Source organism: Phacochoerus africanus, chromosome 5, assembly GCF_016906955.1.
Source record: "Phacochoerus africanus isolate WHEZ1 chromosome 5, ROS_Pafr_v1, whole genome shotgun sequence".
NCBI classification, from domain to species: domain Eukaryota; kingdom Metazoa; phylum Chordata; class Mammalia; order Artiodactyla; family Suidae; genus Phacochoerus; species Phacochoerus africanus.
Window position 1 is genome coordinate 50,840,905 of NC_062548.1, and position 136,238 is coordinate 50,977,142.

Consider the following 136,238-nt stretch of genomic DNA (forward strand, 5'->3'; position numbering starts at 1 on the left):
TGCCAAGAGGTCAATTTATCAGTGGTATCATGGCATGCAAAACTCAACTATTCTGCCTGTACAAAAGTAAAGAAGTGGGGCCCCTCCCCACCTCTCATCTGCCAGGAAAGTGCTGGAGGCATTCCCCTTCCTTATTTTTCATTCCCCACCCAGATTCTACTTCCCCAAAATGAAGCCAAACAGGCTTAGTTTAGGTGAGGAATAAAAGTGTTGGCTACCTGAACATGCAGTCTTTAGGCTCAAATTTACCCCAAACTTCCAGCTGGCAGCTGGCTTTTATTATAATGTAGTTCACGATAGAAACCACCAAGTCACTGGGGTTCAACAGGGCATGTAGTGAAATGGCTTTACATTTGTTTTGGCCTCTGAGCAAACGCCTTTCATTTTTGTATATGATATGAAATTCCTGACCTCCTAAAGACTAGACTAAGAAGCAACAATATATTTTCTCGAACTTCCACACAATAATGTACCACCCTTTATCTTTTTTTTTTTTTTTTTTTTTAGGGCTACACTCGTGGCATATGGAAGTTCCCAGGCTAGGGGTGGAATCAGAGCTGTAGCTGCTGGTCTACACCACAGCCCCAGCAGCTTGGGCAACACCAGATCCTTAACCTACTCAGCAAGGCCAGGGATCAAGCCTGTGTCCTTACGGATGCTAGTCAGTTCCCACTGAGCCATGACAGGAACTCCCAACCACCCTTTATCTTAAAATTAATACAGTGCTTTTTGCTTTTCAAAACATTGTAACCCCTTCATCTTGTTTTATTCCCAAAACTGTGCTGGAAGGTTGCTAGGGTCAGGGACTTTTTTCCAGGCTCTGCCACTTAAGAGCTACATAACTGGGGAAAGCTGAGCCTCAGTTTCCTTGTAGGCCAAATGGAGGGGTTAAAGCACCCACTTCATGGGGTTACAGTGTGAGGATTAAATGCATTACCACATGTGCAGAACAGTGCCTGGACCACTGACAATGTTCAGTGAATACTAAGTATTCCCATGGCTATAACTGCTATTATATCCTGGGTGCCAGCCAGGTAATTGTTTTAGAATAAATCTTAGCTTCCTAAATATCTGCAGAAGTTTCCCCTTTCATTGTAAGAGTGTTTCCAGAGCACACTGGCTCTGTTCTTCCCATCACCATTTGTTTTTTTCTATACTCTTTCTTTTTTTTTTTTTTTTGTCTTTTTGCTATTTCTTTGGGCCGCTTCTGCGGCATATGGAGGTTCCCAGGCCAGGGGTCTAATCAGAGCTGTAGCCGCCGGCCTACGCCAGAGCCACAGCAACGCAGGATCCGAGCCACGTCTGCAACCTACACCACAGCTCACAGCAACGATGGATCCTTAACCCACTGAGCAAGGGCAGGGACCAAACCCACAACCTCATGGTTCCTAGTCGGATTCGTTAACCACTGCGCCACGACGGGAACTCCTTTTTTTTTATATACTCTTTCTTACACTCTCTGCCCCACCCAAGCTCTGCTGACGGTTCCCTTTGTATTCTTCTGCCTGCTCATAACTTTACACTTTCTTTCATCTCATGTTATAGAAACCATCGGAGTCCTAGATCATACTACCTTCTTTCTCCCTGACAGATTTCTGCCTTCTAGAGTTTATATATGTTGTCTGCAGCCACGAAAAGCTTTTGATTTGGCTGATATTTTGGTTTGGGCACCACGAAAATGAATAACTTAGGTGTTCCTTAACATTCTGAATTATTCTTTCCTGGCCACTGGCCATGCCACTGGGAAACCACAGGGCAGACTGGTTCAAGGGATGTTGAGAACGTAGTGGATGAAGCTATCAGGGTAATGTGAACATCTTGGGGACGGGTATGTGAGAATGCTGATAATGTTACTGTGTGTGTTACTGCACAGACTCCAGCTGATACAGAAAATAGTCTCTTTTATTGATTGGGAAGTAGAACACCAGCAAATTATTTTCTAAACAAAAGCAATAAAATACCAAAATCCCACCAGCGTAGAACCAACCATCACTGCATCTGAACTTAAAAGCAGTACCTGGCAGATACCAGCAGACAACACAGAAACACAGCAGCTATTGTGTAGCAGTGGGAGCCTCAAATATTGACTGGCATCAGCTCTGGGACACCTGTAATTTATTTTTGCTGGAGGTGGGGAGATAATGTATTTTCTAACCAAAGCTTGTAGTAAGGCCAGCATCTAACCTCCCTTGAGGTCAAGTTAAATGTGGGGCCAAGTTCTCCTCCCCTGAAGATCTTCCTAGCAGTGCTGAGTAGGAACAGCACTGGTATTTCCAAAGCAACCACATCCACAACTAGAATCACATTTCTGTTGCCTTTTTCTTTTTGGCTGTGCCCAAGGAATACAAGAGATCCTGGGTCAGGGATCGAACCCGTGCCACAGCAGCAACCTGAGCCATAGCAGTGACAATGCCAGATCCTTAACCTGCTGAGCCACCAGGGAACTCCTAAAGTCGTATTTCTTAACACTCCTCCCCAGGATGCCCAGGGTTTTGAAAGAAGGGAAAATATACCAGTCATATCTCCAGAATCACAACTTTGTTAGCTAAACTGCTGCACAGTCCCTTCCTGTCCAGCCCTGGCAATGGGCCTGGATTGTGATGACCCCACTTTGCAAAACCACAAACATAGTTCAAATAATCCCTTTGTCATCTTCGTAAAGAGATTACAGAGGCCTCACCAGACTGAGAAAAAGCATTACATATGGTAGCCTAGCTTTCTTTCCACCCAACACATAAGTGGCTCCCTCAGAAATAGTAATTGTTCATCTCAGAGCCCCGTACCCTCCTGCAAGGGACTGTCCTCCTAAAAGTTTTATAATTGTTTCCAGGCACTGAGGAGGTCATCAGATGCTGGCAATATTAATTACATTATATCAGTTATGGAATAAGCCACTGTTAATTTAATGTTTGTGAATCAATGCTAATAAATTATTTGGGATAGTATTGGAGTTTTTTTCAGATGCATAAAATGGCTATATTATATTTCACATATCATATGAAAACAAGGGTACTTAAGAAAATGGAAAGTAAGCATCTTGGTTATAAACTCAAAGAGTGAAGGTCTGAAAAATTAGATCCTAAAATACAAGAAGCTGCCATCACAGTATTTGGAATACAATAGAATGCTACCAGCTTGGACATGAATTAGGCTAAGAGTTCAATAAGGAAGCCAGTTTACAAGAGATGTGTTGGGAGTCATTCACAAAAAAGGAATTAAGCTGGAATGGAGGTATTCCTGGTTCTTTCACGTCCAGTGTTTCTACAAAGCACACCTGTACAGGCCCCCACTGGATCTCAACTCTTTAGCAGCAAGATCCTCCCATAACATCCATTTCCCTGGGTCCTCTTTGGGTCATGATGAAAGGTAAGAGAAGAAAACCTCAGAAGACCTACCCTAGACTAGGCCCTGCAGGCTGGACCCCTCCTCCTGACCATTTCCTGTACTCCTCCAAGTGTCTTAATGGATCATAGCCCCCACTGGCAAGGTGAAAGTCCCATACACCGCTGATACGTCTGAAGAATAAACTCTTTTGCAGCCTGAGGAATCAGAAATACCTTCTCCCCCTTTTTAATGGCCTGTACATTAATGTGCCCCTGCCAAGGAGGCACAGGGCAAAGTTTTCACCTGGGTCAGAAGGTTGTGGAACTCTTCTACTGCCTGGGAATGTGCCATGGGATTCAGCACCAGGTGCTGGAAGAGATTGATGGGCTCAGCATTCCGAAATGTCTTAGGAATGGGGATGGTCAGGGGCAGGAAGGTGTTACCAATGAGGAAATGATGGAGAGACCTCTGCTGGAGGCCTCGGCCCAAGAACCAGAGGACGTCCTGGAGCCGCTGGGAGAGCATACTGTGCTGCCAGTCTGTGAGGGGCAGCCGAAGCAACAGGTGCATGAGGGCAGTTTTGAAGTGGTAAGAAGTGAGGATGGGGCGGGATGCTCCCTTGGGTAAACTCTGAAGGTCCCGGAGACTCAAAATGATCTGGAGGCACTTAAGGTGACAGGTATTCTCTGGAGCAAAACGCCCGACCAGCTTCAAGAACAGATGCTCACAGGCTGCAAAGGACTCAGGCCAGTCCACGCTGGTGAGCTGTTCCTGGTCAGGGGCCTGACTCACCAGGTAGACCAAGGTATCTTCCCGTTGCACCCCCAGGACCAGGCGGATTGAAAGGATGCGGCCAGAGCGGTAGTCCAGCCTGAGCTTGCAGGAGGTGGTGGACGGCGGCAGGCTGAGCTTGAAGTCATACTTGTGGGCTACAAGGGCCCAGGCATTGCCCACCATGTTCCGGAACCACTGCACGGTCTTGCACACATCCAGGTGGGAGCCTGTGCAGAGCGCCGCCTTGATGGAGCTGTTGCACTTGCCCACAAGGGCCGAGTGGTCCCTGTGATGGTGCACCAGGCACAGCACATCCCCCAGAAGCTTCTCGCGCTTGCACACGCATTCTGACTCCACCAGTACGCAGCCACAGCGGCGACCTAGGGCTGGATCCCTCATCTCCAGCACAAACATAGTGCCCTGGGGGGGGACAATGGGCACCAGGATGTCAAATTTCTGGGTCTCATGGAGGGTTCCCCATTTTTCAAAGGCAGCCCCGATGCCCAGGCAGTCCTCCAGCTGTGGGTGAGCCTCTCGGCGGCTGAGCACCCGGCAGGCCTCAATGAGGTCGTCCACAAAGCTCTCCACAAACTCGCAGGTGCAGGGCAGGTCTCGGGTGACATTCTGGACATGATATCTGTAAAAGGCTTCCAGGGCCTCTCTCGAGGGGAAGTCGGTAAGCCAGTTATAGGAGGTGACAGGCATGACATGGACCTCCTCCTCCTCGTCGCTACTGGAATCAAAGGCCGGCTCATGCTGCATGTTCTGTCGCAGGAGCTCAAAGACGAGGAAAAAGCAAAAGAGGCCAGCGTTCCACAGGTTTCCCAGCATCCAGCCCAGCGGCCCCTCCTGGCCCTCGGTCTGGAATGGCCACCCCCTGTCTTTCTTCCCCAGCACTAACTGGTCACTGGATGTGTCTCCTCTCCAGAAATTCTCTGCCTTCTGCTTCTCCTCTGCTGCCCGCTTCCTCTCTTCAAACTCTATCTCTAACTGGCGCATCTCCTCACCCAATCGCTTCTCCAGCTGCCGACTTCTGGCTAGTGTGTCCAGGTCCATCCGGTCACTGACCATCAAGGGGTGGTGAACAACATACATCACTGCCAAGAACAGAAGGCTTATCACAGCCATGGAGGCCTCTGCATCTGGAGAAGTAGGAGGGTGGGAGTCAGTAGTGATCTGTGGGACTCATATTCCCAGAGCCCTGGAACCCCAAATCCTGGAAGTCAGCTACCCAGGAGGAACAGAAAGCTCACAGAGCTGGGACTGGACAGAGCAAGGGTGGTCGGTCTGCCCAGGAGAAGCTTTGGGAAAAAGGAGGCAGCAGGATGTGCTACCCAGTCTCTACTGCTTTCCTTCCACATGGTGTGGGTGGTATTTAGGCTTCCAGAATGTGGACATGGAAATGTTTTCATTCCTGTGTAAGATGGGGAGGGGAACCCTTGTGCTAGGGTGGCCTCACCCGACTCATCAGTCCACCATGGGCACCAGGTGTGCCTTGATGATCCCAGAGGCTCCCTTCCACGGGCAGAAAGCACTAGTCTGCCTGGGTAACACCTTTCCTCTTGCCAGGCTGTCGCCCCGGGCCTGCTGCAGCATCCTTCTTCCTCTGTGACTTCACAAGCCTCATTCTGCTCACACTGTGTCATCAGAGCACTCAACTTCTTCCCCTCCTTGTGCCCAGTGGGCCAACCCCCCAGTGGGAGCCAAGGAGGCATTGGGCGGCCTGTCACCTCTCCACTGCTGCTGCTGTGCTCTCTGAGGTCCTCAGGGGGCTGCCAGATGCCCCATCCGTGGGCCAGGCCCAAAGGCAGGCACAGCTCCACCTCCTCTCAGCCTAGGAAACTTCGTGAAGAACTAGATGCCAAAGGCCTCCTGAGAGCCCGCAGCACTCGGTTTCTCTGCCTCCCCACCCACCACAGAGGCCTGAAGCTTCCTGCCTTCAGCCCACCTGTTCACGAGCTTACCGGGATATGAAGGACTACGCCGAGGGGGCGCTGAAGCCAGGTGGGGGACTCTCCTCCCTTTGGAACTTGTGCTTGCTTAGTCTCACCGCCCTCTGCAGGAGCCCTGTTAAAATGTACAAGGTACCTGGGGGCTTTGGCTCAAAGCCATGTGACGTCCCCCCCCTTCATAACTTCCTCAAATTCCACGCCCACAGACCTGAACTCTCATCCGCCTATTTAGACCAAGCCAATTCAGGGTTTCTCCCGGGACCTGGGGCCAGGTTACTCACCGTCTGTGTTAGCAGGAACATGGTCTTAAAGAGCCCGCGCGGCCTGACAGCCCCCGCCTTCTTTCCGGCGCGGTGGGGGCTCCGGATTCCTCGACGGGTCCGCCCGAGGGAGTGGCCCCGCTCCCCTCTCCCGGGTCGCACACCATGTTTATCCCAGCGTCCTATCGTCTGCGTGCTGCGGGACCCCGAGACCCCACCCGTGCAGCGCGCGACTCAGAGGGCCCCAGCGGGACAAGCCGCTCCCGCCGTCCAGGATCCGCCTAGCTCCGCCCACCCAAATGCCCGCGGCCCAGCAAGCGCTCAGCGAGAGCCTCTTCGCCTGCGCGCGCCCCCTGTCCGCTGCCTCGGCTTCCAAGACCCTGCCGAGTGGCTGCGGCCAAAGACCCGTTGCCCACGGGCGCTCAAGAGCAGACGCTCAGACTCCCTAGGGTGGCGCAAGGGGGCACTTCAGGGGGCTGAGCTTCACTTAGCTAGGTTCAATGTACTTAATGGGAATTTAGAGTGAGGATGGTGGTGACATAACCAAGAAGTATCCTGGTGACGTCTTTCCCACCACAAAACGGTACAGCAGATGAAGTGTGTTTTCAGCAACCTCAATGTGCTTCACCTCCAGCCGACGCCCAGACTCAGGTGTCTTTCCCCAGCCTCTTTCTCATATCCTGAAAGGACCAGACAGCTCCCAAAAGACCTACTCTGAGGCCTTACTCGCTACTCATTAGCCACATGGGAATAAGAATCCTAAATATACAGAGTAGCCTAGTTGATGAAACGGGTGTGTAAAAGAGAATTTGTAAAGGGTGGACAAGGGCAAGCTTATAATTTGCTAAGAAATGCCAGTCGAGGGGGGGGGGGTGTTTGTTTGTCTTTTTAAAGCCACACCTGCGGCACATGAATATGAGCTGCTGCTGCCGGCCACAGCCACAGCCACAGCAACGCCAGATCCGAGCCGCCCCTGTGACCTACACCACAGCTCAAGGCAACACCGGATCCTTAAGCCACTCAGCGAGGCCAGGGATAGAACCTGCGTGTGGGTTGTTTTTTTTTGTTTTGTTTTGTTTGTTTTTGTTTTTTTTTTTGAAAATAAGCATTAGAATCTCAGAAAGAGCCTGTCTTTCTAGCCTGTGTCACCTATCCAAGGAGAAAAGGAAGTAATCATTTCTCAATACTTAACAGTAAAGTCCTGCTGAAAGACAATCAATATGCCTCTTTATCCAGTGGCAGCGCAGGGGGGTGGGGCATCAAACAACTTGGACAGCACTTCCAAAAATATGGACTTATTTTATTGTGAAAGGGGAAAGATTGTCTTCTGGCTAACACAACTGAAGTTCCAAAGTTACTTTTTATAAACTTGTAGGATGAAAAATAGACCACAGGCTAATACTACTATGACTAAGCATTAGTGCAATCGAGCAGTGAAAATGAAATTATTATGTTAAAATTTAAGATATGACAATGTCGGGGTGAGAAAAATACATTTTCCTGTTGTGGCTCAGTGGTAATGAACCTGACTAGTATCCATGAGTTGCAGGTTCAATCCCTGGCCCTGCTCACTGGTTAAGGATCTGGCTGGAGTTGCTGTTATCTGCGGTGTAGGTCGCAGATGTGGCTCAGATCTGGCATTGCTGTGGCTGGCGCTGTGATGTAAGCAGGGGGCTGCAGTTCAGATTTGACCCCTAGCCTGGGAAACTTCCATATGCCACAAGTGTGGTACTAAAATGACCAAAAGAAAAAAAGAAAAGAAAGAAGAAAAATACATTTCAGAGTGGGCAAAACAATGTGTTAAAACCATGTTTGTAAAGGTGTGTATTCATAATCAACAAAGGGTTTGGTTTTTGGGTTTTTTGTTTTTTTTCTTTTTTGGCTGCCCCGCAGCACATGGAGTTCCTGGGCCAGGGATCAGATCCAAAACACAGTTGCAACCTAAGCCACAGGGGTGGCAATGCCAGATACTTTGTTTTTTTTTTTGTTGTTTTCATTTTTTAAAAAAATTTATTGAAGTATAGTTGATTTACAAGGTTGTGATAATTTCTGCTATACAACAAAGAGATTCAGTTATACATGTACACACATCCATTCTCTTTCACGTTCTTTTCCCACATAGATTATCACAGAATATTTTTTTTACAGAATAAAATACATATATTTAAACACAATTACATTCAGACAGATTATTACATCATGGAGCTTAAGAAACAGATTAAGTGTCTCCCTCTGGAGAAGTGGAATGGAAAATATGCTGAGACAAATAGGAAATTTATTCTATGCTTTATCCCATTTTGTATGGCTTTCATCTTTACTATTTAGTATTATCTATTACATTTCAATTTTTCTTTAAAAATTAGCATTATATTAAAATTGTGGGAGTTCCCATCATGGCGCAGTGGTTAACGAATCCATCTAGGAACCATGAGATTGCGGGTTCGGTCCCTGCCCTTGCTCAGTGGGTTAATGATCCAGCGTTGCCATGAGCTGTGGTGTAGGTTGCAGACGCAGCTCAGATCCCACATTGCTGTGGCTCTGGCGTAGGCTGGCAGCTGCAGCTCCAATTAGACCCCTAGCCTGGGAACCTCCATATGCCGCAGGAGCAGCCCAAGAAATGGCAAAAAGACAAAAAATAAAAATAAAATAAAATTGTATATATTATGCAACTAAAATTTATAAAGAAGAAAGCCTTATATACCATTAAATATTTTATATAGCATAATAAAAAGAATAACAACTGGTAAGAATAACAAAAATAATAAACCCTCTGAAAATAAGTAAAATATAAAATGCATAAATTGGTTAAAAAACAGTGTAACTATATAAATATGTCCTCACAATTTGTTACATCTTATTGATTCTTCAATATAGGCATTACACCATTCTAGGCGATGTGATAAAAAAGACATTATAGACCTTACATTGTACCATGGAGAGAAATGGTTATTAATAATACAATTGTAGAACTGTATTATTTAATTGTACAGTTGCATTATTTAATTATAATTACCATAAATTCTTTGACGGAGAGGAAATCAGAATCAGATCTAAGAAGACTTCAGCATTCCAAGAATGATGTCAAATGACCCCCTTCATTGTGGATTATGTACTTATTTACTATGAGATATATTTCTTCTCCAGAGAGTCCTTGTTTGTCAATTGTAGGTTTTTGGTTTGATATAAGAGTCTATATGTATATGAGATTGTTTTAGATTGTTGTTCTCTTAATTGCAAGTTCATCCAGTGTTCTGCATTTGTACCCACCTCTTCTCATGATTTTGGATTTTGGTGGTATAATTGTGCATGGATGATTTCGTATCTTTACTGTATATATACCTTTACTATATATGGTGAGCCTTGTCATTTGTGGTATTTTTGTTTCCTGTTGCTTCCTTTTCTTTTCTGCCTAGAGAAGTTCCTCTAGTATTTGCTGCAAGGCTGCTTTAGTATTGCTGAATTCTCTCAACTTTTGCTTATCTGTGAAGGTTTTGATATCTCCTTCAAATCTAAATGAGAGCATTGCTGGGTAGAGTAATCTTGGTTGGAGGTTTTTTCCTTTCATCACATTAAGTATATCATGCCACTCCCTTCTGGACTGCAGAGTTTCTGTTGAAAAATCTCCCTATAACCTTATCAGGGTTCCCTTGTATGTTACTTGTTTCTTTTCCCTAGCTGCTTTCAAGATTTTCTCTTTGTCTTTAATTTGGTTAGTTTGATTAATATGTGTCTCGGTGTATTCCTCCTTGGGTTTATTTTGTATGGTACTTGTTGTGCTGCCTGGATTTGAGTGAGTGGTTCCTTTCCCATGTTAGGGAAGCTTTCTGCTATTATCTCTCGGAATATTTTTTCTGTCCCCTTCTCTCTCTCTTCTCCTGGCACCCCTATGATACAGATGTTGGTGCATTTAACGTTGTCCCAGAGTTCTCTGAGACTCTCTTCATTTGTTTTCAATCTTTTTTCTCTTTTCTGTTGTGCATCCGTAATTTCCACTAATCTGTCCTCCACCTCGCTTATTCGTTCTTCTGCCTCCTATATTTTGCTGTTGGCTGCTTCTAGTGAATTTTTTATTTCAGTGATTGTATCTTGCATCTCTTCTTGTTTAAGTTTTACGTCTTGTATCTCTTTGCTCAGTGTTTCCTGTTAGTTACCCATCTTTGCCTGAAGTTTATTTCCAATGTCTTGCATCATCTTCAGCATCAACAATCTAAAGTCTTTTTCCTGGAGGCTAAGAATCTCATCACTTAGCTGATTTTCTGGGGTTTTTCATTTCTCTCTCATCTGAGTTATAGTTCTCTGTCTTTTCATTTTTATAGGTTTTTGGTGTGGTGATCTTTTGGCAGATAATAGAGTTGTAGCCTCTCTTACTTCTGGTGTCTGCCCCCCTTGTGGCTGAAGTCTGTATGGGGGCTTGCTGTAGGCTTCCTGATGGGAGGGGCTGATGCCTGCCCACTGGTAGGTGGAGCCAATTCTAATCCCTCTGGTGGGTGGGGCTTAGTCTCTGGATGGGATTAGGGGTTGCTGTGTGCCTGAGGAGTCTTTAGGTAGCCTGTTTGCTGAGGGGTGGGGCTGTGATCCCACCTGGATTGTTGTTTGCCTTGGGGCTTCTCATTGCTGACTGATGGGTGGGGCCGGGTTTTCCCAAAATGGCCACTTCCAGAGAAAGGCTTGCTGCTGAATATTCCAGAGAGCGTTGCCTTCAATGTCCTTCCCTCACAACAAGCAACATTCACTCCTGTTTTCCCAGGATGTCCTCCAAGAACTGCAATCAGGTTTGACCCAGATTCCTATGGAGACCTCGCTCTGCTCTGGAATCCAGTGCACTTGAAAATCTGTGTGCGCCTTTTAAGAATGGGGTCTCCGTTTCCCCCAGTCCTGTGGAGCTCCTGCGCACAAGCCCCACTGGCCTTCAATGCCAGATGCTCCAGGGGATCTTTCTCCCAGTGACAGATCCCAGCATGTGAGGGTTTGATGTGGGGCTCAGAACTCTCACTCCTGTAGGTGAGTCTCTGTGAACCAGTTAGTTTTCAGTCTGTGGAGCTTCCCACCCAGGGAGGTATGGGGTTGTTTACATCACAAAATCGCCCTCCTACCTCTTGATGTGGCCTCCTCTTTTTCTTCTGGAGTAGGGTATCTTTTTTAAGGTTTCCAGTCCATTTGGGTGGAGATTGCTCAGCTTTTAGTTGTGAATTTTGTTGTTTTTAGGAGAGAAGATGAGCTCCAGTCCTCTATTCCGCCATCTTAATCCTCTCTCCTATGCAGTGATTCAATGCCAGATACTTTGATACTCACTGCCAGGTATCAAACCTGAGTTCCAAGCCTCCCAAGACACTGCCAATCCCGTTGTGCCACAGTGAGAACTCCAACAAAGGGTTTGTTTTAAAAGTGATTGTCAGGTTAGAAGACATCTGCTAATTCATGGTTCGCACAGAAATGAAGTTGGTTGCTATATCAAATTAGAGACTCCAAGCTGCAGAACTACTAATCCATATAATGGTCACATTTAAATCAACAAAAAGCCCTTTAGCAGTAGACGTTTCTTGGCCTGTTTTCTAGTGGTTTTTCTTCAACATGTGAAAGACTGTTGGCTTAATCAGCAGGATTAGTTGGAAACCAAGTCATTTGGACACCTTATCATTCATACTAATTGCTGTCTATACACAAATGACATGAGTAAACTGTAGCAATGGTCACTCATTCTAACAAATATGGTAGTTTTACCCTAAAATAAATAAATTTTCATCATTAAAAAATACACAGAAAGTAATTACCTACATAATTACTCGATTCTGCCTCCTGACCTGCAAAACCTAAAATTTGTTGAAGACTATTAGCCTTTTGGTGAGAACAGTTGCTCAAAGACTTGAGAACATTGGGAGAAATATCAATAATCAATTTAAAAACAGGAGTTCCCGTCGTGGCTCAGTGATTAACGAATCTGATTAGGAACCATGAGGTTTCGGGTTCGATCCCTGGCCTCGCTCAGTTGGTTAAGGATATGGCGTTGCCGTGACCTGTGGTGTAGGTCACAGACTCAGCTTGGATCCCACGTTGCAGTGGCTCTGGCACAGGCCTGCAGCTACAGCTCTGATTAAACCCCTAGCCTGGGAACCTCCATATGCCGCAAGTGTGGCCCTAGGAAAATACCAAAAAAAGACCAAAAATAAAAATAAAAAATAAAAACAAAGCAAATGATTTTGAGGGTTTTCCTTGGCTTGATGAATCATAAATGTGACTAATACTGCTCAGTTGTTGCTGTTTATCTAAGAAGGAAAAGAAGAGTTTGCAGTTCCTGAAGAATTATATCCAATCTCTTGGGCTAGAACATGATGGAAAATAATATGAGAAAAGGAAAGTGTGTGTGTGTGTGTGTGTGTGTGTGTGTGTGTGTGTGTGTGTGCACGTGTACGTATGTATGACTAGGTCACTTTGCTGTACAGCAGAAATTGGCAGAATATTGTAAATCAACTATAATAAAAAATTTTTAAATAAATTTTAAAAATGAAGAATTAGACTCTGAATAGTCTTCATAGAACAACTATAGGCAAGAATATTTTATAGTTGAGAAAATACTAATTCAGTACAACCTGAAGTGGAATCGCTCATATGTGTCACATTTAGTGGTGTAAAAATATACGTGGAGAGTTCCCTTATGATGTAGCAGGTTAAGGCTCTGGCATTGTCACTGGAGCAGCTCAATTCATTCTCTGGCCCGGGAGTTTCCATATTCCATGGGAGCAGGCCCCTCAAAAAATATACATACATGGAGCAGAAAAAGTCTTGGACAGATTTACAAACTTTGTGAAAATATAAAGTGTTTAAAGCTTATATCTCACTGTGGCACAATGGGATCGGCAACATCTCTGTAGCGCCAGGATACAGGTTCTATCCCTAGCCCAGCACAGTGGGCTAAAGGATCCGGTGTTGCCCAGCTGCAGTGCAGGTCAAAACTGCAGCTGGTATTTGATAGCCTGGGGAACTCCATATGACCTGGAGTGGCCAAAAAATAAAAAATAACTTTTGGAGTTCGTGTTGGGGCTCAAGGGGTTAAGAACCAGACAAAGTGTTCTTTGAGGATGAGAGTTCCATCCCTGGCCTCGCTCTATGGTTTATGGATCCTGCATTGCCTCAAGTTGGAGTGTAGGTCACAGATGTGGCTCAGATCCCACATTGCTGTGGCTGTGGCATAGGCTGGCAGCTGCAGCTCCAATTCAAACCCTAGACTGGGAATTTCATTATGCCACAAGTGTGGCTGTAAAAAAGGGAAAAAAGAAAAGCTTATAACCATCATATTCCCTAATATTCATCATATTATTCATCAGCAGATACTTTATGGAAAATATTTGACTCCATCTTGTATTACTGAACCAACAGTGTCAATGGTGAACTTTGTTCACTCTCATGCACTTAAAAATCATCAGTTCTGCAAAATTTCACTAGAAATAGAAGCTGAATATCGTAATATGCCCTACCACACATCAGTGTGCAATCTTTTTGAGCTTGGGGCTAAGATTAAATTTTTTCTATTTGAAGGAGTTCCCTGGCAGCTCAGTTGGTTAAGGATCTGGCACTGACATTGCTGTGGCTCAAGTCACTGCTGTGGCACAGGTTCCATTTCTGGCCTGGGAACTTTTGCATGACTCAGGCACTGCCAAAGAAATTTTTTTTCTATGTGAAAAACTGTCCTCAACTACTATGCTCAAACACCAAGTGACTTTAGAAATTAGTTTTTGTTGCAGACTTGATCCTAAAATTACAAGGCAAAAATGGTATTTTGATGTGAAATTTATTCTGTGATGAAATCATTTAAACAAACTTTTCATCACAAGTAATACCAAGCTTCTCAATACACTTCCTATACTATCAAAGATAAAACAAGAAGCAAGACGTCCATTCCCACATAAATTTGCAGCACATCTACTTTCTAAGTTCTACAGTTCCAGCAGAATTTGTCAGACCTCAGTGCAAGTAGGAAGAGCAGTCCCATATTTCCAAATCCATTTGACTTTGCAACTGAGGCTCTTCCACATAATCTCTAATTAGAAGGGATTAATCTGCCATGTAATGACATACTAAAAGGCAAATATCAAGAGAAGAATGTTATTATATAAGAATGGATATGCTCAATTAAAATTGTATGCTTGTGGATTAATATATCAATATTTGGAAGTAACCATCTGTATTGAAAAATATTTTCAAAGAAGCACTATGTTATTGTACAACACAGGGAATATAGCTAATATTTTACAATAACTATAAATGGAATATAACCTTTAAAACTGTGGATCACTCTGTTGTACATCTGAAACTTATATAATATTGTACACCAATTATACCTCAAACAAAAAAAGAAGAAATATATAATATCTTATTACACATCAGCACTAACAGATAAAGTCTTCAGTCAGTTTGGATGATAGGAAACACTAATTTTGAGCCCCAAAAAAGTGACAAATTATTTTTTTAACTCCATTCTTCCATTAGTAGGCCCATATTACAAAAAATGCACTCAATTATTACCATTATATTTTGAATTTTGTCAAACATTTCATGAAAATTTATTTTCTCTCTTTTCCTCTTTTATTTTTCTTAACCTTTTTTTTTTAATGACCACACATACAGCATATGGAAGTTCCCAGGCCAGGGGTCAAACCAGTGCCTCCATAGAGACAAGCCGTACCATTAATCCTCTACACCACAGTGGCAACTCCTATCTTCTCTCTTTTTATGTAAGCACTTACATAATATCCTCCATTTTGCCTCTGGTCAGCAACATTAGAACATTTATTATCTGGCCATTTACGGAAAAAGTTAACTGACCTTTGCTTTTAAGCATCAAAATGTGCACACAAAAATAAATTTTTTAATTTTACTAATTAATTAATTTTTAGGGCCGCATCCAGGGCATATGGAGCTTCCCAGGCTAGGGATCGAATCTGAGCTACAGCTGCCAGCCTACGCCATGGCCACAGCAATGCAGATCTGAGCCACATCTGTAACCTACACCACAGCAAACAGCGTCGGATCCTTAGCCCACTGACCAAGGCAGGGATCAAACCTGAATCTTGGAGGACCTGTTGTGCCGCAAGGGAAACGAATCTGACTAGGAACCACGAAGTTGCCGGTTTGATCCCTGGCCTCATTCATTGGGTTAAGGATCTGGTATTGCCATGAATTGTGGTATAGGTCACAGACGAGACTCAGATTTGGCGTTGCTGTGGTTGTGGTGGAGGCTGGCACCTGCAGCTCCAACTCAACTCCTAGCCTGGGAACCTCCATATGCGGAGAGTATGGCCCAGAAAAGAAAAAAAAAAAAAAACAAACCTGAATCCTGATGGATACTAGTCAGGTTCTTAATTTGCTGAGCCACAACAGGAACTCCTAAAACATCAGTTTTTTAAAAATCACCTTTAACTCTGTAGTATCAGGATTCCCCAGCAGGATTTGATGGCATACTCATGCTGGGTAATTGAGAACTTAACAAAGTGACAAAAAGATTTCAGGGTTTGGAGAAAACTACAGGGAATGGCTATTGTTCCTGGAGCCAGCCCACCTCTGGGTAGGGGTTCAGAGGAGGGAATGATTTGTTACTAGAACTCGGAGAGGGAGGTAGCTACATGGAGAGAACGTCTGATAAGAAGAGGTGGTCTAGGCGTTCCCATTGTGGCACAGTGGAAGAGAATCCAACTAGGAACTATGAGGTTGCAGGTTCGATCCCTGGCCTCGCTCAGTGGGTTAAGGATCTGGCGTTGCCGTGAGCTGTGGTGTAGGTCACAGACACAGCTTGGATCCTGCGTTGCTGTGGCTATGGTGCAGGCCAGCGGCTACTGCTTTAATTAGACCGCTAGCCTGGGAACCTCCATAAACCACGGGTGTGGCCCTAAAAAGACAAAAAGACAAAAAAGAAAAAAAAGAACACCAAGAAAATGAAATACCAAGAACACCAAGGTGGCTTTGCAGAAACCAGAGAAACTGCAGATTTGCAAACAACTTGCTGAAGACTGAGCATCCTGCAGGTGCATGTGAGGGACTAGAATGACTGATAATTAACTTTGGCTGTCACAGGTCAAAAATCCCCCGTGTATTATATCTAACTGCTCCCCCAAAATTGCACATGCAACACATGAAGATTCAAGACGAACAATTGCATCCGCACAACACTGAAACATATATTGAAAGTTAAACTTACTCTCCACCAATCATTTCAGAGCACCCTCCTTTATAACTACCTACTTTCAGAATAAACATCCCACTCAAAAGCAACAGGAGAGACAGAGCTGAGCTTTGCCTCCTGTCTCCCTGGGAAAAAAAGGCTTTTTCTTTCTGCAAAATACTGTTGCCTCAGTATTTGGTCTTTCCTTCAGCAGCAGGCAAACAAGCCCACTTGCTCTGTTACACAAACACATTTGAATCCACATTCTTAAAACAGATTTGGGCCCACAGTGCTGCTATTCTCCTCTAAAAAGAATCACAATTCCTCAGAGGGTGCCAGGTCAATTTGCTATAAGCCTAGAACATCCTGCTGACCTTTGAAAGTGAGGGAGGAGGTCCTGTTGGGACTCAGCGGCTTAAGAACCTGATAATAGCATCTGTGGGGATGTGGTTGATCCCTGGCCTCACTCAATGGGTTACTGAGCCTCCACTGCAGCAAGCTTTGGTGTAGGTCACAGATGTGGATCTGCTGTGGCTGTGGCATAGGCTGGCAACTGGAGCTTTAATTCGACCCCTAGTCTGGAAACTTCCATATGCCACAGGTGTGGTAGTAAAAAGAAAAAAAAAAGAAAGTAAGGGAGGCATTATAAAATGTCTCAGGTGATGTTAGAAAAGGTGCAGAGTCCACACAGCTCCCACTGTTAGAGTGGCAGATTAGGTGTGAAAAAATAGTTATGATCATTGGAATAAGCTGAATCATAGGTCAGTGAATATATTATATATATATGTGTGTGTGTGTGTATATATATATATATATATATACATATATAGTGTGTGTGTGTGTGTGTCTTTTTGTCTCTTTAGGGCCCCACCCGTAGCATATGGAGGTTCCCAGGCTAGGGGCTGAATCGGAGCTGTAGCCCCCGGCCTACAGCACAACCATGGCAACGCAGGATCCAAGCCACATCTTCAACCTACATCACAGCCCAGGACAATGCTGGATCCTTAACCCACTGAGGAGGCCAGGGATCGATCGCACCTCCTCGTGGATGCTAATTGGGTTCATTAACCGATGAACTACAACAGGAACTCCAATATATTTTTAAATGATACACAAACTATAAAGTTTTTGTAAAAGTCTTGTGGTGCACCCATGTATTTTCAATAAGTTTCCCAAAGCAATCAAATCATTATATAAATCATACACTCATGTTTTGGTCATTACACAATACACCTATAAAAACATAGAAATATACTGTATATATAAAAAATGTAATGTAAATCTACATTAACATGGAAAATAGACCATAATATATTAAGGAGGGGAGATTACAAAAGCATGCAATAGTTTAATACCATTGTGTTAGGTGCTGTGTGTACATTAATACAATCCACAAAGGGTGGATTCCAACATGTTTATGAGGTGGAGAGAGTGATTACAGGTGACTTTTACCTCTTTCTATGCCTTTTTTCAACTGTTTTTAAACAATGAGCAGGTACTATTTTCACAATATGAAAATAACATCACACAATGAGTGCCTAGATTATAAATATGTAGGGCTGTGTGACCAAAGATATGGTGTGTCTCATTCGAACAGAGTTCACAAAGCATTTTCTTTTCCTTTTTTGCCTTTTTAGGCCGCATCCAGGGCACATGGAGGTTCCCAGGCTAGGGGTCAAATCTGAGCTGTAGCTGCCGGCCTACACCACAGCACAGGACAAGGCCGGATCCTTAACCCACTGAGCGGGCCAGGGATCAAACCCTCGTCCTCATGGATGCTAGTCGGTTAGTTAACCACTGAGCCACGAGGGGAATTCCCCAAAGTGCGTTTTCTAAAACAAACGGCGTCTCAAGACTTGGCTTCCTCTTCTCGTCAGATTTAGGGACTCCATGAGCACCCTGCTTTCGCTCGTCGCAGACAATTGTCCCCGCAGCCCCTCCCTCCCAAGCGCCTTCCCCCGCATCTCCGTGCTCCCAGCCGGGTCGCTCATTGGGGACACATTGGTCACCGCGGGCAAATTTGGGGTCTCACAATGCCGGCGGCACAGGGTTTCGAGAGGCTCGCGACTTTCCCTAAAGCGGAGAGCCTCTAAATGAGGCTCTGAGCCAGCACCTCCCTGCGTTGCGCGTACAAGCAGAAAACTTTTTTGACCGCTCGCGGACTTTCCCAGGAATGCCCGCCCCTGGCCGCGCCACGCGCCCCAGAGCCTTTGGGGGGAGGGGGCGCGATCAGCCACTACGGTGTTGTAAGTTACTTTTCTTACAGTTCTGGTGTTGCAGTTAGCGCGTAGTTTAAATGCTGTCCGTGACGATCGTTTCAACCAACGACAAATTTCATTTCAGGATAAAAAGGTAGGCGCGCTTTCCCACCAGGCAGCAGCCGCAAACCGGAAGAGTTCTTCCTCCGAGGGACCTACGCCCCCAAAGAAGACTCATAGGCTAGATCTGGAAATGAAGAGTTTCAGGCCTCAAACCCAGGTCAACGGAAGACCTGCGGAGGAAAGAAGTGGCGGGAAGAGTGAGAGCCCTCCTATGGATGCGATCTCTCCCACTCCCCTAAAGTCCTCTCCTTGCCAAGGGGGCCGGGGATCCGGACCTTGCCAGGAGGGGCATATCCCTCCTCTCCTCTTGGACGCAGGTTGGTGTGGCTAAAGAAGGAGCACCTGGGACCAGGTCTCAGAGCCGCTCACTGGGGCCGGGAAAGTTCCAAACCTCTGCAAGCCTCAGCTTTCTCATCTAATAAACACGAAAATAAAAGCTCTTTCCTTTTAAGGTTGTTGTGCAGATTGTATGACTCCATATATTTAAAGCACCTTGCTCAAAGATTAGTCACCCACCCTTCTTGGCTGTCGATATCTGTCATCTGTGTTCACATTACAAAATATGGCACTTACCTCATAAACTTGCCCTTTCATTAGTTGGTTATCTATTGTTTCTTCCAGTGAGTTCTGAGACCCTTAAGGGCAAAGACTAAAATTAGACTTAGTTCAATTTTTATTGTGAAAGAGCTAAGTGTTTTGGGGTTTTTTGTTTTTTGTTTTTTTGGTTTTTTTGGCTGCCCAGAGGCATATGGAATTCTCTCACCAGGGATCAAATCTGGGCAGTACCTGTAATCTAAACTACGGCTGCCACAAGGCCAGATCCTTAACCCACTCTGCAGGGCAAGGATTGAACCTGTGTCCCAGCACTCCCAAGATGCTGCTGCAGATCCCATTGCACCACAGCAGGAACTCCAAGAGCTAAGTGTTTTTGAATGAATGAATGATACAGGGCTGAAGGAATGACACAAAGTGTTCTACCCATGAAGAATAAGAGTGTTTGGGTGGGGACGGAATGTACTTTTTGTACTGTTTGGAAGTTGGAGATAATTTACATAAAGCAGGTCTAGGATCCACACAGAATTCTGACCAATGTGATGCAAAAATTGAGTCTGTGGCCAAGAATTAAATAAGCAAATAAATATTTAGATCTTAAATAAAATATTTGAGTTGGGGGCTATATGTGGTAGATCTGAGTAACCAAGGCACAATAACTGTGATAAATAATCTATGTGAGAAGCCATTTTTTTCAACCAGAGATTTCAAAAAATCATTTTTTTTCTCCCATAACTGCAAGGTTTCCAGTAAACCAACTTCTCATTATCACAAGCTGGAAAATTTATCTTGCTTTGATGACAAACATTTCTCAAAGCCTGCTGTGCAATCAAGGCCTGTGTGGATAGTCATGGCTCAGCAGTTAACAAACTCCACTAGGATCCATGAGGATGTGGGTTTGATCCCTGGCCTTGCTCAGTGGGTTAAGAATCTGGCACTGCAGTGAGCTATGGTGTAGGTCACAGACATGGCTCAGATCTGGCATTGCTGCAGCTGTGGTATAGGCTGGCAGCTGTAGCTCCGATTCAACCCCCAGCCTGGGAACCTCCATGTGCCATGAGTGTAGCCCTAAACAAACAAACAAACAAACAAAAAGAAAACCCAACAAATCTCTCTCCTCTCGGATGCAGCACAAATAGATGCTAATGGTTAAAGAGAGATTTATGAAATATAAGGGGATTCTGTCCAAAACTTGTCATAATGAATTACTCATTCATTCAAAAAATATTTGAGCATTTTTTGTAACTATGAAGGTATGTTTGGACCAGATACAATGAAAGGTAGGAGAACAGGCTTAAAATTCTCAGTGGGGATCTCACCTCTTCACACATATTTCCCATTTGTTTATCCATATTGCTTTTAGTTTGCTGATAATGTACTTCTCTCTCTAGATGTTCTGTTCTTCATCATCACATAGTTTTCTTTCCATAGTCTGATCTATTTACTTTTTCTTCTAGTGATTCATTAACACTTTTCCCAAAGTTTTTAGGAGTTCTTTCATAGATTGTCAGCCATTTATGCATTTCCGAAATTAAGCCTTTGAAAAAAAAATTAACAAATACCTAAAAATTTTATCTAGTAAATACATAATCAGAAAGGCATTTCATCTTCCCATAGATTGATTATTAATTACAAAAGGAAAATAGTAACTTCATAGCAGAGAGACCTACCAAGAGATCAAAATTAACACCCCATTATGTGCCTACTGCTGTGATGCACTAAGAAGAAAACAGCATTGCTTAAAAGTCTTGCCAAAACTGCATAACCTGTATAACCTACACTGTGGGGAAACATAAAATCAAACAGACATTGTATAAAATGGCTGGTATTCAGAATGACAGGGTCAAAAACAGATTTTTAAAAAGTGGGGGAGGAATAGCTCCAGATTTAAGGAAACTGCTAACACAATTAATGCAATTCATAATCCTGCATTGGGTATTAGAAGCTGAAAAAAATGCTATGAAAGACATTACTGAGATAACCGTCAAAATCGGAATATGGCAATAGTACTGTATTACAGTTAAGTGAGAAAATGGACAGGTAAGAAAATGCCCTGGGTGTTCCCATCGTGGAACAGCAGAAACGAATCTGACTAGTAACCATGAGGTTGCGGGTTTGATCCCTGGCCTCACTCAGTGGGTTAAGGATCTGGAGTTGCTGTTAGCTGTGGTGTAGGTCACAGGTGCGACTCAGATCCCGAGTTGTTGTGGCTGTGAGGTAGGCGGGCAGCTGTAGCTCCAATTAAACCCCTAGCCTGGGAACCTCCATATACCTCGGGTGTGGCCCTAAAAAGATTCCCCCAAAATGTGGCAAAATGATAATAATTGGTTAATGTGGATAAAAAGCATATTTAAGTTTGGGATTTCTTCAAAATAAAATTTTGAAAAAGAAAAATTTTATCTTTATTAACACTTTAAAGTACTAATTTCAAAATACAGAGCACATATAAAGCAAACATGTTATAATTGAGAAGAATTCTATGTTTAATTCCAAGAAGAGTGTTCGAAACCCAAGCTGAATTAGTCACTTCCTGCCGCTCATCCGCCTGTGTTGAAATCCATCAACCAACAGATATGGTTCTCACATGACACTGGATGTCCCTCATGTTCTTTGGTTGAAATGACCAATGATATAAATATAACATAAAAATAAACCCTGGGGCATTCCCGCTGTGGCTCAGCAGGAACGAACCCAGCTAGTATCCACAAGGATTTGGGTTCAATTCCTGACTCCACTCAGTGGGTTAAGGATCCAGCATTGCAGTGAGCTGTGGTGTACGTCACAGAAATGGCTTGGATCTGGTGTTGCTGTGGCTGTGGTGTAGGCCAGCAACTGCGGGTCCAATTGGAACCCTAGCCTGGGAACTTCCATATGCCACAGGTGTGGCCCTAAAAAGAAAAAAAAAATTCTATAGTAGAAAAAATCAGAAGAGCGATTCCCCCTGGGGACAGAGATTGATTAAGAAGGTTACAAAGGGAGTTCTCATGTAGCACAATGGGTTAAGGATTGGCCATTGTCACTACTGTGGCTCAGGTCACTGCTGTGGGGCTGGTTCCATCCCTGGCTCAGAAACTTCTGCATGGTGTGGGTGAGGCCAAAAATAAAATAAAATAAAAATTAAAAAAAGGAAGATGAAACCACTACCCTGCTTGCGGGTTGCCCAACTGCCTATGCTTCCAGGCCTTGTGGCTCCTCCTGCTCATGGCCCAGAGTGGCCTGGCAGACACTCAGGGAAGCTGAAGCCAGTCTCTGATGTAGACATTCTTCCTTATCTGACCTTCTCCTGGTGCCTCCTTCTTTTGCAACTATATTGCCCTTTTTTGCACAGCTGATTTTATGCTTGTTACTCATTTTCTCAGAGCAATATATTTTCTGAGGTCATATATAGGTAGTAAATTTATACAGAATAGCAAAAGAATGGCTAACATAAAAGCCAGGAAGTTGAGGGAGTTCCCTGGTGGCCTAGTGGTGAAGGATTTAGTGTTGTCACTGCTGTGGTTCCAGTTATTGCTGTGGCACAGTGTCTATCCCAGCCTGGGAATTTCCCCATGCCATGCGCACAACTAAAACCCAAAAAACACACGTAAAATAAACAGGAGTTGTTGTCGTGGCTCAGTGGAAACGAACCTGACTAGTTTCCATGAAGATGTGGGTTCCATTCCTGGCTTCACTAAGTGGGTTAAGGATCAGGCATTGTTACTGCTGTGGCTCTGGTTACTGCTGTGGCATGGGTTAAATCCTTGTCCCCAGAATTTCCACGTGCCACAGGCATGGCTGAAAAGAAAGTTGTTTGGATACACAGTTTTCAAGACTATGGCGCCTCAGGAAAAAATGATTAGGGCTTGGGACTGCTCACAACCAGCAGTCTGGGCTGGGGAGATTAATAGATAGGGGCTTGGAGCTGCCAAGATGAAACAAAATCAGAATCCAGCGAGCAAGATGGGCAGGAGTGCAGCAAGATGCAGTGCCAGTGGGCTTGTGTGTGTGTGTGTGTGTGTGTGTGTGTGTGTGTTTTCTTTTTTTGGCTGTTCCCCAGTATATGGAGTTTCCAGACCAGGGATCAGATCTGAGCCTAAGCTGAAGCTGCAGGAATGCTGAATATTTAACAAATCTGCAGCGCTGGGGGTCAAACCTGTGTCCTGGCACTCCCAAGATGCCACTGATCCAATTTGCCACATCAGGAACTTCAAGGGTTATTGTGTGGGGTTTTTTTGTTTGTTTATTTGTTTTTGTCTTTCTTTGCCTTTTCTAGGGCCACTCCCATGGCATATGGAGGTTCCTAGTCTAGGGATCCAACTGGAGGTGTAGATGCCAGCCACAGCCAGAGCCACAGCAACACAGGATCCGAGCTGCGTCTGCAACCTATGCCACAGCTCAAGGCAACACTGGATTCTTAACCCACTGAGCAAGGTCAGGGATCAAACCTGCAACCTCATGGTTCCTAGTCGGATTCGTTAACCACTGAGCCATGATGGGAACTCCAGGTTTTTGTGTTTAGTTTTGTTATTGTAGTTCTTGTTTTGGCTGCTCCCACAGCATGTGGAACTTCCAAGACCAGGGATCAAACTCAAGCCACAGCAGTGACAACACTGGATCCTTAACTGCTAGGCCACCAGGGAGCTCCTCTTTTTTTTTTTTTTTAAGGCTCTACTCTGCCATAGAAATTGGAGGGAATTGGTATGGGATACTAAGAGAGGATCTGCTCAGTACAAGTAGGAGATCTAGTCGGTTACAAGTGTCTTCCATCTGTGGTAGAAGCCATTTGTGGAAACTTCAAACCACCAGCTGCCTGGGTGGGATGGATCCATAACAGAACCAGTCCGAGCTATGCCTTGACACATAACTATCTTTGCTCGGAGTCTATAATTATACATAGTTATGACATTATTTCACTTCTATTTTTATTTTTTAAACATTTTGTTTTTTCTCTTTTTCGCCACACCTGCATGCATATAGAAGTTCCCAGGATAGGGCCTGAATCCAAGCCACAGCTGTGACCTACGTGACAGCTGTGACAATGCCGGATCCTTTAACCCACCGCACTGGTCCAGGAATTGAACCCATACTTCTGCAGTGACCCGAGCCACTGTGCTGCAACAGGAACTCCCCCTAAGCTCTTATCTTTGTGAGGGCTGGAGTTTAGGGAAGAGCCAAGAGTCATTCAGAATCCAGCATGCTGTGTAAAAGGGCCATCAGGTTCGGTAGGACCACTTGGGATAAGAAAAGAAGGATATGACAAAGAATGAGGCAGTCTTCCTGTGTTTGAGTCACAAATTACTTCCAAACACAAAATGTTTCATAAATGCTTTTGAGAAATTTGGCTCCATTGGACTGTTTCCTTGTGTAGTTCTAGGTGCCCAGCAACCCTATAGAATAGGTAAAACTATCCCCCTTAGACAATGCCCCTCAGGCACGGGGTCACTAAAAAAATTACTCAAGATGGCACAGCAGTGAGAGGTAAAACTGGGATTTGAACACAGGTAGTCTGACACAAGACTCCATGTTTTTTGTTTGTTTGCTTGCTTTTTAGGGCCGAACCTGTGGCATATGGAAGTTCCCAGGCTAGAGGTTGAATCAGGGCTGCAGCTGCCAGCATATACCACAGCTCACGCAATGCCTGGTCTTAACCTATTGAGTGAGGCCAGGGATTGAACCTGCATCCTCATGGATGTTAAGTTCGTAACCGGCTAGGCACAACAGGAACTCCCTTGGCAAGACTCCATGCTTTTAATCACTGCATCAAACGGCCTCTCCATTAAAATAAGGGCATTGCTGGGAGTTCCTTTGTGGTGCAGCGGGTTAAGGATCTGGCGTTGTCACTGCAGTGGTTTAGGTCACTGCTGTGGCAGTTTTAATCCCTGGACTGGAAAGTTCCCATGCTACAGGCATGGCCAAAAAAAAAAAAAAAGAATAATGATAATGATAATAATAACTAAGGGCATTGTCCCCTAAGGTGGAAAGCATTTTAAGAAACATTGCTGGAGTTCCCGTGTGGTGCAGTGGTTAACGAATCCGACTAGGAACCATGAGGTTGTGGGTTCGATCCCTGGCCTTGCTCAGTGGGTTAACGATCCGGCATTGCCGTGTGCTGTGGTGTAGGTTACAGACGCGACTCAGATCCCGTGTTGCTGTGGCTCTGGCGTAGGCCGGCGGCTACAGCTTCGATTGGACCCCTAGCCTGGGAACCTCCATATGCCGCGGAAGCAGCCCTGGAAAAGGCAAAAAGACAGGAAGAAAAAAAAAAAGAAAGAAAGAAAGAAAAGAAACATTCCCTGGTGCCCTGGCGGCTTAGTGGTAAGGGATCCAGCATTATCACTGCTGTGGTGTGGATTGGATCCCTGGCCCAAGACCTTCCATCTGCCATGGACACAAGCCAAAAAAAACACCAAACAAAAAACAAAAGTAAAAACCAAAAACCAGTCACTTTGCTATACAGCAGAAATTGACAGAACATTGTAAATCGTCTATACTTTAATTAAAAAATAAAAAAAATAAAACCGAAAAACAAAAACATATACCAGATGAAAGAATTAGAAAACAATTTTGTCTCTACATATTTAAATTATATATATATATACACTTATATATGATCTATCTTGTTTACTGGTGCAGCCCTGGAAACTAGTATAGTGAATAGCACATAGGAGACAATCAATTTTGCTAAATGAAGAAGAGAGTGAATAAATAAAGTAGTTCAAATTGTGCATTATTACTAGGTGAACTGATGTCCTAGCCAAGGAGAGAGCACAGTGTCATTAATTGAATTCCCTCTCCACGTAGGACCTTGTGTTTCCTGGAGTCATTTGATTTAGCTACACTCTAACCCTATAAGGTGTGTGTTCAACCCCAGGTCAGGAGCCATTTCTCCATCCAATAGCCAAGTTAGGGAACACTGGGTGACCCAGTGTTCCTCTTTCCCAGTCCCAAGAATTAAGGCAAACTAGGGGCTTGCTGGACACACCAAAGACAATCACCAAGCCCCTTTGTGTTTCACTCTCATTTCTGTTGGTTTTTGTTTTTGTTTTTGTTTTTTGCCTTTTAGGGCCACATTTGCAGCATATGGAAGTTCCCAGGCTAGGGGTCGAATCAGAGCTGCAGCTGCCAGCCTATGCCACAGCCATAGCAACGCCAGATCTGGGCCACTTCTGCGACCTACACCACAGCTCATGGCAATGCTGGATCCTTAACCCACTGAGCAAGGCCAGGGATTGAACCCACAACCTCATGGTTCCCAGTTGGATTCGTTTCCACTGTGGCATGACGGGAACTCCTTCACTCTCATTTCTAATGTTCCAAAAGCCCTGCCACAGTCCCCCCATCGGGTACACTTAACCTCTTGCTCCACCTCCTATGACAGCCTCCCAGCTGGACTCCCTGTCTCTGACCCCCTGCCACTTTCTTTCTTCTATCCGCCTTACCTAGCACTGCCAGAATCATCTTCCCCAAAACCAGCTCTAGGAGGAAACCCCTGTACGCGGGCCTGGCTTTGAGGCAGGTGAGCTCAGGCAAGTCAGTTATCTTCTCTGGGCCTTGATTTCTTTCTTAGTAAAATGGGACAAATCAATATATTTCACAGGGTTTTATGGGGATTAAATGAGTTAATGTATGTGAAAGTGGTATTTTGCAAATTCTTGCCACGTGATAAATAGTATGTGGGCTTTTTTGTTGTTGTTGTTGTTGTTTAATCTAAGTGTTGCTCCCTGGAAGCAAACACCTCCTATAAAGCTGTAAAAAACACCCTCCACCTCCGACTGAAAAACCTGCTATTGCTTACTATCTCCTAGGATAGAACAAAATCTCTTTACAATGGCACCATTTTTTCAAGAGTCTAGGTCATATCTATCCAAATTCTGTCACATTGTTCCTTTACTTACATTTGCCCAGCACTCAGCTGAACCGAACTCATAGTTCCTGGGACATGCCTCTCTCTTTCCTCCTCCATACTTTTGCTTTTCCTGTGTCCCCTTGAAACACCTCCTGCCTCTACTGAAATCCTCATCAGCATTTTCATATCACACCTGCAAAGCCTCAGGCTGTCGTTTAATCAGAAGTGAGTTCTCTGATCTTCCAATGCCCCCTTGTGGCACTGACAGCATTCTTTGTTTTGTTTTGTTTTGGTCTTTTTAGGGCCGCACCGGTGGCATACGGAAGTTATCAGGCAGGGGGCAGATTGGAGCTGCAGCCACAGGCCTACACCACAGCCACAGCAGTGCGGCATCCGCTCTAGGCAACACTGGGTCCTTAGCCCACTGAGCAAGGCCAGGGATCAAACCTGCTTCCTCATGAAATGAGTTTTGTTGTTGTTGTTGCTATTTCTTGGGCCGCTCCTGTGGCATATGGAGGTTCCCAGGCTAGGGGTCCAATCGGAGCTGTAGCCACCGGCCTACACCAGAGCCACAGCAACGCGGGATCCGAGCCTCGTCTGCAACCTACACCACAGCTCACGGCAACGCCGGATCGTTAACCCACTGAGCAAGGGCAGGGATCAAACCCGCAACCTCATGGTTCCTAGTCGGATTCGTTAACCACTGCGCCGACCGGAACTCCCTGAAATGAGTTTTAACTAAGGAACTCCCCCCCCTCCCCCCCCTTGGCTAAAAAGGCAGCTACAAGCCTTTTCAGCTATGCTCACCTCACACTACCATTCTTGTAATAATGTAGCAACTATGTATCCTTTGTCCAAGCCCGCAGCCCTGCCAATCCTGTTCTCAGAGTTGCTTATCAGCTCCATCTCTGTAACCTTGCTTGCTCAGTTTCTCAGGGAGGAACGCAGTCTGCTCCCGGAAGGGGGGAGGTCCAGGATGTTTACATGGGAAAAACAAGATCACCTAATGTATAAAAGTTGCTAAGAACAAAGACCTAGTGCTCAGACTCGGACTCTGAAAGTGACTCCTCTGAGCCTGCACTGGTGCTGAATAAACCTTGCTTTTGCATATCTCCCAGTGCTGTTTGTCTCCTTCCGCAGCCACGGTTTTTGCAGTTTCTGCAACACTCATGGATGCTGGTCAGATTCATTTCCGTCTAGCCACGTGGGGAACTCCCTGAATTCTGCTCTTTAATTGCAGTTATTTTTATGTGTTATGTCTCCTGAAAGACTGTAACTTCTAAAGCATTTTAAAAATTTTTTTTTGTCTTTTTGCCTTTTCTAGGGCTGCTCCCGCGGCACATGGTGGTTCCCAGGCTAGGGGTTTAATCGGAGCTGTAGCCTCCAGCCTATGCCAGAGCCGCAGCTCATGGCAACTCCGGATCCTTAACCCACTGAGCAAGGCCAGGGATCGAACCCGCAACCTCATGGTTCCTAACTGGATTTGTTAACTACTGAGCCATGACGGGAACTCCTCTAAAGGATTCTAATTGTGTCTCATTTTTCTCTGTGTACCTAAAAGTGTTCATAGAGGAGTTCCCACTGAGGTTCAGCATATTAATACTTAGATGTAGTGTCTGTGAGGATGCAAGTTTGATCCCTGGCCTTGCTTAGTGGATTTAAGATCTGGCTTTGCTACAAGCTGCAGTTTAGATCACAGATGCAGCTTGGATCTGGTGTTGTTTTGGCTGTGATGTAGGCCAGCAACTGCAGCTCTGATTCAACCTCTAGCCTGGGAACTTCCATAAGCAAAGGTACAGCCCTAAAAAGCAAAAAACAAACAAACAAACAAACAAAAAAGTTCGTGGAGTTTAGGGCACATATAAATATTTGCGACATAACTAAATTGTCTTAAGGTAGACAAATGCCGCGCCTGGTAGCCTGGGTTCGGGGGCTAAGGGAGCAGTGAATCCTGAAGGTCGTCTTTGGAGAAAGGCAGCACAACGGGGCACACAATCTAGAACAGGGCTGAAGCTGAGCCCAGCTAGGGTATGTGCCTGGCAGGGTGTTCCCAGGTTCTTCACCTTCCTGGGGGTAATTCTGTTTTTAATTTTTTTTTCAAAAAAACTTTATTGAGATGTAATGTATATACCATACAATTCTTTTTCTATCTTTTTTTTTGTCTTTTGTCTTTTTAGGGTCACACCCTTGGCACATGGAGGTTCCCAGGTTAGGGGTCCAATCGGAGCTGTAGCCGCTGGCCTATGGCATAGCCACAGCAACATGGGATCTGAGTTGCGTCTGAAGCCTACACCAAAGCTCCTGGCAACGCTGGCTCCTTAACCCACTGAGCAAGGCCAAGGATCGAAACTGTGTCCTCTTGGTTCCTAGTTGGATTCATTTCCGCTGAGCCAGGACAGGAACTCCCAATTCTTCCATTTAAAATTTACAGTCCAATGGTTTTAAATATGCATTCAAATTTGTGCACCAATTACAACAGTTGAATTTTAGAACATTTTCATGATAATGCAACAGAAAGGAAGGGGGCAGGACACAGCCTTTAAAAGAATAACACTGCCAATGAAGATATGACATAAACTGGTTAGACCCCACTAGGTCCTAGATGGAGGAAGATCTGACTTCCTCTAGACCTTGAGCCTCATTATAGATTCATTGTAATATATTAGCATTTGAAGTGACACACCCACAGGTGACTTGACAGTTCCAAGGGGGGCCCTAAAGGGGCAAAAAGTGGGTGGTGGTCCAATTCCTAGAAATCCCCACTCTCTTCCTGAAATAGTTGGAATAATCCTCCCACTCATTAGCCTATGAAATTACCTACCTAGCCCGTAAACACTCACCAGCCCACATTTTGGGGCCTCTAACTTTCTGAGATGGGCTACACTCTGTCTTTCTCAATAAATCTACTTCTAACCTTTCAAAGCCTCTTGCTGAATTCCTTCTTCTCTGAGACATAAAGAACCTGAGTTTCAGTAAATCCTGAGACGAGGTGTACACTTTTAATTAGAAGACAATGGGCTCAAGTTCCAGTCTGGGTTTGGCTGGGTTTGAGCCCCAATCTGAGTTGTGTGGTTTCATCAATTCCTTGTTTTCACTGAATTCTCTCTCAGCTCTGAGTCTTGTCTTCTATAACCTAGAGCTTCTCACTCCATTTCAACTCTCTCTGGACACCACCTCCATTCCTTCATCCCCTAGAGAATCATGAACACAACAATGTATGCAAACTCCTATTCAGGATTTGAGTAAATAGAGAATCTTGCAAATCTCATATAGGCAGCAATTTAACAATTTAAATGTCACCGCCTAAAAGTGTATCAACCAGTCTCTGTGATGGGAATTTTTTTTTTTTAATTTTATGGCCACACCCATGACATATGGAAATTCCCAGGCCAGGGATTGACTGAGCCACAGCTGTGACCTATGCTGCACCTGTGGCAATGCTTGATCCTTCTAACCCACTGTGTTGGGCTGGAGATAGAAACTCTACCTCTGTATCAACCCAAGCCACTGCAGTCAGATTCTTAACCTACTGTGCCACAGTGGGAACTCCTGTGATGGGAATTTTTTCCTTGCTTGTGACTCCTTCAGGTCTTAGCTAATTGTCATCTTCCTGGGCTCTTTAGCTTCCTAGATATGTGTCTCTTCCCTTTTCTACATGCCAGCCTCCAACCCCCACACACCTTTTCTTATGTAGGGCACCTTAGTTCTCTCTTTGACTTGCCTTCACCAAGACCCCCTAGTCTTACCCTTTCCAATAAGAAGGTTCATGACGTTTTTCCTGAGTGTTTCCCCCAAGAGAAGAACCCCCTTCTCTGATGTAAACAGTGCCTCTTCTCCAGAGTGAAGAAGCATAGCTAGCATGTTTTCTAAATCACAATAATTTTCTTCCTGTATGTACATTTTGATGTGACAATCCTCTCTTGCCTGCAGCCTCTTCACGTGGGAAGCTGAGCTACTCTATCTCTAAAGCTTCTTCAAGTTCTGATGTCCAATCCACCTAACTTAATAACTGGAAGATTACATTTCATTATGCCTGCTTAGAGAGGGAAAGGGAGGATGGGGGAAATTTCCTTTTTCCTTGCTTCACAGATTTGCTAGTGGCCCAGGCTTGACTTGTGAACACAAGTACCAGTCCTGCAGAAATGCAGAGCAGAATCCCTAATATGCTTTTCAGACCCTTTGGTGTCAGATGGGTGAACCACTGCATGACCATGGAATAAAAGTCAGTCCTGAGGATTTGCTTTTGGGGGGGGGGGGCTGTCCCACAGCATATGGACTTCCCTGGTCAGGGACCACAACCACAGCAACACTGGATCCTTAACCCACTGTGCCAGGCCAGGATGGAACCTGCACCCTAGTGCTCCCAAGATGCTGCTAATCCCATTGTGCCACAAGGGGAACTCTGGTCTTGAGGATTCAAATTCAAGTTACCTTCAGTGAGCCCCTACCTGAGTCAGGCACTTTGCTGGTACTTTGTGTGTGTCTTTTTAGGGCCTCATCTAAAGCATATGGAAATTCCCAGCCTAGGGGTCAAATCAGAGCTAAAGCTGCCGGCCTATGCCACAGCCATGGCAATGCAGGATCTGAGCCATGTCTGCGATCTGCACCACAGGTCACAGCAACACTGGGTCCTGACCCACTGAGAAAGGCCAGGGATTGAACCCGAATCCTCATGGATCCTACTTGGGTTCATTACTGCTGAGACATGATGGGAACCCCTGCTGGTGCTTTTAAACACACTATCTCATTTAGCCAAAGACCTAAGAGGAAAGTTTTACTGCCTCAATTTTAAGGATGACAAAATGACACTCACCTAGAAACAAGGCAGCTACTCAAAGTCACAAAGCCACTGAGGAGCAGAGTTGCCACAGAACTTGACTGTCTCTTGGAAGGCCCAGTTATATATACAAAAAACTGTCAGGGCTGCAAACCTCACGCCTACAGGGGCCAAGCAATTACAGGGTCTGTGGGAAGAACATGTGCATCTAATGAAAGTGGCAGTTGCTGATTAGCACCAGGCAAGTCAGCCATGTAAGAAGGTCAGTCCTTTGCTATTTATTTATTTATTTAATTTATTTTTTTTTTTGCTGCACCCTTGGCATGTAGAAGTTCCCAGGCCAGGGATAGAACCTGAGCCACAGCAGACATAACGCCAGGTCCTAACTGCAAGGCCACCAGGAACTTTCAACAATCCCAGATAGTGAGTCAAACAAAATACTCCTGTAGGGGAAATTTGGACCAGCAGCTGTTGGCCATGGCCATCAGCCATAGAGGATGAATTCCTTTAGCTTCCCTTAATCTTTCAAAAACAAACGAGTTATAAGTGAGCTAATCATTCAGCTATTAGTTGCCATTCCATAGAGCAGAACTCGGGATGGGAAGGCAGGGGTGCCTCAGGGCCCGGATAGGCTTCGTTGTTGGAGAAGAAATTGTTACTGTCTTCAAGGAGTTGGCCTGCCAGGAGGGTAGCTGCTTTCACCGAAGTTCTTCAATCGTGGAGAGGGCCCTGCCGCGGAAAGTGAGCCCAGAATGAGAGCTCTGGAGGCATGGGTTTTAGGTGGGACAGGTGGGGAACAGAGCGTTCTTTCAACTGTTCAATATAGAGGAAAAACCCAAGGAAGATATCAGACACAGGCACACAGGTGTTTCAGTTTCCTTAGCCAGAAATGGGGTTCATTAGTTTCTCCTTGCCGGCATAGCTCACAGGACTGTTTCCAGAGGAAGAAGCAGGTAGAAAAGCGCTTGAGACAGGATAGGGGGTAAACAGACGTACGCTTCGCTATGATATGAGGAGTCTTGGAGGCAGGAGGCCGAGGTGTAAGAAAGTACGGGACGTGGGTCCGGAACCATTGTCTGAGGCTCTCGGAATTCGTCGGTCCCGCCAACCGAGCCCATAAGGTCTCAGGAAAGAGGAACGCACACACCGTAGATGCACTTCCGGCGAGCGACCCGGAAGCGGAAGTAAGCTCGTCTCTTTCTCCCTCCATTGCGTCTCTTCTGCGTTGTTTCGGCGCGGCGGTAGCGGATATCCGTGACCGTTGAGAGCGTGCGGTGGGGGAAGAGGAGTGCTGAGACCCCGGAGCAGCGGCGGCCATGGCGGATGTGACCGCCCGTAGCCTGCAGTACGAGTACAAGGCGGTGAGTGCAGGCTCGGCGCAGGGCTCTGGGCTGGGGATCTCGGTGGGGAGCGGGAGTCTGCGGAAGGGAGCTTCTGTCTGAAGGCCTTCGGAAGAACTGCCAAATCAGAGGGGAAGTCAGATCCGGGCGAAGGCGTGGGTACATGATGATAAGACTAATAACCCCACTGGTGTCTGGGACGAGTGGGATGGGCTAAGAGCTCTGCAAGGAGTGTTTGTCCCCTGTCCTCTCAGCGCTTTACCTGCCCTCTTCCGTAAGTCACCCCCAACTTTTCCCAGGTGAGAATTATTGTGGGCAGTGTTAGGAGCAAGGATTGTTCTACCTATTTGATTACCTCTGGCTCACGCGCAATTGTACGATGCTCTTTCTAAGGAAAATATCTTATTCCAGCTAATGGTTATCACCTTGTGATAGAGGAATTGGTCCTGCTCACGTCAGAACTTCGATCATATTGTTATCTTTTCAGAACTCGAATCTTGTCCTCCAAGCTGACCGCTCTCTCATTGACCGGACCCGCCGGGATGAACCCACAGGAGAGGTGCTCTCCCTGGTTGGGAAGTTGGAGGGTACCCGTATGGGAGATAAGGCTCAACGGACCAAACCACAGATGCAAGAGGAAAGAAGAGCCAAGTGAGTATAAGGCGAAAATGATTTTTATTCAAATCCAAAGTCCATTTTCTCTTGGTATTTGGGCAGTGTTTTTGCTGAAATGCTTGCTGCAAGGAGACGTAGTGGCATTAAAACTCAGTGAAAGTAAAAACAGAATATAAGAATTCAAAGGTTCTTTGGCCTTAACAAGTGTACCTGAGGTGGAAAACAATTTTTAGACCTTTTGCCAGCATGTGTTTCTTGTCCATAGAGAGATCTTAATTTTTTCATGGTATTTTCAAGACTCTTGGTTAACCCTTGTCTCAGTAACTCTTTTCTTCTATTACTAACTTGCCACTCCTACTTCTTTTGTCTTCCCTTGTCCATTTCTATTTTTTCTGTTTTTACATTTTATTTTTTTAAATTTTATTATGGGGAATTCCCTTCATGGCTCAGTAGTTAATGAACCCGGCTAGTGGGTTCAATCCCTGGCCTCGCTCAGTGTGTTAAGGATCTGGCATTGCTGTGGCTGTGGTGCAGGCTGGCAGCTGTAGCACTGATTCAGCCCCTTGCCTGGGAAACTCCATATGCTGTGGGTTTGGCCCTGAAAAGGCAAAAGACAAAAAAAAAATTATTATGGTTGATTTGCAATGTTCTGTCAATTTCTGCTGTATATCTAAGTGACCCAGTCATACATACATGTATAATTCTTTTTTTCATATTATATTCTATCATGTCCTATCACAAGAGATTGGATATAGTTCCCTGTGCTATACAGCGGGACCTCATTGCTTATTTGTTCTAAATGTAATAGTTTGCATCTCCTAACCCCAAACTCCCAGTCCATCCCACCACTCCCCCTTCCCCCTTGGCAACCAGAAATCTGTTCTTCATGTCTGTGAGTATGTTTCCATACTGTAGTAGGTTCATCTGTGCCATGTTTTAGAGTCCACATGTAACTGATATCATGTGGTATTTGTCTTTCTCTTTCTGACATTTCATTTAGTATGAGGATCTCTAGTTCCATCCATGTTGCTGCAAATGGCATTATTTTATTCTCTTATGGCTGAGTAGTATTCCACTGTGTATATGTACCACATCTTCTTAATCCATTCATCTGTCAGTGGACATTTAGGTTGTTTCCATGTCTTGGCTATTGTGAATAGTGCTGCAGTGAACATAGGGGTGCATGTATCTTTTTGAATTATAGTTTTGTCTGGATATGTGCCCAGGAGTGGGATTGTTGGATTATGTGGTAGTTTTCTGTTTAGGTTGCTGAGAAACCTCCATCCTGTTTTCCACAGTGGTTGCACCAATTTACATTCCCACCAACACTGAAGGAGGGTACCCTTTTCTCCACACCCTCTCCAGCACTTGTTATTTGTTGACTTGTTAATGATGGCCATTCTGACTGGTGTGAGGGGGTACCTCGTTGTAGTTTTGATATGAATTTCTCTGATAATTAATGTTTTTGAGCATTTTTTCATGTGCCTGTTGGCCATCTGTATGTCTTTTTTTTGGGTAAATGTCTATTTAGGTCTTCTGTGATTTTTCAGTTGGGTTGTTTGTTTTTCTTCTACTGAGTTGTTTGTATATTTTGGCGATTAAGCCCTTGTTGGTTGCATCCTTCGCAACTATTTTTTCTTATTCTGTAGGTTTTTTTTTGTTTTTGTTTTTTATGGTTTTCTTTGCTGTGCAGACCAAATTCCACTTTTGTTGTTATAAATATCATTCAAGCATCCATAGTATGAAAGCAGGTGTTTTGTTTTGCTTTCTTTTTGATTTTTTACTTTGGAGGGAGGGCAGTATATTTCCAAAGCTCAAAATCTTTGAGCTTTATCTCATTGTTATCTTTTGACCCTCATCATCTTTGTCTTTCTCCTCTTCCATGATGAAATCGCAAAAATTTGTGGGCCCGGTTTTGAGTAAAGCAGTTACGTTTGAAATGAGTTATATATCATTGGTCCTCCAATTTGCAGAATACGTCTTTTCTAGGAATCGATGGCAGTAGATTTCCTTTGGAGTTTTAGTTCACTGACTAGAAGAAGAAAATGTGTCTGAGGGATAAAAAACTAGTTGAAATCCAATCATATAATATTGTCATCAAAGTAAAAAAAAAAATTTTTTTTTTTTTTTTTTACAAAAACATTTTTATTGGAATCTAAAGACCTGGGCTTGGAGTCTGATCTGTCAGTGTGCTATCTTGTCAAATTACTTGAACTACCTTTGTTTTTTGTTTTTTGTTTTTTAACTTGATAATGCCATATGATTGCTTCTTTTCCTTCCCCCACGCCCATCCTACCCATAGGCACCCCTGGTGTGAGATCCTTGGCTCCCTGGGTATCTGTAGAATAAATGCTGTGGCTCCAACCTGCTTCTGGTTGCAGTCCTTGCCAAGTCCAGCCCCAGACCCCTGAACTTCAGGAACAATGGCTCAGGACTTACATGTAGAGGTGGCCCACAGAATGGGGGGTGAGATGAAGAGAAGCGTTCATCATTCAACGGAAGATGATTCATGGGATTGTTGGAGGCAGAGAGAATCTCCTTGGAGCCTCTTATAGGAAAACCTTTCCATTTCTTAGGCCCATATCCCTCTTCCTCTTGGTGTGCAGATTGGGTGTAGGTCAGAAGCATTCTTTGGTATAGGAGGGATTTAGGGTAGGCATTTTTTTTAAAGAGTGAGGAGGATGTCTCATTGTAAGATTTAGTGCATCTAGTGAGAGACTAACAGGACTCCCTTTCTATTACCAGGTCCCATAAAGAAATTCTCTTGCAGATGACTAAGGCCAAATGGGAATCATTTGCTGGGGTACAGATTTGTGGTTTTAAATATTACCTGTGTGTCATGAAGCTAAGGAGAGGAGGGTGGGCTTGCTTTAGTCCTACCTTTGAGAGGGAAGGTTCTGCCTGTTCAACATCACACTATGTATCCATTAGGCGAAGAAAGCGTGATGAGGACCGACATGATATCAACAAGATGAAGGGTTACACTCTGCTCTCGGAGGGTATCGATGAGATGGTGGGCATCATCTATAAACCCAAAACCAAAGAGACCCGGGAGACCTATGAAGTGCTACTCAGCTTCATCCAAGCTGCCCTTGGTGACCAGGTGAGGAAGCCAGAGGGGAAAGCCGCGGTTTTGGAGAGGGAGAAAGTTCCACCTGGGGGGCACCAGAAGAACCTTGTCTGTGGATTTTCCTGGGTGGGTCATACCAAAACGCAGAAGTAGCTCATGTTTACTGAGCACTTATGTGGGATGGCACTTTTATGTGTCTTCTTTCAATCCTCATGCCAGCTCTATGATTAGGCGCTATGAGTAGTTGTTTTTCATTTTATAGAAAAGAAGTGTGAGGTAAAGAATATTTAAGGCATTTTCCCAAGTCACAGAGGTAGCGTTTGACAGAGCTGGGATATGAGCCTGGGTAGTCTGTATTTCAGAATTTCTGTTCAGGAGTTCCCGTCATGGCACAGTGGTTAACAAACTCCACTAGGAACCATGAGGTTGTAGGTTTGGTCCCTGCCCTTGCTCAGTGGGTTAAGGATCCGGTGTTGCCGTGAGCTGTGGTGTAGGTCGCAGACGTGGCTCGGATCCTGCGTTGCTGTGGTTCTGGCGTAGGCTGGCAGCTACAGCTCCGATTGGACCCCTAGCCTGGGAACCTCCATATGCCGCAGGAGCTGCCCAAAGAAATAGCAAAAAGACAAAAAAAAAAAAAAAGAATTTCTGTTCATAGCGTTATACGTGTGATTAGATAAGGAATTTTGCGAATCTGTGAGAGACTCTGGTGAGGTGGTTGCCTGAGGAGGCGAAGATGAAGAATTACCAAAAGTTTGGTAGTCTGGAGCAGGATTGCAGAGAGAAATGTGGCCGACTGCTGTGCAAGCTGTGTACACCTTTTTTGGAACCTAATCTTTTTTGGAAACATGGGTCTTCCCTTCAATTGTATGACCCTTGGTGGCACTTTAAAATTAACATTATTGAAAAATGATCAGAACCTGGTTTGCAGGTTTTACATGGCTCTTCACATCCTGTGGTCACGTAGAGCTGGTCAGTGATGTTCTTTGTCTTAGTTTCACTGTCCTAAAGTGTGTGTGTGTGTGTGTGGGTTTTTTTTTTTGCCACCAGCCTCGTGATATCCTTTGTGGGGCAGCTGATGAAGTTCTGGCTGTTTTAAAGAATGAGAAGCTTCGGGATAAGGAGAGGAGAAAGGAGATTGATCTGCTGCTGGGTCAGACAGATGATACAAGATACCATGTGCTGGTGAACTTGGGCAAAAAAATCACAGACTATGGTGGAGACAAGGAAATTCAGAATATGGGTAAGTGAGCTCTTTGTGTCCTGACCATGTTAACTTGCTGTTTATTGACCCCAAATGTGATTTTCTAGCCTTAGTCACTGGAACACTGGAATGTGTCAGTGAGTTCCCATAACCTGCTAGGTGCTCTTGGAGGAGTTACGATAGGTGGACACCAGAATCTCTAGATTCCAGTAGCCATTTCTTACTCTGAGATCCTTTTATTGTATAGAACATAGGAGAAAACAGTAGTGCCTGGGTGGGGGTAGGGAGGGGCTGGGGTGTGCCCGTGATTGTGTGAGCAGAGCAGGGGCTGATCAGAAGTTAGCAGATTGGAGCAGATCTTGGTGTTGGTGTCGTAGAAAGTACTCACACCTGGATCATTTGTCTGTGAGTCCTGAGACCTTAGTTCTGTCCTGAGAAGGGGCAAGTCAGGCAGTTAGGGAGGAAATTAGCTTCCTCATGTCTCATTTCCCTAACTGTTCCCTGTCCTTTTTTTGTAATCATTTCAGATGACAACATTGATGAGACATATGGTGTGAATGTACAGTTTGAGTCTGATGAGGAGGTAAGTGATAACAGACCCAATCTATTCTTTTTTTTTTTTTCCCCCAGTTATTGAGATGTGGGGACAACTTCTGGTGTAAAGAAGTTTCCTAACATAAGCTAAGTAAGTTTTATGTTGTCGTATGGGTGTCAGACTCAGGCATAAATACTGTTTTGCCAAAAAATTGTTGCGTTTGACTTGAGATTTTATAAAGCAAATGTAATAATAGAAAAAGATAATGATAAACCAAGGGGATCAGCAAAAAGAAGGAGAAGGTAAGTACAACATACATTTCATTGAGGGAAGGTGCTGTCATGTCCCACTGCAGTTTAACTTTATTGGGATAATTTCCTTCTTTTCTAGTCCTGTGTCCTATTGCCAGTGTCTAAAGACTGCACATTTGCCCTAGAGCCTGGGCATATTTTTTACATGATTAAGTAACAGGTGCAGCAACCACTGAAGTTTGCCATTTAATTAGAATTTATAGTATGGGAGGTCCCATCATGGTGCAGTGTTTAACAAGTCTGACTAGGAACCATGAAATTGCAGGTTCGATCCCTGGCCTTGCTCAGTGGGTTAAGGATCCGGCATTGTGGTAAGCTGTGGTGTAGATTGCAGATGCATCTCGGATCCTGCATTGCTGTTGCTCTGTTGTAGGCCGGCAGCTATAGCTCCAATGAGACCCCCAGCCTGGGAACCTTCATATGCCATAGGAAACCGCCCTAGAAAAGACAGGAAAAAAAAAAAAAAAGAACTTTTAGTATGTGTGACTGTGTCACCTTGCTGTACAGTAGAAAGTTGACAGAACACTGTAAACCAGCTGTAATGGGACAAAATACAAATCATTATTAAAAAAAAACAGAATTTTTAGATGTAACAAATAGGAGCAAGCAGGGCACTTGAAAAAACATGTCAAGTTTTTTGTTTGTTTGTTTTTTGGGGTTTTTTTTGCTTTTTAGGGCTGAACCAACAGCATATGAAGTTCCCAGGCTAGGGGTCGAAATCAGAACTACAGCCTGCTGGCCTATACCGCAGCCACAGCAACTTGGGATCCAAACTGCGTCTGCGACCTACACCACAGCTCACAGCAATGCCGGAGCCCCCACCCACTGATCAAGGCCAGGGATTGAACCTGCATCTTCATGAATCCTCGTCAGGTTCATTATTACTGAGCCACGATGGGAACTCCGAAAAAATGTGCAAAATTGCCTAGAGTTCTCAGTGGATGTTTGGCTCCTGAAAGATAAAATGTCAGCTTCAGAATATCATAAACTGGGACAGGAAGAATGGGTTGCACAGGAGAGTCAGAGGAAAGAGCACCAAACTGGGAGCCAGGGGGGCTGAATTTTGGTCTTGTATTGGACAGGCCTTTTTTTCCCCCACATCTGCGACATTTGGAAGTTCCTGGGCCAGGGATCAAATCTGAGCTGAAGCTTCGACGTATACCATGGCTGCAGCAATGTCAGGCAGGTCTTTTTTTTTTTGGTCTTTTTGCCATTTCTTGGGCTGCTTCCTCGGCATATGGAGGTTCCCAGGCTAGGGGTATAATCGGAACTATAGCTGCCAGCCTACGCCAGAGCCACAGCAACGCAGGATCCGAGCCGCGTCTGCAACCTACACCACAGCTCACGGCAACACCGGATCCTTAACCCACTGAGCAAGGGCAGGGACCAAACCCGCAACCTCATGGTTCCTAGTCGGATTCGTTAACCACTGCGCCACGACGGGAACTCCCAGGCAGGTCTTTTTGTGTCTGTTTCCATCTGTCAAGTGAGGTGATTGAATATAGGTGACTGCTGGAGTTTCTGTCATGGCTCAGCGGAAATGAGTCTTTCATCTATGAGGACGCAGGTTTGATCCTTGGCCTCACTCAGTGGGTAAAGGAGCTGGTGTTGCCGTGAGCTGTGGTGTAGGTTGCAGACTTGGCTCGGATCTAGTGTTGCTGTGGCTGTGGTATAGGCCGGCGGCTATAGCTCCTATTTGACTCCTAGCCTGGGAGCCTCCTTAAGCTGTGGGTGCAGCCCTAAAAAGACAAAAAGAAAAATAGGTGACTGTTGAACCCTTCCCTGCAATAGAGTTGGTTTATTAGGGGTTTATGATTTTAAGTAGCAACAGACTAAAAGAAAACTTTGCTTGTAGCATTCATTTATTGAACAAATACTAATTATTTTCTTGTTTTAGGAGGGTAGGACATTCAACAGTTGATAGCTTGATTTATAACTTTGAAATATTTAGATATGTGCTATGAGAGCATGCTCATTATTAAGGACCTACTTTTAATGTGGCGCCGTGCTCAGTATGCAGTACAATGTGAGCAGGCTTGTGAGTAAGGGCAGTAGTGATCCAGCCAAGTGTGGTCTCTACATTTCAGGATTACTGTGTGCTTTCCCAAGTGTGCTTTTTTTCCTTTCCTTCTTTCTTTCTTTCCTTCCTTCCTTCCTTCCTCCCTCCCTCCCTTTCTTTTGTCTTTTTACGGTTGCACCCTCGGCAAATGGGAGGTTCCCAGGCTAGGGGTTGAATCGGAGCTGCAGCTGTTGGCCTACACCACAGCCAACTGCAGGGCCGAATCCTTAACCCACTGAGCGAGGCCAGGGATCAAACCTGCATCCCCATGGATCCTAGTTGGGTTTGTTAACCACTGAGCCATGAAGGGAACTCCTCCAAGTGTGCTTCTTCTAGGTCTTTCTGCTACATGTACTCTGGAATGAGGCTGACTCTGATTCCCATAGGCTGTTGGTTCCACTGCAGAGCCTTTGCTCTAACCGTGGAGCTTATTTTAAGTGACTCAAGGGAGAGGTTCTATGGTGATGCCAAGATCAGCTCCAGATCATGAGTTGGGGTTGGGGCCCTTTCTGCAGGAAGGCGATGAAGATGTGTATGGAGAGGTTCGAGAAGAGGCGTCTGACGATGACATGGAAGGGGACGAGGCGGTAGTGCGTTGCACCCTCTCGGCGAATGTGAGTACAGCTTGCTCTTGCCAACTGCTGCAGGGCAGGTTATTTCTGGGTGCAGCATTTCTTTCCCAGACATAGGTCCTGTTAACATAGTAGTTACTGAGCTACCTTTTTATAGGGTGAGCTGTAATAAATGCCTAGTGTCTTGATTTCTGTGAACTTTCAGTTGTTGCCCTCCTTCCCAAAGGCATGTGTTAATGAAATCTTAGTTTGGGGTACTCGTGAACTCAGTATAGCAGAATCTCCCCCCTCCACCCCCCCCATGGCTATGGGTGGCCCTCAGAACTCAGTTGTATGATGATGAGACAGCACTTGGGGCAGAGGGAGGCACTGTGAGCTGGTGAGCTCAGTGCCTGGTCACTTTGTAGCTCGTGGCCTCAGGGGAACTGATGAGTTCCAAGAAGAAGGATTTGCACCCTCGGGATATCGATGCCTTTTGGCTACAGCGGCAGCTCAGTCGCTTCTATGATGATGCCATTGTGTCGCAGAAGAAGGCAGATGAAGTGTTGGAAATTTTGAAGGTATGGTCGGGATAATGTTTTTGTGTTCAGTGTATCTTAGCAGATGGAACAGTGTGGAAAGCAAATGGCTGTGTTCTTAATCATGGTGTTACCTTCTCTGTGCAGACGGCCAGTGACGATCGGGAATGTGAGAACCAGTTGGTTCTGCTCCTTGGCTTCAACACTTTTGATTTTATTAAGGTCTTGAGGCAGCACAGGATGATGAGTGAGTACATGGAGGACCCTTCTGTGGTGTATACATGCATGTGTGATGGTGGTTGTGTTGTTTTCACAGCCTTGCCACTTGTTTCATTTATTTTTCTTTCTGCCCCAAGGTTGAAGGTTGATTTTTATCTCATTCCCTCCTTCTCATCTTCCCTTTCTTCCTTTTGCTGTTGGCAGTCTTATACTGTACCTTGCTGGCCAGTGCACAGAGTGAGGCTGAAAAGGAAAGGATCATGGGCAAGATGGAAGCCGACCCGGAGCTGTCCAAGTTCCTCTACCAGCTCCATGAGACGGAGAAGGAGGACCTGATCCGGGTGAGGGCTGGCTTGGTTTGTCTGATTCCTAAACTAGAGTGTTTGCTTTGGGAAAGAGACATTAGAAGATGGCAGCATATGGAGTTCCCGTTGTGGTGCAGTGGTTAAGAATCCGACTAGGAACCATGAGGTTGTGGGTTCGATCCCTGGCCTTGCTCAGTGGGTTAAGGATCCAGCGTTGCCGTGAGCTGTGGTGTAGGTCGCGGACGTGGCTCGGATCCCGTGTTGCTGTGGCTCTGGCGTAGGCTGGGCAGCTACAGCTCCAATTGGACCCTTAGCCTTGGAACCTCCATGTGCCGCGGGAGCAGTCCTAGAAAAGGCAAAGAGACAAAAAAAAAAAAAAAAAAAGAAGATGGAAGATGGCAGTATAAAGCTAAATTTCTACCAAAGAGGACACTGAATAAATTAAATTTTTCTCTGAATCCTTTGAGGTTGGTCCATCGTACAGATTGGAGTCAGCACTTTCACACTGGTGTGGTTGCGAGACCACAGGCCTGCTCTTGTCTTCCCTAGCATGTGGGCCTTTGCCATTTGTTTATACAATAAGTCCTGGTGTCTGTGGTCAGTATAGGAACAGAACACGTTTTCTGAACACAGAGCCCACACCCCTATCCCTCAAGGATAGCCCTTGATGTTGAATATTGATTATTGAATGTCAACTCTTGAAATCCCAGGACTATGTATTGTCCCATGAGAATGGTTCGATTTCATCATTCTGGTGGTCCCTGTGACAAGTGTCCGAACGTAAAGTGTCTGCAAGTCCAGCTCAGCTCAGGGACTGCAGAGGACAGGAAGCTGGAATGGTGTCGTTGGCATTCTTTCTCTCTGTCCCCATCACAGGAGGAGAGGTCCCGGAGAGAGCGAGTGCGTCAGTCCCGGATGGACACAGACCTGGAGACCATGGATCTGGACCAGGGTGGAGAGGTGGTGATCAGGGCCGTTTCCGAGGTGGGGGGGCAGGGACTCGAGTGCTTGGCTTGCTCATGTCCTTTGTGTTTTGTCTTTCGTTCTCCCCAGGCCCTAGCTCCGAGACAGGTTCTGGACTTGGAGGACCTAGTTTTTACCCAGGGGAGCCACTTCATGGCCAACAAACGCTGTCAGCTTCCTGATGGGTCCTTCCGGCGCCAGCGCAAGGGCTACGAAGAGGTGCATGTGCCTGCTCTCAAGCCCAAGCCCTTCAGCTCAGAAGAAGTAAGTGAATCACCTTTCTCAGTTTTCTACTCAGTTCGTCTCCCATGCAGTTTGGATTTGAACTGATTGACCAAAATGCAGCCTTGTCTCATAGATAGTTTATTCTGGAAGTGCTGCAGTTTTCCCGTGTTGCTTTTGTGCCCTGGGGATGATGTTATCTCTCTGCTCTGGCCCTCAGTAGAGATTTAGGCGGGGAGGTTGCCAGCAGTACAGTCTCTAAAAAACTGTCTGCTCAAGGGTGCTGCTAACGTGATGTCCATGACATTTTTTTTCTAGCAACTGCTTCCAGTGGAGAAGCTGCCCAAGTATGCCCAGGCTGGATTTGAGGGCTTCAAAACGCTGAATCGGATCCAGAGTAAACTCTACCGTGCTGCTCTGGAGACAGATGAGAACCTGCTGCTGTGCGCTCCAACCGTAAGCACTGCCCGCCCCCTTTCCCTGGTGTGTATATACTTTGGGTGGAGAGCTTGTTCATCTCACCCTAATTCTATCATTTGATGGAAGAGGTGTTAAGTGGTAGGATAAAGTTCCCAGAACACAGTCCGTGTTGGTGATAAGCCCATGGCAGTGGGGCAGTGAGCATGACGAGGGGCACAGGCCTTGTCTTTGCCCTCTCTTAGGGTGCCGGCAAGACCAACGTGGCCCTGATGTGCATGCTCCGAGAGATAGGGAAGCACATCAACATGGACGGCACCATCAATGTGGACGACTTCAAGATCATCTACATTGCTCCCATGCGGTCTTTGGTGCAGGAGATGGTGGGCAGTTTCGGAAAGGTAAGAGGGTCGAACCTTCCTCCAGAAGACACTGAGTGCAGCTGTCACAGTATTGTCGACAATATTGAAATTTGATGCTTCTCTGCTTCTTATATTAGGGCATTTCTGGAATGTATCCTGTAGTTGGTTTTTGTTTTTTTCCTCTTTCAAAGATAGAACTTGACACAAATACAGAATGATTCTGAAGCAAAAATGTCCTGGATCTGTTCTGGGCTGTTACAAAGGTTTACACTCTCTATCCTCTCCAGAGCGGTTTCCTGCAGTTGGTATCGTTCACATTATTGGAGTATTTATGAAACACTCACATAGATGGTTGATAATAGACCTAGTCTTATTCCAAGTCTCTTGTCTACAAGCTTCCATTTCGCCCTTTCGTGTGCAGAGCTCACAGAGGCTCTTTCTGCTCTCTCAACCTGGTGTAAATCCGGATTTGTTTTAGAAGTAAACGTTCATACGATCCAGCGAATACACCTCTTTTCCTGTTGGGTTGATACCTACCTTTAATATCCCACACTCAAGCCTTCACAAAGAGTGTGTCAAAGCCCCCTCTGAGCATTCTTGCCTCATGTGCCCTTCCTCCACCCAGCGCCTGGCCACCTATGGCATCACTGTTGCAGAATTGACTGGAGACCACCAGCTGTGCAAGGAGGAGATCAGCGCCACTCAGATCATCGTCTGCACTCCTGAAAAGTGGGACATCATCACCCGCAAGGGCGGGGAGCGCACCTATACCCAGCTCGTGCGGCTCATCATCCTAGTGAGCAGGGGTTTGAACCCTGAACTTCTTTGGCCTTTTCTCCAGGGACTAGGCTTTGTAGTGGCAGCTGTTGTCAGTGTGGCTTTTAATCCTAAGTGAGAATCTGCACCAAATTGAAGTACTTCCCAATAGGTGCACAGTGTTTGCCATATTGGTCTTTATGTCTTTTATGTCTGAAATTTTTGAAATAATGTGAACCAGAAAAAACCTGGTTGTGTCCTCCCAAAACGAAGGGTTTTATAAATAAATGATCCATTCTCAAAAGGAATGAGTAAGGAGTCAGGACACCATGTTCCATGCACACAGAAGGCTCTGGGGAGGAATGATAGTCTAATAGTTTCTTTAGATTGTCTGGGAAAGCAGAAAGGAGAGCTTGCATGCTGATTTTCAGCATTCTAGAGCAGGGGCTGGCAATCTGTGGCTGCTGGGTTTTTGTTTTTGTTTTTTGTTTTTGGCATTTGGAAGTTCCCAGGCCAGGGATCGAGCCTGTGCCACAGAGGTGACAACACCAGATCCTTAACCTGTTGCACCACTAGGGAACTCCAGTAGTTTTTGTTTTTTTTATTGAAACACAGCCATAATAATTTGTTTATGTGTTCTTTATAGCCGCTTTTGTGCTACAGTGACAGAGTTGAGTATTTGTAATGGAGTGGATGGCCTACAAGTCTAAAATACTTTCTGGCCCTTGAAGAAAAAGTTTTCCAACCCTGCTTTAGAGCCTGCTACTTCAAGTCATGTTAGAATTGCAGAGTCTGGCCCCACCCCCACTGACTGAAATAAAATCTGAAAAATTTTTTTTCTTTTTTGCTTTTTAGGGGTGCACTGCAACATATGGAGGTTTCCAGGCTAGGGGTCGAATCATAGCTACAGATGCTGGCCTATGCCACAGCCACAGCAACATCAGATCTGAGCCATGTCTGTGATCTACACCGTAGCTCATGGCAACTCCGGATCCTTAACCCACTGAGCAAGGCCAGGGGTCGAACCCTCAACCTCATGGTTCCTGTTTCCGCTGTGCCATGGCTGGAACTGCACAATCTGCATTTTAATAAGGCCTCCTGTTTGCTCATGTTGTTTGCATGCTGAAATTTGAGAAGCACTGCCTTAGTCTGTGTGCATTTATTTGATGTGTTAAGTCTTTCCTTTTGGTAAAGATAAATGCTCAGAGGTATAACCTTTTTTGATATAGATATGGTCTGCTGGGAAGCTTTTTAGTAAATAAATTATCCTTTGGGTAAAGTTACAAACTCATTGCTTGAAGTATCAGATTTTCTTACCATAAAGCATTGTCTCATTGAAGTGTGTGTAGCAAAGCTGCTCATGGTTGGAGCATGTTATTTTCTTGGGTAGTTCATGGTAAATATTGTCTCATTCTTTGGGTTTCTTTGGCTTGGGATCCCTTTTGTCTTCATTACTTGTCATGTCAGTTATGTTCCTACAGAGAGGGACTGCCATCAGGAAAGGGGGACACATTTCTCTAGTCCCATGTTATTTGTTGGTCTCCCATTCCTTAGGATGAGATCCATCTTCTCCATGATGACAGAGGTCCCGTCTTAGAGGCCTTGGTGGCCAGGGCCATCCGGAACATTGAGATGACCCAAGAGGATGTCCGACTCATTGGTCTTAGCGCCACCCTCCCCAACTATGAAGATGTGGCAACCTTTCTGCGTGTCGATCCTGCCAAAGGCCTCTTCTACTTTGACAACAGGTATGAGAAAAGACTGGGAGAAGTTTAACCAGGTGACCTGCATTCTGTCCTTCCCCTTTACCAAGGAGCTCTGTTAGACTGGGTTTTAGAAGGGCCTTTGGGGTTGGTTTTGTTGTTGTTGTTGTTGTTTTTAAAAGATGCACCTGCAGCATATGGAAATTCCCCAGGCTAGGGGTTGAATTGGAGATAAGAGCTGCAGTTGCCAGCCTACACCACAGCAATGTGGGATCTGAGCCTTATCTGTGGCCTACACCACAGCTCAAGGCAATGCCAGATCCTTAACCCACTGAGCGAGGCCAGGGATTAAACCTGAGTCCTGTGGATCCTAGTCGGGTTTGTTATCACTGAGCTACGACAGGCACTCTGGGCCTTTGGGTTTTAAAGTGGTGTGAAGCCAAAGAGGAATATCGCTCCTTGGTAGTGAAAAGGACTGTTTTTTCTTCAGTATTTTGTGCCAAAACCTTCATTTGTCTAACTGTTGAACCTTCTAGCTTCCGCCCAGTGCCTCTGGAACAGACTTATGTAGGCATCACAGAGAAAAAAGCAATCAAGCGTTTCCAGATCATGAATGAAATTGTCTATGAAAAAATTATGGAACATGCTGGGAAAAATCAGGTCTGTTGTGGCTTCTTGTTAACTCTTGAATTATCTTATTTTGAATCTTTAAATGATTTTTATTTATTCTATTAGATATAGTTCCCTGCTATACAGCAGGATCTCATTGCTTATCCATTCCAAAGGCAATAGTTTGCATTTACTAACCCCAGACTCCCAGTCCATCCCACTGCCTCCCCCATTCTTTTGAATTTTTGACTTACTGATAATCAGGCAAGACTGATGAAGATAAATAGAGAAGACTGACAGAATTCATCAGTACCAGTAATGAAATGGGATGTTACTACCGAATCTGTAGCTTTTGAAAGGATAATAAAAGAATACTATGAACAACTTTACTTATAAATCTGTCATCCTAAAAACATAAGTAGATTCCTTGAAAACCACTAAACTACCAGAACAGCCTAGATGAAATAGATTACCTGAATCATTCTATAACCATGAAAGAAATTGAAGTTGTGGGAGTTCCCATCGTGGCGCAGTGGTTAACGAATCCGACTAGGAACCATGAGGTTGCGGGTTCGGTCCCTGCCCTTGCTCAGTGGGTTAAGGATCTGGCGTTGCCGTGAGCTGTGGTGTAGGTTGCAGACACGGCTCGGATCCTGCATTGCTGTGCCTCTGGTGTAGGCCAGTGGCTACAGCTCCGATTCGACCCCTAGCCTGGGAACCTCCATATGCCATGGGAGCGGCCCTAGAAATGGCAAAAAGACAAAAAAAAAAGAAATTGAAGTTGTAATTTAAAAACTCCCAAAAAGAAATCCCCATGTGCAGATAGTCTGTTTACGTTGTTAAAGGTTCTTCCATTCGGGTGGCTTGTACCAAAATACAATAAAAATAAAATTAAGAATTAAAAATTAGTGAAAGAGCATTTAACTAGAAAATGTGATAAAAAAATTTTAATTGAACTCCTGGCTTAGAATCTCAGGTGCCTAAATACATGTACTTAATTGAGATTCCCGAATTTGCACCCATATTATGTTTAAACTTGCTATTAAAGTGCAAGAGTTAATTTGGTTTCCCAGTTACAGGACCCTTGTCACCATACTCGGTAGGTTTGTTTGCTTAGGATCTCATCCCATGGGCCCAACCGGTTGCGCCTCAGTGCTCGTTCCCACCCTTGCTCCTCCTCAAGCCCTCAGTTTCTGGCCTTATACCGCTGCAGCCTCTGCTTCCTGCTGCTGCTTTCCTGGGGCTGTGAGGGTGGCCGTTGGAGCCATGTCTCCTGACTGAGGCCACCTGTGGCTTCTCCTCAGGTGCTGGTGTTTGTCCACTCCCGGAAGGAGACTGGGAAGACGGCCAGGGCCATCCGGGACATGTGCCTGGAGAAGGACACGCTGGGTCTCTTTCTGAGAGAGGGCTCAGCCTCCACAGAAGTTCTGCGGACGGAAGCCGAGCAGTGCAAGGTGAGGAGAGGCAGGCCTGGCGCTTCAGTCCTTGCCGGTTCTGGCTCAGTCCCAGTTGTCGGGACAGTCCCTCGGACCATATTGTGGGCTCTTTCATGTGGCCCATGGTTATGGGGAATGGCGAGGGGCCAGGCTCACGTGGAGATGTTTGCTTCATCTCTGGGAGAGTTCTCTTGGGAAGCCTTCCCGCATCATCTGTTCTTTTTCTGTTTCCGCAGAACCTGGAGCTGAAAGATCTTCTGCCCTATGGCTTTGCCATTCATCACGCAGGCATGACCAGAGTTGACCGGACCCTTGTAGAGGATCTTTTTGCTGATAAACACATTCAGGTGAGGGCGGGCGACGTGCAGACTTAGAAGGCCAGAGACCCTGACAGTGGTGCTGTATGTTTGTGCCTGCTTCTGCATTGTTCCTGGCTCAGCTAACCTGGGTCAGAGGCTTGTGCTAGTACAAGTCAGTATCATTTCATTCTGCCTCTCCTGACTCTTCACATCCTGCATGAGGGAGGACAATGAGTGGCTTTATTTAGGCAAGTGTCTGAGAATCGAAGCAAAGCCAGCATGTTGGTGACTCCAGATGTTGTTGGAAAAGGCCTCACAAGGTGAAGACCTTGTTCATTCTCTCTCAGGAGAGTTTGTCCTTTTAATCATCTAGTAACCTTAAGTGGATTCATGTGGGGTCTGCACTTCTGCCTCTTAAGTGTCTCTGGAACCTTGAAATGTTAACTTTTGAATAGACGAGGCACCCTGGGACTCCTTTTCTTTTTAATCTGGTGTTAAGTTGACACGTATGGGACCCACTCAGTGCTGCAAGAAGCTCCGAGGCAGTTGCCTCAAGAATTGAGGGTAGGAGTTCCCATCGTGGCGCAGTGGTTAATGAATCTGACTAGGAACCATGAGGTTGCGGGTTCAATCCCTGCCCTTGCTTAGTGGGTTGACGTGAGCTGTGGTGTAGGTCGCAGAAGCGGCTCGGATCCCACGTTGCTGTGGCTCTGGTGTAGGCCGGTGGCTACAGCTCCAATTGGACCCCTAGCCTCGGAACTTCCATAAGGCACAGGAGCAGCCCTGGAAAAGACAAAAAAAAAAAAAAAGAATCAAGGGTATTAACCCTTGGTGTAATGTCTGTTTTCCTTGTTGCTTTGTCTGTAGGTTTTAGTTTCCACAGCAACCCTGGCTTGGGGTGTGAATCTCCCTGCACATACTGTCATCATCAAAGGCACGCAGGTGTACAGTCCAGAGAAGGGGCGCTGGACAGAGCTGGGGGCCCTGGACATTCTGCAGGTATGGAGCTTTTGAGTTGGGAAGAGTATGCTATATGTAAAATACCAGGATGTCCAGAGGATGACAGGTGGAAAGTGAGGCTTGTGCTTCTAAAGGTAGAAGCCTGGGATCCAGCCCCGAAGCTCTGTGACCACAGCCCTCTTGCTGCTCTCTGACCCAGATGCTGGGACGTGCGGGACGACCTCAGTATGACACCAAGGGCGAAGGCATCCTCATCACTTCGCACGGGGAGCTGCAATACTACCTGTCCCTCCTCAATCAGCAGCTGCCTATTGAGAGCCAGATGGTTGCAAAGCTGCCCGACATGCTTAACGCGGAAATCGTGCTGGGGAATGTCCAGAACGCAAAGGTAGGGGAGGCCCCTTTCCCTGGCGCCTCGTGCTGTCTACAGAGAGGCCTGGGTTCTGGGAGTGTAGTGATCTTGTGTGTGGTGCTGTGGGCCACCAGCACATGGGGTCCTCCAACCCTGGGCCTCACGTCTCCTGTGTAAGCAGGTTCTCATAAGCTGCTTAGGACTCTTTTTTTTGAGGGGGGGGGGGGGCGTGCTAAAAGCATGTGGAAGTTCCTGGGCTAGGAATTGAACCCACACCACAGCAGTGACCCGACCTGCTGCAGTGACAATGCCGGCTCCTCAACCTGCTGTGCCACAAGGGAACTCTCAGACTCATGTTTTTTAATAATGAAGTATTATAGGAGTTCCTGTTGTGGCTCAGCAGTTAACGAATCTAACCAGTATCCATGAGGATGCAGGTTCGATCCCTGGCCTCGCTCAGTAGGTTAAGGATCCGGCATTGCTGTGAGCTGTGGTGTAGGTCACAGACACAGCTTGGATCCCACATGGCCGTGGCTGTGGAGCAGGCTGGCAGCTACAGCTCAATTTTACCCCTAGCCTGGGAACCTCCATATCCCATGGGTGTGGCCCTAAAAAGCAGAAAAAGAAAAAATGAAGTATTGTAAATGTTCATAAGACAGCATAATACATATTCTAATAGGAATTAATTTCTAAGTGTACCCTGGGAGCTTTTCACTGAGACATCAGCTCTCTGTGCTAAGACCCATGATCTGTCTCTTACAGGATGCGGTGAACTGGCTGGGCTATGCCTACCTGTACATCCGAATGCTTCGATCCCCAACCCTCTATGGCATTTCTCATGATGACCTCAAGGGAGACCCCCTGCTGGACCAGCGCCGACTGGACCTGGTTCATACTGCTGCCTTGATGCTGGATAAGAACAATCTGGTCAAGTATGACAAGAAGACGGGCAACTTCCAGGTGAGGGGCTGAGGGCTGGAGGCAAAGATCCCAGCAAAAGTTGTGGCCCCTGGAGACAGTTTTTTAGGTGCTTTCTTTCTTTTTTTTTTGTCTTTTTTTGCTATTTCTTGGGCTGCTCCCACGGCATATGGAGGTTCCCAGGCTAGGGGTCGAATCGGAGCTGTAGCCTCCGGCCTATGCCAGAGCCACAGCAACGCAGGATCCGAGCCGCGTCTGCAACCTATACCACAGCTCACGGCAACGCCGGATTGTTAACCTACTGAACCTGCAACCTCATGGTTCCTAGTCAGATTCGTTAACCACTGTAGGTGCTTTCTTGATTTGAGTATTACCTGTCTTAATTGCCTATTGCTTGGGACAGTCGAAAATAAGGTGGCATTGGCCTGTGCCCTCTGAACCTAGGAACTTATAAAATGGCATTAAATCTGGCAGTGCTTCCATTCCGTATCTTGAGCTGTGGTAGCTGAGTCAGCTCTCTTTTCTATGTGGGCATCACTTCCCTGTAGGTCAGTTTATCATGCCATCTCTGTTCACGTGTGTGGCCCAGGGGCTGGTTCTCTGTGTTCATCAGTGGGCACCTCTCGTCCGCGATGAGAGGTTGCCATTTGTCGGTGATCAGTGTTGGATTGAGTCTCCCTTCTTCGTAGGTGACGGAACTGGGCCGTATAGCCAGCCACTACTACATCACCAATGATACAGTGCAGACCTACAACCAGCTGCTCAAGCCCACCCTGAGTGAGATTGAGCTTTTCAGAGTCTTCTCATTGTCCTCAGAGTTCAAGAACATCACTGTGAGAGAGGTGGGTCCACACGGCATGTTGGGAACGGAAGTTGGTACTTAGAGCCATGTCACTGGAGGGTTCTCTCCGTGGCCTCCTGGCCTTTCCTTGAGCTGTTTCCTTCTTGTGATAGGAGGAGAAGCTGGAGCTGCAGAAGTTGCTGGAGAGGGTGCCCATCCCTGTAAAGGAGAGCATCGAGGAACCCAGCGCAAAGGTGAGTCCAGTTCCCCTGCTGGGGATAAGGAACAGGTGGTTTTCCTCATCTTCTAAAAGATGAACCTTGATTTTGGGCTTGGACTTGGTAAGCTGCTTGGTTGTCCTGGTTTCTGCATCCTTCTCATGTGTTCTTTTTACAGGAAGTAACGATTACTTAATGTCTTTCAATCGAGAGCTCTAGAGGGTCTCATCTGGCATGGGTGCCCACAGCAGAAATGCGATTCACTGTCTGGGGCGGTTCAGTGATGGGCCTCCTTCTGGCCAATTTTGATTTTTTTCCAGATTAACGTGCTTCTCCAAGCTTTCATCTCACAGCTGAAGTTGGAGGGCTTTGCTCTGATGGCCGACATGGTGTACGTTACCCAGGTGAGGGCAGGGCGGTGCGCCCTGTGGTGAGTTCCTCTCCTGTGTGCTCTGTCTGCGGTGAACAGTGAGGGAGAGGGGATGCTGAGCCTTCCCTCGATGGCTCGCTGGTGGGTGCACGTGTGCTGTAGCTGCTCAGTCGCACTGATGTCGAGTGTGTGGGAAGGTAAGGCCTTGAGAGGGATGCTGGGGAGGCTCCGGGGGACACGGTGTCTGCTCCCTGCAGAGAAAGCCTTCCCAATGTGGCTGCTGGGCTCATAAATAAACCCAGAAATGGCCAAAGGCTTTATTAGCTCCTCTTTGTCTTTACCTCTCAGGCTAAGTCAGTCCCTAAGACCCTTACTCTTGCTAGAACCCTAAATGCTAAATGAGCTAAAGGCTGTAAAGTCACGCAGTGAGCGGTAGTTGGAAGGCTGTGCTGTGAGCTCGAGCTGCATTTCTCTAACTGTCCTGCGTTCAGTGAGCATCTACTGTTGGTGGGGGTGGGGTGAGGACAGAGAGACTTGGTGTGGCTGGTTGCATCAGAGCTTGAGGTAATTAAACCACGTGTGGAGTGGCTTTATTAGGTCTGGGGATGTGGGGACTAATGGGACACGTCGTCTTTCCCCAGTCAGCTGGCCGGTTGATGCGTGCCATCTTTGAAATTGTCCTGAACCGAGGCTGGGCACAGCTGACAGACAAGACCCTGAACCTCTGCAAGATGATTGACAAACGCATGTAAGGACCAGTGAGCTGGAAGCTGGTGGTGGGGTTGGGGCCTCCAGGCTGAGGTGTGTTGGGGAAGCCTTAGAGCTCATCTGATCGTGCCCTGATGCCTGAGCTGTGCACCAGGGTGGATGTTGAGAAGGGCCAGGCCCTTGGGGAAGGCAGAGAGTGGGGGTGATGGGGGCTCCTGATGGCTCCCAGCTCACCACTGGCAGTCACCATGTCTTTAACCACCATCCTATGTGGGTCTTAAGGCCATAAGGAGGGTGGTTTGCTACAGGCCCCACACAAGGGCTGAAAGCTCTTTGTGTCCTGGATAGGTGGCAGTCCATGTGTCCTCTGCGCCAGTTCCGGAAGCTCCCTGAGGAGGTGGTGAAGAAGATTGAGAAGAAAAACTTCCCTTTCGAGCGTCTGTATGACCTGAATCACAACGAGATAGGTGTGTGGGAAGCCATCATCCCCCTGTTGTCCAGCTCAGACCTCTTTCCGAGGCTGTCTGCTTCCCAGTTCCTAGGCCTGACACCCCGTGCTGACTCAGGCCTAGGCAAGCTCTCTGTCTTGGGGCTTTGAACCCTCTGGGCTCTGCCAAGAGTGACGGGAGAGCCGCCCCCCAGAGTGGAATATGACTGTTGCCCTCAGTGGCCCTCAGAGCCTGGCTTGGGAGTGCGTGAGAAGGGCCACAGCCCTGTGCTCTGTGTCCTCGTAGGGGAGCTCATCCGCATGCCCAAGATGGGGAAGACCATCCACAAATATGTCCACCTGTTTCCCAAGCTGGAGCTGTCGGTGCACCTGCAGCCAATCACACGCTCCACCCTGAAAGTGGAGCTGACCATCACACCCGACTTCCAGTGGGACGAAAAGGTCGGGTTTTGCTTGACAGGGGACTGGTTTCAGAGCGGGGTTGGAGGTCTGAGCCCCCGGCTCACGTTCCTTTCACCCATGCTCGTGGCGGCAGGTCCATGGTTCATCAGAGGCCTTCTGGATTCTGGTGGAGGATGTAGACAGCGAGGTGATACTGCACCATGAGTATTTCCTCCTCAAGGCCAAGTATGCCCAGGATGAGCACCTCATTACCTTCTTCGTGCCTGTCTTTGAACCGCTGCCCCCTCAGTACTTCATCCGAGTGGTGTCTGACCGCTGGCTCTGTGAGTGGTGTGCCCTGCACGGTCCCCCTGGCCAGGCCCTCTCAGGGCAGTTACATGAGTGTTTTGGGGAGTTCCCTTTGTGATGCAGTGGAAATGCATCCAACTAGGAACCATGAGGTTGCGGGTTCGATCCCTGGACTCGCTCAGTGGGTTAAGGATCTGGCGTTGCTGTGAGCTGTGGTGTAGGTCACAGATGTGGCTTGGATCCTGAATTGCTGTGGCTGTGGTGTAGGCCGGCAGCTGTAGCTCTGATTTGACCCCTAGCCTGGGAACCTTCATATGCCATGGGTGCGGCCCTAAAAAGACAAAAGACAAAAAAAACCCAAGAGTGTCTTAGCCTGAGCACTGGGCCAGACTTAGCTGGGGAGAGTGATACCTAGGCTGCTGGGGGCTTGAGGTGTGCTCACTGCTCTTCTCGTCGCTTTTCCGGCAGCCTGTGAGACCCAGCTGCCTGTCTCTTTCCGGCACCTGATCCTCCCGGAGAAGTACCCGCCCCCAACTGAGCTCCTGGACCTGCAGCCCTTGCCTGTGTCTGCCCTGCGAAACAGTGCCTTTGAGAGCCTTTACCAAGATAAATTCCCGTTCTTCAACCCCATCCAGACTCAGGGTAGGTGTTTCCATTTCCAGGTAGTCAGTTCCTCTGGAGGCCTTTCAGGGTCCCCTGGAAACAGGTGCGTTCTGCAGGGGGAGGGGCGGCAGGGTGCTCAGGTGTTTGGCAGGTGTGGGGGCCCGTCAGCCCCAGCAGCCAGCACGGTTTCCCATCTCAAGCTGTGGAGACTTAGGTTTGCTTTGCTGCTTTGCATGTCTCACTGAGGGGGGTCGGCAGAGCGTCGGGTCTTAGCACAGTGCACTGTCTTAGACTATAAAGCTCCAGTATCGAACTAGACTGCAGCATTGACTAAGGCCTGCTGGCCACACCCTGCTTTGTATGACATCTGTGTGTTCTCAGTGCTTTGGGCTGGGTGCATCTTGAGGATTTTCTCTTTTACTCCTCCTGCCAGTCATCTGAGGGATTCGCTATTTGAGACACTGCTTTCGGTGTCCTATCCTGCCGATGAGGAAATTGGGGCCTTGAGAGGCACCCCAGTTAGTAGCACGTGAAGTTAACCTGATCTGGATGCCAGGGCATAGGCTTTACTCTCTGTATTAGACAGTTGCGGGGAAATGGGGGAGAGGGCTGGAGGGGAGGATGGGATGCGGTTCCCTTTGGTTCAGCATCCTTGGTCCCTGAAGGGACTGGCAGAGGCATGGAAGGAGCCCTGCCTCCTTGGCTTCTGTTGTCCTCACGCACATCTCCACAGGCCTGGACTCTTGATCTTGGTTCCATCCTCTCCTCCTCTTTGTGGGAGGGAGCAGATGAGGGAGAGGGTCGCTGGCCCAGTGGCAGTTGGAGGCCCCATGCTATCAGCTCTCATGGCTGGCACTCAGCACTGCCTGGCTGAGCTTTCCGCGTATCCTCTGTTCCCACTCGCCCTTGGTGTTCACACTGCCTCTCTGTCGGTCCTCAGTGTTTAACACCGTGTACAACAGCGATGACAACGTGTTTGTGGGCGCCCCCACGGGCAGCGGGAAGACCATCTGTGCAGAGTTCGCCATCCTACGGATGCTACTGCAGAATTCGGAGGGGCGCTGTGTCTACATCACCCCCATGGAGGCTCTGGCGGAGCAGGTGTGTCATGTATGAATTCCCCAGAAACCATTTTCATCTGTGAGTCCAGATCAGGGTTTTTTGAGCCCTGAAACTTGTAGAGCCAACTGGGACAAGACCGTTTGCCTCCCGGTGGCCATTTCCTCAGTTGTGAACTAAGAAAAGCAGCAACTTGAGGGTTGCTGTTTGATTATAAAGTAGGTCTCTATAATCTCCAGGGCAGGAAGCCACTGTGTTTGGTTCTCAGATTTTTCTGGTAATAAATGAAACGATGTCTGACCTGGCTTGATGTTTTTCTGCCCTCCCTCCGCCTGGCTGCCAGGTGTACATGGACTGGTACGAGAAGTTTCAGGACAGGCTCAACAAGAAGGTGGTGCTCCTCACTGGGGAGACCAGCACGGACCTGAAGCTCCTGGGCAAAGGCAACATCATCATCAGCACTCCTGAGAAGTGGGACATCCTTTCCCGGCGGTGGAAGCAGCGCAAAAACGTCCAGAACATCAACCTCTTTGTGGTGGATGAGGTCCACCTCATCGGGGGCGAGAATGGGGTATGGCGGCTTGGCGGCACGGAAGAGGGCTGGGAGGAAGAGGGCTGGGACGGCAGAGCAACCTTGGCCATGGCCCTAATGTGTGGGCTCAAGGCCGGGGCCTAGGGCTTCTCCCAAGAGGATTCTGCCTATCACCTTTTTCTGAAAGGGTGACAAAAAGGATGTCAGACTTTTGGTAGTACTTTTGGCAAATAGTATCATTTAGTGGAGACTGCCTATGGAGGAGGTGGACCCAAGGATGGGAGAGCCCCTAAATAGAAGGAAAAATTAGGAGATCGTGGAGTTCCTGGGTGGCCTAGTGGTTAAGGATCCAGCATCGTCACTGCTGTGACCTGGGTTGCCTCCCCAGATCCCTGGCCTGGGAACTTCTGCATGCTTTGGGCTTTGGTCTGCATGTACAGCCCAGCAACCTCATCTCGAGGTTAGCTTGGGGCTGATGGAGCGTGCAGGCTATAGTGACCCCCTCCCTTTTCCCAGCCCGTCTTAGAGGTGATCTGCTCCCGGATGCGCTACATCTCCTCCCAGATCGAGCGGCCCATCCGCATCGTGGCCCTGAGCTCCTCGCTATCAAATGCGAAGGATGTGGCCCACTGGCTGGGGTGCAGCGCCACCTCCACCTTCAACTTCCACCCGAACGTGCGCCCCGTGCCCCTGGAGCTGCACATCCAGGTGGGACCCGCTCTCTCTGTTCCTGCACAGCCTCCAATCCAGGGCTCCCAGGGTTGGTAGTATCCTTTTCTTCTTCCTCCGTTTCCAGGGCTTCAACATCAGCCACACGCAGACTCGCCTGCTGTCCATGGCCAAGCCCGTGTACCACGCCATCACCAAGCACTCACCCAAGAAGCCCGTCATCGTCTTCGTTCCATCTCGCAAGCAGACGCGCCTCACCGCCATCGACATCCTCACCACGTGTGCAGCGGACATCCAGCGGCAGAGGTGGGGAGATTGGGCTCAAGTGAGACTGGCCCACCCTGCAGGGTGTTCCGTTCACATGGGGGGAGTGGGGTGATACTCAGCTGGAAGGGTCTCTACAGGGTTCCCTTCTGAGCCAGCACTCATGCCACCCAGATTCCTGCACTGCACAGAAAAGGACCTGATCCCATACCTGGAGAAGCTGGGCGACAGCACACTCAAGGAGACGCTGCTCAACGGGGTGGGCTACCTGCACGAGGGGCTCAGCCCCATGGAGCGGCGCCTGGTGGAACAGCTCTTCAGCTCAGGTAGAGCACACGCCCTGAGGCGCAGGGTGAGATGGGCTCCAAGGAGGTCACAGGGGATCTTCTGTGATAGTACACTAGTCATTTTCAGCGTGCTTAATCAGATTTTTTATCCTTTGATATTCTTAATATCCCTGTGAGGAAGGTGGAATAGGTGTTACCCTGTCTGCTATGTGAGAAAACAGGCAGATTCTAAGGCTGTGTGCCCTCACACTGGTTTTTAGACTGGGATCCCTGGCCCTTAGACCTGGTTTTCCATGGATATCAGACTCAGCAAGGTGGTTAGGTCTCAGAGGTGTAAACTCTGTGAGTCCCCCTTGGGTGGCTGTGTCTCTGTCCCTTGTTGATGCCTGGTATTTCATGCAGGGTGCTAATCGTTTTGACAGTGCTTAGTAGGGCTGCAGTGGGGATACTTCTGCCGGAATCATCACTGCTGCTCTTTGACCCCTGAATCTGTCCGGTGTGGGGCAACCTCAGAGCTCAGTTTTGCTGTGTACTGAGCCAGCCTATGGCTTGGTTGGTGTTACCACTTTCCAGTCGACAAGGCCTGTCTTAGGCAGCGCGTAAGCCTAGCTTTCCCTGGGTTTGGGAGTCTGTTACAGGATCACCTTGTTTCCTCTAGGCTAGTCCCTCAGCAGAGCAGCAGTGGCACAGAGCCAACGCCTGTGGTAGTGGGTTAGTTTCTGAGTCATTAAGCCTTGTTCCCGACAAGCTGTGCTCTGAGTTCTGAGACTAGCACAAGATAACAGGCAGCGAGTCCTGCCTCTCCCAGGGAGCTCTGCGCTCAGTTTCCTTCTCCCCTCTACTGCCCAGGCGCCATCCAGGTGGTGGTAGCTTCTCGAAGTCTCTGCTGGGGCATGAACGTGGCCGCCCACCTGGTCATCATCATGGACACCCAGTACTATAACGGCAAGATCCACGCGTGAGTAGAGCTGTGCTCCGAGTTCACGGGAGCCTCCCTCCTAGAACGAATATAACATCCGCAAATCCAGAAGTGAAGAAAAGGTGTTAGGGAAATAAACAGCTAGCCTAAATTCCACCCAGCCAGACATTTATTTGTGTAGACTCATTTTTAGTTTTTTCTTCATCTTTTTTGGCTGCACCTGTGGCACGTGGAAGTTCCTAGGCCAGGGACTGAACCTGTGCCACAGTAGTGACCCAAGTTGCTGCAGTGACAATACTTAACCCACTGCACCACCACTGGGGAACTAATGTCTGGACCTGCTTCTGGGTTTGGGTAGGAGTTGGGTGACTTGGTTATTTGTGAACTATACAGCTGTGAAGTTGGGAAGCCTGCCCTACGTATTGATCCTTTGTAGGGAGTTATTTTGCTGTTGGCATTAGATGGGTTTATAGCTTTGGTTCAAGGATCTTAAGCAACAAAGTCATGACTCTTAAAACACTTGAAAACTAAAATAATGTATAGGTAACAAGTGGAACCTAGTGCCTGAGCACAGGAGTTCATAAACAGAGTCTTGCTGTAATTTGCCCATATCTCCCCATGTTGTGTTTTATTCTTTGACGTTTAGGGAGTAAGCCCCCTGAGCGCGGTCTGTGCTGGTGCAGTTGTGCCTTCTCTCCCCTGCAGGTACGTGGACTACCCCATCTACGATGTGCTCCAGATGGTGGGCCGAGCCAACCGCCCCTTGCAGGATGATGAGGGGCGCTGCGTTATCATGTGCCAGGGCTCCAAAAAGGTCAGCCCTGGTCTCTTGCACTTTTGATCCTAAGCCTCAGAACAGGTTCTTTAATCTCTCTTTCCGTGGGTGTTTTACTTTTTTATATTCTGTCAACTTCTGCCTCTTTTATTCTCCATGTTACCCTTGTAACAGTCCTCTCAGCTGCATAGAATTTTGTAGCCTTTGGTTTTTGCTACTGCTGTTGACTCTGTGTATTGAGGGCTTTGTCCTCTGGTGGGTCCATCTTTCCTGTGTGACTTGGTGTACCCTGGTCCCCACTGTACAGATGGCCGGCTGGTGATGCCAGCAGGCACAGGTATATACACCCAGCTCACCAGGTCCAGACCCGGCTTCTGTCTACTGTGCAACTAGTTTCTTCCCTTTTGTATTAGCTGTGCCTGTCACTCAGGAGCCATCCTCTGTGGATTTGCTCTTGTCCTTTCTTTGGTGACCATATTGTCGTTGACTCTTCTTTCCTATAGGATTTCTTCAAAAAGTTCTTATATGAGCCTTTGCCAGTAGAGTCTCACCTGGACCACTGTATGCATGACCACTTCAATGCAGAGATTGTCACCAAGACCATCGAGAACAAGCAGGACGCCGTGGACTACCTCACCTGGACCTTTCTGTACCGCCGCATGACACAGAACCCCAACTATTACAACCTGCAGGGTCAGCGGGCTTAGGAGCACATGTTATCCTTTTGCGGTTTCCACAGCCCTTGCTTGCCACCTCCCCATGACTCCCCGCTTACCTCTCACCTTCACAGGCATCTCCCATCGTCACCTGTCTGACCACTTGTCAGAGCTTGTGGAACAGACCCTGAGTGACCTGGAGCAGTCCAAGTGCATCAGTATCGAGGACGAGATGGACGTGGCGCCTCTGAACCTGGGCATGATTGCTGCCTACTATTACATCAACTACACCACCATTGGTGCGGGGCCACCGGGGGCTGGTCTGAGGGGAACCTGAGCTAGAGGGACCCTAGGCGAGGTCTGCAGCACAGAGGGATGAGTTATGACAGCCTTCCCGGGCCCTGTGTGTTTGCCAGAGGAAAGCAATGCGGGCAGAGGTGGGGTAGCCCAGGCATTAACTCTTCTCCCTGCTCCTTTTCTGTCTGCGTTCGACTCCTCCCACATCTCCTTCCCTGTTTCCCAGAGCTCTTCAGCATGTCCCTGAACGCCAAGACCAAGGTGCGAGGGCTTATTGAGATCATCTCCAATGCGGCTGAGTATGAGAACATTCCCATCCGACACCATGAAGACAACCTGCTTCGGCAGGTGAGGCTGTCGTGGCTTCAGAACACCCTTGGAGTTGAAACTTGCCGGTGTGCCCACAGCACGTGATCCCCCGTCGCCACTGGCTCAGGCCTCACTTGCCTCCACACACGTCTCAGCCCCCAAGATGCACCCCTCCACCCGCCCCTGTGTTGTGAAGTATTGTGAGCCTGGGTTAGGTGGAGTTGTGGGCCCCAGAGCAGGGCCACCTCTTCATCACCGGCTCTTTTTCTTCCACATTCCAGTTGGCTCAGAAGGTCCCCCACAAGCTGAATAACCCCAAGTTCAACGACCCACACGTGAAGACCAACCTGCTTCTGCAGGCTCACCTGTCCCGCATGCAGCTGAGTGCTGAGCTGCAGTCAGATACAGAGGAAATCCTTAGCAAGGTATTGTTTGGGCACGGGGCTGGGCACAGGGGTGGCCCACGTGGCTTCTGAAGCAGCAGTTTTGAACCACCCTCCCTTGCTCTCTTACCCGTGTTCAGGCCATCCGGCTCATCCAGGCCTGTGTGGATGTCCTCTCCAGCAACGGCTGGCTCAGCCCAGCCCTGGCAGCCATGGAGCTGGCCCAGATGGTCACGCAGGCCATGTGGTCCAAGGACTCATACCTGAAACAGCTGCCACACTTCACCTCAGAGCACATCAAACGCTGCACAGACAAGGTGAGCCGGGCCTGGGCCTGGAGTGTTGGTGGCCGAGCCTGAGTGTCCTGTGCTGGAGCGGGGGTAGTGGGAGGGGAGACTTTTTCTGAAGGTGTTACCCACGGAGATGCTAGAGAGCCTGATGGTTGTGGGCCGAGTCTTTAGGTGACCTGGTAGTGTAGGAAGTCAAATCAGCTGTTCTTTGGAGCCAGTTCCCTTTGCTGCTAGTCTGCATTCCCTCATCTTCCCTGACCTCTGAACGCCTGCTGCAGGGGGTGGAGAGTGTCTTCGACATCATGGAGATGGAAGATGAGGAGCGCAACGCGTTGCTGCAACTGTCGGATAGCCAGATTGCAGACGTGGCCCGGTTCTGTAACCGCTACCCCAACATCGAGCTGTCCTACGAAGTGGTGGATAAGGACAGTATCCGCAGGTGAGCCAGAGAGGGCCAAGGCCCTCCCCCAGGGTCCCCACTGGGCACAGCTCTGATGCATACCTTGTGTTTGTCCCTGCAGTGGTGGGCCAGTTGTGGTGCTGGTGCAGCTGGAGCGAGAGGAAGAAGTCACAGGCCCTGTGATCGCACCTCTCTTCCCACAGGTACGGCTACTAGCTTTACCAGGGCTGCCCTGAGGCCCTACTAGCTGGCTAGAGTCTGGGCCAAGGGGTCCACAGTCACTGGAGTGATACCCAGGTATTTGGTATTTAGAGTAATACCCAAGTCATTTGGGTGAGGATTAATCTTGGGGCCATGGGTGATTGTGGTGGGAGTTTTTGCTTTAAAACAATTTAGGTGACTGGTTCAAAGTCCCAGTTGTGCAGTGCTGTCGATGTCCATGGCTATGAAGAATCATTTATCTTTACCTCTAAGTGGTCCAGGACAATTGGGCTTTTCTAGCTAGTGTTTCTTCTCCCCCCTTTCTCACTGCTACATACTGTTTCCAGTAGCTTGGCTCTTTACTGCCCAAAAGGAAATCTGATCCCTTACAGGGGAGAATGACTGATGGCTGAAAGCAGAAACTAGATACACTAATGTTTAATTTTACAAATGTGTTTAATAGGCTCTGGGGAAAGAGCACTTTAACTGGAATTCTTGGGCTTTCTGGCAGAGGAGCAGCCAGCAGAGAGGGATTCTTTATGGAGGCCAGGCCTGCTTTGGATCCTCTTCACTGGCAGGCTCATCTCCATGTTGCCGTGTTTTCCTCTGACATATATGCTTTCACTTGAAAGGGTCTCTGAGGAAGTCCAGGTTGCCAGGCCCCACAGACTAGATGTCTAATCATGGAATCTTGGATTTAGTGGCAAGCACTGAATGGGAGAAGGGACTTGGACTAGGAAAGGAGCCAGAACCAACAAATGAGTTCACCTACCTACCTAAAAGTTGATTTCTTTTGAGACACCTTTAGACAGTTTAAAATCTTAGTTAAATTAATTTTGGGAAGAAATTTTAGAAAGCTTTCTTTCTGGTTTTTGTTGTAACTTTCTTTTCTCCCGGTGTCATGGCCATCAAGTCTTTTTTTTTTTTTTTGTCTTTTTGCTATTTCGTGGGCTGCTCTCGCGGCATATGGAGGTTCCCAGGCTAGGGGTCGAATTGGAGCTATAGCTGCCAGCCTATGCCAGAGCCACAGCAACGCAGGATCCGAGCCGAGTCTGCGACCTACACCACAGCTCACGGCAACGCCGGATCGTTAACCCACTGAGCAAGGGCAGGGATCGAACCCGCAACTTCATGGTTCCTAGTCGGATTCGTTAACCACTGCGCCACAACGGGAACTCCCATCAAGTCTTAATACTCTGAAATTGTTGGCTTTTGGTCACTACAGAAACGTGAAGAGGGCTGGTGGGTGGTGATTGGAGATGCCAAGTCAAACAGCCTCATCTCCATCAAGAGGCTGACCCTGCAGCAGAAGGCCAAGGTGAGTGTGTCCACTGGCCCCAGCGCGTTCTGAGGTGGGCAGAGCGAGAACTCCTCCGCATCTGAGCTCACCCTGAGCTCTACCTGCTCTCTCTAGGTGAAGCTTGACTTCGTGGCCCCGGCCACTGGTGCCCACAACTACACTCTGTACTTCATGAGTGACGCTTACATGGGGTGTGACCAGGAGTACAAATTCAGTGTGGATGTGAAAGAAGCTGAGACAGACAGTGACTCAGATTGAGTCCAGAGGCACCTGCTCTTGAACAGGAAGGGTTGAACCTGAATTAGGAACCTGCACCCCGTATGGGACCTCCATAGTGGCGACCCGGTCTGTCTGTGTGAAGTCTGGCCAGTCAGTGCTGCGGTCCCAGCCCACCCACTACTTTCCTCCGGCTCCCTCAACAGCCAGACTTTGGATCCAGTGTCTGCAGTAGATGCTGAGCATAAACTGTGCACAGTGGTTTTAGGGATGTTCTTTGTTGTTCCTTTGGGGCACATTCTAGTAAAATGACTTGGAGAAACCATTTGTCTTTGCAGTGATTCCAAATTGTTTCCCTTCTCTAACATAAGGATTGTTTTTTCTCAGCCAGTGAACTTGCTCACAGCAAATGCTTCTGGAGGATGAGGCCGCCCTTCAGTTAGGCTGCCACCTGAGCTATTTCAGTCAGTGTGGAGGGAACAGTGTTGGTAGCTTCTCCTCAGTCAGGCTGTGCCCTCGGTCGCCTCCTCTGAATGCCACCCGGGTGTTAGCACTACTGTGGGAACTAACACTGAACTTGGGAGTGATCAACAGGTTAGGGGTTTCTCAAGATGGGCAGTGTCCCCTCCTGTAAGGAGGTAGCACCAGCAGGGTGCTTAAAACTGATTTTAAAATCCAGATCAAATTTTCTTCCTCAAATTCTTGCCTTCTGTTGTTTTTCAGGAATAAGTGTGCATAAAATTGGGAGATGATCTTGATGGGTGACTTTCCTATGTTGGCAGTTTTCAAATTTAGTCTTATGACCCCTTGATACTACAAAAACTCAAGACCTCCAAATAGCTTTTATTATCATGGTTATATCCATTGATATTTACTTACAGTATTAAATGCATTTTAAAATAACAGTAACATGTTAACTTTTCATGAAAGACAACTTCCAAAAGAAATCCAGGAAGAAGTATGGCATTTTACATTTTTGCAAATCTCTTTAACGTCTGGCTTAATAGAAGACAGTCGGGGTTCTCAGAGCTGCTTCCAGTCTGCTGTGTATTTGAGTTGAAGCTGATGTCACAGACATGATTTTGGAAAAGGAGGTTTTTAAATGGACTTCTCAGGTAACAGGCTATTTGATAGTATGTCACCACGCCACAGGTGGTAGTTTCTTGAAGGCAATATGAAACCTTAGCCAAGGAGCTTTTTTTTTTTTTCTTTCTTTTTTTGCTCTTTAGGGCCACACCTGCAGCATATGGAGGTTCCCGGCTCGGGGTCGAATTAAGAGTTACAGCTGCTGGCCTACGCCACAGCCACAGCAAGGCAGGATCTCTGACCCACTGAGCAAGGCCAGGGATCAAACCTGCAACTTCATGGTTACTAGTCAGATTCTTTTCTGCTGTGTCACTATGGGAATCAAGGAACTCCATCAAGGAGCTTTTTATATTCCTACGCTAAAACCCACCAATCTATATTCCTTTTTTTCCAAATTATTTTTTTAGCTGTGCCTGCAGCATGCTAAAGTTCCTGGGCCAGGGATCAAACCCATGCCACAGCAGTGACCCAAACCATAGCCATGATGATGCTGGATCCACAACTGCTAAGGCCACCAGGGAACTCCTAGTCTATCTCAGTTTTGTAACATCGTGCATTAGTCATTTTTGGAAAATGTTCATTCACTGAATTACGCAAATCTTCCAAACATCAACACACTTCATCATACAAATCACATTTGTTCATATCACCACCAATCCCCTCAGAAAAGTCTACATGTTGGGAAGATGGCAAGCTCATGGCGGCAATACAAGTTTTCAAAAATTCTGATTTTTGCTTGAAGGCTTTCGTTTTATCATTGGCGAAACAGTTTCCCTTGAAGTGAAAGGCTCATTTGATTCATTTACCAGAAAATGTCTCCTAATAGCCAAATTGAAATACTATAATTTGCTAGTTCCTTGAAGTGAAAATATGCTGTGAAGAACACAGCTGATTCAGCTTGCAACTGCACAAGTGCTTTTCCTCAAGATGACCGCTCTGCAGGGGGCATGAGTGCTTAGGCGTGCTTCCCATCATCAGAATGTTACTCTAGGGTCCAAATTTCATACACTTACTTTTATTGGCTCTCTTGAGGACATTTCACAGTGATGTTGGCAGTATTTTTACTGTGAGAGCAAGGCATGGAGACACAACTGTAGAATTTGGTGTCACTGCCTTGCTTCCTGCCAAGGTGCCAAGCAGAGACCTCTTGGTCCCCCAGAAAGCTCAAGGGATTTCCAGTGACTGGCAGACCACATCTTGAGAACCACTGCTTTAGATGCTACCCCAGCTTTCTCTTCAAAATCTAAGAGTGTGATTTCTGTGGTGTAAAAAATGAAGTTAAGGCTGTGGCCTTGAAGACAGTCTCCACCCACCTGGGGAGTACATCCATGAGGATGCAGGTCTGATCCCTGGCCTTGCTCAGTAGGTTAAGGATCTGGCATTGCTGCAAGCTGTGGTATAGGTCACAGGTTGCACACATCCCCACCCCCGTGATGAAAAGGTAATATAGACAGACCACAATATATTTACATACTGGTCCTTTAGAGAGCCACAAATTACCGTCTCTAAGATTTTCTTGCCCCTCACCCAAGAATCAATTTTCAGCCACTGAGAATGCATGACTTGTGGCCAACAGTAACTCCCTTTCAGGGTTCACACCCTCCCCATTTATTTCTCAGTACTCTCCAGCTGTCCTCACAGCACAGAAGGTACGTCAGGCTCGCTAAGGGAAGGCAGAAGCATCTCTTACTCTAACCTATACTTAAAAATTTCCTTCAACGTTGACTGAATGTCTCAAATAGAAGGATTTGCCCAGCAATGGGGAAGGCGGGATCTACTTCAGAAAAGGACTCACCATGGAATTCTTTCAATTGTGAATCTCCTTATAAAACAGGACTTGGGATTCAGCTGGATTGTTTCCAGAAAGAGCTGAGCTCCCTCCTACACACAGATATGGTGCTGTATGGTGAAGTGGTGTAATCATCCCCCCCCCCCCAACATAACACTGTACCCTAAAGCAAGCAAATCTGTGACTTAAGTACAATGCGCTGATGTCCTGCAACTCTTTACCAAGGACTGTGTCAATGGAGTGGTTCTGCAGCTCTGCGCTTCTACCCAAGTCTGAACAGAAGAGGGACAAGTTAAAGGAGGGCAGAGGATACTCCTCCAGGTCCAAGGGGGTTGAGAAAGTCTTACAACATTTTCTGGGGAACCATGATTCTCTTCAAAGTCAGGGTGGCTCAGGGGCCTTCAGATGGCTGATACTTCCAGAAGGCCAACTCTCCATCATCACTGCAGGAGGCCAGGAGCCCCTGCTCCTTAGGGTTCCAGGCCACACAGTTGACATCCTGCGAATGGGCCTGAGGCAAGTGGGCTGTCAGGGAGAAGGTAGGCTGCTGTGGATCCGAGCCGGGATCCTCCTCAAATACTCGGATGGCATCATCCCCACAGGCGGTAGCCAAGGCCCCTGTCAGCTGACACCTGGGAGGAGCATTCGCATCAGTGTGTGTGCAGGGGGCCCACCCCCCGCCCCCCACCCTCTTCAGGGCTCTGCTACAAGTCTCTTATTGAAGCGCTTCCCTAACAAGTACATAGCCACAAACATCACCCCAAGCTTCAAGTGCAGCCAAATAGGTTTTCCTCCAATATAACTAAAGACTACACATAATTCTGAACGGCACTTTTCTCACTCAGCATAAGCAGATTCCCTGTCATGAAGGATTCCTGACCTGAGAGAGACTACTACAAGGTCTTGACTTCCCTAAAATCGGTCCAATCGGGTGGGGGCAGGTGTCTTACCAAGCGACGTCATAAATCGTCCTGGAGTGGAAGCCTGACAAAGTGCAGATACATTTCCAGCTGGGGTCAGAGCCGTTGCACGCCACCCCTGCACGACAGACTTCTCTTGAGCCTCAGCCTTGTCTGAGTCCTAGGCACCCCAGGGGAATACCTGCTCCACCCCCATCCTGCAGAGGAGATCCTAATTCCCATGCCCACCTCAGTCATGAGATCTCATCCTTTTTTTTCTTTTTTTTGGCCATGGCAGCGGCATGCAGAAGTTTCCTGGGCCAGGGATTGAACCTGTGCCACAGCAGTGACCCAAGCCACAGCAGTGACAATGTGAATCCTTAATCTGCTGAGCCAGCAGGGAATTCCCGTGAGGCCTCATTTTCATTCCTATCTCCATCCTCAAGGATCTGCCTTACACACTGCACCCAGATTGGTATTTTTACAGCAGAATTCTGAGAAGGAAATGTTCTGTTCCTTAAAAAACCTGTTGCAGCAGACTAGGTCTGATGAGTCAGTCTGCCTTTTAAGGCCACCCACCAGGCAGCCCAACCCACCTCATTTCTCTCCAAACCCTTTATACCCTATGCACCACTGACACCACACAAGTCACTGCTCCTGGCATAAGTCTAGGCTGTCTTCACCTTCAATGCTTTTGTTTGTGCTGTTTTATTTGCACCTAGAATTTTCTTCTTGCATTAAAATCCTACACACTCTTTCAAACCTCACAAGAGACAAATCTTCTTAGCCCTCAGATTGGCTCCTCACCTTGCTCATTGCCTGGCAGATACTGGCGCCAGATGCGCACGGTACGGTCATCGCTGCAAGATGCCAGGCGCTGGCCGCTGGGGTCAAAGGCCAAGCTCCACACAGTGGATTCATGACCTTCAAGGGTGGCACAGCATACCCAGTCATCCTCTTCTTCCCGGTAGAGCTTCACTGTGTCGTCATAGCTGGCAGAGGCTAACAGCTGTGGAGAAGGACAGGGAAAACACAGGACGTGTCTGGAGGGCCCAGGAAGTACCTGTGGTTCCAGCACTTCTCCCTCCTAGGACAGGACAGGAAGTCCCAGGGATCTACTTTTATAAAGGGACTGACTGACGTCTTTGGGGCACAGATAGAGATCTCTGCAAGAATCAGGCTAAGGCTGGAGAGTGGAAGAAGGTTGGGCACAACCCTCCACATCAGAATTCCTTCCCACCAGGGTACCTGACTCTTACCTCCTGGCTTGGGTGCCAAAGCACATGCTTGACATCCTGTGTATGGGAGTTGAGGACACTGACACATTCATACTCATCTTCTTCATCGACTGCAGCAGAGAAAAGAAGGGAGCTCATAAGGGACACGGGTGGGGATCTGATGGCTGGTTCTCAACTGTGCCTGGAGGGACTCACCTTCCCAGACCCACACACTCTTATCTCGGCTGCAGGTAGCAAGGAGGTTGCCAGATGGGGCCCAGGCTACTGACTTGACCTCATTTTCATGGCCTTCTAGAGTGGTTACACACTGTGAAAAGGGAAAAGGGACAGGAATCAATGTCATCTAAGACTCCTGCAGTCCTCCTGGGTACAGCCTTACCCACCCAGGTCAGTTCAGGTTCCAACAATCCTGGCCCCATTCAACCCAGTTACCTCAAAGTCATCCTTGTTTTTCTTCCAAATGCAAGTGGTGGCATCAAAGCTGGCAGAAGCCAGGTAATTTCCACAGGGAGACCAGGCCACCTTCCGTACGGTGCGCTGGTGGCCTTCACAGAGGACAGATTTGCAGATCCAGCTGTCGCCTAAAAGCAGAGGGCAGACCAGGCTGTGGAGCTGGGTGCACAAGAAGATACTGAAGTACTAACGATGCCACTGGGTAATGGGGACCAGTATTGGAGCCCAGCTGAGAGGGCAAAGTTCAGTGAGTGTATTTAACAACATGCTTTCAGAAAGCTGTAACTGAATCCACTTCCTTAGGAGGCATCTTTCTAAAACAAATGAGGAGTTGCCCTCCTGATTTAAAACTGTCAGTGGTGGAGTTCCTGTTGGGGCTCAGTGGGTTAAGAACACGACTAGTATCCATGAGGATGCGAGTTGGATCCCTGGCCTTGCTCAGTGGGTTAAGGATCCGGTGTTGCAGTGTAGGCTGCAGATGCAGTTCAGATCAGTGTTGCTGTGGCTGTGGCGTAGGCTGGCAGCAGCAGCTCCGATTTGATCCCTAGCCTGGAAACTTCCATAGGCCTTGGATGCGGCCCTAAACAGTCAATGGCTCCCAAATACCTTTGGGACAAAATGTAAACTTCATCGTCTGTCGCGAAATATTCTGCAGGCTACTTTCCTACCACCTTCTCTCATTTTCCTGCCTCAGCAACTGTCATAATTCCCTATTTCAGCCATCTACTGACATCTTTGCTTCTAGCCAGAAAAACCAGAAGAGAGTGGCTAACGTCCAACTCGAAAGTGGCTCCTCCATCTTCTCCCTCGGCCAGTGACCCCCCCTTTCTGAATCTGCTGCCCCGCAGGCTGCGCACTCCCAGAGCATGGTACCCACACCAAGCACACGTAGATCCCTCGGCGGCAAGCCGGGACCGGCCTTACCCTCTCTGCCCCAGATGCGGACGCTACGATCGCCACCGCACGAGGCCAGCAGAGTTCCCGCTGGGTTCCAGGCCAGGAACCAGCAGCGGGAGTCCGGGTGCGCCGGGATACGGCCAAGCAGCACCAGCGAGTCCTTCATGGCGGCCTGGCGCAGAAAGTGGTGAGCAGAGACAGTCCTGTCGACTGCGGCTCCCACCACGCAAACCTGCTTCCGCCCAAGGGCCGCGGGTTCTCCTAGGAACTAAAGGGCCCGCTGCTGCGGCCGCGCTGCCCTCTGGGAGTTGTAGTCGGTCCTTAGCCACCCCTCTCCAGTCCCCGCAGCGGAAAACATCGCGGTACCGGCTAGAACTACCAGTCCCGTGAGGCCTTGCGCAGGGGACCAGCGGCGCGCCCGGGCTGTGTCTGGAGCGGGGGACGGGGCGGGGAGCCGGAGGAGGCGGGGGCAGAGGTGTAGGAAGCCGGAAGTGGATCGGGCCCGGGTCTGTCCGGGCGTTGCGGGTTTGGGGCCTGGGAACGGTCGGTCCCGCAGAGCTGAGGAGCCCTTGTCGGGACGGAGCGACGCCATCCAGACACTTAAGGCCTGCTGACTGGTAAGGATTAGGAGTTAGTGAGAGGCGGGTCCTTTCTGGGTATAGGTCGCACCCCAGAGCGCCGTTCCCAGATCCTGGGTCCCCGATCCCTGCGGCCCAGGCTAGTTCTCCGCGCCTCGACTCCCTCTGGCCAAGACCCCTCTGGTCAAGACTCTCTTCCACCAGTAACGGATACCTCCGTCCCAGCCTTCTCCCTACTCCGCTCTGCCGAGATGCAGCGGGCCCCTAGCCCTCTCCCGGTCCTCATCCCGCACCTCCGCAGCCCCACTCCAGGGACCCGGTCCCAGTTCCCTAACCCCCGCAGCTCTCGGGTCTCAGCTCGGCCCTCTGTCCCACCCCTGTCCTCATCAGCGTGGACCCTGACAGCTTTGCTCCAGCCTTACCTGCTGCGAACCCAGTGCGTTGCTCTCCTCCCCTGGACAGGCAGGCTCTGTGCGCCCCGCGGAGGTCGGCGGCGACCAGCAGCGACCGCGGAGCTACGGCGGGCGGCCCCGGGCATGTACGCCCCCGGAGGCGCAGGGCTGCCCGGCGGGCGCCGGCGGAGGAGCCCGGGAGGCAGCGCTTTGCCCAAGCAGCCGGAGCGTAGCCTGGCCTCAGCCCTACCGGGTGCCCTGTCCATCACCGCGCTGTGCACTGCCCTCGCCGAGCCTGCCTGGTTGCACATCCACGGTGGCACCTGTTCCCGCCAGGAGCTGGGGGTCTCCGACGTGCTGGGCTACGTGCACCCGGACCTGCTGAAAGGTGAGGGCGCTGCGCGCCGGCCCTCTTCTTTCTGGGCAATAGGGCCTCCTCTTCCAGGAGCGAATGTGGTGCGGGCTGGAGCTGAGATAGCCTGGAGCAGGCACTTGGTTGAAGGAAACAGCCCGATTCCTGCCCACCAGGTGGCTCTGTTTGGGGTCCTGCCGCTCATTAATTCTGATGTTATTCAGCCAGGCTCCCACTCCTCAACGCCATGCTAATCTGGACTGCTATTTTAGGATTCTGCCGGAGGAAGGGCGCTGTGTATCGGAAAGAAGATAAGGGTGCTTGCTAGGCATCACAATTAGCTGTTTCCGTCTAAGGAGCCTGTGGGATATAGGAAGGTTTCTTTGGGGCCAACTGATTGATGGAGAAAAAGGAAGTTTTAAATACTGCTAGGTTTTTAGAAATATTTTTGAGTTCTATAGTAATTGAATTGTTGTTAGAGGAAAAAGGGAGTCTATGGTATTTTCAATAACCAGAAGTCAGTTCAAATGCCACCCTCAGTAAAACAGTTGGAATTTGGCTCTTGGAAGCCTTGCAAGTGTGCTGGAATGAGGTAAGGTTTGTTGCTTTGTTCATTATCGTGCTTCCCAGCCAGAAAGACAGGAAAGGGGAAAAGGATCGCTGTCTTTACTGGACTCAGGAGGCGGGGAGCTCATCCTGTCCTAGCCCTGTTGCCAGTAATGACCATAAAGCCTGCTGTGTGGTGGGAGAGCTGGATGGCCTTGCCTGCCTTTTACAGGGAAGACCAGTCAGTGGATTCCAAACAGCCCTAGTAACAGCAGAGTTCATTACTCCTGAGGTTTTTTGAGCTTTTCTTGAAGGTCTTTCTGTTTTCTCCCTATGCCACTCCCTGGCTCTAATTCATTCCAGATGCTTACTGCCCTACCTATCAGAAGCCTCTCCTGTTAGATATCTTCACATTGCCTTTTTAAGGATTCAGGTACTGAGATTTGATGAAAAGGTCAAATTCTCCTTCGTGCCTTGGATCATATACCACTTCTGTAGGTTGTGGCTGAAAAGCCCTATCCTTGTGACATGTAATGTTGTCTTTCTCTGAGAATTCGCTTGCTGTTTTGCATTTCTCTTGAATTTCTGAGGCTTTAGGATGGTTTTGCAGAGAACAGGATGGGGGCTTCTGATTCGTTTCCAGATTTCACTGTGATGATAGTTTTCACTGTGTTGGCTCATTGAGACCAAAGTTATCCACATGGCAGAAGCCTTGTGACATGCAGCTTTTTCTATGGCATATAGTTGATGGCAGAAAGCCCATCAAACTTGAGTCTGGATGGTTTTCCCATAGTGTGTCCCCCTGCACGTGCCTTCTTTGAGGTATGGCTGCCACCTTTCCACCACTTCATCCAGACCTTGGCAGTTGATCCCCTGGTGGTCAGTGTTTCAAACTGGGAGAGAGGGAGTTCCCATAGTGGCTCAGTGGTAACAAACCGGACTAGTATCCATGAGGGTGTATGTTCGATCCCTGTCCTTCCTTACTGGGTTGGGGATCCAGCTTTGCTGTGAGCTTCAGTGTAGGTTGCAGACACAGCTCAGATCTGGCGTGGCTGTGGCTGTGGCTTAGGTGGTCAGCTATAGCTCTGATTTGACCCCCTAGCCTGGGAACCTCCATATGCCATGGGATTGGCCCTAAAAAGACAAATGAATTAAAAAAAAAAACAAAACAAAACTGGAAAGGGTTCATGATGCTTCTCCTGGGGGGCCTCATAAAATTCATGTGATGGAAGGAGGGGCAATCTGATCCCTTGCCCTCATTTCAGAGATCCAGGAAACTGTGTCTTAGAGAAGCAAAGTGTTCAGATCTCCAGGGCCACACAGCTGGGTGTGGCAGAGCTGAGTGTACCTCACTGTTGACTCCAGTATGAAGTGATGCTGTTTCGCTTGTGATTTTTTCCCCCTTTGCTTTACGTCAGCTATCGTAAGGAATGATCTCACTATTAGGGATTTACTTGTCCCACTTAGGTGTGCATCCTTGTCAAAGGCATGTGAAAAATAAAAATAAAATCTTGGTGCAGTTTTCATTTATTTACACATCTATTTACCTTTTCTGAGAAATCACTCAAGCTAGGTTTTGTCTTTTATAAAGCATGATGCTTTCACTTTTACATTATGTCTGCTTTATGTTTAGGGGTCCTAACCCCTAAAGAGTTTCAGCCTGCTTTCTGTGGCCGTCTCCTTGGCCAGTGTAAGCTGGGCACACTGGCCGTCCACTAATAAGAGAGTTGACAGTGGTTTCTCATGAGCTATCACAGAAGAAGGTGAGGAATCAGAAGGTCCCTGATTGCTTCCCTTCCTCTTCTTTGTCCTGATTGGTTTTTTGGTACTCAGTGGACCTTCAGTCATAGGCTTTTCTGTGTAATTATACTGAGCCTCAAAGCCTAGCATGGAAGCCTGGGATATTCCCCATCTCAGGATGAGGCAGAGCTGTGGGGCACTGAGCTGGTGCCTGTAGATGCCACCAGAAGGAGAACAGACCCTGCCAGGTCTCTACAGGTGTCAGAGAGTGGGCAGGGCCAGCAGGCTTTAGGACAGTCCCACCACCTGAGTGCCAGGCATTGTGCTCAGCTTACTTCATGCCTGGCTGTAGTTTTTCTAAATGACATCCTCATTTGTTAAGTACTGTCATCACCCCCCCAACTCCCACCCACACATGTGTCAGGCTCAGGGAGGTCAGGTCACTTGCCTAGGGACACACAGCTGATGTACGTGTGGACTCCACCCTCCCCACCATACTTTAGTGCACGCTTCCGACCGAGCTGTCCAAGCTTCTCAGTTCCCCATTCTAGTTGAGTTTTTAATCACAAGCTCAGCCAAAGCTGTGCTTTTTATTCCTCGTCACCACCAGTTGGTGCTCCTGAGGCAACGTGACCATCCTCCTGCTGTCATTTGCAGAGCCCTGGAGGCGTCAACAAATTCTCAAAAGATCCAGAGGCTCCAAAGATTCTGCCCTGAATTCTTCCACTCCCCCAGGGGAGGGGGGGGCGGTGGGGAAATTGCTGCTTCTCACACCACTCTCCATCCCAGCCAGGCTGAGAGGTGCCCAGATCTCTAGTGGCCCCCAGCAGGGGAGCCCAGATAATTGGTCCTTCTGAGCCCCAATCCCTCTCTGCCTCTCAGGTGTGCCCTGCAAAGGGCAGGGGGGACACCAGCTTCAGGAAGCATCTTTGGAGGATGAGGGAGCTTGGATGTGAAGTCAGGTGAATCACAGTTGACAGCCAGCCCATGGGAAGGCCAGAGTGCTTGAGGGGTGGTGACTGGTGCAGCTGGCATTTCTGGGCCCTGTGGGGCCTGTCCTCAGAGGCAGCTCAGCTAGGACCAGTGGCATATGTGGTGATGCCCCAGCCAGGTGCTGGAGGGCCCTCTTGGAATCTTATGTCAGAAGCCTTGTCTGGAAGCTAAAAAGTCCCAGTGGGGAGTGGCTACACAGGTGGGCGGATGAGTGCTGAGAAGGGGGGCGTGTCTCTGACTCAGGGACTCCAGTGAAGAAGAAAATAAGAGATGGGGCACAAGGGAACTGGCCAGAAGACACTTTAGCCTTCCTGCCTGCAGCCTCTTTGGGTCAGGAGGGGTGAGAGCAATGGGCAGGTAGGCAGGAAGAGCCAGGGCCTGCAAAACAAATCCAGCCCTGTGACTCACCAGTGACCTTGGGCAAAGTCAGTTCCTCGGGATCCTATTACACAGCAGCTGCCTTCTTCCCCAGTGACTGGAGAGGACAGTCAAGTAATAGTTACCAAAATAAACAGGCCACAGCACAATTGGAGGATGGGATGTGTTCTGTCTTCCAGAGTGTAGTGGATGCACCACTGGTTTGAATTTAAACTTAGGACCCTGGCCTATGTGCCGTTTCTCCACAAATAACATACATTTGAGGATATTTTTTTTGGCCAGGCCCGTGGCATGAGAAATTCCTGGTCCGGAGATTGAAGTCATGCCATACCAGTAATCTGAGCCACAGCAGTGACAATGCCAGATCATTAACCACTAGGCCACCAGGGAACTCCACACTTGAGGATGGTGTTTCTCTTCGGCAGCCCTCTCAGCAGAATATTCATTGCTTTTGCTGCTGTACCGATGTCTGGCTGGGAAGGAGAGAAAGAGACTGGGATAACACCGCCTGTCTTCCCAGCGTGCCCGGAAACCCTCTGCTGAAGGACCTTCAGGGACATGGGGCAGGCTCCTGGGGTATCTGTTAGCATCACTCCAAGGAAAGTTCCCATTTGGCTTCCCCACCAAGCCTGAGGCTCCACTCAGAGCTTTGGAGTGGAGAAGGGCAGAAGGCAGTCACGTTGAAACAAGGCCTGGGGAGTTTCTGTTGTGGCGCAGAGGAAACAAATCCGACTAGGGTCCATGAGAATGCAGGTTGGATCCCGGGCCTCGCACAGTGGGTCGGAGATCTGGCATTGCCGTGCACTGTGGTGTAGGTCAGAGGCTCAGATCCTGCATTGCTGTGACTGTGGTGTAGGCTGGCAGCTGCAGCTCCAATTCACCCTCTAGTCTGGGAACTTCCCATATGCTGAGGGTGCAGCCTTAAAAAAAAAAAAAAAAAAAGAGAGAGAGAGAGAGAGGAAAGAAACAAGACCTGTTTGAATTTGGGTCCAAAGCCCCTTTTCTGTACTGCATCATCAGCCTGGTGGCCTCAGCGGCTTCCTCCCCTTGGTGGCAGTCTGGATGTAAGGAGGATGGAACCACCGGGATGAAGGCAGTGGGGCTGCTCATCCCCATACTTTGTGAGTTGATTCTCCCCGTACAGGTGGGGCAGGTGTTCCTGCTTGTATTTGTCAGATGAGAGTGCAGAGGCCAAGGGCAGTGACGTGCTCAAGGTAATGCATAGTCTGTACTGGGGCTAGGATTTGGTGCCAAGGCCAGTGCCTTCTGCTTTTAAGAGTCAGACTCTGATGACTGCAGAAGCTTAGACCATGCCTGGCAGGTTTTGCCCAGTGGTTCCCAGTGTGCGCTTTCATTGCTTAACAACCCTAACCTTTTTTGCCTGGAGAAAGGTTTCATACTTCCAGCTGTTCTCTTGGTGAGCTCAGCAGCTGCTGGCACTGACGTGGCTCTGGCAGCATGTCGTAGTAACTTTTGACCTTTCATTCAAATATAGCTCTTTAGGGTTTTATTGATTAGCTCCCTCGGGGAAAAATAAAGCAGCTAACTCCAGTGCTTGATGATTGTGAATGTCATGATGCAGGGGAGCCTGACCCGGATTTGGGGTCTAGCTCTGTGTTGTATAAATAGGTAGAAGTCACTTAATGTCCTGGAGCCTCTGATTCCTCATCTGAACCATGTGATGAATCCCCTAGAGTGGAGTGAAGCTTAACTAAGGTGACCTTTGACCCTCTGCCTGCACAGGCTGTTCCTGGAGGGGTATACAAGAGGCTACCACCAATGTTTGTCTCTTGGGAGGGGCAGCTGGACATCTGTGCAAGACTTCTTCATTACTAAAATTAGTATATTATGGAACATAAAACACATAGGAGCTACGTTTTTGAAGGATGGTAGTAAGGGAGTTTCTGTTGTGGCTCAGCAGGTTAAAAACTCGAGTAGTATCTGTGAGGATGCAGGTTCAATCCCTGGTCTCGCTCAGTGGGTTAAGGATCCAGTGTTGCCAAAAGCTGTGGCTTAGGTCCCAGATGTAGCTTGGTTGCTGTGGCATAGGCTGGCAACTGCAGCTCGGATTCAACCCCTAGCCCAGAAACTTCCATATGCCGTGGGTGCAGCCCTAAAATAAAATAAGGGATAGTAATAAAATGGACATTCTGTACTTACTATGCACCCGAAGAAAGTATTTTTGAAGCCCCCCGCGTTACATTTTTCAGTTAAAACTAATTGTTAAAACTTGGTTGATTTTTAAGTACAATTAAAGCGTCAGTCAGAGGGCCTGGCCACGTTGAGTAATACTGGTAGAATCTGAACATGGCCTGCTTCAGAGCAGAGTGTGATGTAAGCCCTTACACCCCGCCGCTCGCAGGTTATTCTTGGAAGCACTAGCAGAACACTTTCGTCCTGCCCTGTCCCTGCCACATCCATGTGAACTTCCACTTACTGCCCCTCCACCAAATATCTCTGAGAGCTATCGATCTTGAAAATGCATCCAGGAAACAGCCCCTGTTTCCAGGACCTTTTGTTTCAGTGAGGCCCCAAGGGTTTCTTGATTTCTTCAGGCCCCCAGGGCTGGGTTAAATGAAGGCTGGACCTGGTTGCTGGCAGAGCTAACACATAGGCCAGCCTCCTGGCAGCAGGCAATCACCCGGGCTGGAAGATTGGGCCCCAAACAGATGGTCAGCTGACGGGAGAGTGACAGATAGCTCTCAGGGCAGCTTGGCAGATGACCTGAAGCCAGATCGAGGCATATGAATCCTGTGTGGGCTCAGCCAACATCTGCCTGGCAAATTCTGAGCCTGAGGCAGGCGATGCAAGCTGTCATGGAGGGTCAGGGCCTCTGCATATCTGCTCTGGCTTTTCAGTGTGGGAAGCAAGGCCCTCGGTCCAGGACGCCATGGCGCCAGTGTCTGTTGGTTTGAGTCCACTTTGTTGAGTTCAGGTCCCCTTTCCCAAGGTTTGGGGCTTTGCTTTATCAGTTCACCTTCCTCTAGGTCCAGGATCAGTGTTACTTGGAGTGTAAGACCAAGGCCACCTGCACTGCTTGTTAAAATCCAGATTCCTGGGCAGAGCTTGAGAACAGGCTTTCACCCAGCACCCTGGTGATTCTTCTGTGCATGAGAGTGATGACCACTGCTCTGCAGCCTCTCAGCCTGAGATCAGAACTCAGGAAGGGAGTCTATAGTGTAAGCCTTGCCAGCTCTTTTCAGAATTTCCCAAATCACTTGTGGCCCATGGTCTAAATAAGAGAAGAACTTGCCAGTGGCTGTACAGAGGAAGTTAAAGCCCATTTCCTACTTTTTATCAAAGCCTAAAATGGTTTCTTTTTGGATCAGCCTTTATTCTGTCTTGTGTGTTTCTGGAGCTGTGGCAGTTTGCACAGATTATCAAAGGGAACTGACAATATGGTCTCAATGGAACTGAAAGAAAAAAAGAAGAAAGAAAAAGAATGGTATTAAAGTCCTAGAAGGAAATCTAGGCTGCTATCTGTATCTGGGGTACAATTGTCATCCTGGGATCCCCCTTCACCATGACCTTGGGGACGCTTTACTCTTTGACTGTTGGGTCTTCTATTTCAGCAGCTTCCTTTTTCTTGGTTCATTCCTTCATTTTGGTTGAGCTAGCCCGCACACACCCGGCCATTCCCCCCCACCCCCACCCCATGGCTTTGTCCTCATTTTAGAAAGTATTTGGTGCTGTCAGTTTCTGAGCCTTTCAGGCTTTTGTGGTATACATCTAGTTGCTTCTTAGCTTTTCCCATTTCCGGGTTACACTTCAGCTTATCTGTTCTGTCAGGTCAGTTCTAAGTACATCCGAACTCAAGTCCCTTTACTTCCCAGTTTTCAGAATTTCAGAATTTTGTTTTGCCCCTCTCCTCTTTGTATGGGTTTATGTCTTAGCCTTTTTTTTTTGTTTGTTTTTTTCTTTTGTTTTAGAGGGGTTCAGGGAGAGCAGAAGTAAATGTGATGATGGAGCCTGCCATCTCTTTTCATGCATGTAGCACTGTCCTGGAATTATATGCTTCTCTAAACTGCTTCAGCTTCTTTTTGAACAAAAAAGGGAATGAATGAGTGACTGCACAGAGAATGGACTTGAATAAGCCTTTTGGCCTTATCCCTGTTGGCTGCCTTAGCTCAGAAGTCCCTGGTTTTTTCCTGCCAGCCTGAAGCATGCTTTAGCAGAATGTCTGATTAATTGTCAGGGTCTTTAAATATGATTAAAAGACGTGTTCCCATCGTGGCTCAATGGAAATAAATCTGACTAGCATCCATGAGGACGCAGCTTAGATCCCTGGCCCCGCTCAGTGGGCTAAGGATCTGCTGTTGCCTCGAGCTCTGGTGTAGGTTGCAGATGAGGCTCAGATCCGGTGTTGCTGTGGCTGTGGTGTAGGCCAGCAGCTACAGCTCCGATTCTACCAGTAGCCTGGGAACCTCCATGTGCCTCAGGTGCCGCCCTAAAATAAAAGACAAAAAAAAAAAAAAAAAAGGTTAGAAGAGCATGGCAAGCACAGTTAACCCTTGAACAACAATGGGGTTAGGGATACTGACCCTCCCAGCAGTTGAAAATCCATGAATAATTTTTATAATTTATAAACCTAATCAGTGGTTTCACATCATGGATTTAACCAACCCTGATCAAGTAGTACTGTAGTGTTTACTACTGAGAAAAAAAATCCGCATGTAAGTGGATCCTTGCTGTTCAAGTCCATGTTGCTCAAGGGTCAGCTGTACAATGAAGTGGAGTCCTGCACTTGGACTAGTCTTACTGGAGAGGGAGAAAGGACTGAGGCACAAGGGAGCAGGTGCTGAGACCATGCCCTCCGTCCCATCCTCCCTGGCTCCCCAGGACTGGAGGGGACAAACGCCTCACAGTTGGGGACTCCCTGCCCCAGGGCATGGCCTGGGGCCTTGAGGGTTTGCTTCTTCCCCTCCAGATTTCTGCATGAATCCTCAGACCGTCCTGCTCCTGCGGGTCATCGCCGCCTTCTGCTTCCTGGGCATCCTGTGTAGTCTCTCTGCATTCCTTCTGGATGTCTTTGGGCCCAAGCATCCGGCCCTGAAGATCACCCGTCGCTATGCCTTTGCCCACATCCTCACAGGTAAGCCCTGGCCTGCTCCCAGTGGGAGAGAAACTGCCGCAGGTTAGGGGCATCCTGTCTGGAGTTGCAGGCAGAGACCAAGGGGTTTCCATGAGCAGACACAGTTTCCGATGCTCATTTCAGCGCCAGCTGTTCACAAGGCACTGGCATTTGCATGTATGCCTGCCAGGACCACAAACCCACTCGGCCCAGCTGTAGGGAGCAAATTTTATTAGAATTCTGCAAGAATTCTCATTGCTCTCTAAGAACGTGGCTGGGAGCTCAGCCAGGCTCCTGGGGCCTGGAGGGAGCAAGAGAGGAACTAGGGTGTCTCCCTGTGTCTCCCTGGAGAGCGTGGGCTCAGACTCTCTCTCCTCCCCTTCTCGCATCCCTGCAGACCAGGCTTCTCTGCCGGTTCCAGGCTTCTCTCCTCCCATGTGACAGGGCTGGTGTGTTAGATTTGACTGTGGTGGTACTGACTTCAGCTCCCAAACTGCATGACCTTGTCTGTTCCTCTCAAGCAGCCAGTGATATCCAGCAGCCCTAGAATTCCAATTTCAAATTCTTAAGACAGAGGATCTGACCGACCCATGTCGTTTCAGGCCTCTGTCCCCAGCCTTGGCCAAGAGAGCTCCCCCTCACAGGGTCTGGGGTCAGGCAGGTTCTCTGAGAACGGGGTTTAGGTAGAGAGGCTACAGTTGGTTCCTCGTGTGTCTTGGCTGCAGCGTGCCCGCTAACCCCCTTTTTCTGCTGTCCCTCTGACCCCTCCCCCAGTCCTGCAGTGTGCCACCGTCATTGGCTTTTCCTACTGGGCTTCTGAACTCATCCTGGCCCAGCAGCAGCAACATAAGAAGTACCACGGTTCCCAGGTTTATGTCACCTTTGCAGTTAGCTTCTACCTGGTGGCCGGTGCTGGCGGGGCCTCAATCCTGGCCACAGCGGCCAACCTCCTGCGCCACTACCCCACGGAGGAGGAGGAGCAGGCGCTGGAGTTGCTCTCAGAGATGGAGGAGAACGAGCCCTACCCCGCCGAGTACGAGGTCATCAACCAGTTTCAGCCGCCCCCGGCCTACACACCCTAGTGCCAGCCGTGGGCCGTCTGCCTCAGCAGCCCCCCTACTCAGCAGCGCCCCCACACCCAGCGGCGCGCCCTTCCCCCAACAGGCCTCACTGGTAGGATCCCGACCGTCCTCACAAACCTTCCCTGGGGAGTTCATGGATCCCCACCCTCGAAACCTGGGGTTCACTGATTTTACATAATGCACTGTTTCCCCTCTTGCCACGCCCCTCTCCCTCCATGGTCATTAGTCATTACCAACCAGGGACGGTCATACATGTCTTCTCCCTCTGTGGGCTCTCTCTCTGAGACTGGGACTTTTCCTCGGGGAGCTGTGGACGGTGGACAGTCCCGGCTAGAAGCAGGTCCACAGGGCCCAGGGGAGAGGGGACCGTACCCTGTGGGCACGCTTCATGACTGTCCCTGTCGGTCCCACAGCTGGATCTCTGGGCCCAGCCTTGCCCCCGCACCTGCTGGGAGCGTCCAGGACCGGGCTGCCTGCTCCATGGAGTCTCTGCACTTTAATCTTTGGACTGCCCATCACGCATGGTCTGGTTTTGTAGGGAGGAGGGATGGCTGCCTGGAAGCAGAGCATGTGCGCTCTCCCCGCCCTGTCCCTGCCTGGTGGCCAGTGACCTGGCAAGGACGGGAGCACCTGGCGTGGGCCTGAGGCCTCCTGGTGCCTAGAAAGGATCAGCGTGAAGGGGCCCGAATCTCCCCAGCCCCATCACCTTTTAAAATGTGAGTGGTTTTAAAAGGGAAAAACAATACTGAGCAACAGCACCAATCCTCTCTTTTTAAACTAGTGTGACGACCATAGAGTGTCGTTGTCCTTTCCTCCGGCTATTTATCCCATTCCTTCTGGCCCTGCCGTGTCTGGGCCACGGTTCCTTCCAGCCCATGGTGGTTCCTCCCTGAGTCTCTCCAAGCAGAATTCAGCCCTCTTCCCTTGCTCCTTCCCTCCCGGTGACCATAGCTTCCTGGGGCCTTCCTGTGGCCAGGGCTGAGGACTGTGGCCTGGCTGGCTGGCCAGCGTGGTGCTCCTCAGGACCCTGGCACTGAGACATAACCTGACCTCCATGCAGGAACAGGGCCCGCAACAGGGCAGGAACCCCCCCCCCCCCCCGCTCTGCACACAGGAACTCCAGCCAGCGGGCCCTGCTGCATGAGGTGTCAGCCACCCTGTCAGATTAGCGGACCTGGCTGTGTCCTTCAGGTTCAGCGTGTCTCCTAGACTGTGACTTGGGGCATCAGCTTGCTGCATGCGCCCATCCCCTTCTTGAATGTACTCTGGTCTTAACAGCGTGCTACTGGCTCTTTCTTGCCTGGCCATCACTCCGGCAGTTCTGTTGGCCACGCATAGCTCTGGATGGGTTGAAGTTTCTGCCTCGAGATCTGCGGTGTAAAGTGGGAGAAACTCCAGAGACCTTCCTTCAGTGTGGATCCAGAGGGCCAAGCTTCTTTGGAATCAGAGTCCAGTGCTGAGCCGAAAAGCAGATGGACCCCCATCTCCTCCACAGGCGATAGACAGTAAGACCGGAGATCAGACACCATTGTTGAACTGTGGCTAGAAAGGGATGGTCATGTCCCTTGTCCTTCTTTGGCTAGACTGCCCCAGGATATCTGGACACGTGTGTGTGGCTGGTGAAGGCAGCATCTGCACGTAAGTGAGCGGCTGCGTGGGGTTCACTGTGATGCCAAAGTGTGTCCCTTGGTGACTCCAACACTCTTCCAGACTCTTCTCCTGGGGAAGAAAGACTGCACGTGATACCTGAGCACAAAGCCAAGGAGCTAAATTAAGTCTTGTTGCTGTAAAGTCCAAGTTCTTCCCCAGCAGACTTCCAGGGTGTGGCCAGCTCCCTCTGACCCTGGGTGTCTGAGCGGGCAGACCAGGAGACCGGGCACAGAACACGCATGCCAAAGTGACCAGTCTTCTCATGAGGACCCAGACATGACCCTGTGGACCATTCCACATGATTCGAAACCCACTTTTTATTAGGTCCCCATGCCTCTGGCCTTTCTTTCTCTTTTTCCCTGCCCTCCTGACACAGATAGTTTGTCATATAAATTCCCCTGGTTGTGTTTTTTTTTTTCCTAGAAAAGAAAAATTAAAAAGCAAAACAAAACAAAAAACCAGAAACCACAAATAAGAATGTAAATGCTCATGGCTCCCTGTCATTTTTTTCTGTTGCAGTTTCCCCCATGTGGTTTGTTCCCTTTCTTTTAGAGAGGCAGGAGACATTGGGGAAGTGTGGGCATAACTTTAAAAAGGGGCTGGTGCCTGCCTGCTCCATGCCAGGCACGTGCACTTAAGCAGTTCTCCTAAGCCCCACAGCTTCCACGCTGAGGACCCACATCCTTGACTTCAGACCCTGAGCCCTTCTTCCCTCTGCATCCTGTGAGCTGCAGAAGAGAGCGCTGCTTTGAAATGCTCACCCTTTTGTGGGAAGAAATAGACTCCTTCAGACTGGGACCTGAGGAAGAAGCTGTGCTTTCTTTGGAAGCCGCAGGGAATGGTAAACTCACTTCCAGGGAGAGTCGAGTGAGTGGAAATAGCTCCGGGAGCTTAACCTGGAGCGGAGTGGTCCAGTGGCCACACCTCTGGTGGTTCCCCACACTCCCTTCGTCCAGTCACAGCTTTAGCCAACACCCTGGGGCCCCAGCGTGCATCATGGGAAAAGAGCTTAGGGCTCCCTTTTAGGAGCAGCCAGCCTGGGTGTGTTCTTTTTTTTGCTCCAGGAGGAGTACATGTCTTTCTTGGAAGCTGGGAATGTGTTTGCTCTCCCATGTAATTTCATTTCAGACATTCCTGAAAGGCGCCTTGTGTACAAAGCACCGTGTAGGCACCATGAGAGAAACGTGATGACCTCCGGGGCCCTGTCTCCAAGGGTTTTATATCCTTGGTCTGGGAGATGGACTTGTCCACGCAAAGGCAGAGTGAAGTAAGTGGTCCACTGGACAGCTGGGGAGGCCGATTCCGACCTCAATGGAGAGGCTTCCTGGACAAGGCAGCTAAATGTGAGAGGGGGTCTGGAAGTGGGGTGAGGGGAGTTCCTGCTGAGGGAACAGCAAGACCAGAAGTGCAAGTGGTGGTTGCAGTGTGGTGAGAGAAGTCACAAAGCTGAAGAGGCCCATTTAAGGAACTAATAGCCATGGAAAGCCCTGGAAATGTTTTGAGAAGAGAAAGTAGAGCTTCTTTTAATGACTGGTGACAGTGTGAAGGGGGGGTCAGCTTGGTGTTAAGTGGAAGTCTGAGGGGGTGAGGAGTGGGGGATGAGTGGAAATCAGATGGAGGCCAGGACCCTGAGGAGCAGGCCTTGTTGGCCTCCGGGGCCCAGAGTCTCAGCCAGACATCAGAGTAAGGAAACTGAGGGAGTTCCTGTTGTGGTGCAGCGGAAACGAATCTGACTAGGAACCATGAGGTTGCGGGTTTGATCCCTAGCTTCGCTCAGTGGGTCAGGGATCCGGCATTGCCGTGAACTGTGGTGTAGGTCTCAGACTCGGATCTGATGTTGCTGTGGCTGTGGTGTAGGCTGGCAGCAACAGCTCCGATTAGACCCCTAGCCTGGGAACCTCCATATGCTGCGGGTGTGGCCTTCAAAAAGACCAAAAAAAAAAAAAAAATGGAAACTGAGAGCCTCAGTTCCTGCCCACCCATCATGAGATGGAAGGCAGAGCTGGTGGCACAGGCCTTGAAGGCCTCTCGAGTGAGGAGGCACAGGATGTGAGGGCAGCAAAGAGAGAACCTTGGGAACAGAGGAAGAGGGTGTCATGTCTTAGTAGAGAGCAGCTTTTTTAAGATAACTAGAAAATCTTGGAGTTCCCGTTGTGGCTCAGTGGGTTAAGAACCCACTAGTATCCATAAGGATACAGGTTCGATCCCTGGCCTTGCTCATTGGGTTAAGGATCTGGCATTGCCTTGAGCTGTGGTGTAGGTCGCAGACACGGCTTAGATCTGGTGTTGCTGAGGCTGTGGTGTAGGCTGGCGGCTACAGCTCTGATTCGACCCCTAGCCTGGAAACTTCCACATGCTGCAGGTTTGGCTCTAAGAAGACAAGAGGAAAAGAGATAACTAGAAAATCTTTTTAGCTGACCTCTTGACCACAGCTAAATTAATGGGTCACAAGGTTCCATCCCCACAGGGACCTTCCTGGACCTCCTGCCAGGAGGGAGGAACCCTGACAAGGGGCACTTGATGCCCGTTGAGACTGTAGGCTCAGCTTTGAGGCAGGAGGTTTCATGAAGACAGAGACACTTAATGTGGAATGTGGGCCTTGAAGAATGGGTAGGTTTTCCTGAGAGAACGATGCAGTCAATGGAAAGGGACGGTCTTTAGGGAACACTGAGCTCGTACTTTGAGCAGTGATGACATGCTCTGGAGGGGAGGGATTAGGTGGATGGACAGCACCAGTGATGATCTGTGATGCCAAATTATTGTCAGAACCCTTACAGTTGCCAGATACAGAACTCTTTAACATGGAACCATCTTAAGTGAATGGAGTTTATTGGTTCCAGTAACAGAAAAGTTGACTTGGCTGAACCCAGGGACTCGCTGTCCGGGAAGGCATGGTTTCTCTCCATCCCTCTGCTCTGCTCCCAGCCTCAGGCAATCTCTCCCCAGAGGTGGTGAGGATGGCCACTGGCAGCCCCAGGCTCACACAGACCTCATGTTTAAGCACCAGGATGAGTCTCTTTTGCCCAACTGAGATCACGCCCTTCTCCCCAAACTGTGGCCAAGGACCTGGAGCCTCATCCTATAGCTGAGGGTGAGGATGAGGTTCCGTGTGGGGTCCTGGGTTCGGAGATGGCACCATCAGTGTTGGTTGGGATGGGTGAGCACGGGGCGAGGCGTGCACCACTCCCCTAAAATGGAGATGGGACACCTGTCATCTCCCCGCAGCCCTCCTTCCTGTGATCGTGGCATATGTGGTCACTGGCCAGCTCTGCACTCTTGCAGAACTCTGTGTGTCCTATCTTGGTTCGTGGCTGAGCCTTGGAATCAGGCTTGCCTACTTTCAAGCAGGCCAGCAGGGCCTTGATTCCACTGGCCCTTGCCTCAGGAACTGTTTCTCCTCTTCCTTTCTCCCAGCTCCATTCCAGGGCCCACCCAGCTTCGGACTTTCCTGACTTTGTTCTTTTCTACTTGGAACTTAGTACTTTACTTGAGCAATGCTTGTGAAGACACAGCTTGTGAGCATCCTGGCTGTTTGGGGGAACCACTCACCTGAGCCCAGTCCCACCCCCACTTCTCCATCCAAGTCAGCCCAGCGGGATGGGGAGGGAGCGGGCAGCAGTGAACAAGCAGAAGGCAGGGGGGCTGGCGCCACGTGCCACCATTTGGGTACATTTTTGCATTAATTCCTCAGAACCGCCAAAATTTTTTTCTGATCTTGGAAGGATGCTGTATTTAACACATGTTCAATATCTAACATATGTCTTGATGGTGGGTTCCCTCCCCCACCTTTGGGCCCATGTACTTCAGAAAGATGTTGAGAAATTGGAGGGGGTCCAGGCAAGCATTCTAAGTAGATGAAAGGTTAGAAGACATGTAAACAGCTCTAGAGAAAAGGATGCAAGCTGTGTGACCTTTATTTATTTAATATGTTAGGTGATGTTTTTATTTATTTATTTATTTATTCTTTAGGGTTGCACCTGTGGCTTATGGAAGTTCCCAGGCTAGGGGTTGAATCAGAGCTGCAGCTGCCAGCCTACACCACAGCCACAGCAACACCATATCTGAGCCATACCTGTGACCTACACCATAGCTCATGGCAACACCGGATCCCTGACCCACTGAGTGAGGCCAGGGATCGAACCCACATTCTCATGGATGCTAGTCAGGTTTGTAACCTGCTGAGCCACAACGGGAACTCCTGTGTGACCTTTAAAAGGCACTTGTCTCTGAGAGCTCCCTTCATGGCTCAGCGGAAACGCATCTGACGAGCATCCATGAGGACTCGGGTTTGATCCCTGGCCTTCATTAGTGGGTTAAGAAAACAACTCTGGGAAGTTTCCCTTTGGTGCAGTAGGTTAAGGATTCAGTGCCACCACAGCTTTGTTGCAGGTCTGTGTGGGTTTGATCCTGACCTGGGAACTTCCACCTGCCAAGGATACAGCCATAAACAAACAAACAAAAAACAACTTTGTTTTGAAAAAAGAAATGGTACTTGCCGAAAACTTGCAAGAACTCATCAATGAATTCCCATTTACTTTTCAACTAGATTTACCTATTAACATTTCTGTCACATTTATTTTTATTAAGATAGAATTCACATACCATGAAATGTACCCTTGGGAAGTATAATTCAGTGGTTTTTAATATATTCATAAGGTTGCACCACTAATTCCAGAAGTTTTATCTTCTCCAGAAGAAACCCGTACCCATCAGCAGTAATTCCCCATTCCTGTCCTTGTCCCCGCCCCTGACAACCACTTAGTTACTTTTTGTCTCAATGAATTTGCCTATTCTGGACATTTCCTGGATGTGGCCTTCTGTATCTGGCTTCTGTCACTTAGCATAACATTTTTAAAGCCCATAACATGTATCGGTCCCTCACTGATTTTTGTGGCCGACTAATATTCCACCATAGTTTTCTCTGTTCATCGGGAGTGATAGACACTTGGGTTGTTTCTGGTTTTTGGCTATTGTGAATGCTGCCATGGACACTTCTGTACAAGTCTTTTGTGTGAACATATGTTTTCAGTCCTCTTGGGTATATACCTAAGAGAGGAATTGCTAGGTCATGGTGACTCTGTGTTTAATAGTTTGAGGAACTGCCAGTGTGTTTAATAGTTTGAGGAACTGCCAGGCTGTTTTCCCACAGAGCTATCCCATTTTTTGTTGCTGTCAGCAATGGATGAGGTTTCCAATTTCTCCACATTCTCACCAACACTTAGTTTCCTTCTTTATGTTGAAACCTCTTCTGATCTTAGCTAAGGGTGTTTTCAGTCAGTACGCTTTTAGCTGCAAAACGACTCAAAACTGAAATTGCTCGGGCAAAACAGAATTTGCTGGCTGAGGACCACAGAAGTCAAGTAATGCAGTGAAGTCAGGGGCTCCAGAGGTGCTGTCTGGACCACCTCATGCACTCTCTCAGCTCCACCCCTAGAAGCTGGCTGTGATTCCAGCCGGGGTTTTCCCTGATGGTGACACAAGGACTGCTCGGCTTCCGGCTTTCCTCCGGACACTAAGTTCACCTGAAAACAAAGCAAGCTCTCTTTCCTTGCAGTTTACAAATGTCGCAGGGCGCGCTCTGGTCGAACTCCCTTGGGACTGATATTGTTCCAGAATGAGTCCCTGTGGCCAAGGGGGTTGAATGCCCTGACTGGCTTGGTCTAGGGCCACTTGTCAACCCCTCATGCTGGGAATAGAATTATGTGGATGAGGGGCAAAGCACTTGGAGCTCCTTTTGCATGAAAAGTACTTTGATTTCCTTTTCCATGCAACCTAAGAGACTGCGGAATGAAAGCTGAGCAGCTGAGACACAGAGCTGGGCTTGTGGAGCTGCCCCACATTCTCAGCTTTCCCCTTCCCCATGGAGTCTGCCTCCCCCTGACCCCACGCCCCTGGCACAGACTTGTCTAAAACCCCCGTTAGCCAACATGACATGGCCTTGTCCTCGTTTCCACGTCTGTCTCCTCAAGTTATTCTCTCCCCTCATCTCTGTCTCCAGAGTGTCTCATCCCGGAGCGTCTTAGCTGGGGAGGGAAAGAAAGAAGGCAGTTACCCAAATCCTGGAAGGTCATTCTAGAAATGCAGTGGGAGTTCAAAGAAGGGCAAGATTGAAGCTGTAGAAGTAGAGAAGGGTCTCTTTGAGAAAGTAAGAAATAAAGGAGTGGCTGACAAAATATCCCCTTTATTACTGGCAGTGAGGCTGGGTTGGAGGACGTCATTTTAGGTCCGTTAGCCAAGTGGGCTGCACAAATCCTGTACTGAGCCTGACTAACCCATCCAGTCATGGCAGCCTTCCCTGACCCTTGACCCCTGTAGGTGTGGAGCCCACCTCCATCAGAGCAGTGGGATCCTGTATCCTGCAGGCAGCCTACTCCTAAGAAGGAGGGGTGGATGGAGCTGGCCTAGGCATGACTGTCCCCTCCCCCACCCCTGACCAGAATGGTCATCTTTTACCATCCTTGAGGTTGAGAAAGGACAGGAGTATTACACCTAATGGAGTTCCTTGCACACAGAAGGAAACAGGTAAGGTTTCCAAAGGTAGAAATGGCCTTATGGAAGGTGGCACTTAAGATGGGTCTAGGAGTTCCCATCATGGCGCAGTGGGAACAAATCTGACTAGGAACCATGAGGTTTTGGGTTCAGTTCCTGGCCTCGTTCACTGGGTTGGGGATCTGGCATTGCCATGAGCTTTGGTGTAGGTCGCAGACACGGCTCAGATCCTGTGTTGCCGGGGCTGTGTTGTATGCTGACAGCTGTAGCTCCAATTCGACCCCTAGCCTGGGAACCTTCATATGCTGCAGGTGTGGCCCTAAAAAGCAAAAAAAAAAAAAAAAGAGAGAGAGAGAGAGAGAGGTGGGTCTATCGAGGTCCTAAGCAGGAGGGACTGAAGGGGCTTCAAGCCAACACTCTGAGATGCAGTTTTTCATTGCCCTGTTGTCTCCTGCCTGCCTCCTGGTTGGGCTGCTCTAGTGCAGCACCTCTAGACCCTGGTACCTGGGTCTTGAGTTGCTTGTGAGTCTCTGTACCCGAAGATCCTATGTCAGCCCTGTACTACAGTGAGCAGGTCACTCCCAGGGCCAGCAGCCCCTGCTGTTGGGCTTCTTCCTGTTGTGAACTGGGCCAGGCTAAAGATGATGGTAACTTGAGCTGACCCAGAAAAGCACGGATCTGAGGGAAGGACGGAAACAGTAGGAGGTGTGTTGTGCCACTTTATCCTAGGTGCTCCCAGCCCTCCACGGTCCAGTTGGGAAAACAGGGGCAGTTCTTGCCCACATGAGGCCAGGAAGCCTTGCTCCAGAGTTGGGGTTGGTGGAGGCTGCCTGACATGAATCTCACCGGGGATTTTATCTTTTTGTCCTTTTTAGGGCCACACCTGCAGCATACGGAAGTTCCCAGGCTGGGGGTCGAATGGGAGCTGCACCTGCCAGCCTACACCACAGCCACTGCAATGCAGGATCTGAGCCACGTCTGTGACCTACATCGCAGCTCATGGCAATGCTGGATCCTTAACCCACTGATCGAGGCCAGGGATCGAACACATATCCTCATGGATACTAGTTGGGTTCATAACCCAACGAGCCACAACAGGAACTCCTCACCAGGGATTTTGATCTGGTTCTGGGACGAGTTGATCTGAGGTGTCTTCGGTCTTGCATTTTCATGTACAGTTCCATTCTTAATGACAAAAACAGATGCTTTCATGAATTGGTTCTAGGTTATGAATTAAGGGTCTGCTATGAAGAGAGTTCACACACTGATGAATATTGTAAACACTTTCCATTCTGTTTTTTTTTTTTTTTTGTCTTTTTGCTATTTCTTTGGGCCGCTCCCGCGGCACATGGAGGTTCCCAGGCTAGGGGTCAAATCAGAGCTGTAGCCACTGGCCTACACCAGAGCCACAGCAACACGGGATCCGAGCCGTGTCTGCAACCTACACCACAGCTCATGGCAACGCAGGATCCTTAACCCACTGAGCAAGGGCAGGGACCGAACCCGCAACCTCATGGTTCCTAGCCGGATTCATTAACCACTGTGCCACGACAGGAACTCCTCCATTCTGAATAATATAGAGCTTTGGGTTACATACTGTTATTTTGTTGTTGTTGTTGTTGTTATTGTTGTTTTTGCTGCTATTTCTTGGGCCGCTCCCGCGGCATATGGAGGTTCCCAGGCTAGGGGTTGAATCAGAGCTGTAGCCACCGGCCTACGCCAGAGCCACAGCAACGCAGGATCCGAGCCACGTCTGCAACCTACACCACAGCTCACGGCAACGCCGGATCTTTAACCCACTGAGCAAGGGCAGGGACCGAACCCGCAACCTCATGGTTCCTAGTCGGATTCGTTAACCACTGCGCCACGACGGGAACTCCCTGGGTTACATACTGTTTTGAAGGGGAGAGAAGGCAATTACTCCTAACTTTTGGCCTAACAGTTGGAGCCCAGGGGTCACATCAAACTCAAGCAAATTTACTTTCCAAGCACTTGGGGGAAAAAGGACTAAGGCATAATAGGCATCAGAGCTAATCCTAATTAGGAGGTGGCCTAGCAGTTAAGGATCTGGCATTGTCACTGCTGTGGCACAGGTTCCAGCCCTGGCCCGGAAACCTGCATGCCGCAGGTATGGGGGGAAAAAACCCTAAGCTTAATTAACTTTGTGCGGGTCCATTTCCCCTCTGGGGGAATGCCTGTCCTCAGGTGGGATGCCCAAGAAATGATGTCCCCACACGCCACTGCTAAGCCAACACATACGTACTTCCTCGCTCTCTGCCAGATCCTGAAACTGGGAGAGAGGGTGTCCAGTCCAGGACCTGGAACCTGCAAGCCATAACGAAGGGCATATGGGGCAAGGGCACCTCCTGAGGGACACCAGAGAAGGATGGCTGGATATGGGAGTGTGCAGCGCCTCTGGAATTTTCTAGGCAGAGAGAGGGCTGTGACCCAACTCCTGATACCAGCTCTCGGGATAGGCTGACTCTCCTGAGCTCAGGGTCAGGTTGGGTTCCCTGGGCAGCCTACTATGAGATGGAGATTAGCATGTGGTATCAGGGGTACTCTCAGGCTCAGAACCTGTGGAGGAAGGGAAGGAAGCAGCTTTGGTCGGGTGTTGAGAGGGCGGAGAAGGTGGGGGTCTCAAGTGTCTCACCATAGGCCTCAGCTGACCCCACATGGAATTCTGAAGCTGGGATGGCCTTTTGGAGTTGTCCTAAGTTGGGGTGAGAAGACCAGGCCTTTATCCCCCAGCTTTGGCTGGTCATTGGATGCATGCTGTCCCCAGAGAGAAGGGTGTGATTGGGGAGGAAGCTCTCTTTACTTGGGGGCAGTTCCTGAGGAGGGCCGATAACTGTGGGCTGCAGTTCACCAGTAGCTGGGGCAGAAGCCCTTCCGTCACAAAGGCCAACCTGGGCTGCTATCAAGGTGCCCACTACTCCTTAGGCCACTCACACCCACTTCTTTGACTCACATCTGGGAGCAGCTCTACTTTTTCTGGGGAAAACTGATGGTTAAACAGACAAAGCATGATCCCCGTGCCTGCAGCTGGGCCTGAGGCCCCAGCTGACCCTCTTCAATGCCTCCTCCATTTTAGATTCTTACCTCTGCTAAGCCTCTGGTCACCACACCCTTTTTAGGTCCTGGCTGCTGCATTATCTATTTACCATCAAAACTGAGCACGGGTGTAACAAAGAGACACCCAGATCTGATTGCCAAACATCTTCCTTTTTGCTCCCATTAAGTATAGCCTGGCTCTTTCTGATGATCAGAGTCAATTACTGCTGCCAGGATGGTGACTCCTGCTTCTTGACTGCTGGTCCCTTGGCTCAAAGTACCTCCTGGCAGCAACTGTGAATTAGAGTTCAATGGGACTCTTTTTTTTTTTTTTTTTTTTTTGCTTTTTAGGGCTGCACCTGCAGCAGATGAAAGTTCCCAGGCTAGGGGTCAAATTGGAGCTGCAGCTGCCAGCCTACATTGCAGCTCACAGCAATGCCAGATCCTTTAACCCACTGAACAAGGCCAGGGATTGAACCCACATCCTCATAGATACTAGTCTGGTTGGTAACCGGCTGGTTGTTTAGTGCCTCTTTCAATGGTAAGTGCTCTCTGGTGGGCATCTGTACACTTCTTGCCCAAACACATAATCCATCCACATGCTTCTATTCCTCCTAGTCTTTCATCTTTCCTCCTCCCGGGCCCCTGATCAACCGGCCATATCATCTGCTAGTGCCATGAGTCCATATATATTCCAGCGTTGGCTACATTTCTGTTAACACAAAGCGAATGCCCAGGTGCACCAATGGGATGATTTATTCACTGGGAGAATTTCCCTTGCCTCTATCTTTCAAGATCACCCTAGGGTGGGGCTGTAGTGCAGCTGCGGTTCATTTTCAGCTTGCACTCACACACATTCTGTAAGCAAAGCAAGCCTGCCCTTTTCCCTCCTTTATCAGCTGGTTGTAAAGGGATTCCACCCCCTAAGCACCCATAGGTCTGAGCTAAGGGGAAGGCTCAGTGCATAAATGGCAGGTGACCTGGATGTTGAGGTCATCTGCTTGTGTGGCTTACTGTGCCCCTGGCCTGGCTCATCCCAGATCAGGATGCACCACTTCTGTCTACTACGGGTTATGCCTGGACCTATTCAACTTTATGTTATAGGTCTGATAGGCAGAACCCAATTTATGTAAGGTATCTTTTTTTTCCTCTCATCTTTTTAGGGCTGCACCTGAGGTATATGGAAGTTCTCAGGCTAGGGGTTGAATTGGAGCTGCAGCTGCCGGCCTACGCCAAAGCCACAGCAACATCAGATCTGAGCTGTGTCTGCGACCTACACTGTAGCTCATGGCAACAACAGATCCTTAACCCACTGAGCAGGGCCAGGAATCCAACCTGCATCTTCATGGATACTAGTTGGGTTGGTTACTGCTGAGCCATTATAGGAACTCTTTATATAAGACATCTTAATTAATCATATAAGATGAATTTGGATCAACTTAAAAATATACAAAGGGAATCAAATTTCTTAACGCTGTTCTGGGGATATACAAGCAAAACAAAGTATGTTGATAATGGATTGGAAAAGAGGTTAGGATAGAGAGTACTGTTAAGGTCTGACCAACAAAGTGGTAGAGAGAATGGGGTAGAAGAAAGGGATTTTTAAAATTCTAAAGAGGAGGAGTTCCCATTGTGGCTCAGTGGAAATGAACCCAAAGTGTATCCATGAGGATGCAGGTTCGATCCCTGGCCTTGCTCAGTGGGTTAAGGATCTGGCGTTGCCATGAGCTGTGGTGTAGGTTGCAGACGAGGCTTGGATCTGGCATTGATTGCTGTGGCTCCAATTCAACCCCTAGCCTAGGAACTTCCATATGCCTCGGGTGCAGCCTTAAAAGACAAAAACAAACAAAACTAAAGAGGAATTGATAGCTGGCCACAGAAATGGAGACAGCAAACATGTTTATGCCATCCTTTCAAAAACAAAATCATAGCTGTAAAAGGAAGAAGGGGGAGGTATCTAGAAAGAGGAAGAGTTAAAGTCTTTTTTTTCCCAAAGCTTTTTGGAAGATGAACTTGATTGTTTCTGTATGGAGGGCAAAGAGGCAATAGAGATGGGGGAAAATGGCCCAATCAGAGGGCCTCCACTACAGTTCCTGAGAACTTATTTTTGGTAAACAGAAGAAAACAAAATAAAAACAGAAGACAAAACAAAAAAGAAACAAGCAGAAATCCTAAGCTCCTTTAAATCAAAGGAAGAGGGACTGTAGGAAAATTCAACCTTTCCCTTCACACCCCCTTCCGGCCATCCTACTACCATCATTGAGAAACGCTTTGCTCAACAAAGCATTAAATATTATTTTCTGTTACATACCCATTTCTTCTTACTTCGAGGGAAAATAAACATCAATACCAATCCCCATAGTGAAATCAGGCAGCCTGAATAGATCTAAATTTTAGCTCTCAGTAAAACATTTTCTTTTTGGAGAAATATCTTTTATTAAGAACACAAAATTGGAGTTCCCGTCGTGGCGCAGTGGTTAACGAATCCGACTAGGAACCATGAGGTTGCGGGTTTGGTCCCTGCCCTTGCTCAGTGGGTTAACAATCCATCATTGCCGTGAGCTGTGGCGTAGGTTGCAGACGCGGCTCGGATCCTGCGTTGCTGTGGCTCTGGCATAGGCTGGCAGCTATAGTTCCAATTATACCCCTAGCCTGGGAACCTCCATATGCCGAGGAAGCAGCCCAAGAAATGGCAAAAAGACCAAAAAAAAAAAAAAAAAAAGACCTGCCTGACATTGCTGCAGCCATGGTATACGTCGAAGCTGCAGCTCAGATTTGATCCCTGGCCCAGGAACTTCCAAATGTCGCAGATGTGGGGGAAAAAAAGGCCTGTCCAATACAAGACCAAAATTCAGCCCCCCTGGCTCCCAGTTTGGTGCTCTTTCCTCTAACTCTCCTGTGCAACCCATTCTTCCTGTCCCAGGTTATGATATTCTGAAGCTGACATTTTATCTTTCAGGAGCCAAACATCCATTGAGAACTCTAGGCAATTTTGCACATTTTTTCGGAGTTCCCATCGTGGCTCAGTAATAATGAACCTGACGAGGATTCATGAAGATGCAGGTTCAATCCCTGGCCTTGATCAGTGGGTGGGGGCTCCGGCATTGCTGTGAGCTGTGGTGTAGGTCGCAGACGCAGTTTGGATCCCAAGTTGCTGTGGCTGCGGTATAGGCCAGCAGGCTGTAGTTCTGATTTCGACCCCTAGCCTGGGAACTTCATATGCTGTTGGTTCAGCCAACAGCGGTTAACGATCCGGCGTTGCTGTGAGTTGTGGTGTAGGTTGCAGACACGGCTCGGATCCCACGTTGCTGTGGCTCTGGCGTAGGCTGGGAACCTCCATATGCCAAGGGAGCGGCCCAAGAAATAGCAAAAAGACAAAAAAAAAAGAAAAGAAAGAAAAGGAAAAGAACACACAAAATTGCTCAAAAAGGTACTTTAAGAGTAAAACTTCTAAATGCACTGCCTTGGAGTGAGCAGTCTTTCACACGAAGATATATTTTTACAGTATTTTGTTTGTCAATAAGGTACTTAATATAAGCTTTAAAACATTAAGGAAACAGTCTGTTGTAAGGCCTTGCTATTTTTAGACATCCAGCCATTTCGTTTTAGTGAGGTTGGGCATAGAATAGCAACTTAATGCCCATAAGATCTTTTAGCCAGGTTGTTCATGGGTGGTGCAAAATAGGTTTTAGGCCACCTTTGTTGGGTCAAAGAGGGACACTTGACCAGGAGCATCTGCCCCAATTAACTCCATTCTGCTGCCCTTTATCAAAGGGCTACTGCATTTCCAGACTATGACGGGCCACCTGCCCACGCAGCAATCTGGAAAGTGTTCTGGGTTCCCAGCCTGTCACACTGGCCCACTCTCGCGTCGAGGGTTCATAGAGGGACGACTGAGTGCTCAGACTCAGACTCTGGGAGGCGGTCTCAGGGGTTCGGTCAAGTCGGGAAGAGCCAGCGGGGGAGGCCCAGGAAAGGTCTCCATTCACCAAAGGCGTCTACGCCGTCCCGCTCCCGGCTTCCTAACCTGGACACCCCAGTGGCCCCGCAGAGGCAATGCAGAGACCCGACCCCACCCTGGACTCAAATCAGTGAACAAGACGATGGCTTCGGGCCGCCCAGAACAGCGGAACTAGCACCGCGCAGGGTAGTAACAGGAACCTGGCCGCGCCTCCTCGGGGGGCGGGGTCGGGTGGACAGAAGATGGCGGCGGCGGGGTCCGACGGTCAATCTCTGAGGCGCCCTTGACTAGCGCTTGCCACCGCGCCACCTACCTTGCTAGTGAGGGGTCCCGGCGCGCCCCGCGAAGGGGTGGGAAGGGGAGGTGACGAGCACTTGACTCCGCCAATCAGCACAGAGAGTCCGGGCCGCGCCCAATCAGGGCCGGGCGGTGGAGCCCGGAGAAGGTTGCAGGCTGGGGGTGCATGTGGCTGACGCGAAATGCGCGAGACCTCGCCGCCAGCCTCGCTGCTTCCCGCGCGCCTTGCACCGCGGCCCCTGGCGCCAGCCTGAAGACGCCGAGGTGGTAGGGGGCCCACAGAGCTGAACTGCCGTCGCCCACCCGGGCAACCAGCCCGAACTCCGGAGCGCCTCCTGCCACGGTCACGGGCCCGCCCCCGCGGCTGGTGCGCTGACCTACTCCTCACCGGTTTCTGCCGAGAGAGATGAACGACTTGTTAGACCGTGAGACGAGCTCGGGGCCGGCCAGTTAGGGGAACTTGGCGGAAGGTCGCTCTGCGCCCTCCCAGGCTCGTTCTTTTCGCTCTGCGAGCGAGACCTCGCCTGCCTCCGGGCGCGAGGCAAGCGCAGAGGGTACAGGGGCCTGCGGGGCGCGCGGTCGGCATGTTTCCGAGGAGGCCGCCGGCCGGCCTGGCCGCCTGGCTGGTGGGCGCGGCGGCGGCCGGGCGCGCGGGGGCGCGGGGCGGGGGCCTGCTCTCCCTGCTGGCCAATCAGTGCAGCTTCGTGACGGGCCTGCGCGTGCGGCGGGCGCAGCAGATCGCGCAGCTCTACGGCCGCCTGTACTCGGAGAGCTCGCGCCGCGTCCTTCTCGGCCGCCTCTGGCGCCGGCTGCGGGGGCGCCCGGGCCATGCCTCTGCCTTGATGGCGGCGCTCGCCGGCGTGTTCGTGTGGGACGAGGAGAGGATCCAGGAGGAGGAGTTGCAGAGGTGGGCTCAGTGGCGAGGTCGTGCCTTTCCCTGGGGCGGGGCCGGTCAGGTTGGGAGGTGGGGACATTAGACCGTGGGGCCTGCCTTACCGGTTCTCCCGTGGACCCGGTGGTACTGGAAGTGACGATGCAAGTAGCTTGCTCCTATTGTAGCCGGCCTTGTTTCTTTATTGCTATGTGTTAATTTGATTTGTCGAGTTGGAAATCACGAAGTGTAAGGCGTAGTGGAAGAGGGAGACTTGGGGAAGCAAGACACTAAAATAACATTGTGAAAAATTGGTATGGAAGACATGTAGACTACTGTTCACGAGATCTTTAACACATCTGGAAAAGTGCAAATTCCAAGCAGGTTTTAATTTTGACCTAAGTGTAATAATAATTATGCAGTTTACAAATTTACTTCATTCTAAGTGAATTTCGTGAGGAAGGCCAGGAGAGCTCTTTCGTCATTGTGACTCATGTCAGAGTTATGATGCTGGAATCGATTTGGCCCTCCCCGAACGTACCTGTAACCCAGACATTTTAACCTGGAAGAACTAGGTCAGTTTATTTGCTACTTCCAGTAGAACTCTGGGAGTACTGTTTCATTAGGCTCTGAAATCACGCTGTCATCATCAAAACCTCTGAAAAGTGCAGAACCATTGATCGAATGTGTTAATCGGTCATTCTGAACTGAACCTTTACAATTTTCACATAATATCATAGGGAGACATGGCTTCGGATCTTGCTTGTCACTGTACTTTCTAACAGATATTCTTAAACTGTGCTTTTTCTATACACACACACAAACACACACACACCCTGCCCCCTAAACTCTGAAACTGTGATTTCAAGACCTTTCCATGCAAATCTGTTTATTCCAGCTATTTCTTCTGTTAATTCCACATTTTTGTTAGATTAAAAGTGGAAATACTTCAGTAAAAATAGCACTGTGAGCTGTTTGGAGGTATAGCACTCAGATGCCAAGCAGCTGTTTGTGCAACACTGTTGAGTTGTAGGTAAATGCAAGTGTATCTCAAGAGCTAATGATACTTTTCCTAGCAGGAAAGATGACTGTTTTGTAAATGCAGTTTAAAATTGTAACCAGGGAATTCCAGTTGTGGCCCAGTGGTTAACGAATCTGACTCGAAACCATGGGGTTGTGGGTTCAATCACTGGGTTAAGGATCCGGCGTTGCCGTGAGCTGTGGTGTAGGTCGAAGATGTGGCTCAGATGCCGAGATGCAGTGGCTGTGGCGTAAGCCAGTGGCTACAGCTCTGATTAGACCCCCAGCCTGGGAACTTCCATATACCGCTGGTGCGGCCCTAGAAAAGACAAAATAAATAAATACATAAAAATAAAATAGTAACTACAAACAGCCAAACTAACAAAGCATGATAGGTGGGTTGCCTAGTTTCTGTTAGTGGTCTTTTGCTAGTTCATTTGGTCTAAAGGTGTTCTCAGGTGTGAGAAATAAAAGGATTTATGGGAAGGGAACTTTTAAATGGAGAAATTACCGATTATTTGTTTGAATTTTCATTCTGTTTTTGACGGTGAAATATGCTCCACAATTGAAGTTTGAGGGGAAAATTCCCAGTTGGAGCTGTTTGGGAAAGAGGAGAAAGACTAGGAAAGGGCTCCTAGGTGCAAAACAGGGCGGATGTTTTGGGGGTAGGGGTTGAATAGTGTTGGGGCCGAGGTGGTAGATGCCATTCCTCTTCTTACTTAATGTATTTTTATGGAAGATGTGTCCTAGGGCCTCTGTTTAGTAGTAGGTCTCCCATTTGCAGGAACTGGAGGGGGAAAACAAGATAGGAGACAGATGTGGTAAACATTTGAGTCAGTAGTCACTACCCACAGTGGCAGAAAGAAATCAGACAGTTGAAATACTCTTGATTCTAATCCAACTACTGAAGCGGTGTTGTGCATTAACCCGCTTGGGAATTTCAGAAGCTTAGACAAAGGCCTGTAAGAACACTTAAGGTGCCCTTTTTGCCCCTCTCAGAGCTGTTCAATGAAGGCTCTCATTTAACACTCTGTGTCTAGTTATACTTGAATTCAGTCATACACTTAAAATTTGATCAAGTTGTCCATTTTTTAGTGTTACCTTGATAGGGAGGCAAATAATAGGCCGTTCAACTGTGTTTTGGTTGTGCAGTGATTTCTTAAGCCTTTGTTTTCATAGCTTGTTATATATATATTTTTAGGGCTGCAACTTTGGCATACAGAAGTTCCCAGGCTAGGGAGCTAGAGCTGCCAGCCTACGCCACAGCAACTTGGGATCCAAGTGAGTCTCAGGTTATGACAACACTGGATCCCTAACCCACTGATGGAGGCCAGGGATCCAGCCGGCATCCTCATGGATACTAGTTGGGTTCTTAACCCGCTGAGCCACAATGGGAACTCCAAAGCTTATATTTTATTGAATAAAATATTCCAGGTACAGGTTACCTTTTTTTTTGGCTTGATGTTTGCTTGCTTGCTTGCTTGAATGATTGATTGATTGTCTTTTTAGGGCCACACCTGGCGGCATATGACATATGGAGGTTCAGGCTAGGGGTTGAATCAGAGTTGTAGCCACCCACCTACGCCACAGCAACACCAGATCCAAGCCATGTCTATGACCTACACCACAGCTCACAGCAGTGCCGGATCCTTAACCCATTGAGTGAGGCCAGGGATCGAACCTGCGTCCTTGTGGAACTAGTCAGATTGATTTCTGCTGAGCCAGGATAGGAACTCCTATTTTTTTAAAACTCAGTGAATTTTATTACATTTATGGTTGTAATCAACCATTTTTATAACATTTCTATTCCAAACTGGTGTTTGCTTTAAAGGAGACACTGCTGAGGTTTTCATAGCTCGCTTGCAAGATTTAGATTTTGTTGTTCCAGTGAGATATTTGGGGTCACTTCCATAGTGGAGCAGAGTTGAGAGTGCTTCGGGACAAGTGCATTTCTTTCACTGATAATGGAAGATGAGCGTGATTGTCCGACGGCCCCTGAATCACTCCTTTGGCTCTTCTGTGCAGTTTCTGTACCAACTTGTCTGGTACAAACTAATTCTGATACTGCTCACTTGGTCAGGAAGTGATGAGGTGTGAGGGTCTCTCTTTGAATGTGTGCTTTTTGTTTTTTCTTATGTTAGTAGTTTCTTTTCAGAATAATAAAGAAAAAACCTTGCTTTCTATTCTCTCTCTTTTTTTGGGGGGGTGGTGCTATTTTTTAGGGCGGTACACATGGCATATGGAGGCTCCCAGGCTAGGGGTCGAATCGCAGCTGTAGCTACCAGCTTCCGCCACAGCCACAGCAATGTGGGATCCAAGCTACATCTGCAACCTACATCACAATTCACAGCAATGTGGATCCTTAACCCACTGAGCAAGGCCAGGGATCATACTCTCTTCCTCATGGATCCTAGTCAGGTTCATTAATTGCTCAGCCATGAAGGGAACTCCTCTATTCTCTTGTACTTAAGAAATCTTAAAAAAATAGGAACTCATTAATTGAGAATCAGAAAGAAAACCCGAGAAAAGAAGTAACTTGTACAAAGTGACTGGCTCACTGATAGGCCAGGTATAGAAATCAGGTCTTTTAATGGTTAATCTGGTATTCTTACCAATTGGCTTCAATTAAACTATCAAACAAAATAACTTTTAATCACTATTTTTGGTCCTGGCTGGCATTCTTTGAGCTCAGGCCAACTCTTGTGGAAGAATAAGTAGCTGTAATTTTTTATTAGAACGTTAAAAAAAATTTACAGGAACCAAAAGAGGAAGGAAGTTAAGAAATGTGAAAGGCCACGGGAAAATGTTCCATTAGTCTCCCCTCTTTTTTTTAAAAAAGGTACAACTCATCGCTCTAGAAGTTTTGAGTAAGTAAGTGCCAGTAGTTTCATTAAGAAAAATAGCCATTTTCCCATTTTGTTTTTTTAGGGCATTCAGAATACCTAGTGTGCTATTAATTTAGATAGATGATCAACAAAAGGTCCTTTTGACTTAAAGGAACCTTTTTTTTTTCCACTGTCAACTTGAGGGCATTTTACTGTTACACCTGCTTAGTCAGAACTGCATAAAAGCTGATTTAATTTTTTTTTTTTCTTTGCTTTTTAGGGCCACACCCAAGGCATATGGAGGTTCCCAGGCTAGGGATCGAATTGGAGCTACAGCTGCCAGCCTATACCACAGCCACAGCAACACGGAATCCGAGCTGTGTTTGTGACCTGTAGCACAGCTCACAGCAATGCCAGATCCCCAACCCACTGAGCAAGGCCAGGGATCGAACTTGCATCCTCATGGATACTTGGCGGGTTTGTTTCCGCTGCACCACAACAGTAACTCCCTGACTTAATTTTTTTGAGATTATCTTCATTATTTTACGGTTAACCAGTTCGCCCAAAATTACAACAAGCTAGTTGATGTCTTATTTCTAGGTATGCCCTGTAACATTTGTACTTGAAGGTCTCTAACTTTGACAATAATTGGTAATTTGAGGAGGGGATCATTGAAGCCAGGCAGTGTCTAAGTGAAATTACTAACTACAGTGATGGCTTCATTTGAATAATTTTGGAACCTTATCTCAACCTCTACACTTTGGTCAGGACCCCTAGATGAGCCAAATATAATTATACTTATTTTTCTGTTTTCATGGTTTTATGCCTTCAATTTTCATAGACCTCAGTCTAGCATTTCTCAAATGTTGAAATGACTCTAGTTTTGGAGACAGGAAAGCATTGACTATCTTTCCTTGATCCTCTTACTAATCTGCTGATACTATTACTATTCTGGGAACAATCTCTTTTGTCCTTTCCTCCTTCTTATTACTTGTTTAAGTCTTTTAGATAGCAAGGTTTAGATAGCTATCCTGTCCAAATAGAATTTGGCACAGCAGGCTGACGAGATAGACGGTGAGAAATTTTTCCTTTCTCCACATATATGATAGTGACTGTGCAGTGGTATGCTAATGATGTCTGTCATGTCAGCATTTAGAATTCGAGACCCTCCTGAGATCTTTGAACTTGAACATAACAATCATTGACATTTTCATGGTGCAGTCTGACTCCAGCATTCATATTGCGCTATTCAAAGAATGAATGTCATGCCTTGGCAAGATAGTCTTTTTTTGTAATCAGTGCCACCTCGTGACTTTTAATCATGTAGGAGAGGCTGGTTAAGCAGTGGATCAGAAGCTCTGTACCACCTTTAGTCTTAGAAGGCCATTAAAAATACTGCCTGTAGTCGTATAGTTTAATTTTCTTATTGATTATGAGCCCCTAGTGTATTTTTACTAAGCTGTTCCTGCCCCCCTCTTCATTATGTGATAAGGACATTCAAGAGTTCTGCTTAATTTTTACTGAAGGATGCTTTACTAGTGCTGAAAAGTGCCATAACTGGTTCCTTGTGGTGCCTGAAGTGTTCTCTGAGCAAGTCTAGCCATGCTTTACTTTTGCTTTCTCCTCTACAAGATCTTATTGCCTACTCTGAAGTTCCTTCCCTATTTTTACATGGTTTTTGCAGTGGTGGCAGTCAATCCTGTTTTGTAACTTTTAATTCAAATTGGGACTTTTAAAAAAATGGTTAAACACTTTTCGTCAGAACATCAGTATAAATTGTACTGGTTTGGGTTCTTAGTTGCAAACAAAGAAGCTGATATTGATTACCTTAAACCAAAAAAGGAATTAATTGGAAAGGTGTTAGATTACTCAGAGCATTGATAAGACAGAGTACAGGCTGGCCAAGAGAACAGCTAAGACCTGGTAGAGGTTGTTTCCCCTAGATCAGGTGCACTGCTGGATTCTCAGCTTCCTCAGGATCACTGAGAAAGTCGAAAAGGTCCTGTGCTTTGTGTTCTTTCCTCAAGATTCATACCTCTACCAGAGCCTCTGATTAACTCACTTAAAATAGGAGCTGCTGGGGGTTGAGAGGGAGGCTGTGGCCCAACTATTTGGGAATTCCCCTCAAATAGAAAAAGATTCCAGGCAGTCAGAACGACAAATGTCCCCACGTACAAATATTTTCATCTAAGTCCAAAGTTTACAATAAGAGAATTGGAATTTTAGAGCTAATGAGAAACCTTCAAGAAATATGTCCTCAACTTTACAAGTGGAACAAGTGAGACTTTGCAGGTCAGATGACTTGAATAAGATCCCACCACTAGTTGGTAGAGCAAGGGCTAGAACAAAGATCTCACCATTGTGGTTTTTTTGTTTGTTTGTTTGTTTTATCTTTTTATGGTGGCACCTGTGGCATATAGAAGTTCCTGGGCTAGGGATCAAATCCTACATCACCCCCATGGCAACACTGCATCCAAGCTGCAGCTTTCAGCAGTGCAGGATCCTTAACTCACTCAGGGCCAGGCTAGGGATCGAACCTGCATCCTCACCAAGACATTGGGTCCTTAACCCACTGAGGCACAATGGGAACTCTTTTTTTTTTCCTTTTTGGCTGCCCCACAGCATATGGAGCTCCTGGGCCGGGGCGGGGGGGGTGGGGGGCAGATCTTTAACCCACTGTGCCAGGCTGGGGGTCTGTCTAGTCTCTTTCCCAGCACTCCAGAGACACTACTGATCTTATAGCAAGCACCACAGCAGGAACTCCTACATGCACCATCTCTTTGAATTGCTCTAGACTTTTAATCTTGGGTTACCAGTATAACTTTGAATTTTTGGCTTTTAAACTGATATATTAATGTAATCTTTCAATAAGAATTTGAATTATTGAGGCCTACTTTGATATTTTTTTACTTAGTTTATTCCATTAACATTTGTTGAGCATGTAATGTTTACTAAGCACTTGCTAGGACCTGGGCATAAAAATATTGTGAGAAGAAGAATGTATGTATATTTATAACTGGGTCACTTTACAGCAGAAATTGACAAAACATTGTAAATCAACTATAATAAAAAATTTTTTTAAATATGAAAAACTGATTCTGGGCCTTTAGGGAATTCATAGTTTAGTAAGGGGGACAGATCTAAAGATAGATTAATTATAACATAATGTGATATGTTTCTGGAGAGGAATAACAATAAACACATGATTAACTCTGCCGAGGAGTTAACCTCGAACCTGGCGTTTTTTGAAGGTTAAAGAGGAATGAAAAGAGCATTTCAGACAGAATGTATCAGTTGGTGTTGTCTTCAGTCTTGAATTGCAGAAGACTTATATATGACAATAGGTGGTTAGCAATCTTGCTTTCCTATCTGCTATTTGTAAATTAAGGGGGAGAGTTCCTGTTGTGGCTTGGGTTAAGAACCTGGCCAGTATCCATGAGGATGCAGGTTCAATCCCTGGCCTTACTCAGTGGGTTAAGCATCTGGTGTTGCCACAAGCTTCAGCGTAGGTTGCAGATGAGACTTGGATCCAGCGTTGTTCTGGCTGTAGCGTAGGCTGGCAGCTGCAGCTCCAGTTCTACCCCTAGCCTGGGAACCTCCATATACCACAGGTGTGGCCTTAAAAAGGAAAAGAAAAAAGAAAAAGAGTTAAGGGGGAAACACAAACCATGTTGTAAAAAAAATTATAAAATGTTTAAAAAAATTTTTTTTTTGTCTTTTTAAGGCTATACCTGCGGCATGTGGAAGTTCCCAGGCTAGGGATTGAATTGGAGCTGTAGCTGCCAGCCTACACCACAGCCACAACAACACCAGATCTGAGCCATGTCTGTGACCTACACCACAGCTTATGGCAACACTGGATCCTTAACCCACTGAGCGAGACCAGGGATTGAACTGGCATCCTCATGGATATTAGTTGGGTTCTTAACCCACTGAGCCACAATGGGAATTCCTATAAAATGTTTCAGATATATAAAAAGGTTTAAAGAATATCATGAATATTACAAATACAGTTATATTTAAGAAATAAAATATTGTAAATACAATAAAAGCCTCTGGACCCTTTTCCAATTGAAATATTGTCTGTTTCCCCTGATTTTCATACAATAAATATTGTATTTCATTCTCTTCTGTGTCTTTATATATATGTATACATCCCTAAATGACATACAATGCATAAAGTTTGACATATGATATTGTTTTGAATGTTTTAAAGCTTTATTCAGTCATGAACAAAATACTTAAACTGAGTTCAGCAATATATAAAAAAGATTATATATTGCAGGTCCTTGTTTATCATTTTATATATAGTAGTGTGTTACTTTTTTTCAGATTTTTTTTTATTTTTTTGCTTTTTAAGGCTGCACCTTCGGTATGTGGAAGTCCCCAGGCTAGGGGCTGAATCACAGCTACAACTGCCAGCCTGTACCACAGCCATAGTCAGTGTCGGTAACCTAAACCACATCTCACAGCAACGCCAGTTCCCTGACCCATTGAGTGAGGCCAGGCATCGAACCTGCATCCTCACGGATACTACTTGGATTTGTTTCTGTTCTGTCACAAGGGGAACTCCCAGATTCTTTTTTTCTTTATTTTATTTATTTATTTATTTTTTGGTCTTTTTAGGGCTGCACCCGTGGCATATGGAGGTTCCCAGGCTAGGGGTAGAACTGGAGCTGTAACCACTGGCCCAAGCCACAGCCATAGCAGTGCCAGATCTGAGCCGCATCTGTGACCTACACCACAGCTCATGGCAACACCGGATCCTTAACCTGTTGAACGAGACCAGGGATCAAACCTGTGTCCTCATGGATACTAGTCAGATTTGTTTCCGCTGAGCCGTAACAGGAATTCCTAAATTGTGTTTTTGACCAGAAACTTGGGAGTTCACATTGTGGTGCATTGGAAACTAATCTGACTAGGAACCATGAGGTTTCGGGTTCGATCCCTGGCCTTGTTCAGTGGGTTAAGGATCTGGCGTTGCTGTGAGCTGGGGTGTAGGTTGAAGATGTAGCTCAGATTCCTAGTTCCGTGGTTGTGGTGTAGGCCAGCCGCTGCAGCTCCAATTAGACCCCTAGCTTGGGAACCTCCATATGCCATGGGTGCGGCCCTGAAAAGACAAAAAGAAAGAAAGAAACTTGTGGTCAGAATGTATAAAGAACTATGAAAATTTGACAGTAAAGACAACCTAGGTGTTCCCTGGTGGCTTAGGGGGTTAAAGATCTGGCATTGTCACTACTGTGGCACAGGTTTGATCCCTGGCCCTGGAACTAATGCATGCTGCAGGTAAGTCCCCCCTCCAAAAAAAGAAAAAGAGAATGCAATTTTAAAATAGACAAAAGATTTTGATCTTTCTCCAAAGAAGATATTCAAATGGCTCATAAGTACATGAAAATATGCTCAACATCATCATTAACAGATTACAAATGGAAAACTACAGTAAGATACCACTTCATACCCACTAGGGTTGCTAGAATCAAAAAGATGGACAGTAGGGAGTTCCCGTCGTGGCTTAGTGGTTAATGAATCCGACTAGGAACCATGAGGTTGCAGGTTCAATCCTTGGCCTCCCTCAGTGGGTTAAGGATCCGGCGTTGCCGTGAGCTGTGGTGTGGGTTGCAGACATGGCTTGGATCCCGAGTTGCTGTGGCTCTGGAGTAGGCCGGTGGCTACAGCTCCGATTCAACCCCTAGCCTGGGAACCTCCATATGCCACGGGAGTGGCCCTCAAAAAAAAAAAAAAAAAAAAAAACAGTAACAAATGTTGGCAAAGATGTGAATTGGAATGCTCATACATAGGTGGTGTGAATATAAAATTGAAGAGCTGCTTTGGAAAATAATTTGGCACTTCCTTAAAAAGTTAAACATAAAGTTACTGTAACCCAGCAAATCCATCCCTAGGAATCTACCCAAGAAAACTGAATGCTATATAAAACTTGTATGCAAATATTCATAGTAGTGTTATTCATAGTAGCCAAGAAATGAAAATCACCTAAATGTTCCATCACCTGATGACTGGATAAACAAAATGTGGTATATCCATACAATGGAATGTTATTCACGCATAAAAGGAATAAAGTACAGCCTGAATGAACCTTGTAAATATGCTAAGTGAAAAAAGCCAGACCCAAGAGACAGTATGTTGTGAGATGCCATTTATATGAAATGTCCATAGTAGGCACGCTCACAGATGCGTGGTTGTCGGGGCCTATGGGGAATAACTGATGGGCATAGGTTTCTTTGGGGGAATGATGACCGTGTTCATAATGGAATTAGTGGTAATGGTCTTAAGACCTTAGGACTATACTAAAAAGTACTCATTTGTGTATAGTGAAAGGATGATTCTTGTGGTATGTGAGTTATCTCTCTTTAAAAGGGGAGGAAAAATGTATAAATACTCTTAATGTGGTAGAAAGACAACCCAACCAAAAAATGGACAGAGAGGTCCCGCTGTGGCACACTGGAAATGAATCCAACTAGTATCCATGAGGATGGGGGTTCCATCCCTGGCTTCGCTCAGTGGGTCAGGAAACTGGCATTGCCATACACTGTGATGTAGGTTGAAGATGTGGCTTGGATCCCGCATTGCTGTGGCTGTGGCTCTGATTCAACCCCCTCACCTGGGAACTTCCATATATTTCAGGTGCAGCCCTAAAAAGCAAAGCAAAAAAAAAAAAAAGACAAAAGATACCATAGTCCATAAATTATAATAGTTAACATTTGGGGGCAAATTATATGCCAGGTACTAAGCACTTTACATGTAAATTTATTTATAGTCAACTTTGAAGTAAGTACTAATGTTTTCCCCATTTTACAGATAAGGAAATAGGAGTTGGTTATGTAATTTAGTATTCTAGTTGATGCATGTTGGACTGGATTCGAACTCAGGAACTCATTTTTATTCACTTTATAGTATTTTAAACCCACACTGTTGTGTACAAGTCTTTGTATGGACATTTTATTTCACACGGCTGACTCCACCCACCACACCATGCTTTCCTTCTTTCCAGATCCATTGATGAGATGAAACGGTTGGAGGAAATGTCTATGTTTCAGACCTCTGGAGTTGAACGCCCCCCTCCGGAACCAAAATCCCAAACAGAAGGAAATGAAGATTCAGGAGGCAAAGAGCAACCATGGGAGATGGTGATGGATAAGAAACACTTCAAGCTGTGGCGGCGCCCCATTACAGGCACCCACCTTTACCAGTACAGAGGTGAGCCCAGCTTGGCTGCCTGCAGGTGTGGTGTGTTCCATGCCTAACAGGGGCACAAGGCTCTGTTCCCATACTCCGTAAACTCTTCTATTTTGGTCGTTTCTCCAGAAGTCTGTCCTAGTTTACCGTTTGTTGTTTTTCCTCTCCAGGATGACAAATGTCTTTGTTATACTTTGCTATTGCTTGTCTGTGTCCTACTTTGCTGCCCCAGTATGACTTGTAGTTTCTGAATCTTTAAGGTCTATCAGAACTCTCTAACTGAAATGAAGTTAAGTGATAGGAATAGAGTGAGTGAGGGCAGTATAGCAAATCTCTCTCATTCTTCTTCCCTGTCATTCTAGTTTTTGGAACCTACACAGATGTGACACCCCGGCAGTTCTTCAATGTTCAGGTGAGTCCATTTTTCTTCCCAGATTTGAAGTCACTAAGCCTAGAAGTCCATCTGCCATTGTTCACATAACTAATATCTCTGACCAATATATCAGAAGACATTGACTTTAGTACCTCCATCCCTCATTCCCTGTATCCCTCATTTCACTGCACAGAGCCTCTGGGTAAACTTTGAACTTATGGTTTGCCCAGTGTGGATGAGCTTGTTCTCCCTCTACAGGGCTAGTGGGAAGATCAAGCAGAGAATGGATTTGAGTGCTTTAATGCATTTTTTATGGCTTTATAGCTTGTTTGTTTTTCCTAAACAATTTGAGGCTAAGTTACATACCCTTTATTCCAAAATCCTTCAGTGTGTATTTCCTAAAACTAGACATACTCTCTCACTAGCCACGGTACCATTATCAAAGTCAGTAAATTGAACACTGATACAACACTTAAAAGAGTCTTTGTATTCCAGTTTTCTCTCTTGGCCCAAAAATGTCCTTTGTGGCATTTTCCCCTTCAGTACAGAGGCAGTCAGGATTTAGTTATCTGGCCCTTGTCCACAGTGACGATGTCAACACCCACTACTAATACAGAAGTGAACACTTGCCCCTAAGCACTGAATTTTGTCAGTCTGTTTTGAATTTTTATTGGTTCAGATGTGTATGATATGTGTCTTATTTTGAAATTCCTTAATTACTAGGGAATCTAACTGTAAATTTAAAAAATTTAAAAAAATACACTGCTGGCATTTGTGTGAGGTGTCTGCTCATACTTTTGGACTTTTTGTCTATTTAGAACTTTGTAGAATTATCTCACCCCTACATATTTATATCGTCATCTACTGTATTTTCCCCAAACATTCTACTACACTATTTTTTTTTTTTTGTCTTTTTGCCATTTCTTGGGCCGCTCCCATGGCATGTGGAGATTCCCAGGCTAGGGGTCGAATCGGAGCTGTAGCTGCCGGCCTACACCAGAGCCACAGCAACGTGGGATCCGAGCCACGTCTGCAACCTACACCACAGCTCACGGCAACGCTGGATCGTCAATCCCACTGAGCAAGGGCAGGGACCGAACCCGCAACCTCATGGTTCCTAGTGGGATTCGTTAACCACTGCGCCACGACAGGAACTCCTATACTATTTTTTTCTTACACTTTTCTTTGGATTGTCTTTTTCTTGTTAAGATTCACTTTCAAGATAATGGTATTTGTCTGCAAAAAGGGCTTTTAAGAGACTCATCTGTAGTAAACACTGCCTTTTAGGTCAGATCCCTGTTTCAGAAGGTCCTTGGTTCAGAGGCCCAAGCATCTGGAAAAGTCTTCTGCAGCTTTGTTTTGGGTCTGTTGGGTCTTTATAGTCTTTTCTCTTTCCACAGCTGGATACAGAGTATAGAAAAAAGTGGGACGCCCTGGTGATCAAGCTGGAAGTGATAGAGAGGGATGTGGTTAGTGGTTCTGAGGTCCTTCACTGGGTGACCCATTTTCCTGTGAGTATTTTCACTTCTGGTTTTGCTTTATCACGTCCCTGTGAGGCAGAGCACTAATCCTGTCCCTCCTTTTCTTTAGTATCCAATGTACTCACGGGATTATGTGTATGTTCGGCGCTACAGCGTAGATCAAGAAAACAATGTGATGGTGTTGGTGTCACGGTATGTATGGTGATCTGTGGCTCCTGCCAAGTCTCTTTACCTACACCCTTTGTCCATATATGTCTGGAGGGAGTTTGTCTGCCTAATGAGTGAAGCCGGGACCCTGTGTATCCCAGCCGGAACTGGTGATGCCTAAAAGGATTTGAAGGGATATAAGCTTTTCATTAAATGAATCCTTTAGTTACTTAATGTTATCATTAAAAGAAGAAATGCTGTAGTTCTTATTGTGGTTCACTGGGGTACAAACCCAACTAGTATCCATAGGGATGCAGGTTTGATCCCTCGCCTAGCTCAGTGGGTTAAGGATCTGGTGTTGCCATGAGCTGCAGTGTAGGTTGCAGACACGGCTCGGATCCTGCACTGCTGTGGCTGTGGTGTAGGCCGGCAGCTGCAGCTCTTATTCAACTCCCAGGGTGGGAACTTCCATACTGCAGGTGTGGCCCAAAAAAGAAAAAAATACCTTCTTCAATACTAAGTCTAGTGGGAGTCAGGAATCACCAAGTTAACTCACTTGGTTTTTAGAACCTAGTTTATATTCATTCTTCTTGTTGACTTTACTGTTTTATTTTTAAAATTAGAACCAGCCTTTTAGATTTTCCTCTTAACTTTAGCTCTAGCTCCCATGCTCTTCTGCATGGGGAGAGTCCTAAGAGTTTCCTTCTCTTCTCTCCTTCCAGGGCCGTGGAGCACCCTAGTGTGCCAGAGTCCCCAGAATTTGTAAGAGTCAGGTCGTATGAATCCCAAATGGTTATCCGTCCCCACAAGTCATTTGACGAGGTGAGTTCTACATCATCCAAGAGGTGACTTTTGTCAAGGAATGCCTTTTATCTGAACTGGGCCGTGCATGGGTTGCTGGAATGCAGTGGTTCTCAAGCCTGACGCACATCAGAGTCCCCTGGAGTTTATTAAGACAGAGCTGGTCTGTGGCCTGAGAATTTGCATTTTTTTAAGAAGTTCCCAGGTAAGGCTGACGCTGCTGGTCTGAGAACCACACCTTCCAAGTGTACCTGGAAGACACAAGACAAAGTGGTGCTGGCCCACTGGCTCCTGTTATCTGAGGGTCAGTTATGAGAAGATGGTGGCCCCTGACTCATCAGCCGGCCCTGATCCCTGTTCTTGAGAAACCAGAACAAGCACCTTTTCCATCAAAATTTCACCACAGTGGGCAGAACATTTAATACCTTTCTGGACTCCTGTTTCCTTGTCTGTAAAACGAGAGAGAACTGCTCTCTGCCTTCTTTGAAATTTTATGATCTTTCTTTGAAAAGGCTGGTTTTTTTTTTTCAACTTAGTGTGGTGTTTAATTTTTGATTTTTTTTTTTTAGCCAGATCTCTATTGAATATACATGTTGATTACAGTGGTTGCCATTTTTAGTTTTCTTTCACTTTATTTTAAAAAACTTTTTTTGGTAGCTCAACTAATCCTTGGACAGAGCTTCCTTGCCTGCCCGCTTGAATCTCTCACAAGCATCCTATCTTAATAAATGTTTCTTGCCTATCAAAAAAATTTTTTCTAATTATAGTTGATGTGAAGAGTTCTGGCAATTTCTGCTGTACAGCAGAGTGACCTAGTTACACACATATATACATTCTTTTTCTTGTATTTTCCATCATGTTCTACCACAAATGATTGGATAGTTACCTGCTATATACAGCAGGACCTCATTGCTTATCCATTCTAAATGTAATAATAGTTTGTATCTAACAACCCCAAACTCCCAGTCTATCTCATTCCCCCTCCCCCTTGACAACCACAAGTCTGTTCTCTATGTCTGTGAGTCTGTTTCTGTTCTGTATATAGGTTCATCTGTGCTATATTTTAGAGTCCACAGATAAGTGCTATCATATGGTATTTGTCTTTCTCTTTCTGACATAGTATGAGAATCTCTAGTTCCAACCATGTTGGTGCAAATTGTGTTCTTTTTATGGCTGAGAGGTATTCCGTTGTATACATGTACCACATCTCAATCCATTCATCTGTCAGTGAACATTTAGGTTGTTTCCATGTCTTGGCTATTGTGAATAGTGCTGCAGTGAACATAGGGGTGCGTGTATCTTTTTGAATGTTTTTTCCAGATACATGCCCAGGAGTGGGATTGCTGGGTCATATGGTAGTTCTCTGTTTAGTTTTCTGAGGAACCGCCATACTGTTTTCCATAATGGTTGTACCAGTTTATATTCCCACCAACAATGTAGCAGGATTCCCCTGTTTTACTTTTTAATGGCTTTGTTTCTCCCCATCACTTTTGTTCATTTTTAGAACTATATGACTGTGTTCTCTTAGCATGGTTTTACTGTTTTCAGCAAGCTATTTTATTTATACCACATAAAGTAGGACTTTATGACAGAAACAGTGGTTTGCCTCAATAAGTGTGTTGTTTCTTGTTTTCCTGGAAGATCTGCGTGTTTACTTCTGTACCATTTTTAGAGAGGTATTTCTCAAACCATGGATTGCTACCCATTAGTGGAAGACAACATTAAAGTAGTACTTAAAGAGAAAAGGAATAAATGGAATAGAAACTGAATGTAAGCATATTTCATGAAACTGGTTTGGTTTTATATATATATATGAATGTGTGTATGAGAGAGAATGAAAGACAGGAAGAGGCGTTCCCTCCTGGCTCAGCAGGTTAAGGATCCAGCGTTGTTACTGCAGTAGCTCAGGTTCAACCCCTGGCCTAGGAACTTTCACATGCTGTGGTGCAGCCAGAAAAAAAAAGAACTGGGTTGCAGTGTAAAAAGGATCATTTACAGTGTGTTGTAAATACAGTTTAAAATGTTTGGAAGTCCTTGCTTTAGAAGCTAGACAAGAAGGCTGCTGTTGGATGGAGTTCCCTGGTGACTCAGCAGGTTAAGGATCTGGCATCGTCACTGCAGTGGCTTGGGTCAGTGGCTGTGGCTTGGGTTCAGTCCCTGGCCCAGGAACTTCTGCATGCCATGGGCGTGGCCAAAAAAAATAATAAAGGCAGTAGAATAGTATAATGAACACTTTGTATCCATCCCCAGCTCTGAAAATGGTCAAACTCATGGCCAGCTTGTTTTATCTATGCCCTTTCCCATTTCCTTCTCACTCTCTGGGTTATTTTGAAGCAGGTTCTAGTTTTGCTATAGAAGAATCCAATAGATATTTCAGTATTTATTTCATACAGAAAAGATTTTTGAAAACATTATATCATATTCCCAAATATCTGTAGTGTTCATATTTCCTGATCATCCCTGAATTTTTGGGTAGGTGGCTTATTTGAATAAGGATCCAAATAAGATCCAGACATTGAAATGTGTTCACACTGTAGCTTGTATCTATCTCTTGCCTTCTCCCTCCTTTCTTCCTTTTTCTCCCTTGCAATTGTATCTATTGAAGAAGGGGGTTCTTTTTTCTGGATCTTGCTGGTTGTATCCATGTAGTGTTAATTTAACATGTTTCTTTGTCCCCTGTGTTTCCTGTATATGAGTACTTAGATCTAGAGGCTTGAACAAATTCAGGTAGTTTGTCTGGGCAAGACCACTTTATTAGAAGGCAGGTGGTGTCTGATTGTCCTTTTCTTTGTGAATTTGGAAGTGATCATTTTTGCTCAGATCCACTAATTCTTTTTTCTTTCTTTCTTTCTTTTTTTTTTTTTTTTGTCTTTTTGCCTTTCCTAGGGCTGCTCCCACGGCATATGGAGGTTCCCAGTCTAGGGGTTGAATTGGAGCCACAGTCACAGCCACAGCAATGCAGGATCTGAGCCGCATCTGCAACCTACACCACAGCTCACAGCAATGCTGGATCCTTAACCCACTGAGCGAGGCCAGGGATCGAACCCGAAACCTCATGGTTCCTAGTTGGATTCATTAACCACTGAGCCATGACGGGAGCTCCCAGATCCACTATTTCATTAGAGGTTACAAAATGCTAATGGTGTGATTCCTTTATTCTTTCTTCATTTATTTCCTTTTATGAGGTGAAATACCTTAGGGAAAATTTCCTCATTAACTATTTGGTTTCCTATAGTTCACAGAGGAAGGAGGGTAAATAAGAGAAATATTTGTTTCCTTCATTTGCTAGTGTTTAAAATAATGAATAGTGATCATTCAAAGGTAAAGTTTTTGGTTTTTTTTTTTTTTTTTTTAAGAAATGCCATTAGAAATTCACAAATTTAAACATATTTGATTGGTCTGATCTATTATAATTAATCTTACTGATGCCGAAATTGTCCTATTATTGGTCATTAAGAGCCTCTTATTGGCTGGATTCCTTTTGACTTAACCTCAGGAACTCGTCTGCTTTCTGGTGTTATAAGATGGTCCAGGTTCATCTTGTATAGTTTTAGGTGTATAACCTGGAAATGAGCATTTCTTTTTTTTTTTTTTTTGTCTTTTCTATGGCTGCACTCGTGGCATATGGAGGTTCCCAGGCTAGAGGTCGAATTGGAGCTGTAGCTGCCGGCCTATGCCGCAGCCACAGCCAAGTGGGATCCGAGCCGCATCTGTGACCTACACCACAGCTCACGGCAATGTCAGATCCTTAACCCACTGAGCAAGGCCAGGGATTGAACCTGCAACCTCATGGTTCCTAGTTGGATTCGTTAACCACTGAGCCGTGATGGGAACTCCTGGAAATGAGCATTTCTTCTGGGAGCTCTAGTTCCCTTTAAGGACACTTCACTTAAATACCGCAGTTTGGCTTCTAGTTCTCATAGCTCCAGGCCTGCTCATTGTTTATAGGCCTTTTCAAAAGATAGAATTTAAGTAATAAGTTTTGTTTGTTTACTTGGAAGGTACTTCTTATTGCCCTCCATCATTTTCCATCACAAGTGACTGGATATAGTTCCCCTGTGCTATTCAGCAGGATCTCATTGCTTATCCACTCTAAATGCAATAGTTTGCATCTACAGACCCCAAACTCCCAGTCTATCCCACTCCCTCCCACTCTCCTTTGGCAACTACAAGTCTGTTCTACAAGTCTGTGAGTTTCATTTCTGTAGATAGGTTCATTTGTGCCATATATTAGATTCTAAATATAAGTGATAGCCTATGGCATCTGTCTTTTTTTCTTGCCTTTCTTAGTTTGAGAATCTCTCGTTGTATCCATATTGCTGCAAATGGCATTATTTTGTTCTTTTTATGCCTGAGTAGTATTCCATTGTGTATATATACCACATTTTCTTAATCTGTTCATCTGTTGATGGACATTTAGGTCGTTCCATGTCTTGGCTATTGTGAATAGTGCTGCAGCGAATATAGGGGTGTGTGTATCTTTTCAAATGAAAGTTTTGTCCAGATATATGCCCAGGAGCGAGATTGCTGGATCATATGGTAATTCTCTATTTAGTTTTCTGAGGAACCTCCATACTGTTTTCCATAGTGGTTGTACCAGTTTACATTCCCACCAGCAGTGAAGGAGGGTTCCCTTTTCTTCACACCCTTTCCAGTGTTTGTTATTTGTAGACTTATTAATTATAGCCATCCTGACCAGTGTAAGGTGGTACCTCATTGTAGTTTTGATTTGCATTTCTCTAATAATTGGCAGTGTTGAGCATTTTTTCGTGTGCCTGTTGGCCATCCATATGTCTTCTTTGGAGAAATGTCTATTCAGGTCTTCTACCTATTTTTTAATTGGGTTGTTTGGTTTTTTGCTGTTGAGTTGTATGGGTTGTTTGTATATTTTGGAGGTTAAGTCCTTGTCAGTTGCATTGTTTGCAACTATTTTCTCCCATTCCATAGGTTGTCTTTTTTTTTTTTTTATGGTTTCCTTTGTTGTGCAAGAGCTTATAAGTTTGATTACATCCTATTGGTTTATTTTAGTTTTTATTTCTATTGCCTTGAGTGACTGACCTAAGAAAATGTTTGTACAGTTGATGTCAGAGAATGTTTTGCCTATGTTCTCTTCTAGAAGTTTTATGGTGTCATGTCTTAGGTTTAAATCTTTAAGCATTTTGAGTTTATTTTTGTGCATAGTGTGGGGGTAATAGTGAGTTTTAAAGTCACTTGAAATGAGTCTTCTCTTTGAGGTTTTTCCTACCAACTCAGTTCATAGTTAGATTCCTTGCCTTCCATTTTATTTTGACTTTTAGATACTGCTTTTTAATATAATTGTTTTATTAAGTAATAAAAAAATTTGGGAATTTCCTGTTGTGGCTTAGCGGTCACGAGCCCGACTGATATCCATGAGGATGCGGGTTCAATCTCAGGCCTCACTCAGTGGGTTAAGGATCTGGCGTTGCTGTGGGTTATGGTATAGGTCACAGACCTGGCGTGGCTGTGGCTGTGGTGTAGGCCTGCAGCTGTGGCTCCAGTTCAACCCCTTGCCTAGGAACTTCAATATGCCACAAATGTGACCCTAAAAAGCAAAAAAAAAAAAAAAAAAATTGTGTTTCCAAACTCAAATTTGTAAAATAAGAAATAGAGTAATTCAGCGTATATCCCTGTTCCTTCTGCATAGTTCCTTCCTATAGGTAACCATTCTTTTCAGGTTTGGCTTCCTTTTTTCAGTATGAACAGTAGTGGGTGAGAACCCAGGCCTTTTTGACTTCCCAGTCCACATGTTTTATAGGAAGAATGAAGTCTTTGACATGCACCAGCTCATTTAGGTTTACAGCCAGCCTTTCTGGTCAGTGCTGTTATGTTCCCATCGTGCAGGCTTTACCTCTCTTTCCTCTTTGCTTCTGTGGTATTCAATCTGTAGCTCTATTATGGCACCTATTATCCTATTACTTGGAAACTCCTGAGGGCAAGGACTAGCATGTTTTTATTTCCTGTCTGGTGCATAGCACTGTACCAGACACGTAGCAGACATTGAGATGTATGATGAATAAATGAATAAAAGACTGAACATCTCAACTGGGGAATAAAGATGGACTTTGGTGTAAAGGCATGGGAGTTTAGAGTCCTAGTGCTGCCACCTGCAGTTACAGCCAGTCTGCTTTAAAAAGTGCAGACTGAAAAGTGGAGCATAATTGGCTCAGACTTCTCCTGGGATCAGGGCACATGTAAATCTCTTTAATTCCTGCCCTTCACCGAGCCAGAGAGAGTGGGTGCTTGTGCCCGGTGGTCAGAAATCTGGGTTCATCTTGGCTGTTGTTGAGTATGTGGGTGCTCGTGGGCAGTAGTCTCTTAACCTCCTCGTGCTCCATCTCCTCGTCTGTAAGATGGGGGATAACAGTGCCTACGTCATAGGATTGTTGTGAGGAGCTGGCACAGTTCTTGACACATGGTTAAGCATCATGTAAATATTTGCTGTGAGTAGTAATAGTAGTAGAGTTAATATCATTTTGGTAAAGATTAAGCTATTTAAACATTGGGGTCCTCTGGACCACCCCTGCATTCAAAGATTCACTAGAAGGACCCCAAGGACTCGGTTTATAGTTGTCCTCATGGGAAGATTTACTGCAGTGATGTAAGGATGCCCAGCTGTTCAAAAGAGGAAGACACGGGCGGATCTGGACGCTTCCTCCTGCTCTCCTGCCCACGAGGGCTCATAGAGCACAGCCCCTTCCACACACACACACACACAGCTGTACAACGCAGCAACATGTGTGTGATGTTTCTGCCTGGGGAAGCCCGTCGGAGATTCGGGGCCCAAGATTTGCACTGGTGGCTGGTCACACAGGCACCTACTGCTTAGCACATCCTAAGATCCCTGCCACCTCCAGGAGGAAAGCAGGTGCTTGGCGTGAAGCGTGTTGTTTGCACAGACACAGGGAGCCACCCCTAGCACTTAACTCTTGACCTTGGACAGTCGGAGCCAAGTTCTTGGCCCCCAGCCAGAGCCAACCTCTCGGGTCTTATTAACTCTTTTCTGCTCAGGGTGAAGAAATGCCACTCTGCCCAGAATCAGACCATGTTTATTCTGTGGTACTGGATATGGAGGCAGGGTGGGGGCTGATTCGGTGCTTTTTATCTTTGCTGTTTTTCTTTTCCAGAATGGCTTTGACTACCTGCTGACATACAGTGACAATCCCCAGACTGTGTTTCCTCGCTACTGCGTTAGTTGGATGGTTTCCAGTGGTGAGTGGGTACTTGCGTATAAGTACAGGGCCTGGGCTGAGCATTTTTTTTTTCTCTAGATTTTTAGTGGCATCAAAGAGATTAGTACTTGTCTCTGGAGCCTTTTCGAGAACATTCTTAAATGCCATTTTGAAGATATCAAAGCTTCCAGCTGCAGTTTGGACGGATGAGATTTCTGGAGTCCCAAAAAAGAACTTGTGCCCAGAGGGAAGTTGAACAATATTTGCTTAATGCCATCAGTATGGACTGTGTGCACTGATGCATTTAATTTTTTTATTAGATGTGTTGGAAGCCACAAAACCTAGCATAGAAAATGTGGTTATAGGATAGTCACCTGGAGAAAGGCCCCCCCCCCGCCCTTGTTACTTACAGAGGCCGCACCTCCCTGCCATCACTGCCCCTCTCCCTTCTAGTCTCTCAACTTAAAAGCAGCCTCATGATTTTCTTCTCTCTGGTTCCCTCTGGGGGAGAATGGAGAGGAGCTTCGTTGTTTCTGTTTGACATCCTCTGACAGAATTGGCAGATACTTAGGCTGTGCCACTGATGATCAGTCGTATTTTAATCACTTAAAAGAGAGCCTTTGGGACTCATGTGGCCTGATCAGAACCCCTGGTTGTCTGTCAGTCAGGTGGTGATCTCTGTAAGGAGGCCCTGGCTCCCAATGAGGAAAGGTACCTGGGCCCTTCTAATTTGGCACCCACTGCTGGTTTGTGTGTTGTCCTACCCAGACCACCCTCTCTCCCGACAGGCATGCCAGATTTCCTGGAGAAGCTGCACATGGCCACTCTGAAAGCCAAGAACATGGAGATCAAAGTGAAGGACTATATCTCGTCTAAGCCTATGGAAGTGGGGAGTGAAGCCAAGGCCACAGCCCCATCTTCCGAGCGGAAGAGTGAGGGTAGCTGCGGCCCTGCCCGGATCGAGTATGCTTGAAGACCTTTGGGATAAGGAGGGACAGGCTGCTTCCAGCCCGGGCTCTTATCACTCCGCTGCAGAATGGGGCGTGTATTAGAAGGTGTCTGCTGTAACCACCAGTGCAAGATAATTCAGTACTTGTGTCCGGTCTCATTCAGAGCCCTGCTGCTCTTTATCAAAGCAGGAGGAGGAGGAGGCATCTGGGAGGACGTTGTCGTGTTCTCAGGCCAAGCATTTTGATTTGCTTGTTTCACTGAGCAAATCTGGAACCAGCCGCTCACCTCAGGCCAGAGGGGACAACCTCTTTTGCTTCCCTGAGCGGTGTCCTCTGCCCACATTCCATTCTCAGCCTCAGTTCTGCAGCACTTTGGGTTTCCTTCAGTTCTGGAGGTCCAACTGGACCAACTGGACAGTCGAGTCCCAACGGGGGTCATGGGAGCGCTCTTGGTCGGAGTCCTGGTCTTGAGCGGGTGTGAACTGTTGCTTGGCAGTGCAAGTGCCTTGTCCTCACCTCGCTCCCATCTCTAGGGACATAGAGTTTGTACCAAGAACTGTCTCTCTTTGCCTCCCATTCACACTGCGTTGACTCACCCACCCAAAGCAGTTTCCTTTCAATTGGCCAGTTCTTCTGTATTCATGTGCTCTATTAATTCAGGTTTTTGCCTCCTTCTGTAGCCCATTTACCAAGAACATGGGGAAATTAATCCTTTTAGAGAGGAAATCTCTGTATCATCAGTGTTTTTGATAAGAGTCAGTGGAGATGCTCAAAACATAATACTTTGGCTCGGGGGTTCTTTTGTTTGTTTTTTTAACCTTTGTGTTAAAAGGTGGGAATTGGGGAGTTGAATAGGATTTTTCCATAGTTCGACTGTATAGCAAACACTGTCTTGATTCAGGCATTAGTTTTCACACTTCAGGTCTGACTGGGTGCTGAGGACATGTCCCTCTTGGAAGGCTGACGGCCGAGCAGTGGGGACTGCTCCCTTGGAGCCCTCAAAGCTGTAGACAAGCTGTGTGAATGGACAGATGTAATCTTGTCCCAGATGCTAATATAAGGGGATGTGGTTTATATGACCCTCTTATTCCTCTGAGAAGTTTTTCTTCCTATTCTGAGTCAAAAGCAGACCACACTGTTCAGATCAAGTCACAATTAGATGGGATCCGTTTGGTCTGGCTGATCTGGCTTACGGCCATGCTGCAGTCTGACTGGAGAATCGGCAACAGGTTTCAAACCCTCTTCCCTCCGTTTTTTCCTTAGAATTTGAATGACCAGATTCCCCCCACCCCTTTTGTGTTGTTGAAGAGGAGAACTAAACCTGAGACTAACTTTAAGCCCCTTGACCTTTTTGTCGTGTAAGTTTTGTGCCAGGGAAGGCCCTGCCCCAGTGTTCTTACCTTCTCTGCATCGTTGGCAGAGCAGAGGGATGCATTCTTTTCATTTCTCTCCTCACCTCCAGGACCTGCCAGAAGCAGGGAAGAGCCCCTGGGTTATGTCTGAACTTAGCTTCCGGCATGTGGGTGGTGTGAGTGCACAGGGGTTCAGGGGCTGGATGTTGCTCACATTGTGCTTTTGGGCATTTTGACTCTGCACTTGGGACTGTACAGTTACTCATGTCATTGTAATGATTTCACTCCTGACTGTGACATTTTTATCAAATGTGTGAATAAATACGTAAGGATTGGGATGAAAGAGTGTGTCTTTGGACAGATGTTGGTGGGGAAATCTTGCGAATTGGGCTTATCATTCCTTTCTGATCATAAAGTTGAAAAGAAGTATGTTCTGCTCATAGAGTTGGCCCCGGAAGCAGCAGGGCTTGTCTTTCTTGGTAACTGACAAACTGCTTACCAACCACTTGGTTTAAACCATGACCCCTTTCCAGGTGACCAGTTTGGCAACTGAAAACAAACCACCTATTTCTACTTTCTCATCTGGATCTACTAGTACCTCATACCTTTCATTTTAAGAGAAGAATCAGGAGTTCCAGTCGTGGCCTAACAGGTTAAGAACCCAACTGGTTTCTGTGAGCATGTGGGTTCAATCCCTGGCTTCGCCTAGTGGGTTAAGGATCTGAGGTTGCCTCAAGCTGTGGCATAAGTCACAGATGTGGCTTGGATCTGGCGTTGCTATTGCTATGGTGTAGGCCAGAAGCTGCAGCTGCAATTCAGCCCCCTAGCCTGGGGACTTCCATATAGGTGTGGCCCTAAAAAGAAAATAATAAAAGAAGGATTGGTGGAGTTACTTCTTTGGTGCAATGGCATCAGTGGTGTCTCTGGAGTGCAGGGACTCGGGTTTGATCCCTGGCCCAGTGTGGTGGGTTAAGGATCTGGCATTGTTGCAGCAGCTGTGGCGTGGGTTTCAACTGTGGCTTGGTTCTGATCTCTGGCCCAGGAACTCCATATGCTGCTGGGTGGCCAAAAAAGAAGAAAAGAAAAAGATCAGCTTGGAGGAGACAGCGTTAGAGCTTTGTTGATAGTATAACTTGGGCGGGAGTGAGGAAGGAGGGGATTCTGGCACGATGGGGTGCACTTCAGGACCCCGGCTGGAGAGAAGGTGATGAGCTCAGAACCACCACAGGGGGGTCGTCAGGGCACACAGGCACCTCTGCTGGAGTGCAGATTGTGCACACAAGGTAAATCGATACCTTAGAGACACTTTGCACATAACATGGATTTTAAGTTTGTGGTTTTTCCTATGGGAGACAGCGAGGGGAACACAGATGCATACCCAAACTACAGAGCTCTTTCCTCACTGGAAAGACGTCTCTGCTGGCGGGCAGCTTACCAGGTTGTACACCTGTCTGTCTCACGAACGTCTGGAGAGCTGGTGGTTCTGGCCTTCACCTGCTGCTCGTGGAGGCCCCTGCGTAGCTCCCCACCATTCTCCAGGGTCTGTGTGAACACTTCTGTGGAGAAGCTCTGAGTTGTTACTGAGAACAACTTTTCCCTTGTTGAATGGCTCCAGCTTTAAGGAACCTCTACATCGAGACCACATGGACCTCATAACATCTCCCGATGGATCAAACCCCTTGCTCCTCGGAACAACACTAGAAAATCCTCCATGGAATAGCACCTCACGTTCTTGAAGACTGTGCTCATGTGACTGAGCTTTTTCCCAGGCTTTATGTCACCAGCAGCTTCAAAAATCCTCCACTTTTTAGTTTTGAACAATTTCATACAGATTGAAAATTTGGAAGTGTAACAAAAATAAAACGTTGTATATCTTTCCCCTAACTTTGCTGACTAACAACTTGCTGTGAGGTGTGCTTTATCTTCTTCCTGTATACGCTTTGCTGTGGCTGGACCATGTCCTGAAGTCTGTGCTGGAGCCCCAAGCCCCATGTGATGGTATTGGAGATGTGGCCTTTGAGAGGTGGTAGGTTTAGATGAAGTCAGGAGGGTGGGCCCTGTGATGGGATTAGTGTCATTATAAGAACTGCCAGGGGCTGCTTGCCCTGCCTCTCTGTCACTGAGGACACTGAAGGCAGCTGTTTGGTAAGCCAGGGAGAGGGTTCTTGCCAGAAACAGAATTGGCCAGCACCTCAATTTTGGACATTGAGCATCCAGAACTGAGAAATAAATTTCCCTTGTTAAAGCCACTCAGTTTGTGTATGTATTATGGGGTATGGTGGCTTAAATAGATTAATAGGTTTTTCAGGACCATTCGAAAGTAAGTTACAAATACATTTCACCCCTAAACACTTGAAGTTCTTTATTTTTTTATTTTTTGTCTGTAACCCATGGCATATGGTGATTCCCAGGCTAGGGGTCGAATTGGAGCTGTAGCTGCCAGCTCACACCACAGCCACAGCAACGCAGGACCTGAGCCACGTCTGTGACCTACACCACAGCTCATGGCAATGCCGGATCCTTAACCTACTGAGTGAGATCAGGGATGGAACTCATGTCCTCATGGATACTAGTCAGGTTTGCCACCACTATGCCACCACGGGAACTCCAAAATGCTTCTTTGTAACCACACTGCCATTAGCACACAGGTAAGCAGTGTCACAATGTCTAGTAATTTAATCCATATTAAAATTTTCCCCAGTTGTCCCCTAAGTGATTTACTACACCCCTCTGCTCCCAAATTCAGGATCCAATTAAGCATCATGTTGCATTTGTGTCCATTGTCAATAGCAGCTAAGTGCCTACCCTTTGTAATGCAGCTTCATGGCTGCCTTCGATAGATAGTGTGACGCAGGTTCTCAAACTTGGCTCCGCCTGGAAGCTTTGAAAACCCATCCCTGGGCCTCACCCAGGCCAGTTACACTAGAATTGCTGGTGGTGACAGTGGTGCGTATTAATGCTATCTAAAGGCTACAGAGTAAGCCGCAAGCTCCTTGATCTGCATACTACTATTAGGAGCTAAGGTGTTACTAATTTGTCACCAGCCTTGTTGTCACACTGTTGTCTTCTGTTGGGCTTGGAATCAGCTGATAATAGCACTGTTCCCAAGCACCTGCTGTGCCTGACCCTGTGCTTCATGCTTTATGCAGGATCTCATCGAATCCTACAAGAGCCCTGCAAGGATGTAGCTCTCTCTGTTTCATAGGCAAGAAGTGGCATCAGAGGTTAAGTAATTTTCTTGCTCAAAGTCACACAGGAAGTGACAGAGCCAGGATGCAGACCTAGCTTTGACCGCTGCAAAGACCTCTAGCGAAAAAAATAATAATAATAATAATTAAATGAAAAAAAAAAAGACCTCTAGCGGTGGTTTCAAACAGGTTAGTTTCCTGTAAATATTGCTGTGCTAGGTTCCTCCTCAGGGCGGTCAGCTTCCTTTGGAACCTAGATCATGGGCTTTCTTTTTATCCATCCTTGTTAAATGTTATGTGGTTTACGCCTCCCCCTACCCCCTGGTTCTATCATCCAATTGCCGATTGTTTGACGGTGCTCTTTCTATGAGTATCAGAAGCATAATTTCTCTCCTGAAAACTGTAGGATGTACTCCATACCATGTTTCCAAATATAAAGAGATGGGGCTGTTTTCTTGGGGACATCTTGAGGTAGCATTTTTTTAAAATGTTGAATTACAAAATAACCAGTTTCTATACCCAGCATTGTAGGACAGGATCTTGGAAATTCCTTTCAAAATGGAAATATCCTTCATACAATCTGAGAGCTCTTATTTCTAATAATCTTGAAACTTTCTAAAAACTTAAACGATAGCCCATGGATGGAAGTGACGTTAATGTAAAATGTGCGTGTTTTTACCAACCTCAGTGTACTTGATAGAACATCATTCCAGGAGTTCCCGTCATGGCTCATCGGAAACAAATCCGACTAGAAACCATGAGGTTGTGGGTTTGATCCCAGGCCTCGCTCAGTGGGTTAAGGGTCCGGCGTGGCCGTGAGCTGTGGTGTAGGTTGCAGATGAGGCTCGGATCTGGCGTTGCTGTGGCTCTGGTGTAGGCTGGTAGCTACAGCTCCGATTAGACCCTTAGCCTGGAAACCTCCACATGCCACGGGTGTGGCCCTAAAAGAACAAAAGACAAAAAAAACCAACAACAAACCATCATTCCAAAGGAACTCCTAGGCCACACACTGTCACATTTGCAATAGTAACCTCATTCTGGTTGATTCTGGTCCACAAATGCACTTAAAATTTTTTTTCAGGAGATCCCGCTGTGGTTCAGCAGAAACAAACCCGACTAGTATCCATGACGATGGGGGTTCGATCCCCATCCTTGCTCAGTGGGTTAAGAATATGGCCTTGCCACAACCTGTGGTATAGGTCGCAGATGCAGTTCAGATCTGGCATTGCTGTGGTGTAGCCTGGCAGCTGCAGCTCTAATTCGACCCCTAGCCTGGGAACTTCCATATGCCATGGGTGCAGCCCTAAAAAAGCAAAGAAAAAAAAATTTCAGGAGTTCCCATCTTGGCTCAGTGGAAACGAATCTGACTAGTATTAGTATCCACGAGGACGCAGGTTCAATCCCTGGCCTTACTCAGTGGGTTAAGGATCCGGCATTGCTGTGAGCTGTGGTATAGGTCGCAGATGTGGCTCAGATCCCAGGTTGCTGTGGCTGTGGTGTAGGCCGGTAGCTGTAGCTCTGATTCGACCCCTAGCCTGGGAACTTTGATATGCCACAGGTGTGGCCCTAAAAAGCAAAAAAAAAAAAAAAAGTCAGATGACTTATAAGTAACCTAACTTTATTATCTATTTTTAAAGAGCCTAACTACATCTAAAAAGGTAGAATGGATGTTTGAAAGTAGTAATTTTGGGCGTTTTTATGGTTAATGCACTTTATCATATCTTGAAATTCTGCCATGCACATAAGTTAGGACTATGTTCAGACCTGAAGGACAGAAACCCACAGAATGACCTAAACAAAACTAACACTGATGTTCTTTTCTGAATGTAGCCAGTCCAGGGTGGGCATGTTAGCTCTGTGATCCTCCCAGATTCTGGCTTCTGCAGCCTGTCCCACATGCATCACAGGGGGTGGAATCCCAGTTACATCAGAATCTCTGAGGATGAGACCCAAGAAGCATTGAATAATAATTCTGAATATACTATAATTTGTCAGTGCTCTTCCTAGAACATGGAGCCCAAGACTGCCCGGGACTCTGTTCCCTAGCAGGTGAACATCGTGGGGCTGTGTCTGCCCCACCTCCAGCCAGCATATCTGTGCCCTGGCAGCAAGAAGGAGCAAGAGGAAGAGAGAAGCTCTCTCCCCTTGAGGACACTTCCCAGAGTGGCACACACTGCCACTCTGTTTACAGCCCAGGGGCCGGAATTTAGGCGGAAGACCACACCCAGCCACTGAGAAATATTCTATACGTTGAGCAGCCGTCTGCCCAATGAAAATTCAGAGGTCATTTTGCTGAGGGAAGAAGAGAAGAGAAATGGGGCATGCTTTGCAGATTTATAGCTAAAACATACCTACAACTTTAAGTGCCTTACTTCAAAGCCTCTGGACTCAGTTAAAAAGGCAAAAACGCCAGGAGATATTCTCATTTGCTGAGCTGTCATAGCAAAGTGCCACAAACTGAGTGGCTGGAATAACAGAAACATAATGTCTCCCAGTTCTGGAGGCTGGAGATCGAGGTGGCAGCAGGGTTGGCCTCCTCCTAGGCTGAGAGGGAAAAACTGAACCAGCCTCTCCTGCAGGTAGGCGACACTGGCAGCCTTCATCCCGGCCTTCATGTTCATGTGGTGTTCTCCCTGGGTACCCATGTCTGTGTCCAAGTTTCCCCTTTTTGTAAGGAAACCTGTCATAGTGATGACAGGCCCATCCTCTTCCAGTATGATTTCATTTGAACCTAACTAGTGACGTCCACAGGGGCACTACTTCCAAATAAGCTCACGGTCTGTGGTATGGGGGTTAGGACTTCAAAACTAGGAGTTTTGAGGGGACACAAGTAGAGGAGATGGCAGAGAACTCAATTTAAGAGTGACTTTTCAAAAGAAATGGCCCCTTTTGGAGGCCAGACGGCTTCCCTGTGTGGCCACTGTCACCTGGCCTGAACTTCATTGTGGCAGCAGCAGGGGGCAGGGCTGTGCCGCCTGCTGGGAGCTGTTTCTCAGGCCACCGAGGCTGCTGCAAAAACTTTTACGGCTCCCTGAAACCGACAGTTCGCTGTGGTCTCCTTGGACAGCACCCCCTCCCTCAAAGCCATCGCTGACATCATGACCTATGGATACACCCACGAGCGAGGAAGTGGGTCAGACGACCACAGGCCGTGTGGGTGTGTACAGGTTGGAGAGGAGGCCCCCAGCCTGGACGCAGGGTGTATAGCTGGGAGGGACTGAGGTGGAGACAAGGAAGCAGAGCTCTGATTTGCTGCCTTGCTGCTCCTGGTGGCCAATCCCATTCCCACTCTAGGGAGGTGGGAATTTGATGAATAAAGATGGTGCTATAAACCTGAAGCTAATACTACATTGTAAATCAACTATACCGCAATAAATTTTTTAAAAAGATGTATGTATACACACACACACACACACACACATGCACATGTATATATAGACATCACATCTTTTTTATTCATCAATGGACACCTGAATTGTTTGCATATCTAAAAAGTCAAATAGTTCCAGTTGTGTCTCAGCGGTGACAGACACGACTAGTATCCATGAGGACTGGGGTCTGAGCCCTGGCCTTGCTCAGTGGATTAAGAATCTGGTGTTGCCATGAGCTGTGGTGTTGCAGGTGTAGCTCCAATCTGGCGTGGCTGTGGCTATAGCTGTGGTGTAGGTTGGCAGCTGTAGCTCTGATTTGACCCCTAGCCTGGGAACCTCCATATGCTGAGGGTTTGGCCCTGAAAATACATAAATACATACATACATACATACATACATAGACAAACAGTTCTTATAGTTTGTTGCAAAACCCTCTATCCTACCGTTTTTCCTGCCCAGGAGCAACCAGTCTCTTCTCTCACAGGGGTTATATTGGTATTTCCCTCCAGGTCTCTAAATAATAGGATTGTATTACCACACCCTGACTTTTCATTTTAGGTACCACGGCTGGTCTTTCACATCCTTGGATTCTACAGCCGTGGATTCAACCAAACTTGTATTGAAAAAAATATGTACATTTTAAATTCCAGGAAGTTCCAAAAAGGGCAGCAACTGTTTACATAGTGTTACATCGTATTAGGTATTTTAAGTCAACTAGAGATGATTTAAGGTGTATGGGAGAAAGTGCATAGATTATATGCAAATATTGCTCCATTTTATATAAGGGACATTCCAGGATTTTGGTATCTGAGGGGGGTTCCTAAAACCAATCCCCCACAGATACCGAGGGACAATTGTATATGAAAATTCCAGAGTTCCCGTCGTGGCACAGTGGAAATGAATCCGAGTAGGAACGATGAGGTTGCAGGTTCCATGCTGGCCTTGCTCAGTGGTTAAGGATCTGGCGTTGCCGTGAACTGTGGTGTAGGTCGCAGACACAGCTCAGATCCCAAGTTGCTGTGGCTGTTGTGTAGGCTGGCAGCTGTAGTTCTGATTAGACCCCTAGCCTGGGAACCTCCATATACCATGGTGCAGCCATAAAAAGCAAAAAAAAAAAAAAAAAAAAAAAAGAAAGAAAGCAAAAAAAAAAGGAAAATTCCTCTCTCCCTTCCCTTTTGTCCACCCTCCCTATCACTTCATTCTCCCAAAGCAGTCACAGCAAATTTTAGTTACAGCATTATTTAGCATTTTTGTTGTTATGAACATGGAAATGTTATTCACAAACGAGACACTACTGTCTTGCACACCCTTTTGTTTTCCTAGAGCACTTGGTGTTTTATTTGCTTCGTTTGCTGTGTTATCACAAATTCAACCCACTCTCTGTGCTAATTGTGATCTCTTTTTTTGGCTGTGCCTGAGGCCTTCATAAGTTCCCCGGGCCAGGGATGAAACCTGAGCCACAGCAGTAGCAATGCCTGATCCTTAACCCGCTGAGCCACCCGGGGACTCTTGATATTCAGCCCATCAGCTGTTAACTGTATCCTCCCCGGGGAGGGGGCGTTGCTGGGCAGAGGTGCTGTGCTTGATGCCCACCTGTGCTGATGTCTGCCTTCTCCTCCCACCTGGGATTCCCTCCATGTCCACCCGAGTTCTCTGCATCCCATTCTTCCTCTGTCCTGGTTTATTTCCTCCTCGATTGTCAAAGGAAAAAGTGTACCCAGAAGGGAAAATTTTTCAGGTCCTCACATATAGGGCATTTCAGCTGAGCACTGAAATGCCAGTGGAGATAGTTTTCCTTGAGAATTTGTTGAAGCCCAAAGACGTTTTGATCCCTCATGACGTGGAGCCTCCCCCATCTTCCAGCCTCCAAGCTCGACAGAGCTCCTGGTGCTCCCTGAGTTTTTTTTATCTGTTGGGCTATCATTGGGCCCTCCTTTGTAAACTCACTTTTCAGTTTGGAGAATTTTCTTAAATTATTTGGTTTTCTCTCTTCTCTCTTTCAGCCCTTCTGTTATTCAGATGTTCAATCCCCTGAACTTGTCCTCTCGTTTTCTTATCTTTTTTCCTTCTATTTTTTGACTGTTTGCCTTCTTCCTTTACTTTCTGCAAGTTTCCCTTATCTTTATCTTCCAGCCTGAAATTGAGTGTTTGTTTTGTTTTGTTTTGTTTTTGGGGGGGCCGAACCCACAGCATGTGGAGGTTCCCAGGCTAGGAGTCTAATCTGAGCTGTAGCTGCCAGCCTACACCACAGCAACACAGGATCTGAGTTACATCTGTGACCTACACCACAGCTCATGGCAATGCCGGATCCTTAACCCACTGATGGAGGCTAGGGCTCAAACCCGCAACCTCATGGTTCCTAGTCAGATTAGTTTCTGCTGTGCCATGATGGGAACTCCTGCAATTGAGTTTTTAATTTCTGCTTTCTTATTATTACAACCTAAGAGATCTGGTTTGTTTTGTTTTGTTTTGTTTGTCTTTTCAGGGCTGTACCCGAGGCATATGGAGGTTCACAGGCTAGGGGTTGAATTGGAGCTGTAGCCACTGGCCTACACCAGAGCCACAGCAACACCAGATCCAAGCCGCGTCTGCGAACTACACCACAGCTCATGGCAACATCAGATCCTTAACCCACTGAACAAGGTCAGGGATCAAACCCACAACCTCATGGTTCCTAGTCAGGTTTGTTTCCAATGCACCACGACAGGAACTCCGAGATCTGCTTTTTGAATGTTCCCTTTTTGCAGTAACTATCCTTGTTTCGTGGGTATGGTTTCATTCCCCTCTAAGGATGTTAGATTTTGGTTAATGTTTGTTCTTCCTGAATAATTTCTTTTGTCTAAATTGCTTTTTCCTGTGGCAGATGGAGGTTCCCAGGCTTGGGGTCAAATCAGAGCTGTAGCTGCCGGCTTACACCACAGCCACAGCAACACCAGATCTGAGCCTCATCTGTGACCTATACCACAGCTCACAGCAATGCTGGATTCTTTTTTTTTTTTTTAAATTAATTAATTAATTAATTTATTTATTTTGTCTTTTTGCTATTTCTTTGGGCCGCTCCAGCGGCATATGGAGGTTCCCAGGCTAGGGGTCGAATCGGAGCTGTAGCCACTGGCCTACGCCAGAGCCACAGCAACGCGGGATCCGAGCCGCGTCTGCAACCTACACCACAGCTCACAGCAACGCCGGATCCTTAACCCACTGAGCAAGGGCAGGGACCGAACCCGCAACCTCATGGTTCCTAGTCGGATTCGTTAACCACTGCGCCACGACGGGAACTCCAATGCTGGATTCTTAACCCACTGAGTGAGGCCAGGGATTGAACCCACATCCTCATGGATACTAGGTTGGTTTGTTACCGCTGAGCCGCAACAGGAACTCCCCTTTACTCTTACTGAAGTGGGATTTCAGAAAAGAGCAAGAGTAAACATGTGTTTTCAATCTGACATCTTTACCTGGGTCTATTTTTGTTTCTTCATGTATTTCCCCAGCCCAACTTTACTGGAATGCAATGAAAATACAATTAATGGCATGGATTTAAAACAATTTGGGAAATTCCCGTTGCGGCTCAGAGGTTAGAGAACTTGACTAGCATCCATGAGGAAGCGGGTTTGATCCCTGGCCTTGCTCAGTGGGTTAAGGACGCGGCTCGGATCCTGCATTGCTGCGGCTCTGGCATAGGTTGGCAGCTACAGTTCTGATTAGACCCCTAGCCTGGGAACCTCCATATGCCATGGGTGTGGCCCTAAAAGACAGAAAAAAGAAAAAGTCAAGTCAAATTTTGGAGTTCCCGTCGTGGCGCAGCAGAAACAAATCCGACTAGGAACCATGAGGTTGCAGGTTTGATCCCTGGCCTCGATCAGTGGGTTAAGGATTGGCGTTGCTGTGGTGCACGTCACAGACACAGCTCAGATCCTGCATTGCTGTGGCTGTGATGTAGGCTCGCAGCTGTAGCTCAGATTAGACCCCTAGCCTGGGAACCTCCATATGCGGCAGGTGCGGCCCAAAAAGCAAAACATAAATAAATAAATAAATAAAAACAATTTGACTTGTGGTTCCCCGAGGTTGCGGGGCAGGGAGAAGGATAGACTGGGAGTTTGGGATTAGTAGATGCAAACTATTACATTTAGAATGGATATACAACAAGGTACTAACATATGGCACAGAGAACTATATCCAATTTCCTGGGATAAACCATAATGGAAAAGAATATAGAAAAAGAATGTAAATATGTCTAAAACTGAGTCACTTTGCTGTACAGCAGAAATTAGCACAACATTGTAAATCAACTATACTTTAATTAAACAGACAGAAATAGGAGTTCCCATCATGGCTCAGTGGTTAACAAACCCTGTTAGTATCAATGAGGATGCAGGTTTGATCCCTGGCCTTGCTCAGTGTTGAGGATCTGGTGTTGTGGTGAGCTATGGTGTAGGTTGCAAAAGCAGCTCGGATCCCACGTGGCTGTGGCTGTGGCTAGCAGCTACACCTCCGATTCAACCCCTAGCCTGGGAACCTCCATATGCTGCATGTTCGACCCTAAAAAGACAAACTAGAAGAACCAAAAAAAAACCCCAAAAACAGAAATAACAACCCCCAACAAATATTTGAATAAAACAATATAATCAATTTGACAAGTTATAAACCTGTGGCATCATCATTATAATTAAGATAATGAATATTTCATCATCCATGAAAATTACATTGTGCCTCTTGTAATTCTCCCCCGGTCACATCCCCAGGCAACCACTGATCTTCTGTCTCCATAAAATAGTCTGTTTTCTAGGATTTTTCACAAATGAAATTATACAGTATGTACTATTTTTTTCTTTTAGTCAGCATAATGATTCTGAGATCTGTCCATGTTGCATTTATCAGCAGGTCATTTCTTTATATTGCTAAGAATTAGTCCATTGAATGGATGTGTCACAGTTGTCTATTCATTCGTCTGTTGAGGGACATTTGGATTTGCTTCCAGTTTTTGCTCTTACAACTGAGCTGCTGTAAACATTTATGTACAAATCTTTGTGTGAATATGTTTTCAAGATTTTTTTGTATTTGTTCCTTTGTGTGTTTTTAGGTAAATACCTGGGAGAGGCACAGCTGAGTCATATGGTAGCTATAGGTTTAAATATTCTTAGGTAACCCTCAAACTGTTTTCCAAAATGGCTGTAACGTTTTAGATTCCCACCAGCCGTGCATGCGTGTTCCAGTTTCTCTGTGTCCCTGCCAAAACTTGTTATGGCTGGTCTTCTCTTTATACTTTTAATTTGCATACCCCTAATGACTAATGATATTTAGCATCTTTATGTGCTCATTGGCATTCATGAATCTTCGTCCGGAAAGTGCCATTTGAAATCTTTTCTCATGTTTTATTGGGTTGTTTGTCTTCTTATTATACTGTAAGAGCTTTTACAATGTAAGAATTTTACTTTTTCTCTCTCTTTTTTTTTGTCTTTTTGTTGTTGTTGTTGTTATTGTTGTTGTTGTTGTTGTTGCTATTTCTTGGGCTGCTTCCGCGGCATATGGAGGTTCCCAGGCTAGGGGTCGAATCGGAGCTGTAGCCACTGGCCTACGCCAGAGCTACAGCAACGCGGGATCCGAGCCGCGTCTGCAACCTACACCACAGCTCATGGCAACGCCAGATCATTAACCCACTGAGCAAGGGCAGGGACCGAACCCGCAACCTCATGGTTCCTAGTCGGATTTGTTAACCACTGCGCCACGACGGGAACTCCCTACTTTTTCTCTTTTTTTAATGAGTTGTTAAAGAGATAAAATTTACCTCTTTTATTTATTTATTTATTGGTCACAACCGCAGCATATGGAGTTCCTAGGCCAAGGATCAAAACTATGCCGCAGCAGTGAAAACACAGGATCCTTAACGTGCTGTGCCACAAGAGAACTCCTAGGTTCACCTCTTTTAAAGAGTTCATGGAGTTCCCTTGTGGCTCAGTGGGCTAAGGATCACACATTTTCACTACTGTGGCTCTGATTACTGCTATGGGGCTTGTTTGATCCCTGGCCTTGGAATTTCCACATGCCACAGGTGTGGCCAGAAAAAAAAAAAAAAGAGTACAGTTCACTGATTTGTAGCATATTCACAGAGTTGTGCCAACTGTCATGACTATTTAATTTTAAGCATTTTCATTACCCCATCAAAGTCCCCAGAGTCATCATCAGTCTCTCCCCATCCTCCTCCTAGCTCTAGTCAATGGCTAATCTACTTTCTGTCTCTGTGGAACATTTAATATAAATGGAATCATATACTATGTGGTCTTTCGTGACTGGCTTCTTTCATTTAGCATAATGTTTTCAAGGTTCATCCATGCTATAGTATGAATCAGCAATTCGTTCTTTTTTATGACTGAATAATATTCCACTGTATGAATATATATATATATATATATATATATATATATATATATATACACACACACACACGCACAACATATTTTGTTTATTCATCAGTTGCTGGATATTTCAGATTTTTTCCACAATTTTATCTATTGTAAACATTGCGATTATGAGTGTTCATGTACAAATTTTTGTGTGAATATATATTTACAATTCTCCTGAGTCTGTATACCTTTGAGTAGAACTGATGGGTCATAATGTAATTCTATGTTTAACTTTTTAAGAAACCACCAAATTGCTTTCCAAAACAGCTGTACCATTTTACATTTCCACTAGTAACTTGTGAGGGTTCCAATTTCTGCACGTTCTGAACAATGCTTGTTAATGCTTTTTAATGTTATCCATCCCAGTGGGTGTGATGTGGTATCTCATTGTAGTTTTGAGTTGCATTTCCCCACTGACTAATAATGTTGAACATCTTTTCCTATGCTTATTGGCAATGGGCGTATCTTCTTTGGAGGAATATCTATTCAGATCCTTTGCTCATTTTTAATTGGATTATTTGTCATTTTATTGTTGAATTGTGTGTTTATATATTTTAGATGCAAGTCCTTTGATATACATACTGGGAATATTTTTCTCTGTCTGTGGCTGGCCTTTTTTGGTAATGATATCTTTTAAAGAGCACAAGTTTGTAATTTTGATGAAATCCAGTTTATCACTATTTTTCTTTTATGTTTGGTGCTTTTGTGTTCTAAGAAGACTTTGCCTTGAATTTCCCATTGTGGCTCAACGGGTTAAGGACCGGCCATAGTCTCTGTGAAGTTGTGGGTTTAATCCCTGGCCTTACTCAGTGGGTTAAGGATCTCGCTTTGCTGCAAGCTGTGGCATAGGTCGCAGATGTGGCTCAATTCTGGTGTTGCCATGGCTATGGCAGAGAGCTCAGCTGCAGCTCTGATTTGACCCCTAGCCCAGGAATTTCCATATGCTACAGGTGTGGCTGTGAAATAGAAAACAGACAAATAGCAAACTTTGTCTAACTCAAGGATGCAAACATTTTCCCCTATGTTTTCTTTTAGGTATTTTATAGTTGTTGGTTTTTACATTTACGATTTTGATCTGCTCAAGTTAATTTTTATATATGGTGTGAGGTAAGAGTCATGTTTGACACAGTGTATTTCCAAGTATTCCTCGTTCTATATTATTACATATAGATCCATACTGCGTGTTATTTCATATTTCATAGAAGGCAGAATGGGAGTGTCATTCCTCTTCTTTCCCTGCTCTTTTCCCTCCTCTACACCCTGTCCCACCCTACTCGACACCCCTTATAGGGACCATTTTCTGGTTTTTGTTTTTTGTGTTTTTCTTTTCTTTTCTTTTGGCTGCATCCACAGCATGTGGAAGTTCCTGGGCCAGGGAACAAACCCAAGCCACAACAGTAACCCGAGCTAAGGCAGTGACAATGCCAGCGGAGCCTCCAGGGAGCTCTCTGTGGTGTGTGTATATGTTTCCTTTTCTAAGGGTAAAGATACATACATAAAGATTTTACTAATACAGAATATACTTTTGACTCAATCCTGCCACATTGCTTTCCCTACATCCTTGCCAGCACTTGGTATTATCTGACTGATGTTTAATTTTTATTTATTTTTTGCTAATCTGGATGGTATAAAAGGACATCTCATAGTTTTATTTTTTATTTCTCCAATTGCTAGGGAGCTTAAGTGTTTCTCCACAGAATTATTAACCATTCATATTTCCCTTATCTGAGTTGTGGATTATGTTTATACCCATTTCTCTATTGACAATTTCTCTAAAATTTCTCTACTTTTCTTCTTGATTTGCAAAAATTCCTTATAAGTGCTAAATCAGAATTCCTTGATAGATGATATTGTTTATGAAATTAAATATATATAACAACATTGGACATTGCAAACATTTTCTTCCAGTCTGTCACTCATCTGTTAACTCTATGGTGTTATTTATTGAACAGAGAGGTCTTTTTTTTTTTTTTTTTTTTCATTTTTGGCTGCCCTGCAGCACATGGAGTTCCTGGGCCGGGGATTAGATCCAAGCCACAGTCATGACCTAGGCTGCAGCCACTGCAATGCCTGA

The 136,238-nt window shown here is 46.9% G+C and overlaps 5 protein-coding genes and 1 long non-coding RNA gene across 9 annotated transcripts; 3 read left to right on the top strand and 3 right to left on the bottom strand.

Annotated features, from left to right (window-relative positions):
- Positions 1–1,884: 1,884 nt before the first annotated feature.
- Positions 1,885–6,596, bottom strand: ITPRIPL1 (ITPRIP like 1). Of its 2 annotated transcripts, XM_047781257.1 has the most exons (3): positions 6,332–6,596; positions 6,063–6,165; positions 1,885–5,240 (listed from the first exon to the last, which is right to left on the bottom strand). In XM_047781257.1, the coding sequence occupies exon 3, from the start codon at positions 5,224–5,226 to the stop codon at positions 3,586–3,588; it is 1,641 nt and encodes a 546-aa protein (XP_047637213.1). In that variant the 5' UTR covers positions 5,227–5,240; positions 6,063–6,165; positions 6,332–6,596; the 3' UTR covers positions 1,885–3,585. The 2 variants fall into 2 exon arrangements, with proteins under 2 accessions (XP_047637213.1, XP_047637214.1); XM_047781258.1 differs by lacking the exon at positions 6,063–6,165.
- A 25,889-nt stretch (positions 6,597–32,485) lies between these two features.
- LOC125127760 (uncharacterized) lies at positions 32,486–33,084 on the bottom strand. Its single transcript, XR_007135051.1, has 2 exons — positions 32,935–33,084; positions 32,486–32,667 (listed from the first exon to the last, which is right to left on the bottom strand). It is a non-coding gene; the product is annotated as an uncharacterized LOC125127760 (long non-coding RNA).
- Positions 33,085–33,118: 34 nt separating this feature from the next.
- SNRNP200 (small nuclear ribonucleoprotein U5 subunit 200) lies at positions 33,119–64,380 on the top strand. The gene is made up of 45 exons (XM_047781259.1): positions 33,119–33,299; positions 33,766–33,929; positions 36,825–36,996; positions 38,011–38,203; positions 38,692–38,747; positions 41,585–41,683; positions 42,049–42,201; positions 42,307–42,406; positions 42,583–42,719; positions 43,560–43,643; positions 43,737–43,910; positions 44,187–44,324; positions 44,531–44,686; positions 45,273–45,443; positions 46,958–47,151; positions 47,643–47,766; positions 49,020–49,169; positions 49,388–49,498; positions 50,318–50,449; positions 50,610–50,798; positions 51,525–51,722; positions 52,370–52,522; positions 52,635–52,715; positions 53,000–53,083; positions 53,691–53,797; positions 54,106–54,224; positions 54,492–54,646; positions 54,741–54,930; positions 55,364–55,537; positions 56,439–56,599; positions 56,901–57,128; positions 57,606–57,797; positions 57,886–58,064; positions 58,197–58,348; positions 59,159–59,267; positions 59,934–60,042; positions 60,507–60,696; positions 60,794–60,958; positions 61,183–61,304; positions 61,547–61,690; positions 61,789–61,965; positions 62,217–62,377; positions 62,460–62,541; positions 63,765–63,857; positions 63,954–64,380. Exons 1-45 carry the CDS (start codon positions 33,255–33,257, stop codon positions 64,095–64,097), a joined length of 6,411 nt encoding a protein of 2,136 aa, XP_047637215.1. The 5' UTR covers positions 33,119–33,254; the 3' UTR covers positions 64,098–64,380.
- A 498-nt stretch (positions 64,381–64,878) lies between these two features.
- CIAO1 (cytosolic iron-sulfur assembly component 1) lies at positions 64,879–70,714 on the bottom strand. Its single transcript, XM_047781262.1, has 7 exons — positions 70,445–70,714; positions 69,500–69,648; positions 69,263–69,374; positions 69,089–69,177; positions 68,637–68,838; positions 67,881–67,968; positions 64,879–67,562 (listed from the first exon to the last, which is right to left on the bottom strand). Exons 1-7 carry the CDS (start codon positions 70,581–70,583, stop codon positions 67,322–67,324), a joined length of 1,020 nt encoding a protein of 339 aa, XP_047637218.1. The 5' UTR covers positions 70,584–70,714; the 3' UTR covers positions 64,879–67,321.
- Positions 70,715–70,879: 165 nt separating this feature from the next.
- On the top strand, positions 70,880–83,683 carry TMEM127 (transmembrane protein 127). Of its 2 annotated transcripts, none has more exons than XM_047781263.1 (4): positions 70,880–71,034; positions 71,458–71,775; positions 80,324–80,488; positions 81,242–83,683. In XM_047781263.1, exons 2-4 carry the CDS (start codon positions 71,532–71,534, stop codon positions 81,547–81,549), a joined length of 717 nt encoding a protein of 238 aa, XP_047637219.1. In that variant the 5' UTR covers positions 70,880–71,034; positions 71,458–71,531; the 3' UTR covers positions 81,550–83,683. The 2 variants fall into 2 exon arrangements, with proteins under 2 accessions (XP_047637219.1, XP_047637220.1); XM_047781264.1 differs by having other exon boundaries at positions 70,883–71,034; positions 71,386–71,775.
- A 598-nt stretch (positions 83,684–84,281) lies between these two features.
- On the top strand, positions 84,282–121,547 carry STARD7 (StAR related lipid transfer domain containing 7). 2 transcript variants are annotated; one of them, XM_047781261.1, is made up of 8 exons: positions 84,282–84,466; positions 108,726–108,931; positions 109,273–109,322; positions 110,684–110,794; positions 110,874–110,956; positions 111,634–111,733; positions 118,858–118,942; positions 119,691–121,547. In XM_047781261.1, exons 1-8 carry the CDS (start codon positions 84,387–84,389, stop codon positions 119,873–119,875), a joined length of 900 nt encoding a protein of 299 aa, XP_047637217.1. In that variant the 5' UTR covers positions 84,282–84,386; the 3' UTR covers positions 119,876–121,547. The 2 variants fall into 2 exon arrangements, with proteins under 2 accessions (XP_047637217.1, XP_047637216.1); XM_047781260.1 differs by lacking the exon at positions 84,282–84,466 and adding an exon at positions 97,068–97,907.
- Positions 121,548–136,238: the final 14,691 nt, after the last annotated feature.

Excerpts from the sequence above, each read along its gene's own strand:
- ITPRIPL1 (XM_047781258.1), bottom strand. The coding sequence starts at position 5,226 with ATGGCTGTGATAAGCCTTCTGTTCTTGGCAGTGATGTATGTTGTTCAC.
- SNRNP200 (XM_047781259.1), top strand. The coding sequence starts at position 33,255 with ATGGCGGATGTGACCGCCCGTAGCCTGCAGTACGAGTACAAGGCG. Across the intron at positions 57,798-57,885 it reads CCCTGGAGCTGCACATCCAG|GGCTTCAACATCAGCCACAC; the intron begins GTGGGACCCGCT and ends CTCCGTTTCCAG. Across the intron at positions 58,065-58,196 it reads GCGGACATCCAGCGGCAGAG|ATTCCTGCACTGCACAGAAA; the intron begins GTGGGGAGATTG and ends CATGCCACCCAG.
- CIAO1 (XM_047781262.1), bottom strand. The coding sequence starts at position 70,583 with ATGAAGGACTCGCTGGTGCTGCTTGGCCGTATCCCGGCGCACCCGGAC. Across the intron at positions 69,649-70,444 it reads CCGCATCTGGGGCAGAGAGG|GCGACAGCTGGATCTGCAAA; the intron begins GTAAGGCCGGTC and ends CTCTGCTTTTAG. Across the intron at positions 67,563-67,880 it reads ACGATTTATGACGTCGCTTG|GTGTCAGCTGACAGGGGCCT; the intron begins GTAAGACACCTG and ends TGCTCCTCCCAG.
- TMEM127 (XM_047781263.1), top strand. The coding sequence starts at position 71,532 with ATGTACGCCCCCGGAGGCGCAGGGCTGCCCGGCGGGCGCCGGCGGAGG. Across the intron at positions 71,776-80,323 it reads GCACCCGGACCTGCTGAAAG|ATTTCTGCATGAATCCTCAG; the intron begins GTGAGGGCGCTG and ends CTTCCCCTCCAG. Across the intron at positions 80,489-81,241 it reads CTTTGCCCACATCCTCACAG|TCCTGCAGTGTGCCACCGTC; the intron begins GTAAGCCCTGGC and ends CCCCTCCCCCAG.
- STARD7 (XM_047781260.1), top strand. The coding sequence starts at position 97,585 with ATGTTTCCGAGGAGGCCGCCGGCCGGCCTGGCCGCCTGGCTGGTGGGC. Across the intron at positions 109,323-110,683 it reads GGCAGTTCTTCAATGTTCAG|CTGGATACAGAGTATAGAAA; the intron begins GTGAGTCCATTT and ends CTCTTTCCACAG. Across the intron at positions 110,795-110,873 it reads ACTGGGTGACCCATTTTCCT|TATCCAATGTACTCACGGGA; the intron begins GTGAGTATTTTC and ends CCTTTTCTTTAG.